This window comes from Choloepus didactylus, chromosome 6, assembly GCF_015220235.1.
Source record: "Choloepus didactylus isolate mChoDid1 chromosome 6, mChoDid1.pri, whole genome shotgun sequence".
NCBI lineage: Eukaryota > Metazoa > Chordata > Mammalia > Pilosa > Megalonychidae > Choloepus > Choloepus didactylus.
Window position 1 is genome coordinate 27,872,512 of NC_051312.1, and position 144,179 is coordinate 28,016,690.

Sequence of the window (144,179 nt, forward strand, 5' to 3'; positions counted from 1 at the left end):
GATGGCTGTGAGATGGGAGGCACAAGTGGAAAAGTCTTTGCACCTTCCCTCTGCAGAGCGCATCCTCAGGATGGTGATGAGAATAAACAAATAGGAAGTGAGGATTATCATGATGCTGATGATTTCATTGAAGGTGGCCACAATAAACAATAGCAGTTCATTGATAAACACATCAGAGCAGGCAAGAATAAAGAGAGGATGTAAATCACAGAAGAAGTGGTTAATCACATTTGATTTATAGGATGGGATCTCAAGAATTAAACATATGTGAATCGGAGAACACACTATTCCACAGAGATAGCAGATATATATGAGTCCCTTACAGTGCTTCTGGGACATGATAACCATGTACAGCAGTGGGTAACAGATGGCCAGAACGTGGTCATAGGTCATCACAGCCAACAGGATGACCTCAGTGATTGCATAAGTACAAAATAAATACAATTGCACTATGAATCCTGGGAAGGAAATGGCTTTGTCCTTGCTTAAGATATTGCCCAGCATCTTAGGCGCAATGATGGTTGAGTAGCAGAAATCCACAAAGGACAAGTGGCTAAGGAAAAGTACATGGGGGTGTGAAGCTGAGAGCTGACCCAGATCACTGTGATCATGCCCAGGTTGCCCTTCACTGTGACTCCATAGATGAGAAGTAACACCAGAAATAGGCAGACACTCAGCTCAGGGAGGTCTGATAATCCCAGGAGGATGAACTCTGACACAGTGCTGCAGTTTCCCTTCTCCATGTCCCTACTTTATTTCAGTTGGGAAAAATAAAAAATAAACAAATAAATAAACCATAAACCATTCTCCATTATAGGATCAAACATTCAGTTTTTGCTCTCACCTAAAAACAGACATGGGAAATATTAGGTAAGCTAATTTTGTCAACAAAGAAATAGGACATGACTTTTGTGAATTTTTTAGGGGGAGTTCAGAAATAGAAGAATACAGATGCACAAGGCTCACAGTTGAGTTCAGATCACACAAAATTATTAAAAACATTAACAGGTACAGAAGCCACTAAGATTCTTTAAACTTACCTTTCATAATTTAGGGATAGATATTAAATCATTGGAAAGAAGGTAATGTTTTATTTAATTTGCCTCATTGCTCCATGGTTTGAAATCCATTTTAAACAAAAGTCCTTCAATCAATTATCCAAACCTGGGTACCTAGAAAATAATGTTTACAATATATCATATCCTTCTCTGAGTTGTCCATTGAAGTGATTTCATAAATACTTAAGACTGCTAATCCACAAGTTTTCATTTCATGTTGATATCTGCAGATGTAGATAATAGTTTTTATAAACTGCACTAGCATGTTTCTAAAACAGTAGAATTGTGATTTTGTTAATTATGCCCTTCACTGTTGGACAGGGTTTAGAGAATTGGATACTATTAAATATCTTCCCATAACCTTGTAAAAATGACCCTGAAGCCTTAAAAAATAGTTTTGGAAAATTAATTTCATTGCTTTCAATCCATTGCGAGAACTGATCAAAGATGTGAAAGGGAAATTATTAACAAAAATGCTACTGATGCATTGCAGCATTATTATATTAAAATTTAGAAATAACGTAAATGTCAAATAAGGGAAATGTTCAAAAGTTTGGCACATATATATATAATGGAAAACCATTTAGCTATTAAAGTGATAATTTTGAAGAAGTTCTAATGATCTAACTATGACTGTGTTAACATTGCCAGGTTGCCCAAAACAATATTATGCATGCATACATAAGTGGCATATATATTTAATCCTCATAGCATCTTTGAAATGCAAGTATTTTAACTCCATTTTCTAAGAGAAGAATATGAAAATGTGCTTGAATTCTCACAAAACATAATTATTCATGGGATGGAATAGGAAAGGAGAATAACATTTTTCTTTAATCAGAGGTAGATTCCTTCAAGGCCTAGAACAGAGCAAATGCAAACAGAGAGTAAGGACCCTCTCTCTCTTCCTCACACTCAGTACACACAGGACTATAGAGGCACCATTTAGATTAGCATCAGGGAAAGAGAATCTGTACGGGACATCAACACAACCAAATAGTTCCCCAATTTCAGCTGATTTAAAAGAGATCAAGGATACATCCTTAGAGAAATCCCTGCTTGAAAACAAAGAGCAATTCCAAAGATAAGGTTTTCTCTATTCCTTGACCAGAAAAATTTTATTTAACTTTCCTTGAGTTCAAAATAGTACATAATATTGAAAACCTTTTACTGCTTCCAAGACTAACAGTTAAAAATGGGGTATTGCATACACATGAAGCAGTGGTTCTCACTGAGGAGTGTCTTTGCTCCTCAAGGGTCACTTGCAATATCAGGAGACATTTTTGTTTATGTAAATAGGGTGAAGTGCAGCTGGCATCCTGATAGAGGCCACAGATGCTGCTAAACCCCCTACAGTGTGTGTACAATACAGCCCTCACAACTACCATTATCAGCCCCAAATGTCTATATGATACTGAGTATGAAAGCTCTGCCCATCAAAAGACATCTCAAAGTGTGTTACACAAGGCCAAAATGATTTCTGTCCTCTCAACTCCAGAGGTTCACATGTCTGGATCTCTCTATCAACAGTCCTAAGGGTCTCTTACTGCCACCTTCACCATCAAGGTGACTGTTAGGGGAAACTCCATGCTTTCTGATCCAGGTCCCTCGGTGGATTTAGTGTAAGAGACCAAATGAAAAAAAAAAAAAAAAAAAAACTATTCATGCTTTCCATTTTGTTCATACTGTTTTTTTTTTTTTTTTTTTCTCATACTAATAGCTGTTTCAGAATATATGGTTATGCAGATTAAATTGTTTCCATTTCCCAACTAGAGCATTTCATAATACTCAAAGACAAAAATGTTTCCTTCAAGGTGTGCTCATGTTTTTTTGTTTTTGTTTTTGTTTTTTTTTTTTCTTTTTAATATTCTCTGATTAAAAGACAGCTAAAATAGAGATTTGTAAGAAAAATCTCAATACAATTCCATTTCTCCTTTACAATTGTCTCTTCTCTCACTTTTGACTATAGTTATACCCCAATGAAGAATAAAATGAAAACAATCATTATTCTGCCTCCAAACATCATTCATGTCTATTCCAAAATAACCAGTTTAGACCAACCAACTTACCTATGGGAAAAACATTGCTTCCCCTGTTTCTGAAGATGCTGTCATGGGAAATGTTACAGGCTTTATGTATTTTTGTGTGTCCCCAGTGTCCATGATCCTTAAGCTTTCTGAAACAATCATAAATCTCTCTGGTATAGCAACGCAATATCAAGAAAACTACACTATCTTGGGACATAAGCAATTATTGATATCTATGCTATATAAACAGAGGGATAAAAATCCATGAGATATAGTACTGTAATGCAATACAATTTCTTCCATAGTTCATAATGAATTGCAGAGCATTGTATGCTGCATCTGAGCATTGCCATGACCCAGTGTTCACATCTCCATCATGAAATATATAACCATGTCTTAACATGTTGCCTGTTTCATATTCAAAATCTCCTAAATTCCTGTAGGACATAGTGACTGAAGTCATATCAGATTTACACCAACTACCAGAAAGATATGAGAAAAATAATGTCCCTTTACTTGGAAAAATAATAATAATAATAACTATAGTAATAATATTAATAATTGCTCGCATTAATGAGTACTTCCTATAAGTTTTGAATTAATTCAAGAATTAACTCATTTCTTTTTTTTTTTTTTTTGGCTAAACATTCTTTTATTTATATTGTTACCCATTCCTCTTGCTAAGTACAGTACTAACTTCATAACTATTTAGAAATGACTCCCATCTTTGAGGAATCAGCAACTATTTAGTTGATCCTAAATTGCTCTGTCAACCTTTCATGATGTACTCTGCACTTGATCCATATCTAGATGGATTTGGAAGTTCCCATTTCCCTCCTCATGACCTTCTTTTCATATGTAATGGTTTCTTCACTTCCTCTTTTTAAGAAATAGTGAAATAGGCAATTTTTTCATGTCCCCCTTATAAATGAGGTGGCTGAGGCACAGACAAATGTGAATTGCCCAGAAGTTATGCAAAAAATCACTGGCAGAGAGAACCTCTTTTGTTGCTCAGATGTGGCCTCTCTTTTTCATCTAACTCTGCAAATAAACTCACTACACTTTCCCCTACATGCGACATGACAGCCAGGGGTATCAGTCTCCTGGCAACATGAGATAAGACTCCCAGGAATGAGCCTGGCCCTGGCATCATAGAATTGAGAATGCCTTCTTGACCAAAAGGGAGAAAAGAAATTAAGCAAAATAAAGTTTCAGTTGCTAAGAGATTCCAAATAGAGTTGAGAGATCATTCTGGAACTTATTCTTATGCATTATATAGATATTCCTTTTTAATTTCTAAAGCATTAGAAGAGCAGGAAGGAAATACTGAGTATGTTGAACTCTAATCCAGTAGACTTGATTCTTGATAAACATTGTATACATACAGATTTTATTGTGTGACTGTGTGACTGTGAAAATTTGTGACTGACACTCCCTTTATCCAGTGTATGGGTAGAAGATCAATAAAATAAAGACATATATATATATATATACACACATACATACATACATAGACATATATATGTATATATAGTAGGGGGATAAAGGATATGGGATATTTTGGGTGTCTTTTTAATTTTTATTTCTTTATTTTAGATTAATGAAAATATTCTAAAATTGATTGTGGCAATGAATGCACAATTATATGATGATACTGTGAGCCACTGATTCTATACTTTGGATGGATTATGTTGTGTGTGACTATTTCTCAATAAAATAGAATTAAAAAGTGAATCACTGGTAGGAAGAGGCAACATGCTGTTTTCTAGTTTGCACCACTCCTATGGCTGCATGAAGAGCAGAGGTACAGAAGGGAGCCAGGGCAGCATACTTCCTAGCAGGAATTTTCAATACCAGAGTTCATTAAGCAGAGATACTTCAAAAATCTCTCCCAGGCCTAGTCTTTTGCTGACAATATACAGTCTACCTTAAAAAATAGTGTTCATACCACAGTTTGTATGCCCTGGATATACCAAACATTTCAAGAATTTCATGGATATAATTAGCTATAGGTGAAGGTGAATCTGTGCTGAAATTCTTAACAATAATATAGGTACTTTCCTAAAATTAATTTTAGAATGTCCTTAGTTTTGGAGTGTTTTTAGTTCTCCTTTTCTAACAAGCACCATTTACAATTCCTCTTCACTCACATTATGAAATATTCTTATCCATTCACATACTACCATGATTAATTGCCTCATTCAAGGTGAGTCTTAATCTCTTATTGAAGTCCTCTACAAGAAGATAAGGGACACAGAGAAGACAGAGATGAAATTAAGAGAAGCTCACTAGAAAAGGCCCAAGGAAGCTAAGAGAGGACCTACAATAAACATAGAGGATGCTGATTTATGTTATTCAAAAAGGAATATTTATTAAACTGCTTTACTCTACAGTTGAGCAAATGGAAGCTCAAGGAAGCAATGACTTCCCAAATGACATAAAGATATGAGACAATCTACCTGCAACTGCAGCTCAGGTCTTACTACTCCCAGACAAGTGCCCATCTCTCAATGCCAGGTTCATTACAGAATGAGATATTCACATTTTCATTTTTCATATATCACATTTTCAAATGCTTCATTGTCCTAATTCTTCTGACCTTTTATAAGACAAACTTTAGACTACAAAACTATAAAAGACTATACAACTATGGAAAATAGATCAATGAAAATATTTAGTGTAAAAGAGATTCTAATGATCTGTATCAAATTTAACACAGGGGAATGGAATTTAGAGAAATGTCCCCATTTAGGTTCAAATATGGTAAAATTATTAAACTTTGACAATGTTCAAAAACTTTTCTAAACTCCTAATTCTTCTCTTCTTTCAAGACATATAGGATATGCATTCTGTACCTGTATTACTTGGTAAGAAGTTGGATGAAATTTTAAGGTGTCACCACTCCCTAAATACATTTATGATAAGCATTTATTACAGTAAGAATGGTGAGATTTCTCAAATCAGTGCCCAGATAAGGCTTTCAGATAAAATATAGGACACCCATTTAAATTTGAGTTACAGAGAGAAAATTAAATTTTTGCATAAGTACATACCAAATATTTTGAATTACAGAGAGATAATGAGATTTTTGGTACAAGTATATACCAAATATTACCTGGGGAACATTCATATTTTCAATGGTTTCAATGTTTACCTGGTGTTCAAATTAAAGTGGGCATTTTGTATTTGTGTTTGCTAAATTTGCAACCCTGTGCCTAGAACAACTTAGAATCTCATGATCACCAATTCAAAAGCCTGGGACTTTCCTGGTTTTAGTGCTGTAGATTCCACAAAGCATGAATCCCCTTAGACACATTCCCTAGAATGAAGATCTCTTACTAGACCATCACTTTTGGTAAGGTCATCTCTAGCTCTGCATTCCAACAAATAGGTTCCAGACATTCCAACACTAAAAGCCTGACATGCCATGCAAATCCTATTTCTGCAGATATCCAAGGATTTAAGGACAAATCAAGAATACAATCTTTTATAGACAATCTTCAATCTTACAAAATTCATTATTGGTGCCATATTTCTGGGTTTCTCACCTCATCACTATTGGGCTGGAAACTCTATGTCATATGTCCTTGCACTGTACCATGATTAACAAAATCCCTGACCTGTATCCACAATAGGTCAACAAAAGCACCCCATTCGGTTGTGGCAATGAAAGATGGCTTCAAACATTGTCGGATAACCCCTTGAGTTGGGGGAGCTCATAATCACTACTAGTTCAGAACGACTCCCTTATTTCCTTGATTCTGGTAGATTTGAATGTTTCTGTTGCCTGCGTTCAACTTACAACTTATGTCCAGATTTAATATCATGGTTTCTTTTCTCCCATATGATGTCAAGTATATGGATTAATGTATATATATCTTTGAATTCAAGAAATGTGGAATCAAACTTTCTATTCCTTATAATTTCTTGTCTCCTTTTTCTTTTTGCCATAACATTTTTTCCATGTCCTAACATCTTATTTAGAACAGGTTCTGTTTATTTTATTCCTACAGAAGTCTCATTAGATGCATTTCATGTGAATTTTATTTAAATACCTGCCTTTTATCCCTTGTAAAATTTTCAAAAATTCACAGAAGCAGGGAGACATATATTACTGAAAACTCTCAGGTCAGAGCCATTCTTTTTCTCCCAATCCCAAGAAAATGTTGTTGAGATAGTGCATTTGAGGAGCTAAGGAAAGCCAAGTCCTCTACACAAAGCTCAGTAGAGAAAGTCTGCTTCCTAATTCCCAAAAATCCACATGTGTAATGTCTGTAGTGGCTGGAAATTTACCCAAAGTTATTTTTCCCATGAAAAATGCTTGAACCAAAGACATATTCTAGAAACATTATATGTTAAGAATATCCACAGTTTCTCAGAATCTGCAAACAAAAGGCAGCCCAACTCCTGGCTTGGTTGACTTCCTTGGGGAAAATGCTAAAGTTCCTATCCCCACTTCCACTCTCTGTGGAAACAGGACCCTAGAGAAAATCTGTGGCCTTATTCTCCAGAGGCCTCAAAGCAATCAATTAATGTTAACTACTGTTTTCTGCTGTAATTCAGGTCTCTTGGAAACCCTTACAGAAAGCAAAAAACAGTTTTGGAAACATTTTAGATGAAACTTAGCTAAAGGTTTAAAAATCTTCTCTGTGTTCTCCATAATATTCCCAAAGTCTCTAAAAGTTTTTGTACAACAAGGAGTCATAGCAGAATTTAGCTTTTTAATTTACTCTAAAATATTTCTTAAGTGTCTTCCATGTTCCTGTCCTCTGCAAGGCATAACCACACCTTTGTTGACACCAACCACACTGGGGAAGAGGGTAGCTCCCATCTACAGATCCCTCTGTTACTCAGTTATCTTTGCCAAGGGTGTTCAAGATGTATATTATCTCTTCATACACATTTAGAATAGGATGACAAATGTTGGGGGAATTTTATTTGTCACTGTCTGCACAAGAAGCTACAGATGTGGCTAGAGCTAATATTATTTGGGTTTCTAATATTTTGCGAACATCTCAGATCACTGATAAACCAATAGATGTCTCCTGTTGACAGCACTATCTCATCTTTGCTTCTGATTTATCATATAGTTTTCACCAAGTCACCCAGAATTCTGCATTCCCTTTACATTCCATATTTCTACCAAGTTTTGGATTCTGTTTTCTCTCTTACCACTGGTATTTCTTTAGATTATAATTTAACTATTTCACACTTCTATTCTTCAATAGCTTCCAAAGTGGTCTTTCTGCCTATAGACATTTCCTCTTACACCTGCCCATTACACTGCCACTAAAGTAACTGTTACAAAAGACGTCAACTTACCTTTGTGTATTTGTTTGAAAATGCATATTTCTGGAAGGAAATACCAGGAATTTTGTACATGACTGAGGGAAAAAGAGAGATAGTATTTGGTGTGAATGTATTGCTTATTCTAAAAATAATTAAATTAAATTAGTGCAAACTAAATTAAAATAAATAAGCAAGTGCTGCAGTAAGCAAATCATTCCCCAGTATGTAAATGCGAGTGACTCTGTCATATAGATATCCAAGTTCTAAAAAGTGGCATTCCACTCCCTCTCTATTAGTCATATTCCTCTTGAATTTTCTATAAAAAGTTTTGGTTCATAAATTTCAAGAAATATATATATAGTATTAGTTTTTATGGCTGATTTGACAAGCACTACACACTACTTGATGACCTAATCATCAAGAATTTACTGTGTCACAGTGCAGTGGATGGATTGAATTGCATACCTCAGTTTTGGACATGTACTTGGTCTTGGTCCACATTCCTCAGAATGTTGACTCACTGCAAATAATTTCTCTTAAAGATGATATTCAGTGAAGGTGTGGCTCAACTGAATCAGGTTGAGCTTTGCATTGGGATTACTGGGGTCCTATATAAGCAGAATGAAACTCAGAAACAAAGAGAGAAATCCACAGGGAACAGCCAGAAGCTGAGGGTCAATGGAATTAGGAAGAGAAAGAAGACACTACAATGAGCATTGCCATGTTATGGAAAAGGTAAGGGCTCACATTCCCTGTAAATCAGCCCCAGATAGTCACAGTCATTAAGGAGAAAGCAATGCTTTCCTGACCTTTCAATTTTGGACTTCTCCTAGCCTCAAAACTGATCCAATAAGTCCCTGCTGTTTAAGTCAACCCAAATTTTGTTTTAGTAGCTAGGAAACTAAAAAAACATGTTTTGAAGGCCATAAGTACAACAGCATGGTTTCAACAGGCTATGCTTTCTCGTGGAGTTCTAGCGATAGAAATCCCCCATCAAATGGAGATCTCTCTCCCTGGCTTCTCCTGGTTTCTTCTGAATTCTGTGATATGAATTTCTTCAATTTACAAGGCTGCAGTCATAGGTATTAAGGTCCCCCCTTTTAATGTTTTGTCACACTTAAACAAGATCTTTGAAAATACTATTCATAAATGAGTCCACGCCCTGAAATAACTGAACATATTCAAAGATACTATTTGAAGATAGGCACTCATGTACAGAAATGTAGATTGAGACTTGAGCATATATATATAAGGTACTTTATTCATTGCCTAATTCATCATATCTGCACATTTATGCAACATCTCATCAACCTGGTTGATTTCATCCAGCAAAATGCTGAGATCTGAACCATTGCAAGAAGCCTATCCTAACTTCTTCATACCAAGTTCTTATCTCTGATAGCCATGATTTCTGTTGATAGCTGATTTTTTTTACTTATTTCTCAGATCACAAAGTGTGCTGTGCTTATGTGTGTATACATATATTTGGCTTTCTTTCAAGTAGTGTACGGGCTCCTGGAGATCACAAACTATTTATCTCTCACCTGTGTATTCTTCTCACCCATTTCTATGTCTGTCCCAGAGTGCATGATATTAAGATTTATTGACACAGAACCCTCAGTCTAATTTTATTCATCTGAAATATTTGAGATTACTGTAACGCTCTTCAGGCTAAGAATAAGAACATGTCCATTTTTCAAGTCCAGGTACCAATTGCTGCACCCAGGCCTAGGTCTCCAGTCTATTCCTCTCTTCTGGTCTTCAGACCTTTCTTCAATCTTATACTGGCCTTCAATCTTTGGTGTAAGAATCAAATAATCATGAATTGAAAAGCATTCATACTTTAAGTGAGTTAAGAAAATTCTCTTTAAAATATTTAATAATTATGCACTTAATACTTCCTTTTATGGACAGTTCTGAATCCATACCATATTTCATTGATTTTAAGCTATTTTGATTCATAATCATATCTCTGAGATAGGATCTAATTTACAATAAACAGTAAAAGAAATCATTATGTCATAGCTTAGTTAACAAAATTCATTTGTTGTGGGTACATTTAATCATGGTAAATCTTATAAAAGTGTAAGCAGGAAATGGTAATGGACATAGAGCAGAAGGAAACACAGTCAGAAGCATCTCAGAGATAGTGGTCCAGACACTTGGACACAGTGTCCCTATCTGTCTAATTAGGATACTCATAGGTTTGCAAAGGACTGATTTGGGGTTGAATTAAGACTTATTCTTTCCAATGTCATGTCTTTCAAAATAAATGTTATTGATGAAATTGTGGCCACAGAGTTTAGGTGGATTTGTCTAAAATCATAGCTAGTGACAAAGGCAAAACTTGTAAGAGAACCTGTAGTTATGTTATTGCTCTTTGTGTGTTTTGTATATTTGTCAGCTAAATATTATTTCTTATTGAACAAAGAGATCAAAATAAACAAACCAGAAAACCTACTGCTATTACAGCATACCTCAGAAATACTGTAAGTTCACTCCACACCACCATCATACAGCAATCACAATAAAGTGAGTCACATGAAATTTTTGGTTTCCATTGCATATGAAAGTTATTTTTACATGCACCAGTGTGCAAAAGCATTTCTTCTAAAAAACAATGTATCCACCTTAATTAAAATGTGAGATGGACACCCAAATTGAGCATATGCTTTCGGAAAAATGGCACAGATAGACTTCCTCAATGCTAGGTTGCCACATACCATCAATTTTTAAAAACACACAATATTTGCAAAGCACAATAAAGCAAAGTGCAATAAAATATGGCATGCCTGTATTGACTTTAGGAATGTAAAATATGGTTGGCTCTACAATAATCTGAAGTACCTCTAATCCCTACATTTGTAAGGATAGTTCTGGATATAATACAAATAGCATTAATGTGATTCCAAAAGAATTAGACATCTGATTGGATTGAAACAAAACTTTATAACATGCATTATTTTAACCCTGCAGTCTGTTTCCTAAGTTTTTAAACAGGTTTTGTATTGAAACATTTAAGTCATTTGTTGAATTCTGAACATTTTTTTGATGGTTGTATTAGGTAGGTTCCCCAGGAAAACAGAATCAGCAAGAGATATCTGTAAACATAAGATTATATAAAAGTGTCTCATGCAACTGTGGGGATGCACAAGTCCAAATTCTGTAGAGCAAAGAGTGAGTTGGCAACTCTGATGAAGGCATTCGATGAACTACTCAGGAAACACTTCACTGGCTAGTTGAAGAAGTGAAGGTCCTCTCTTTCTTTTCCTTACAAGTCTTCAACTGATTGGATTAAATCCAACTGATTTAATTCTCCCATTTCAAAGGACACACCTTTCATTGATGTAATTGTCACAGTTGCAGTCAATTGACTGATGATTTCATAAATCAGACTTCTGGTTTATTAACCAGCAACAAATGTACTTGCAGTAATGTTTAGGTCAGTGCTTGCTTTACCAGACATCTGGACACTATCACCTGGCCAAGTTGACACATACACCTAACCAACACAGTCCACCCTTTGTCAACTTTGTCCTGGAGTACAACAGATCCCCTATGGTGTCTCTTAGTTTAAGGTTAGTTATACACATAACCTTAAACCATAGTTTATCTCTAAGTAGCACACAATAACAGACATATATTTCACCTAACAATGCTCAGCTGTCCTGTGTACAACCAGAAATGCACTAAATCTCTCCAGAATAGGGTATAAGTTGTTGGGTGACATTAACTCTTAAACTTGATTTCCTTCAACTTAAATACTGTGATATGAACACTACAGCTTATGTCATATGATAAGGGGATAAGATAGAAAAGAAAACAAACTGCTTGCTTTGCAGACAAATACAAACATATTTGTAACAAAATAAGGAGGAAATATTCATGCCATCATAATTCTCATTTCTGTGACTGGTTACATGACTGTAGCTCATATTTATGTCTACCTTCTTTCACTAGCCATTCCATGTTCCTTTTACCCTCAGCAAGCACTTCAGCTGGCCATGGTTCTTTGCTTGGTCAGTGATTCAAACCTTCACTCCTGAAGTTTCTTGGCCATTGGTAGTCCTGCCTGGATTAGGTTGTTGCAGTTTTCCATTGACTTCAATCACAGGTTGTGATAGTACTAAGAGAAGCCATAGGGGATCTGCTGTACTCCAGGAAAATTCTTTTTTACTTCCATTGTGTAGCTGCAGTGCTATTTCTCCTTGATAGGATCAATCACCCCAACCAGGACAGTAATCCCTTTCCTTTCCTGTTGATTCAGTGGCATAAGAAGCCCAAAGTGGCCAGGTGGCAGTCTGAACTTCGAGTTCAATGGAATTATTATTGTGTTTCCTGGTGGAAGCACTCCTCCTTTTGGAACTAAGAATTGTGGGCCAGCAGAGTTTAAGATTGCAGGGACAGGAGGCAAAAATTTTCCTAGTGGATCACTAGGAGTGATATGAGTGGTGCCACTCCTGTTTCCACCCCTTGATTCCTGGACATGTGAAACCTGGCTATGGGAGAAACAGCACCACAGAGTGGATACTGATTCAGAACATACACAGCCTCCTGGAGAACACTGCCCCAGCCCTGCAAAGTGTTGCCACCTAGTTGGCACAGTAATTGAGTCTTCAATAGGCCATTCCCTCATTCTATCAACCCAGCTGCCTCTGGATGATGGGGAACATGGTAAGACCAGAGAATTGCATGAGCATGTGCCCATTCACTTACTTCACTGGCTGTGAAGAGGGTTCCTTGGTCAGAAGCAATGCTGTGTGGAATACCATGACATTGGATAAGGCATTCCATAAGTCCATGGATGGTAGTTTTGGCAGAAGCATTGCATGCAGGGAAGGCAAACCCATATCCAGAGTATGAATCTATTCCAGTGAGAACAAATCACTGCCCCTTCCATGAAGGAAGTGGTCCAATGTAATCAACCTGCAACCAGGTAGCAGGCTGACCACCTCGGGGAATGGTGCCATATCAGGGACTGAGTGTTGGTCTCTGCTGCTGGCAGATTTGGCACAGCAGTAGCTGTCACCAGGTCAGCCTTGGTGAGTGGAAGTCCATGTTGCTGAGCCCATGCATAACCTCTATCCCTACCACTATGAACACTTTGTTCATGACACCATTGGACAATAACAGGAGTGGCTGGGGAAAGAGGATGATTGGTCTTGGTGCCAGTTTGAATGTATTATGTCCCTGAAATGCCATTATCTTTGATGCAGTCTTGTGGGGCAGACATATTGATGGGGATTAAGTTGGAATGTTTGGATTAGGTTGTTTGCATGGAAATGAGCCCCACCCAACTGTAGGTGATAACTCTGATGAGATAATTTCCATGGAGACATGGCCCCACTCATTCAGGGTGGGCCTTAATCAGTGGAGCCATATAAATGAGTTGACAAGCAGAGGGAACTCAGTGCAGCTGTGAGTGACATTTTGAAGAGGAATGACAGCCAAGAGGGCACTTTGAAGAATGCACTGGAACTGAGAGAGGAACTGCAGTTTACAGAGACATTGTGGAGATGGCCTTTGAAATCAGACTTTTGCTCCAGAGAAGCTAAGAGAGGACAAATATCCCAAGTGCAACTAAGAGTGACATTTTTGAGGAACTGCAGCCTAGAGAGGGATGTCCTGGGAGAAAGCCATTTTGAAACCAGAACTCTGGAGCAGATGCCAGCCACATGCCTTCCCAGCTGACAGAGGTTTTCCAGATGCCATTGACCATTCTTCAGTGAAGGTACCCAGCTGTTGATGCATTATCTTGGACACTTCATGGCCTTAAGACTGCAACTGTGGAAACAAATAAACCCCCTTTATAAAGGCCGATCCATTTCTGGTGTTTTGCATTCTGGCAGCATTAACAAACTAAAACAGATTTTTGTACAGGAAATGGGGTGCTTTTGCTGCTGAGTTTGCAAATACCAAACATGTTAGTATGGCTTTTCAAATGGGTGAGGGGAAGATTCTGGAAGAACTGTGAGCAGCTTGATAGAAAAGGCCTAAACTGCTTTGAAGAGACTGTTTGTGGAAATATGGACTCTAAAGATACTTCTGATGAGGCCTTCAACAGAAATGATGAATGTGTTGTTGCAAACTGGAAGAAAGGCAATCCTTGTTTTATAGTGGCAGGGAACTTGGCAAAATTGAGTCCTGGTGTCAGATGGAAGGAAGAATTTGAAAGTGATGACCTGGAATACTCAGCTGAGGAGATCTCCAGACTATGTGTGGAGGATGTACCCTGACTTCTCCTTGCAGCTTATAATAAAATGCGAGCAGAGAGAGGTAAACTTAGAACTGAACTCTTGGGTTCAAAGAAACCAGCAGCTGATGACTTGGAAAATTACAGGCTTCCAGGGGTTGGAATCCCAGAAGCTACAGCCCAATGTGAGGGTGTAACCAAACATGGAACCCAGCCACCATTTCAGTACAAGCCAAGATTGGAAAAGGAGTTAAGCAGAAAGAATTTGTGGAAAGTCCTATTGTCTGATGGTTTTGACCCCTGTGTGCTTCATGAGAAGCCAACAGAATTTTTGCAAGATCTTTATAGACAGAGCCATTGCTGGTCTGGACTGGAGGAGACAGACAAGGAACAAATTGAAGGAAAAATGTCTTCAAAGACAGAGCCATGGAGGTTGAGGTCTGTAGTCAAGAGGCCTTGGGCTGGGAGAATGGAGTGACCCACATGCACGGAAAGGGTGAGTTTGCCCCAGAGGTCAAGGGTGGGTATGGCTCCCTGATGTTCTTGAAGAGTTTTGCCACCCCAGGTCCCAAAGAGGGTGGAGAACATTCCCTGGGAATTGGGGAGAGCCTGGCTGCCACCACGCTGTTCTGAAGGGGTTGAGCGCGTGCCCTGGAGATGGAAGGGGATCTGGGTGCTGCCCCAATATTTGAGGGTGGGGCTGAGAAGGTGGTCTCTCCAATGTGTGGATATGTTGGAGTACTCACCCCAGCATTTGAAGAGGAAAAGGCTGCCAAAAAGGCCCCTAGAAAAGGTTAGATTCCTGCTCCCTCAAGCCCCAAGGATGCAATGTCGTTCTGTAAATGACTCTCAGTCTTTGAAATCTAATGGAGTTTGTCCTGTGGGTTTTAGGAACTGTTTTGGTCCTGTTAACCCTGTTTTTCTTCTTCTTTCTCCTTATAGCAATGGGAATGTTTATCCTATGACTATCCCTCCTTTGTATATTGGAAGCATATAACTTGTTCTAAGTTCACAGATTCACAGCTAAAGGAAAATCATGCCTTAGGACTGACGATGCCTATAATTGATTTTGATGGGATCTTAATGTTACTAATATGATTTAAGTTTCTGTGATATTGTGGGATGCATATATTTTGTATATGGAAAGATAATGTCATTTTGGGGTCCAGGAGATGGAATGCACCATTTGAATATATTATGTCCCCTAAATACCATTTTCTTTGATGCAAACTTGCAGGGCAGACATATTAGTGGGGATTAAGTTGGAATATTTGGATTAGGTTGTTTGCATGGAAATGAGCCCCACCCAACTGTAGGTGATATCTCTGATGAGATAATTTCCATGGAGACATGGCCCCACCCATTCAGGGTGGGCCTTGATCAGTGGAGCCATATAAATGAGCTGACAAGCAGAGGGAACTCAGTGCAGCTGTGAGTGACATTTTGAAGAGGAACGACAGCCAAGAGGGACACTTTGAAGAATGCACTGAAACTGAGAGAGGAACTGCAGTTTACAGAGACATTGTGGAGATGGCCTTTGAAATCAGACTTTTGCTCCAGAGAAGCTAAGAGAGGACAAATATCCCAAGTGCAACTAAGAGTGACATTTTTGAGGAACCGCAGCCTAGAGAGGAATGTCCTGGGAGAAAGCCAATTTGAAACCAGAACTCTGGAGCAGACACCAGCCACATGCCTTCCCAGCTGATGGAGGTTTTCCAGAAGCTATTGGCCATTCTTCAGTGAAGGTACCCATTTGTTGGTTCATTATCTTGAACACTATATGGCCTTAAGACTGTAACTTTGGAACAAAATAAACCCCCTTTATAAAGGCCGATCCATTTTTGGTGTTTTGCATTCCAGCATCATTAACAAACTAGAAAAGTATCCATGAAACAGGTCATCTTATCCACTTGATTATTAAAATATTCCTCTGCTGAAGTCACTCTCTGGTGAGCATTCACATGGGACACAGTTATCTTCATGTATTCTGCCCAATCAGAAAAGTCTATCTACATACCTCTTCCCAGGCTTCTTTGTCACCAATTTCCAATCATGTTCCTTTCAAGTCCCTAACCATCCAGCCAAACCATTAGCAACAACCCATGAATCAGTATACAAATGCACCTCTGGCAAGTTCTCCTTCCAAGCAAATTGAACAACCAGGTGCACTGCTCAAAGGTCCATGCACTGTGAGATTTGCCATCACCATTGTCCTTCAGGGGTATCCCAGAAAGGGGCTGCAGTGCTGCAGCTGTCCACTTTTGGGTAATTCCTACATATTGTGCAGACCCATCTGTAAACTCAGGCCCAAGTTTTCTCTTCCTCACTCAACTGATTATAAGGAAGTCCCCAAGATGCCATAGCTGTGGGCTGGGAAAGAGAAGGTAAGGTGGTTGTAGTGGGGGCCATGGTCATTTTGGCCACCTCCTCATGTAACTTCCTTGTGCCTTTAGGACCTGCTCAACCTCTATCTCATATATACCATTTCCATTTTATAATGGAGTGCTGCTCTGCACAACCAAGTTTATGGCTTGGTGGGTCAGGCAACATCCAGCTCATGATAGGTAACTCAGGTCTCATGGTAACTTGGTGGTCCATGGTTAAGAATTCTGTCTCTACTAAGGTCCAATAACAGGCCAAAATCTGTTTCTTAATTGGAAAGTATTATTTGCAGAGGATGGTAAAGTTTTACTCCAAAATCCTAAGGGACTACATTGTGATTCTCCTACAGGAGCCCGTCAAATCTCCAAACAGAATCTCTGTTTGCCACTGACACTTCCAGCACCACTGGATCAGATAGATCCTATGGTCAAAGTGGCAAAGCAGTTTTCACAGCAGCCTGAACCTGTCCAGGAGCCTCATCTTTTTCCTGTCCCTACTCAAAACTAGAAACTTTTCTGGTCACTCTGTAAATGGGCTGGAGTAGCACACCCAAATAATGAATATGTTGTGTCCAAAATCAAAAGAGGCCAACTAAGCTTTGTGCCTCTTTTGTGCCCACAGGGAGGGTCAGATGCAACAGCTTCTCATTCACCTTAGAAGGGATATCTCAACATGCCTCACACCACTGAACGCCTAGAAATTTTACTGAGTTGGAAGGTCCCTGTATTTTTGTTGCATGTATCTCCCATCCTATGGCACACAAACACCTTACCAACAAATCTAGAGTAGTTGCTACTTCTTGCTCATTAGGTCCAATCAACATGATATCATGAATATAATGGACCAGTGTGATGTCTTGTGGGAGGAAGAAATAATCATGGTCCCTGCAGACAATATTATGACATTGGGCTGTAGAGTTGATACACCCCTGAGGTAGCACAGTGAATGCATACTTCCGGCCATGCTAGCTGAATGCAAACTGTTTCTGGTGGTCCTTGCTAACAGCTATTGAGAAAAAATCATTTCCCAGATCAATAGCTGTATACCAGGTACCAGGGGATGGGTTGATTTGCTCAAGCAATGATACCACATCTGGAACAGCAGCTGCAGTTGGAGTAACAACCTGGTTAAGCTTACCATAATCCACTGTCATCCTCCAAGACCCTTCTGTTTTCTGCACAGGCCAAATAGGACAGTTGAATGGAGATGTAGTGAAAATCACCACCCCTGCATCCTTCAAGTCCTTAAGAGTGGCATTAATCTCTACAATCCTTCCAGGTATCTGGTATTGCTTCTGGTTTAGTGTTTTACCAGGCAGAGGAAGTTCAAGCAGCTTCCACTTGGCCTTTCCTACCATAAAAGACCTGACTCCATGAGTCAGGGAACAAATGTGAGGATTCTGCCAGTTGCTGCATATTTTTATTCCAATTATGCATTTCACAACTGGGGAAATAACCACAGAATGGGTCCAGAGACCCACTGGGGCCACTGTAAGATGGACCTGAGCTAAACCTCCATCAATCAACTAACTTCCATAAGCCCCAACTCTGACTGGTGGATCAGAGTGACATTTTGTGTCTTCTGGAATTAATGTCACTGCTGAACCAGTGTCTAATTATCCCCAAAGTATCTGATAATTTTCTTTTCCCCAATGCACAGTTACCCTGGTAAAAGGCTGTAGGTCTCCCTGGGAAGGCTCAGATAAAGATTAGCAGTATAAACTTTTGGCAGTGTAACAGTGTTCTTCTTCAAGGGTACCCAGCCTTCTCCTCATTCAAGGGCCTGTGGGTCTGTAAACTGTCTCAAGTCTGGGAATTGATTAGGGGCCATGACTCTCTATTTTTGTAATTCAAAGTAGAATTTTGTTCACTTGGCCTAGAATTCTTCTGCTTATACAGATCAAACAAGAATTTAGTAGGCTGCTGATCTATTTTACTTCTAGATACTCCATGATTTACTAGCCAACACTGTAAACCTCTGCAAGTCAGATTATTTTGACTGCTGCTTTGAGCCTGTTTGCCATTATGATAGCTATACCCACCTTGCCTTTGATGGTTAACTGCTGCCATGTGGCTTCTGCTGAGTCAGGATCTGGTTATCCCCATTGTGTTTAAGGATTCCAGCTAAGTGACAGCAGTTCTCACAGTAATATCTGACCTACAGAGAAGGGAGATTACAGAGCTTTTCAGGGATGGTGGAGCTAGTCTCACAAATTTATTCCTCACTGTCCTGAGAAAGGAGTGTCTTCTGGACATTCCAGGGGTGTGAGAGCAGGTCTTCCAAGATAAAGTCACTCTAACATTCCAATTTTTCTAAGCCTTTGGATCCCCTCCTCTACATTAAACCAGGGCAGTTCTGGCATTTCAATTTCAGGTAATTTTGGCCACCTTTTAAACCATATTTCAGCCACCCACCCAAACAAACTGTTAATGCCCTTACTAACCCCTCAAGCTAGTGGACCCATATCAATAAATGCAGCCTGATCCAACTTTATATTCCTTCCACCATTATCCACTCTTTCGGAATATAGCATGCTTCATCATTGGTAACACTTTGTACCTTACCCTTTGGGGAATGTTGAGACTTTAGTCATAGGTCTTGAAGAAAAGACTGGTGGTGGCAGTGTGTCATGAAAAGTATTAGAAATATCCCTCAGCCCATTTACCTCAGTACATTCCATTGCAGTTGCATCTCATGAAACATGATTAATCCCTTCAGACAGGAGTGAAGGCTGCTTCCTCAGGGGAGGTAATTACAGGATTAGCAGGCACTGAAGGGTTAATCTCTTCAGATGGAGGTTGGATGGAGGACTCCTTTGGGCAGACTGGAGGTTGGGATGCTGTTTACTCAAGGCAGGCTGGGGATCTGGTAGCTGCCTCTTCAAGGCAGACTGGAGGGGGAGCTGTTTCCTCAGGGAAGACCATTACAGGTATATCTAGCAAACACTCAGCAGAATCCAGGGTTCTATTGTCCTCATTGCCATTATTATCAATCAATACAACCCCATTCCAAGTTTCAGGATCCTTTTCTTTTCCAATCAATGCCTTTACTTTAATAGCAGACATCCTGTGAGGTTCAGATTTTCATTTATATTGTAATCCTACTCACATAATAAGACTCTGGGTCTGTTTTTCAGAAATCTCAAGTCTGTGGCCACAGGAAATAATATTTTCTTTCAGGGCACACATAGAAACTTTTACATCTGTCATATGGTGCTTAAGTTTCCAATATGAAGCCTTTAACTTGTCCCTTACTCTTATAACTTTATCCAGCATATCTAAGAGGAACCAACTGACATCATTATACCTCTTAACTCTGCTAAAATCCATAAAAAAGGTGTCAAAAACACTGTCACCCAGAGCCTTGCTTTGTACAAGAGTATGATTTGTTGAATCAAATTGTAATAATTTGTGTATCTCCATTGCCAACTCTTGCCATGGACTTTATCTGTCATCTTGATCATTGGAAATGCAGTCATTAGTACCTCTGAATCGAATCAGAGTAGGAAACCAATTGTAAATGCTCATTTTAAGATTCTGTTTCTCAAGAACCACTCCCAGTACCAACCTGTATTAGTTAGGGTTCTCTAGGGAAACAGAACCAACAAGAGTTATCTGTAAATACAAGATTTTATAAAAGTGTCTCACACAATTGTGGGGATGCAAGTGTACAAATTCCATAGGGCAGGCAGCAAGCTGACAACTCTGATGAAGGCATTTGATTAACATCTCAGGAAACACTTTGCTGATAGCTGAAGAAGTGAAGGTCCTCTCTCTCTCTTCCTTAGAAGTCTTCAACAGATTGCATCAAATCTAGCTGATTGAATTCTCTCATTGCAGAAGACACACACTTGATTGTTGTAATCAGTCACAGCTGAAGTCGATTGATGTCTACATGGTACCAAGTGTGAAAGCTCTGCCCATCAAAAGGCATTTCACTGTGTGTTACACAAGGCCATAATGATTCCTCTCCTTTCCACTCCAGAGGTTGTTCATGTCTGGGTCTCCATGTACAATCCTGAGGGTCTCTTACTGGAATCTTCACCTTCAAGGTGATTGTTGGGGACCCTCCCTGTTTTCTGCTCCAGGTTCCAAGGGTGGAGTTAGTGTAAGAGAACAAAGGAAAGAAATAAACAATGCATGCTTTCCATTTTGTTTATACTGTTTTCCTTTTCATACTGATTTGCAGGCTTAATTGTTTCCATTTCCCAACTAGAGTATTTTATAATACTCACAGACAAAAATGTTTCCAAGAAGGTTTTGTCAAAAACATGCTTTTCTTAAAATATTATTTAATTAAAAGAAAGCTAAAATGGAGATTTTTAAGAAAAATCTCAGTCTAGTTAAACTCCTCCTTTATAATTCTTTCTTCTCTTACTTTTGCTGTATTTAGCATCCTCAATGAAGAAAAAAAAATGAAAACAGCCATCAAGTTCCCTCCTAATATCATTCATATCCATTCTCAAATAACCAGTTTAGTCCAACCCACCTAACTCTGGGACAGACATTGTTTCCTCTGTTTCTGAAGCTGCTATGATGGAAAATTTTACAGGCTTTATGTATTTTTGTGTGTCCGTGGGATTCATATCCTTTTAGCTTTCTAAATCAATCATAAACCTCTATTGGATAGCAACAAAATATCAAGGAAACTACACTGTCTTGGAACAAAAGCAATTACTGATGTCTATGCAATATAAACAGGGGTATAAAAATCTATGAGATATAGAACTGTAACACAGTACAGTTCCTCCCAGTGTTCATGATGAAATGCAGAGCATTGCATTCTGCTTATGAGCATTGGCCCTGTTCATGCATTCACATTGTCATTATGAAATATATAAACATGTCTTACAATATTGCCTGTCTCATTTTCAAAAGCTCTTAACTTTCTGTAGGACATAGTGTCTGATATCGTATCAGAGATCCGCCAAATACCAGAAAGGTGTAGGAGTGATAATCTTTTACTCAGAAAAATAATAATAATATAAATGATAATAGTAATAATAATAATTGCAAACATTCCTGAGCACTTCTTATGTGCTATATTCTGTTCTAAATACAAGAATTAACACACTGTGATGAATGGCCTCATAAGTAAAACATAGAAAAACAAAAATAAACTTCTAAAAGTCAAAACAGGAAGACAACTTGAAGTGTTTTCATCCTGAAGTTTACTTTAATTAAGTCTCCTGAAATCATGATATGACTTCCTATTTCTTCCTGGCTTTGTCATATTTCTATTGGGGATTGAATCACAGCCTCACAAAAAAGGCATGTTCAAGTACCAAACCCTGGTCCTGTGGGTGTGAACCCATTTGTAAACAGAAGCTATGAAGATGGTATTAGTTAGTCTGTGATCCAACTGAATAAGTGTGGTCCTTATCCAATATGGCTGAAATTCTTGTAAACAAAGGAAGTTGGACAAAGAAAAGAAAGCCAACAGAATTGCCAAGGACCTAGGATTGCTGGCTGCAAGCCCCAGAATGCCACAGTCTTTGGGAATAGGTTATTGAACTATGAGCCATTGAATTCCTGTTATTCAAGCCAACCTATTGCATGGCATTTGTTTTAGCAGCCTGGAAACTAAGACACTTTCAATGAAAAGGAATGGCATCAGATGTTTATGTTTTGAAATCAGATATATAACAGAGTGCTAATAATATTTGTTGATCTTTCTTTTTTTCATAGAGTATACTCCCAAACTGTTGTCACAGGATGCATCTCTCCTGAAGGATAGTATACCATGAGATCAAAACTATAAAATCATCTCTAAAAATCATTGCATTGATATCTTATATCACTTAGGCAACCCATTCATATCAAAGCTGAATTGCCTATATATTTTACACTTAAGGAGCTGTGAGGAGTTTTTAAATGTCGATGCAAATTAAAAAGCAATTTGAGTGGAATTGATTCCATGCTCATTATAATTAAATTGAAAAATCTAAATGTGAAGCATCATGTTTTTCATGAAAATATACTTAAAGCAATAAATAATAGAATTTTAATATTATGCCAGGTACAGTTAAATCTACAATATTTTGATATTTCCAAATTTTCTTCTTGCATTTTTGAAATAAGTTGCCTCTATGTGGAAAAATAACAGATGTCCTTATTTGTCATATGATAAATCTTGGAATAGCCTTTTTGGAAAACTTTCCAAAACGAGAAAATGAGAGACACCAATGACTGCATAGCAAGCCACTCAAAAACATTGACTAAAAACAACCACTTACTACTTCTTACTCTTGCAAAAGTCATGTGGGTAGTTATGCTAATCTAGTCTATGCTTGGCTGATCTACACTTGGTTTGCTTATATGTCTGAGAAGAGTTGGCAGTTTAGAGAGCCTTACTCAGAAGTCTGGAAGTTGGCTTACTCAGAAGTCTGGTAGGAGGCTCATACCAAGTGAGTCTTATTCAGTCAACTGATGTGATGTGGGGAAAAGGCAATGGGGTTATAGGCTTCTCATTTTCTATCAGTTTATTCCATGTTGATTCACATGGCAGGTTTTACAGGATTACAAGGGAGTGTGAAAAATCCAGAAGACCTCTCAAATACTTGGACCTGAAACAAAGTCACCTTCTCTTAGCCAAAGCAAACTGTAAGCTATGTTCAAGGAATGGAGAAATAGAATCTACTACTTCATGTGAATAGCTGCAAAGTCACATGGCAAAGGTCAGGGATACAGAAAGGAGTGGAGAAAATGGTCTCTGTTTGCATCACAGTAACTAAACATTTATGAAAACCAAGTCATTTCCAAATTTTGGATGTTTAGCAAAATTGAAAGACAAACTAACTGAGCTTAAGGCATTATTAAAAAAGATTTCAGTGACAAATCATGTGGAAATTGGCACATAACTTAGATGGTGCTGAGAGACTTGCGTGACATTGCTATGAAACTCAATACTCAGCAGAGTTTCTAGTCCCATTTATGATTATTTTTATTTTTAAATTCTTTTCCATTTATTTTTTGATATACTTTTTATTCACATTGTTCATATATTATACAATTATCCAAAGATCCAAAGTGTACAATCATTTGCCTACAATACCATCATACAGCTGTGCATCCATCACCACAATTAATTTTTTTCAATTTTTAGAACATTTTAATTACTCCAGAAAAGGAGTAAAGACAAAAAAAGGAAATTCAAATCCTTCCATACTCCTAACAAACCACTTCCATTATTGATTCATAGTTTTGACATAGTATATTTGTTATTGTTGATGAAAGAATGTTAAAACACTATTAACTGCAGTATATAATTTGCAATAGGTTTATTTTTTTCCTATATGCTCCTATACTTTTAACTTTAAGATATAATGTCATGCAGTTGTTCTAGATCATGAGAGAGATTTCTAATATTTGTACAGTCAATCATGGACATTTTCCACCATAAGATTCACTGTTTTATACAATCTCATCTTTTAACCTCCAACTTTCCTTCTGGTGACAAACATGACTCTTGAGCTTCCCTTTTCCACCACATTCACAGACCATTCAACACTGTTAGACATTCTCACAATGTGCTACCATCACCTCTGTACAATTCCAAATGTTTAAGTTAATCCTAGTTGAAAATTATGCTCATAATAAGCAACTGCTCCCCATTCTTTAGCTTCATTCTATATCCTCATAACTTATATTTCATGTCTATGGGTTTGCGTATTATAATTAGGTCATATCAGTGAGACCCTGCAATATTTGTCCTTATATGTCTGTCTTATTTCACTCAATACAGTGCCCTCAAGATTTCTTCATCAACCCATTTTTTAAGACAGTTTTGTTCACATGCCCTATATTCCATTCTAAGTAAACAAACATTGATTCCCTATATAGTCATGTATTTATATATTTACCAACATCATCACTATCTAAATAAGGACATCTCCATTTCTTTCACAAAAAAGGAGGATGAGTCAAAGAAGATAGAGAGACAAAAGAAAAAAAAAAAAGAGAGAAAAATACACCAAAACAAAACATGACATCTAGGAAGCAACAAAAGGAAAGATGGCATTAAACTAAACTAGAATAAAAGACAATATCATCAATTACAAGAGTCCCATACCCTTCCCCTCTGTCCCAGCCCCAAATGCTTTTATCTTCAGTATATTGCCTTTGTTACATTAAAGGAAGCATAGTACATTGTTTCTGTTAATTATAGTTTCTAGTTTGCATTGATTGTGTTTCCCCATCCCACCCTATTTTTAACATATTGTAATGTTGACATTCACTTGTTCTACCTAATGTAAAAACATATTTGTACCTTTTATCACAATCAGTGAGCACCCTAGGTTTCCCTGAGTTTTACAGCCCCAGTCTTTGTCTTTCCTCTTTCCTTCTGGTGACCCACATGCTCCTAACCTTCCTCTTTCAACCATACTCATGGTAATCTTTGTTTAGTGTACTTACATTGCTGTGCTACTATTTCCCAAAACTGTGTTCCAAACCTCTCACTCCCATGTTTTCCTTTCTGTCTGCAGTGATGCCTTTAGTATTTCCTGTAGAGCTGGTATCTTGCTCACAAACTCTGTCGTTGTCTGTCAGAGCATATTTTAAGCTCTTACTTATGTTTGAAGGACAGTTTTGCCAAATATAGGATTCTGGTGGTTTTTCTCTTAGTATCTTAAATATATCACACCACTTCCTTCTTGCCTCCATGGTTTCTTTTGAGGAATCTGCACATAGTTTTATCAAGTTTCCTTTGTATGTGATGGATTGCTTTTCTCTTGCTGCTTTCAGATTCTCTCTTTTCTTTGACATTTGATAATCTGATTATTAAGTGTCTTGGCATAGACCTATTCAGATCTATTCAGTTTGTTGTATGCTGTGCTTCTTAGATCTGTAACTTTATGTCTTTCATAAGAGATGGGAAATTTTCATTGGTTATTTACTGTATTATTTTTTCTGCCCCTTTTCCCTACTCTTCTCCTTCTGGGACACCCATGACATGTGCATTCCTATGTTTCATGTTGTCATTTAATTCCCAGAGATGTTTCTCACATTTTTCCATCCTTTTCCCTATCTGTTATTTTGTGTGTAGGCTTTCAAGTGTCTCCAGTTTCTGTTTTCTTCTGCTTTTTGAGATCTGCTCTTTTACGTCTCCATTGTGTCTTTCATCTCTTGTGTTGTGCCTTTCATTTCCATAGATTCTGCCAGTTGTTTTTTTTAAACTTTCAATTTCTACCTTATGTACTCCCAGTGTTTTCATTATATGCTTCATTTCTTTTGCCATATCTTCCCTAAACTTTATGAATTGAGTTAGTATTAGTTGTTTAAATTCCTATATCTCAGTTTACGTGTTTTTTTTTCCTCTGACTGTCAGTTAAATATTATTTTTTACTGAACAATAAAATCAAATTAAATAAACCAGAAAAAAGCCTATAGATATTGCAGCATACTTCAGAGATACTGTGAGTTCATTCCATGCCACCACCATAAAACAATCACAATAAAGTGAGTCACATGAAATTTTGGGTTTCCATTGCATATAAAAGTTACATTTACACACTAGTGTGCAAAAGCATTACATCTGAAATACAATGTATCCACCTTAATCAAAATGTGACACAGACACCCACATTGAGCACATTCTTGGAAAAAATGATGCAGGCAGACTTCCTCTATGCAAGGTTTTCAAGAACCTTCAACTTGTAAAAACACAATATTTACAGAACACAATAAAGCAAAGTGTATTAAAATAAGATACACTTGTATCAACTTCAGGAGTTTGAAGCGTGGTTTGCTCTTGGGTTATAAAATCTTGAAGTCCCTCTGATCCCAATGTTTGTAAAGATGGCTCAGATTATAACACAAATAGCAATAATATGATTCCAAAAGAATTAAACAACTGGATGAAGTGTAACAAAACCCCATAACATGAATTATTTTAAGACAGCAGTCTGTTTCCTCAGTTCCTAAACAGGTTTTGTAAATTTAAACAGTTAAATCAGTTTTTGAATTCTGAACATCACTTTTTGATGGTCATTGATTTTTCTTTTCCAAAGCAAATTTTAATCAGAGATAAGCAAATGTGAGATGGTTTAGTTAAGTGATTTCTTGGCCTATGAATAACAAAGAAGATGAAATTTTTTAGAGGAAACATTTGCAAGGAACTCTTCACTGTGTTCCCTTTCAGGATGATGTTTAATCTTTTTCTGGTTTGTAAATGTCTCCTCACACCAATGATTATTGTACCTACCTAGAGGCACAATACTGTTCTATGTATGTAAAATATGACAATGACTAATAAAATAATGAAGGTATATTTTCTTGCCTTGCATAGTACCAATATATTTCATGGTTCTAGTATAGAAAATTTTGTACTTTGAGTGTAAAATGGCATTGTATAACTAAATAGCTTTTATATTTATTATAGAAAATGAGGTGGAGGCTGTGTGATATAATCAAGGGCCTTGGGGATTATAGTTTACATAAGGACAGATTTTTAAGAGATATATCGCAAACCAATAGAAAAGGAAAGCAAGCTCAATAAATAGTGTGGAAATTAGTAAACAATTTGGGAGAGGAGTTTGTAAGTAATCATTCAGCAAACATATAAAATCAATAAAATTAAGACATTAAAGTTTAAGTTTATAAAAGCATAAAAATTAAAGATAAAATGTAGACTAGACTACAAATAATTTTCACTGCTTTTATTCTTTAAATTGTAAAAAAAAGAATATAAATACATAAACATAAACTACACATTGAGGAGCATGCCTAATGCATAACTTTAAATGGCATAAATGAAACTGTGAAGTTTTCAAATATATTCCTTAGGAGTTAATGTTCTTCAAATATAAAATATTTTGAAAATAATTATGATAACAATAATACCAAGCAGAAATATGGCAAAGCACTTCAACAGAAATCTCACAGAGAAAAATTTATGGCATTGAAAATGAAATGCTTACATTTGTCAAATTTCTCTTTTTTTCCTTCTGTGTCTAATTTTCACATTGACACCCAAGTGAACAATTCTTAGTTTTAGATTGTTTTCTGAAACCTCATAATTTTCCAAATATGTTAACTACAGTGAAAACATGCCTTTATATAGTTTTCTTGGTGATTGGTGCACTTTGAATATGTCACTTTATTTGACCGGAGACATGAAATGTGAAAGTAAAGTTAAAAGCAACAGCTACATCCCTATGGCTCAGTCATGTATGTCTCTCCAACAGCCCCTTCCTAATTCAAATCATCCTTTCAATTCTATCATATCACTAAGGTCACCAAATGCTAAGAAAACATTCTATTGATGACTGAAATTCCCTTTGAGACAAGAATTCCAGCAGAACTTCATCTTAGTAATATGCTATAAACAGCCCAAGAAATGCAAAAGACTGCTTATTTTATAGAAATCATGAGGAAAGCATTAGATTTGCTGTTTGAAATGGAACCATGAAACTTCACTTACCTAGATCTCAAAGAGTGACCATCCACAACACTACCATCCTCCCAGTCACATTTGGTTTACGTATGTTGCAAAGTATCATCTGCATCTATGATTAATACAATGAAGTAAAGGCTAAAGAGTCTTGATGCTTATTTAAGTGTTCATTTCTAGAGATGTTTAGTCACACTAAGGAAGATGAGAAGTTAAATGAATCTCTTCCTTGCATTATACTTTGCTATCCCTCCAAAGTTGTGTTTGTTGCCTTTTGTCCATCTCCATATCTCCCTTTCCATTCTTTGGGCTGTGATGATGTTTCAGGGACTCCACACAGTGCATTCCCAATACACATTGCTATCTATCTTCCTATAAGTTTCTGCTAAATGGAGGAACCAGTGATAAAAAGGGAAGAAAGGAGAAAGGAAAGATTGGAAAGATGTGGAGAGATGAGGAGAGGGAAAAGTGAATTCCTTTTTGTTTTCCAATGACTGTTTAGGTGAATCCTGCAGAAAGAGACCCTTGACACTGGCCAACAGGTTCTCTTCACTTCACTACTCTCTTCAGAAAATGGAGCAGCAGACTTTGGTGTTCAAATTTCTGCTCGATAGTCCACCAGAGGTCAGAGCACTGCTGAGGCCTAACCCATCCTTAGAGGCTCAGACACCCTGAGAGCCAGGCCCCTTCCTCAAGACTTAGCAGCAGCTGAGCACACAGCTTCCTCCAAGCTCTGAGATTCTGATAACAATACCTCTTCCTTACGGTCTCTCAACATCAAGTATAATAGCTGTTTCCTGCAGTTAATAGTCCTTAAATTAATGCATAGTATCCCCTTTGTGCTGTTTCAGCCTTCCAACACCTAAGATTTGATGTATTAGAGCCCTCTAGGGAATTGCTTTAGTCAGTGGACCCTAAATGATATGATACTCATGGCAATGTCAGACACTGTTGACTTAATAATAAGCCTATTTACAATTCTTGAAAGTCAATATAGTGCTCTAAGTTCATGTATTGTCTGATATGCATACCATTTACTCACCAATATTTTTTCATTCATCTGTTTAAATCAATAAAAATGAAGAAAAACTATAATATGCTAATGGTAGTAAAAGAGAAAAAGATAAATAACCCTAGGCTTCAAGGACTTCATTTAAATAGACATTAACTAAATACCTCCTCTGTTCCAGTTGGTCCAGTGCATTGTCATATGTCAAATATGTTGTCATAATCTAATTTCAATATAATGCTGTAAGACTGAAAGTATTATCCAATATTTAAACATCAGGAAATTGAAGATTGGAGAATTTAGTAATATAAACCAGCCAAATGAAAAAATCATAGTCAAAACACCAACCAATAATTTCATGAACTCAGGCTCATTGCATTTGTCACATCATTATTGGTAGAAGGAGAGAAACTTCTTTTCAAAAAAGAAAACATTATGTACAAACCAACATGAAGCAAAATAGAAGTTCAATTAAAGCATCAAATGGTGCATATTAATTGTGACTGATAAGAGAGGTGTGGCTTAGGCATGTTAATAAAAGGTGAAAAAAGTGAGTTCATCAAGAGCAGACACTTGCAAAGAACATGAGCAGAAGTTAGAAATTCCATTTAGGAGCTACAAGAAATATTTGAACCACTATGATTGTATTGTAGAATAACTATGAAGAAAAGAATTAAAAGGCAAACTGGAAAGAGTCAGAAATGCTGCTATTGATAAAGGTTATGCAAATGATAACAAACATACCATTTTTGGAAATCATTAATGCAATTTTGAAAAGTTATAGTTTCCATAACATATATAGAAACAAAGCATAATTCTCATGAGCCATTCATTATATTTATGAAGGTTTTGCAGCAAACTAAATGTATGTCTTAGCAGCACAATTTCTCATATAAAGCTGAAACAAAACAGATTAAAAAAAGAAAAATTGGAGATGAACACATTGAAATATGTTCATGTTACCTGTAGAAGGTAAAAAGGCATAAAAATAAGGGAATCAAAAAGACTCATTCATAACTAGCTAGCAACTTACTGTTCTCTCCATTCTAACACTGCAAACCATCTTCACCCCTCCACCGTCTTCCACTTTGGAAACTCAGGTTCTGTTATAAAAACATTCTCTAACAAGATATTTTGAAGCCCACCATTTTCCTGAGAGCTGCTTTCACATCCTTGTTCCTCAGGCTATAGATCAGGGGGTTCAGCATGGGAATCACTACAGTATAGAACACTGTGGCCACTTTATCAGTTTCCAGACTGTAGTCAGAACTGGGCCTGCAATAAATAAAAAGGATTGTTCCATGGAAGACAATGATGGCTGTGAGGTGGGAGGTGCAGGTGGAAAAGGCTTTGCACCTTCCTTCTGCAGAGTGCATCCTCAGGATGGTGATGAGAATAAACAAATATGAGGTGATGATGATCATGATGGTGATGATCTCATAGAAAGTAGCCACAATAAACAACAACAGTTCATTGATGGACACATCAGAGCAGGCAAGAGATAAGAGAGGTGGCAAATCACAGAAGAAGTGATTAATCACATTTGATTTATAGGACGGGATCTCAAGAGCTAAACATATGTGAATCAGAGAACTCACTGTTCCACAGAGATAGCAGACAGAAACCAGTCCCATACAGAGTTTCTGGGACATGTTTACCATGTACAGCAGTGGGTAGCAGATGGCCACAAAGCGGTCATAGGCCATCATGGCCAGCAGGAAGACCTCAGTGACCACACATGTGCAAAACAAATATAATTGCACAGTGCATCCCAGGAAGGAAATGGCTTTTTCCTTGTCTAAGATATTGGCCAGTATCTTAGCCATAATGATGGTGGAGTAGCAGAAATCCACAAGGGACAAGTGACTAAGGAAAAAGTACATGGGGGTGTGAAGCTGAGAGCTGACCTGGATCACTGTGATCATGCCCAGGTTGCCCATTACTGTGACTCCATAGATGAGCAGGAACACCAGGAAGAGGAAGATGCTCAGCTCAGGGAGGTCTGATAATCCCAGGAGGATGAACTCTGACACAGTGCTGCAGTTTTGTTTCTCCATGTCCCTACTTTATTTGAATTGTAAAAATGAAAAACAAAACAAAAACTAAACTATAAGTCATTCTCCATTATAGGATCCAAAATTCTGTTTTGCTCTCTCCTAAAAACAGACATGAGAATAATTAGGAGACCTACTTTTGGCAATAAATAAATAAGGTATTGTTTTTTGTGTGACATTTAGGAGAAGTTCAGAAATAGTAGAATACAGATGAACAGGGCTCACAGTTTACTTCACAGATCACACAAAATCATGAAAAACATTAACAACTACAGAAGCTTACAAAATTCCTTAAACCCATATTGCACACTATAAGGAGGGACATATCATCAGAAAGAAGGTAAATATTACTTAATTTGCTCTATTTCTCTCTGGTTTCAAAACCATTGTTTAACAAAAACTCCCTTCAATCATTTATCCAAACCAGGGATCCTAGAAAATAATATGTTCAATATATAAATCCCTTCTCTGAGTTTTCCATTGAAGTGATGGAAAAAATACTTAAGTAAGATTACTAACATACAAATTTCATTTTGTATTGATACCTGTAGATGTAGAGAATACCTTTTACATTCTATACTAGCATTTTTTCCAAAACATTTTTCTAAAACCTAATTGTTAATTATGCTCTTCACTGTTGAGCAAGTTTCAGGGAATTGGATTCTCTTAAATATCTTCCTGTTAACTATGAAACTTCTTGCAACTGTGAAACTGAAGCCTTAAGAAGCCATTATGGACAGATTAATTTCATTGCTTTCTATCTATTGTAAGAAATGATCAAAGTTGTGAATAGGAATTATTAACAAAAATATCTACCATTTCATTGCAATATTGCTTATGATATTAAAACCTAGAATTAATCTAAGTGCCAAAAGGAGGGAAATGATCCAAACTATGCTACATATATATGATGAAAAGCTATGCAACTATTAAACTGATAATTTTTAAGAATTTTAATTATTTGAAAAATGACTGTGATAACATGGCAATTAAAAAACTAGTAACTCTTTTTCACAGGCAGAATATTATGTATGTATACATACTTTGCATTTTATATTTAATCCTCATAACAACTTTGAAATGCAAATATTTTATCTCCATTTACTTTTAAAGAGGAATACATAAATTTGCCTTAATTCTCACAAAATATATGTATTCATGGGGAGGATGGGGAAAGAAAGTAGCATTTTTTTTTCAATCAGAAGACGATGTCTTCAAGTTCTAGAACACAGCAAATGCAAGTAGAGAGTAAGGACCTTCTTCCTTTCTGACTCTTGGTTAGTACATAAGGGCCTCTAGAGGCATGAGTTGGCTTTTTGTGGGGTATAGAATCTGTACAAGGAACCAAAAACAACCAAGTATTTCCATCATACTTCTGCTGATTTAGAAGAGGTCAAGGATGCATGCATAGAGAAATCCCTGCCTGAAAACAAATGATGATTCTGATGATATGGTTTTCTCTATTCCCTGACCTGGATAACTGAGTTACTTAACTTTTCTTGAGTTCAATGTAATATATAATGTTTAAAACCTTTTTCTGTTTTCAAGACTAAAAGATTATTGCATACAAATGAAGCAGTGGTTACACTGAGGAGTGACTTTAACCCTCAAGGGTCATTGGCAGTATCTGGAGTAATTTTTGATTATGACAATTGGCTGAAGTGCTGCTGGCATCTAGTGGATAGAGGCCATGGATGCAGCTAAACACCCTACAGTGAATGTACAAGACAGGCCTTCACAACCAAGCATGAACTGGCCCAGAATGTCGATATAGTACCAAATGTAAAAAATCCTGCCATCAAAATGCATTTCACAGTGTGTTACACAAGGCCAAACTGATTCTTCTCCTTTCCTCTCCAGAGGTTGTTCACATGTCTGGGTCTCTCCATGAACAGACCTGAAGGTCTCTTACTGGCACTTTCACCATCAGGGAGACTGCAGTAGATCCTCCATGCTTTCTCCTCCAGGTTCCATGGTGGAGTTAGTGTAACACACACACACACACACACACACACACACACACACACACAAAACAAATGATGCATACTTTTCATTTTGTTCATACTGTTTTCATTCTCATACTAACAGCTGTTAGAAGATACTTTGTTCTGCAGATTAAACAGTTTCCATCTTCTATCTAACATATTTTGTAATACTCAAAAAGAAAAATGTTTCCATGGAGGTGTGCTTAAAAATATGTTTTTTTCTCAAATATTCTCTAATTAATGGCAGCTAAAATAGAGATTAGTAAGAAAAATCTAATTCAACTCTTACTTTAGAATTTTCTCTTCTCTTATATATGAGTCTATTTAATTATACCCTAATGAAGAAAAAAATGAAAACAACTGTCCAACTACCCCCAACATCATTCATATCTTTATCAAATAACCAGAGTTTAGTCCAACCAACTAACCTGTTTCCCTTGTTTCTGAAGATTCTATGATGGAAAATGTTACAGGCTTTATGTCTTTATGTGCATCCCTGGGGTCTATGTTCCTTAAGCTTTCTGAGGCAATCATTTATCTCCATGGGATAGGAAAAAGATGTCAAGAAAACTACCCTCTCTTGGGACAGAAGCAAGTATTGATGTCTATGTAACATAAACAGAGGGAAAAAATAATCCCAGTTTGAGACATGGTATTGTAATACAAAACAATTCCTTACAGAGTTCATGATGAGTTACAGAACATTGTGTACTGCATCTGAGCATTGCCCCTGTGAGCCAGTGTTTGCATTGCCATTATGAAATATATAAACATCTTACCATGTTGCCTGTCTCATATTCAAAATTTCCTAAATTTCTGCACAACATAGTGTCTGAAGTCACATCAGAGATCCACCAAATATTGTAAAGGTCTGGGAATAATAGTCTTCCTTTATATGGAAAATAATATTAACAATAAAAATAATAATATTAATAATAATAATTGTTCACCTTACTGAGAACTTTCTATGTGTTAAATTCTATCCTAAATACAAGACTTAACTCACTTTATGAGAATAAGGGAATGAGGTAATTTTTTCATGTCCCCTTTATAACTTAGATGACTGAGGCACAGGCAGATGTGACTTGCCAAGAATCATGCAGGAAATCACTGGTAGAAAGAGGACGTGCAGCTTTCTGATTTGCACCACCCTTATGAATGCATGAAGAGAAAAAAGACAGAAGGGTGCTGAGATGGCATATTTCCTAGTGGGAATTTTCAATACCAGAGGCCATTAAATAGGAATGCTTCAAAGTTATCTCCTAAGTCTAGTCCTTGCTGAACACGTATTTTCTTCCTAACTCAACAGTGTTCAAACCCATGTCTTTGTGTACCTAGATATACCAATCCTTTCAAGAATTTCATGGATATAATTAGGTGTAGGTGAATCTATGTCCAAATTCCTAAAAAATATATCTGTGTTTTCTTAAAATAAATATGAGAATGTCCTAAAGTTGAAGAGTGTTTTTGGTTTTCCTTTAATCTAGCACCTTTTACAATTCCTCTTCTCTCACTTTAAAAAGTCAATATTCCTTCTATCCATTTACATACTACCATGATGAATTGCCCCATGAGAAAAACTGACACAAAAATAAACTTCTAAAAAAGTCAAAACAGAAAGACAACTTGACATTATTATCCTGAAGTTTTCAATAATCAAAGCACTTCAAACTATGATATGCTTTCTTGTTCATTCCTGGCTTTCTCATCTTTCTAGTGGGGATTGAATCATGTCCCCCACAGAAAGCACAGTCAGTTTCTAACCCCTGGTCCTGTGGTTGTGGACCCATTTTTACATAGGAACTTAGAAGAAGTTATTAGTTCAAGTGTGGCCAAATTAAATTAGGGTGGACCTTAATTCAATATGGTTGAGGTCCTTGTAATACAGCAAAGGAAATTAGACACAGAAGAGAAAGCCAACAAAAAGCCCAGTCCAAGTATTACAGACAGAGAGATTCAGAATACTGCAGTCTTTGCAGAGAGGATATTGCCTTGTGATTATCTTGATTTTGAATCTCAAAAGTGTAAGTCAGTATATTCCTTCTGCTTAAGCCAAACTATGATATGGTTGTTGTTTTCACTGACAGGAAACTAAGAAACTTTCCAACCCCATTGGGTGTATGTTTTAACATATGTGATGGTGTTTCAAATCAGGTATATAATACAGTGCTGATGATATTTGTTTACCCCTTTCTTTCTTTTTCTAGTGTACCCCCAAAGTCTTGCCCCAGGCTGAATGCTTCCAGAAGGAGAGAGTCTCATGAGAAAAAAAGTGTAAGAACATCTCTAAAAATCATTGTTTGCATGATGACTTACATTATTTAGGCAGCCCATTCATACCAAAGCTGCCTTGTCTGTCGCTTTATTTTATCTTAAAGAGCTGTGAGGGTTTTTGATTTTTAACAACAAATAAATTTTTATTGTGATTGTTCACATACCATACAATTATCCAAAGATCCAAAGTGTACAATCAATTGTTCCCAGTACCAGCATACAGCTGTGCATCCATCACCACAGTTAATTTTTGTTCAAGTTTTAGAACATTGTCATTACTCCAGAAAAGAAATAAAGACAAAGAAGAAAAAAAAGAAAAAAAAAGAAAAGGAAACTCAAATCCTCCCATATCCTTAGCCACCCCCTCCATTGTTAACTTATATATTGGTATAGTACATTTGTTACCATTTATGAAAGAATGTTCAAATACTACTAACTGTGATATATAGTTTGCAATAGGTAAATACATTTTTTCCCTAAATGCCCCTCTATTATTAACTTCTAATTGTAGTGTCATACATTTGTTCTGGTTCATGGAAGAGATTTCTAATATTTGTACACTTAATCATGGACATTGACCACCACAAGGTTTACTGTTTTATACATTCCCATCTTTTAACCTCCAACTTTCCTTCTAGTGACATATATGACTTTGAGCTTCCCCTTTCCACCACACTCATGCACTATTCAGCACTGTCAGTCTTTCTCACATGTGCTACCATCACCTCTGTTCATTTCCAAACCTTTAAGTTCACCCCTAGTTGAACATTCTGCTCATACTAAGCAAACCCTCCCTGTTCCTTAGCCTTGTTCTGTATCTTGGTACCTTATATTTCATGTCTATGGGTTTACATATTATAATTATTTCCTTAATCAGTGAGACCCTGCAATATTTGTCCTTATGTGTTTGGCTTATTTCACTCAGTATATTGCCCTTAAGGTTTTGTCATCAACCCATTTTTTTAAGATGGTTTTGTTCACATGCCATACATTCCATCCTAAGTAAACAATTGATGGTTCCCTGTATAGTCACATATTTATGTGTTCATCACACTCACCACTATCTATATAAGGACATCCACATTTCTTTCACAAAGGAGGAGGAAGAGTCAAAGAAGGTAGAGAGGCAGAAGAAAAAGAAAAAAGAAAGAGGGGGAAAAAACCCATGACAGCTAGAAAGTGGCAACAGGAAAGATAACATTAGATCAAAGCAGACTAAAGAGTCAGACAACACCAGCAATGCCAAGAGTCTGATACCCCTTCCCTATGCCCCCCTCTTATCTTCATTTACCTTGATATATTGCCTATGTTACATTAAAGGAAGCACAACACAATGATTCTATTATAGTCTCTAGTTTACATTGATTGTATTTCCCCCCAATACCTCCCTATTTTTAATACCTTGCAAGGTTGACATTCATTTGTTCTCCCTCAATAAAAAATCTATTTATCACAATTGCTGAACACTCTAGGTTTCACTGAGTTATACAGTCCCAATCTTCATCTTTCCTCTTTTCTTCTGGTGTCCCATATGCTCCTAACCTTCCTCTTTCAACCATATTCATAGCTACCTTTGTTCAGTGTACTTACATTGCTATGCTACCATCACCAAAAATTGTGTTCCAAACCTCTCACTCCTGTCTTTTCCTATCATTCTGTAGTGCCCCCATTAATATTTCCCATAGGGCAGGTATCTTGTTCACAAACTCTCTCATTGTCTGTTTGTCAGAGAATATTTTAAACTCTTGCTCATATTTGAAGGACAGTTTTGCCAGATATAGGATTCTTGGTTGGCAGTTTTTCTCTTTCAGTATCTTAAATACATCACAACACTTCCTTCTTGCCTCCATGGTTTCTGCTGAGAGATCTGCACATAGTCTTATTAAGTTTCCTTTGTATGTGATGGATCACTTTTCTCTTGCTGCTTTCGGGATTCTCTCTTTGTCTTTGACATTTGATAATCTGATTATTAAGAGTCTTAGCATAGGCCTATTCAGATCTATTCTGTTTGGAGTATGCTGTACTTCTTGGATCCATAATTTTATGTCTTTCATAAGAGATGGGAAATTTTGATGGATTATTTCCTCTATAATTGCTTCTGCCCCTTTTCCCTTCTCTTCTCCTTCAGGAACACCAATGATATGTACATTTTTGTATTTCATTTTGTCCTTAAGTACCCAGAGACATTGCTCATATTTTTCCATTCTTTTCTCTACCTGTAGACTTTCAGGTGTCTTGTTCTCCAGTTTCTGAGTGTTTTCTTCTGCCTCTTGAGATCTGCCATTGTATGCTTTGATTGTGTCTTTTGTCTCTTGTGTTGTGCCTTTCATTTCCATAGATTGGCATTGTTTTTTTGAACTTTTGATTTCTGCCTTATGTATGCCCAGTGTTTTTTTGTTTTTGTCTTTGTTTTTTGTTGTTGTTGTTTTGTTTTTGTTTTTGTTTTTTTAATAGCCCTTATCTCTTTTGCCATATATTCTCTAAAACTTTTAAGTTGATTTAGCATTATTTGTTTAAATTCCTGTTTCTCAGTTGAAGTGTAAGTTTGTTCCTTTGACTGGGCCATAACTTCATTTTTCTTAGTGTAGGTTGTAGTTTTCTGTTGTCTAGGCATCTGACATCATTGGCCACCCCAATCAGGTTTTCCCAGATGAGAACAGGCTCAGGTTCCCTAAGGAGGGAATATTCAGTATCAAGTTTCCCTGATGTGTCTTAGAGGATTGACACATTCTGTGCTTTTCTGCCCAGCAGGTGGTGCCTGTCAGCCTGTCACTACAGACTGGTGTAAGGACATGGGGCTGGGGGCTGTTTCCCCCAGGCTCTGGGGTCTTGTTCTGAATGGAAGGTGAGTAGTAGAGCTGGGCTCCACCTCTTTCCTCTTGGGAAGATTTGCCCCCTTGAGAGAGATCATCTGCATGTAAATAGATTATTTGTTTCTCTGACTCTGCTGTCTCCACCCTTGTCTGGGTCAGAGTGCTGTGAGTTTAAAATGGCTGAGGCTTTCTCTACTGCAGAGCACTGCAAGCCAAAAACAGTTGAGGCTCTCTCCACTGAGTTCCCCAGGTTGAGAGAGAGAGAAGGGGACAGAAAACCCCCAGATTGACCTGTCAGCCAGAGATAAGACCCAATCCTTTTGGCTCCCTCTCCTGAATCAGACATGTCCCCTGAATCTCCAAGGTCAGTCACCACCAAAAGCCTCTGTCTGCTTGTTGGGGATTTGTAGTCTGTATTGAGCAGTTATCATTAAAATCCCAGTTGCAGCTGGGCTGTGATATATTTGCTTGTTCAGAGAGTGCTGCTCTCTAGCTCCAGGAGGCTTCCATGAGGGAGGGGCTCTCCATGCAGGTCTGCAGTTTTTACTTACAGATTTTGTGCTGCAATCTCAGGCATTTCTCCCAATTCAGTTGGTGTATGTTGAGTGGACAGTCATGTTTGTGTTCCCACAGTTATTCCAGGTTTACTAGATGTTTCTGTTTATTAGTTGTTCCAGGGGGACTAACCAGCCTCCACTCCTCTTGACACCACCATCTTCTCTTTTGTGACGTGTTTTTAAGGTTGACTCAAAAATATATTTGAGTGGAACTGATTTCATGTTCATTACACTTAAATTGAATAATCAAAATGTAAAACCCATGCTTTTGATGAAAATGTACTCAATGTACATAAGGTAATACAGTTTTAATAAAATGTTATATTCATTTACAAGGTTCAGTGAAATCAACAATATTTTGATATTTTCAAGTATTCTTATTGCATTATAGAAACAAGTCATGTCTATGTGGAAAAATAACAGATATCCTTAATTGTCATATGATAAATCTTGGAAAAGCCTTTTTGGTAACCTTTCCAGAACTTGAGAAAGTGACTCCAATGATTGCATAACAACTCACTGGAAGACATACTGACTAAAAACAACCACTGATTATGATTTCTCACTCTCACATCAATCAGCTGTTGTTGTGCTAATCTAATCCATGCTTGGCTGATTGTGGCTTGGCTTGTTGATATGAATGGGACTAGCGGGCATCTTAGAGAGGCTTACTCTCAAGCCTCAGGGTGGACTACCTGTCAGCTGTTATGATGTGTGCTATGGGTCTCTCATTTTCTATCAGTTTATTCCATGTTTGTTAACAATGCAGATTTATAGGATTACATGAGTATGTAAAAGCCATAAGTCCTCTCAGAGGTTTGGAACTGGTGCAATACCACCTTCTCTTAGCCAAAGCAAATTGCAAGAGAAACATATGTTCAAAGAGTGGGGATTATAATCCACACCTGATGTGTAAAGCTGCAAAGTCACATTGGCAAAGGTCAGGGGTAAAGTGAGGAGTGAAGAATCTGGGCCATGTTTGCAAATATCACACAGGCTAACTAATCTTTGTTAAACACAGGTCATTTCCAAATTTTGGACTTTCAGCAAAATTGAAAGGCAAACTGAGTTTAATGCATCCTTAAAATATTTTTGATGAGAAGTTGATGAGAGGAATTGGCAAGTCCATCCATAACTTGATGGAGATAAAAATGTTTGACATTGCTATGACAATACAATTTCCAGCAGAGTTTTTATTCCTGTTTACTTTTAATATGGTCACATTTTATCAACATTTTTAGCAATTTAAAAGTAGAAATAAAATTGATACTGACCCCGATTGTCTTCTAGCATTAAGTGACTGTGATGGTTAAGTTCATGTTTTAACTTGGCCAGGTTATGGTGTCCTGTTGTTTTGTCAAGCAAAAACTGGCCTGATTGTTACTGTCAGAAAATTTCATGGTCTTAAATCATCAGTATGTTGATTGCATCTATGGCTGATTACATCTACAAGAAACTAGGGAGATTGCCTTCAGCAATGAAAGAAGTTTCAGTGGATAAGTTGAAGGCTTTAAAAGGAGGAGTAATGATTGCATTCAGAAGAGAGAATTTCCATCTCTACTTCAACCTGTGAACCTCTCTTTGGGAATTTATTGAAAAACTTGATCAGAGTTCCCAACTCATGGCTGTCTTATGGAATTTGAACTAGCGCATCCCCACAGTCACATTTGACATTTCTTATAAAACAGCATAATATTTATATTATATATATAATTGTTCTATTTCCCTAGAGAATCAGTGATTTTCTACCATGGATATACTAATTAATTTTTTAAAAATTTAACTCATCCTTCTAATAAAACTAAATACTTCCTATATTTATTTTTAAATTTTGATATTAATTTTTAATTAAAATTTATAATTTGTATGTCTTAATTATCAGTATAGTTATTATTATGTCATTACAATACAAGTTTAACTAACCAGAAAAAAATTTTGATAACCCTAAAAGAAAGCATTTGACCATAAGAAATAAAGGGTGTGATTCATAAAATAATAATATTCTTTGGAAAGTGGAATTGAAATATGAGTTGAAGGAGAAGGAGGAAAGATATAATCTAACTAATGAAATTATGTTATTCATGTATTTTAAATGAATTATATTATGTGTTGGAAATTACACTTTTTGATGCTATTTAAAACTAACAATGAAATATTGCATGTGTCAAAATAAGTTTTGCGGTGTACACTCTTTCAAAAATGAATTAGAGGCATACAGCCAAATATCCGAAGAATGGTATCTTATTTTTCCAGGGCTGCTATTACAATTACCACAGACTAGTTGATTTAGGCAATAGGAATTTATTGGCTCATAGTTTGGGAGGCTAGATGACTTAAATCAAGCTGTAGGCAAGGCTTCAAAGTCTGTAGAGTTTGATGGTTCCAGCCTCTCTCACATGGGGATCACTCTCTCAGTCTTCTCCTACTTCTCTCTGTGTCTTCTCCTACTTCTCTCTCTGTCTCCTCCTACTTCTGGATTTTACTTCCCTGTACAATTTCCTTTCCTGTTCTTCAGTCATATTGAATTATGGGCCACCCTCATTCAGTTTGACCATATCATACCTAATAATAGCATCTTCAAATGTCCTATTTACAAATGGCATCACACTCACAGGATGGGGTTAGGACCTGAACTTGGCTTTTGTGGAGCATATGATTCAATCCCTAAAAACTACTAATATAAGTCACATTCTATATAGAAAGAAGCAAAGGGACCCACCATAAAGAATCTGGGAAATTACAACTTGAAAAAAAAGAACATGAGATTGATTCTAGTATTTAGTGGAAAATGTGTTTGCTGGAGTAGCATGAGTCTGCCATGAGTACCCTGATACTGTCACTAAATTGCTTTTACAGCTTTAGAAAAGTAATTAAATTGCATAGACTTCTATTTCTTAAGACTGAAAGCTGAGTGGGTTGTGTCAGTTCCATCACACAATGTGATCATTGTTTGCAAAAGTAGGAGAGAAATAAGAGAAATTACTCAGTAATTTTCACTACATAAGTTACATATATCAGGTGTAAATGTTAGGATTAACAGTATTAATACAACTCAAGGTTAATACAACTAGTTTTCTACTTTCAAATAAAATTAGAAGCTGTATAGGTATCAGATGTGTAATGAAAGATAAATCATTTATAAATACCAAGTGAAACAAGTTAATTCAATAGAAAAAGCATTCTTTTATTAGACAATCAATATCTAAGGCAATATTTTTCACTTTATTCAATTTAAATATCTGTTGCTATTAATAACTACATGGTTTTTTACTAAATGTTAAATAAGTGTATGCAAAATAGTAGCTTTCAGCACATGGAAACTCCAATCACTTTTAAAAAAAATGTTGGATAAGAGTTCTGTTGAGAAAGATCCAGACATTATACCTATATTTAGAAAAAAAAGCATATGGTACTGACACTTTGTGATGGCTTGGGTGGCAATGGCAGAATGATAGCACATACACAGATTGGGCACTTACCATCCTTGCTGTTTTAATTTCCTAACTGCTAAATAAAATACCTCACAATGGGTTGGCTTAGATAAAAGGAATTTAGTGGCTCATGGTTTTGAGCCTAGGAGAAGTCCAAAATCAAGGAGCACATGGCAGCCTTTCCTGGCTTCTACCTTTTCTTCTGGGTTCCACTGACCTTCAGCTTCTGGCTGCTCTGTATGACTTTTTTTCTATCTGATTTTCACTCTGTTTATAAAGGACTCCATTAATCTGGCTTAAATCCCAGCCTAATTCATTTGGTCCACACCTTAGGAAACATCTTAAAGAGATCTTATATATAATGGGTCCACACCAAAAAGAATGGATAAAGTTAAAAGCATGCTTTTCTGGGGTACATAGCTCCAAGCCACCACAGTCTACCCTCTGGACCCCAAAGGCATGTTCTTTCGACATGCAAAATACATTCATTCCATCACAGTATCCCAAAGCTTTAAGTCATCTCAATAACAATATTAAGTACAAAGTCTCATAAAAATTGTTTATCAGTGTGGTCCCTTCTGGGGCACAGTTCCCCTCTGTCTGTGGACCTGTGAAATCAAGAAAGCAAGTTATCTGCTTCCAGTGTACAATGAAGGGACAGGTAGAGGATAAACATTCCCATTCCTATAGGGAGAAATTAGAAAGAGTCACGGTCCCAAACAATTCCAAAACCCAGCAGGGCAAACTCCATTAGAGTTCAAGATCTGAGAATCATCAAAGGACTGATGTATGTAATCTGGCCCTCATGGAAGGGCAGCCCTACCCCTTGCAAGTGCTTGCACAGTGGCCATATTCTCCCCAAGAAATAGGGTGGAGTGCCCACTCTTTCCAAGCATTGGGATGGCAACATAGGCCTCACCACCTCTGAGCATTGGGGTGGCATCCTTCTCAATGAAAAATGGGAACAAGTTCTGCCCCCTCCAAATATCAGGGTAAATGGTCTGCTTTTCCAAACACATGGGTGAACCTAAAATTTCCATAAACATAGGTGGACCCACTCTCTTGTCCTAAAGGAGATTGCTTCTGTTCAGATCTTGGCTTCCATGGTTCTGCCCTTGAAGTCATTCTTCCTTCAGTTCATTCATTTTCTGTTCATTGCAGTCCAGGCTGGCAGTAATTCTGCTCATAGAAATTTCACAAAAAACTTGCTAGTTTTCCATGCAGTTGACAGAGGTCCAAACCATCAGACAATAAACCTTCCATATATCTTTCTTTCAAAACTGTGTTTCCATTCTTGACTTCCACTGGATTCATGTTTAGTTAAACCCTCACACCCACTTTATGCATAAAATTTTTTTTTACCCAATCTACCATTTCTAAACTTCTGGTGTAGATTGTTGCAGTTTATTATATTTTTATGCTGGAGCTCTTGTATAAAACATATTCAGGATATAGACAATATCTTTTGAAATGCAAAAACTGCATTCATGCCAAAGTAACCTATATACTCAACTCACACACATGTGTGCACATATGAGAACATGCACACATGTATACACACTACATGATATTCACTCAAAAATGCTTAGATTATTGACTCAATAGTAGCTTCTCACTTCCTTGATTTTGTTCATGCTATTCTGTGCTAATAAAACACCTTCCTCATTGAAATGTCTGATAAAATCTTGCCCATTCTCCAAGACCAATTTCAAATATGTGTCTTATGAACACATATTAATGTCCTTAAATGTATTTAACTTTTCCCTTCTCTTACTTCTTCTCATGATACTTACTATTTCTGCTTTAAACAATAACTTCTTTATTTGATGAAATACAATTGCCATTGGATTTTGTGTTCTTAAAGGCAAGTACTACGTCTTATTTTTACTACAATTTATACCTTTATACGAGAAATTCATGGGTTTATTGAGGACATACCATATTGAAAGTATCCTATAAGAAGGGGGAAGAAATTAATATCTATTTAGTTTATACAAGGTGTATCACATGCCAATTATTTTTTCTTTCAGTCTTCACAATCAGATTATTTGCAAAGTCATGTTATTACAATTTTGTAGATAAGAAACTAAAAATGACAGGAATTAAGTTAATTGATTTTCTCCAGCAAGTAAGATACAAACAAGTTTAATCTACCTAAACCAAAATTAATGTCCTTCCAATTGTAAAACATTAACTCTTTATTGACTTCTAAAAGTATTTTTAAAAGCAACCTTTTTGGGCACAATTGATTTACAATATGCTTAGTGAGAAAATACTTTAGTGCCCATTACCTTCATGACAGTTTCCTTGACATCCTTGTTCCTGAAACTGTAGATCAGAGGATTCAACATGGGGATTGCCACTGTGTAAGACACAGAGGCCACTTTGACCATGTGCCTGGAATTTTTGGAGTGTGGCACACAGTAGAAGAGGAGGATGGTGCCATGGAAGATGGTGATGGCAGTCAGGTGGGAGGCACAGTGGAGAAGGCTTTGTGACGCCCACTGGCTGAATGCATCTTCAGGATGGTGACAATGATGAACACATGAGAGGTGAGAATGATGAGTAGTGTGCTCACCTCATTAAATGTGGCAAAGATGAAAAGCAACAACTGGTTGAGATAAGTATCAGAACAGGAGAGAGAAAGCAGTGAGGAGAACTCACAAAAGAAGTGGTTAATTGTGTTGAAACCATGAAAACATAAGTTGAAAGCAGAGCATGTGAGTATCAAGGAACATGCCACTCCCCAGGCATATGATCCAACCACCAGCATGGCACAGAGTTTCTGGGACATGGCAACTGTGTAGAGCAGAGGGTTGCAAATAGCTACAAAGCAGTCATAGGCCATCACAGCTAGTAAAAAAGATTCAGTCACTGCAAAGGTACAAAAGAAAAAGAATTGTAGTACACATCCTAAAAGTGAAATGATTCTGTCTTCTACAACTAGGTTCACTAGCATCTTGGGACCAGTGATGGAGGAATAGCAGAAATCCACAAATGAGAGATGGCTGAGGAAAAAGTACATGGTTGTATGCAGTTTGGGGTTAATTTTGATGATCACAATCATGCCAAGGTTTCCAGCAACAGTAACACTATAGATAGCCAGAAATGCTAAGAAGAGGGGGACCCGCAGTTCTGGGGAATCTGAGAAGCCCAAGAGGGTGAATGTGGCCCCACTTTTATTTCCCCCTGACAAAAGCATGTTTTCTATCTGTTGAAAATCTGAAAGTCAGTCCTGGAAACAAAAATATTAAGGAGAGTGAGCATATAGGAAGCTTGATTAACTGTCCCTTGCTAACACCAGATGAGCCATACGTCTTCAGAATCTCTCTCTATTTATTATCCAAAATATGCTGAGTAATTAAAATTTTAAAACATAACTAGTCATTTTTAATTTTTCTTAAGGAAAACCAATTATAATTTTGAACTATTTAAATTCTTACCTGTTATTTTAATATATAAAAATATAGGAGAATGAGTGCAAGTTGTTTGATGATAATTTTTAATGGAATTATCAGGTCTCCTTGAACTTTATGAGTTCATAAAACATAAATTCAGCATAATGCAATAATTAACAATGCCATCTCTGTACAGTGAGTAATAAAAATCTGAGATTTTTAAACTAATTTATCAAATGTACACATGAAACATAAAGAATGGACAGCCTTAACACTTTTCATTTGTGTCTTTATTGTTAATTACTTCTAACCCTTTAATTATTGTTTTTTCTATCTGATGCAGAAAACTTGATACCAAAATAAATTTCATTTAATTTTTTCAGAGAAAATTCTCTTCAAATCAGGGAGTCCTAACCTCCAATTCTTTCTCATTGTTTGAGGAATAATAAAATACATGATAATCTTGACTAATTTCTTTGTTATGCAGATAACAAAACAAGAAGCTAGAAGTCTTGACTTGGCCAATGACTTATAAAAACCAATCCCTGAATCAGTGACCAGGACCCTGAACTCCAGACTCCCAGCCATATGTCCACTTCCCTATACCAGGCTCTGGTCCATGTAAAAGGTTCATATATGAGCAGATTTCTTTGTTAATGATCACAGAGTTTAATTTTGAGCAAACCAGAGACTCTAAAACCATGCTAAATATTCCAGTGACAGTGGGACAAGCCACAGAGATAGTCTAGTGAGCAGAATCAGGTTGAAACACATGAGAATGGGATTTAGAGAAATCTTCTCATCCAGAAATATTGTCATACTCTGACCTAGCAACTTTTATTTTCCAGGTCTCTCTCTCTTCTCTCCCATCAAGAAACAGAAAATACTCATTCTGACCCTTTATTACATATGAAAGAGATGGGTGAAAATCTTAAATTAATACTACACTATGAAGACATTTCATGGGAAAACAGTAATAAAAATATATATTTTTTTATTTCTAGAATTGGTGCCAGGCTCCTCTCAGATCCTGTCATATCAGGAACTCCTTTTCTATCAGTTCTGGTAAGGTTATCTCTGGTCTTAAATTTCAAATGTCCCAGCAGTAAGACATCAGGTCGTATGCAAGACTGAAACCCTCAATAGCTCCATTGGTTCCTATACATACAAATCTGAAAATTAAATTTAACCTCAAAAGGTAATCTATCACACAGCTGGACATTCTAATTATTACATTTTTTTCTTAAAAACATATTTCCTTTATCTAAGACATTTAAGAATTAATTTTTAACCAATGCATATGTTTGATGTCCTGACTTTTTTGTCTCAACTACTGTGATTAAATTGATGATAATATTCATTATATCTTTGTACCTAGGAAAAACATTAGATGAAATCTTCTTCCCTATAATTTCTTTCTATTTTAATGTTCATTTTGCTTCCAGGAGCCAACATTTTTCCAGGCTTTATAATCTTAATTAAAACTGGTTTCTTTTTAATTTTTTTCATGTGAGAATTCAATTATATTCATATACTTTTCCACTTTGACAACTCCTCCAAAAATTACAGAAGGAAATAAATAGACATTTATAAAACTCTCAGGCATCTTCTATTCCTCCACCCCAGATACCTGTTGTTCATGGCACTGTTATTTAGGAGCACAGCTGAGCCAGCACTTCTATGCAAAACTCTGTTTAAAAAGTCTACTTCCTGTTCCTTGCACATCCATATTTGAAACTGTTGTAATGACTAAATATTTCTCAAAAACTGTCTTGCTCTAATGAATAAGTTCCTCCCCCACCAAAGTTGAGTTCTAGACACCCTACATTGAAATTGTTAAGTATATCTTTGGAATCTTAAATCAAACCTACTGATGATGGCAAAGGCAGGATCTCTTGTCTCTGGAAAGTTTGGTCGGGAGTGATGCCTGCAATCTAATATCTGCAGTCACAACTGTTGGGACATGAACCCTGGAGAATTTCTATTGCCCTATTCTCCAGAGAACACAAAGTAAACAATTAAAATTAACCACCTTTCTCTGATATAATTTTTGTGTACTAGAAAACTTGGTGGAAAATATAGCAGTATTAGGGACATTGAAAATATGAAACAATTTAAATTTTAAAGTCATTTCCCTTAAGCTATTATCACTCCTATACCCTCCACAATTATAAAAATGAATATAATCACAGGATTCATAATTATCAAATACCAGTGAGTGACTTCATATATCTGTCATAACCCTCTTCCTCCACACCACCCACTCAAAACATATTGGAGAAGTGTGAAAAGCCAGCTTTCAGGTGATTATGAGTTATTGAGAATAAATACTTACAATGGCAAATATTCAAGTGGAAAAATGGTCTGATCTCTGTTAAATCTCTATGTATTTTGTTGCTCTTTCTCTCTCTGTCTTTTCCAGCTATTCCGACCTCTTTGCAATTCCTTGACAAAATAGTATCTTCTTCCTTCTGGTCCCTTCTACTGGTGTTTCTTCTGACTGCCATGCTTTCCTTTTAAGTTTTTGCTTAAATGCACCTTTTCAATAACATACAGTTCTGTGAACCCACATTTGTATTGCAGAGATTATCCTACTACCCAATTTTAGTGTTTAAAATACTCAATAAGCTTCAAACATATTTTATTGCATTTAGTGTACATTGTGTTTCCTCCTGCTGGAATGAGTTTCAGGAAAGCAGGGAATTTCTGCTGTTTGGCTCACTGATCTAGTTCAAGTCTCAAGATGGTAACTAGTGCAAAGTCAGTGTATTAAAGAATATTTGTTGAAAGATAAATAAGATTTTCCATGAACATGGGAAACTACCAAAACTCTGGGGATTTGGGTTGTAGAGGGGAGATAGTTGAAAGAACAAAGAACAATCAGGTTTGTTTTAGAAGAGGTGATTATTAAAACCGGGTGGTCAAAACTAAAAACAAAACAAACTGTTCATTCTGCTGGATTTCTTATCTCTAGTCAGATTTATAAAATACAAATACTGAATTTCCAAAATCAAATACAGCCTGATGAAATTACTAACAAATGGAAACCAGTATCTCAAATATTCTCCTTTAGTAAAAGTTTGGGAAAAAGTAGCCTTACCAAAGTTTTATTGTGGTGCTGGTTTCAGCAGCACATATACTAAAATTGGAATGACACAGATGATTAGCATGGCCCCAGCACATGGATGACACACAAATTCATGAAGCATTCCATATTTTTATTTTAGGTTGTATATATTTCACTAGAATAAAAATGTAAAAAAAAAATCCTATTGTGCAAATAAAAGTTTTATTGAGTGTATTTATTCAGCAAATATTTTGCATACCCAATGCAAGCAAAGATATGAGAGTAATTAATTTCATTAATTTAAATCAATTGTTTTATGAGATTAAATTTATGCAATTAAATTAATTAATGAGATTAAACATTCATTCAGAAATGAATCACATTCAAACTTTTCTCTCAAAAGAGATATAATCTCTTTGTAGTAATGATCAGCTCCATTGAACATAGACTGAAGAGTAGGTATGCACTAATCATTATCTAAAAAGTCATATTTTGTGCACTTTGTTTTCTGTTATGGAAACCAGGGAAAGGAGGTTGAGTGCATAAGGAGTTTACATACATATTCATTTCTTTATTCATCCAGTCATTACCAAATATTTGTTATAGGTTTAACATGAGCCAGGCACTATCTTAGGTATTGGGGGGAAAGAGAGGCAAATTTCCTTCCTTTATCAAATTGGCATGCAATGGGGAAAACAAAAAAATACAAAAACAAATATGTAATTATTTTTCCAATAATGAGTAGTGCTGAAGAGACCAGCTAGGGTTATCAGTTTAAGTAGGGAGATCATGCAAGACCACAGAGAAATGCAATTTAAGCACAAGCCATTATGAAGTGAGGGAGCAAACTATGCAAACATATCAGGTTCCCTTGTCTTCCAGCTTTTTATTTCTTCCAAGCTTCTCTCTCTGTGACCTTCTTTTTAAGGCCTCCAGTAATAGGATTAAGGCCCATCTTGATTCAATTGGCCACACCTTAACAGAAATAACTTCATCAAAAGATCCTATTTAAAAGATTCACAACCAAAGGAGTGGAGTAAGATTAAGAACATGCTTTTCTGGGGTACATAACTCCAAGCCACCACACACACCTTCTTTGATACTACAGCTGTCACTTCTATTATGAGGACAATTTTGTTTTCAATGTCATTTATATAATTATTTATTTACTTTATACTAATATAATCAGGTAGAAGTGAGGCACTGTCAAAGTGCTGTATTGCAAGTCCTAAAGAAAATGCTTTACACTATGTAGGTGTGTTTGAAACATTGATAGGTTAATTTATTTTTATTTGCTTTCAGTTGGTAGAGATTGTTTTTCTTTGGTTCTTAATATAAATCTCTTTTTTTTTTCAAATTGTATTAAATATTACCTTTTTCTAAAATGAAAACTATTTTATAAGGTACAGTCCCAGAAGTTTTCATCCTTACTTACCCATTTTACTTATTTTTTAATTGTTTCAAAAATTTTTCCATATTTTAAACAATTTTCTGCATCTCATCTTTTTTCACTTAACAATATACCATGGAGGACATTCCATAACAGAGTATAAAAGTCATCCTCTTTCTTTTATTACAGTTAAATAGTACTTCACTGTGACCCATAGATTATTTTCATATTGAATTTTATCCATTTTGTTATTATAAATAATGCTTGTTAATGTTATTTCATATTTTTTGTGATTCTATCTTTAAAATGGATTTTTAGATTTGTGATTGCTTAGAAAAGGGATAAATGCATATGTGATTTTCTGAGTGTTTAAAGTCACCTTCTGTAGGGACTTTAGTTTCTTACAACTTTGCCCCCAGTGAACAAAAATGTCTTTTCCCCCCAAACTTCATTTACAGGATATGTCATTAAATTTTTGTATTTCTGCCAATCTGATACAGGGACAAATGATATCTCAGGAAAGTTTTTATTTGCTTTTCTTACTACAAATGCAGTTGAAACACTTTTCATATACTTAAGGATTAATTTGTATTCCTTTTATGGGAACTATTTAATCAAATATCTATTTTTCTATAGGATTGTTTGTTGTTTACTCTTCAACTGTATGTGATACATAATGATTTTTTACAATTATTCATTTGTCATTTTAATTTCTTTTCTGTTGTTTTTGTCATGAAGCTTTTACATATTTACTTAATCTAAACTTTAACCTCCATTCTCTAGAACACTCATTTGGCATGTGAAATAGAGAACAGTTCCAATTTTATCTTTTTTCACTTGGTTACCTATTTTTCCCAATATGTCACTGCTTAATAATGACATTATATAATTTTTGTTAAATTTTATAAAGTTTAACCTTCCTGCTGTAATTTGTTTTAACTTTTAGGGTTTTTCCTTGGATTTTGTGCTTGCTTATTTCTTCATATGAAATTTAGTTCAGACATTTTGAATCATGATTCCTTAATAACCCCACCTAATGATTTATTGCATTCATTGTGGGCCTAAAACTATAAATTAGAAAAAAGAAAAGAGAAAACTTACAGGCCTAATAATAATGGGAATGCAGCCTTTGGAGTCAATACTATCCAGTCATAATCCAGGTATATTGAAATGAAACCATCAGTTGTCCATTCTGAAGGAAAAAAAATAATTTCTATGACTTCTCATATTGACAGCCTCAAAGACAGTATTCTGAAAGGGCACTTGATTTGGACTCAAAGAGTTAAGTTTTGCTTTACCTCAGTCATTTCTAGTTATATAAACCTGTGGAAATGATAATTTATTTAAACTTGTATTTCATCATTGTTCCAGTTTACTAATGCTGCCGTTATGCAAAATAACCAGAAATGGATTGGCTTTTATAAAAGAGGGTTTATATGCTTACACAGTTAAAGTCTTAAGGCCATAAAATGTCCAGAGTAAGGCATCAACAATCAGGTACCTTCCCTGGAGGATGTCCAATGGAGTCCAGAAAACCTCTGGTATCTGGGAAGGCACATGGCTGGCATCCACTTGCTCTTAGGTTGCATTTCAAAATGGCTTTCTCCAAATGTTGCTCTTGGGGCATTTTGTCCTCTCTTAGCTGCAGCTCTTCCAAAATGTCACTCTCAGTTGCTTGCAGGTCCTTCTGTCTGTGAATTCCTTTATAGGACTCCAGTGATCCAATTAACACCCACCCTGAATGGGCAGGGTAACATCTCCATGGAAATTATCCAATCAAACATTTCACTCACAGTTCATTGAGTCACATCTCCATGCAAACACTCAAAGGATTCCAATCTAATCAACACTAATACATCAGCCCCTCACTTTTCATCAAAGAACATGGTGTTTGGGGAGACATAATATATCCAAACTGGCATAATGATCTACACATCACATATAAGTGTCCTTGCCCTGTGTTCTTCTCAAAATAAGAAGTTACTGTCTCAAGTGCTAGGGCACCCATTAATGGAATTCATGGATCTTCAGGATGGAAGGAATGAAGGTGTTGAAAAACTATTCCTCCTTTTACTACACAGCGCATCAATCTTTGTCTCCCCAAAACTCAATGCTTCTTACATGTTTAACAATCAATACTGACAAGTAAAACAAATAACTTTAAAGGCAAGTCACTCATTATCATATGCATTAACAGATCAGAAAGCCCTTCCCTATGGCAGGTCAGCATCATCCTCTAAGTAACTCTATTCCACACTTTCAATTACGTGAGAAAACAACACATTCAGTCAAAGGATTTATTGACTCTGTGGATGGAATTTTAAATAGATCCATTTAAAAGAATCTTCTGGTGAAATAGAATTGTGTTAACACACTGAAAACAAGACCAGGCATTATGTTACCCAGAAAAATCTAGACTTCTTGATACAGGATTATTAGAAGCCTGATGCCCAGCTTTTGGAATTTAATATATTTCAGTTTCATAATAACTTTTGGCTCACAACAAACTTCTATAAACTCATTGTTTATCCAGGATAGAATACAAAATAGAATTTCAATTAATTAATTAAACACACATGCAGAAGTAAACAGAACTCCCTTGTACTGATATAATTACTCCACACAAGAAAAATATTTTAACACCATAAAATGAAAAGTGTAATATCAAAATATGTGCCATTCATTAATATTTAATATTATGAAAACACTTAACATTATTCCATTATCATTTTTAAAATTCCACTACAGTTACGTATCCACATGGACCTTGTGCCAGCTTGGATACATTATGTCCCCCCAAAAGCCATATTTTTATCCAATCCTGTGGGATATTTGGATTAGGTTGTTTCCATGAAGATGTGATTCACCCAACTGTAGGCCATACTTTACATTAGATTATTTCCATTGAAGTGTGGCACTGCCCATTCAGCATGGGTCTTGATTAGTTTACTGGAGCCTTTAAAAAGAGCTGTCAATAGGCTCTGATTCTTGCTGATGCTTGCTAATGCTTAGATGCTTGCAGATGCAGACAGAGGATGTTTGGAGGTGCTTAGCTAAGAGATGCTAGTGCAGAATTTGCTCTGGAGAAGCTAAGAGAGACAAGCCCAGAGATAGTCTGGAAAACACCATTTTAAAATGCAACCTGGGAGCAAACAGACACTAGCCACATGCCTTCCCAGCTGACAGAGGTGTTCTGAACCCGATTGGCCTTCCTCCAGTGAAGGTATCCCCTTGTTGATGCCTTTGTTTGAATACTTTTTGTCCTCAGAACTATAACTTTGTAACCAAATATACCCCTTTTATAAAAGCCCATTCATTTCTGATATTTTGCAAAATGGCAGCATTAGCAAACTGGAACAGACCCATACCACTTTATGGACTAATGTTTGGATAAACTGGACAAAAGTCACAACTATTGTTCAGAAATCCTGAAATACATCATTGAGAACTTCTCTTTCTGCCATGGATTCAGTCACACTACAACTAAAATTCTGAATGGAGATTAATTAATGCATATACCTCTGGATACATTATTGAAAGAGGGTCTTCAGGGAGACATTGACATCAGTGATTTAATTCTGCAAATATTCATTAGAATTATGTTCATCAGAAATATTCATTATGCCTATTATGTATTGGCAAATTGTTACCTACTTCAAGAAGTAAACTATACCTGTTAGGTATTGTCATGGAAATTTTTATATGGATTATCACATTCCATATTTACAAAAAGCCCATGAGTCATTACTTTCTCCACACAGGGGTAAGGAAACCTAAGTTCATTGAATCAGCAAAGTCTACAAATCCCATGTAAATATTGGTATCAGATGGATCTGGGTTTGAATTTAAATTTAGAGGTTCTAACTATGAAACCTGGGACAATCTTCTAAACTTCAAGATTCCTATTTGTAAATACAAATACAGTCCTTGTGAGAATTAAGTAAATACAAATGCTTATAAGCCATCTAGTATAGTGTCTGACACATAGAAATTCTTAATAATGATAATGGCAATATGAGAGAAGAATAAAAGTAAACACCAGAGCTTCATGGACAATGGGCAGGAGAAAAGGGCTACAGTCTAGATTATGTTCACTTTTCTACCATACAGATCTCAATTCCTTATTCCCACCCACTTTAGCCACACAGAAGTTCATGAAATCAACTGTGAAGTTTTACTGTTTGGTAATTTGCATCTGCTATTGTCCCTGCCTTCTAGATCCTTTCCCCAGTCAACTGAACTAAATTTTATTCTGTCTTCTAGGCTTGGAGCAGGCACTTCTGTTTCTGGAAAGTGAGCCTCAAGACCTTCTTTCAGCATTAGCTATCCTCCTCGCTCTTTCAAAGGCTCTTCATGCTCATGCAGTCATTGAATATATCATGTATAATTTACAGTGTTTGTGTTTATACCCTATTCTTGTGGTTAAATTGCATTAAGAAATGGATTATTAGAACAAATCCTTCTCTGAGACTTTGTTCTTTAACTTTCTAGCTGTAAAACACTGGACAATGTATTTAATCTCCTAGGTAAATCTCCTGTGTAAAACAGAATATTACTATTACCTGACCTCATGTATCACTTTGGGTCTTAAATGTGATACAATTTGACAAAATTTGTCTCAGAGCCTGTCATTCAGAAAATGTTAAAGAAATGAAAGTTATTAGTATTTATAACAAATTTGCCTTTTACAGCTGTTATTTGTAGGATTTTTGTTTGTTTGCTGTTAGACAATTTGAAGAAATAAATAATTTATGGATCAAAATTCTGTGGATTGTATCACAGAATTAAACCTCTGACATTGTCAAAGGATTTGAACTTATCAGTTGACAATCTATTAAAATCACCATCTTCTATAAAAGCATCTTACAAAATTCTGTGTGATTTAGATGCATTTGGAACTGGCCCAGTTACTCATTGGGATGAAAAACATTTGAGGTTGGTTCAGTGAAATAAGACTTCTGTATCTATTAACTTTTGGAAGGCCTCCTTCACATCCTTGTTCCTCAGGGTGTAGATGAGAGGGTTCAGCATGGGATTGACCACTGTGTAAAATACAGAGGCCACTTTGACTGTCCTGAGTTCTTGGAGTTGGTCACACAGTAGAGGGATAGCATGGTCCCATGGAAGATGGTGATGGAGGTCAGTTGGGTGGAGAAGGCTCTGCTACACCCACTGGCAGAATGGATTTTCAGTACAGTCACAAAAATAAAAACAGATGAAGTGAGGATGATCAAGAGAGTACTCACCTCACTGAAGGTGGCAAAGCCAAAAAGCAGCAGGTGGGGAATGTGTGTATTGGAGCTTGAGACATCAATGAGAGCAGTATATTCACAAAAAATACACAAATTACATTATGCCCATAATAGTGTAGATGGAGAGCATAACAAAGGAGCACGTAGGGGCCAAACATACCCCAGAGATATGACCCATCCTCTAGCAGGGCACAGAGCCTCTGTGACATGGCCACTGTGTAAAGTCACAAAGTGGTCATAAGCCACCACAGCCAGCAGGAAGGACTCAGTCACCACAGCAGTGCAGGACAGGAAAACCTGCAGCATGCAGCTCAAGTACAAGATGCTTTGTCTGCTATGACCAAGTTCTTAAGCAGCTTGGGAGTGATGTTGGAAGAGTGAGAAAAATCACCAAAAGGAAGGTGACTGAGGAAAAAATATACGAAGGTATGAAATTTGGGGTTAATCTTTATGACTGCTATCATCCTGAGATTTCATGCTACAGTGATAACATACATGGACAGAAACACCAGTAAGAGCAGAATCTGAAGCTCTGGGTAATCTGTGAACCCTAAGAGGGTAAAGGTGGTCTCCACACTCGGATTTTTTTCAGCCATTACCACAGTCCCTTTAATGGAAGATGATGGGACAGAGTTGTTCATACCAAAAAGATTTATGTGAGTGAGTATCAAATATGTTATGATTTTCTAAAAGAAAAATAAAAGGGAGTTATTGGAGTGAGTTTCCTCCATAAGATCATGCCTCATCCAGATAGCTTCTATGTATATATCAAACCAAGCTGACTCTCTAAAACATCTTTGAATTCCCATAACTCTTGAAAGCTAAGATTTATCAAATATTCTAGCAATACAAACCAGAAAGTTATCTTTGCATATGAATAACAGCACATTGAGTCAATTCTTATGAAAGTTTACATACACCCACTTAAGATGTGTATGAATAGGATATGGATAAATATCCATTTCTAGGTGGCAAGTTTATTATATTCTTTGTGAAATGGTTGTTAGTGGGTGATAAATACAATTATTTTCAGAGTATGAAGTTCTTAGTTAATCAGTTTTGGAGAGCAATTACAGTAACTAACATAAAAAGAAAAATTAATGACCCAAAGTACTCTATTAGGAAAATCATATTTTCATTGTTTCAAAGAAAATCTGAAGCAACTTACCTGCTACAGAGAAACAGGCCACTGCCCCCTGTTCCTCTATAAGCTGAGTTAACTGGGGCATCATGGATCTTATACCTAACTCTATAGCCCTTGGGGCTCAAACTCGGGAGAATCAGTAGCAACTCATTCCTCACAGCCTCAAAACAAGTAATTAAGGCAAATTCTGGGTATCTTATATCCTTTTTAATGACTAGAATTTCCTTGTAATTACACAGAAGATTTAAAACATGGAATTGACTTCTAGGCTTTATTTGTATATCATTAAAATTCCTTCTGGAACTAATAAACCTAAGCTAATGCAGGATTCTCAAAGGGTAGTCCCTACATCATCTTTTCCAGAATTGACTGGAATTCTGGGTTATGAAGATTCCCAGATGCAAATAGGATTTCCTAAATCAGGATTCCTAGCAATGTGATCCAATGATTTCTATATTAAATAAGGAATTTGGGTGACACTTAGGATCACTAAAGTGTATGAACTACTGCTAATTGATTTTTTTTAAAGGGAAGTTCAGATTAATCCCTTTGCTTTCCCTAGATGGTGAGATGCAGTATTTAAGATGTTATGTATATTTAGCAAGGTGCTAGAAAATAAGAAGAATAAATGAACAGATTTTGTTAATTTAGTCAAAAATGTAACAGATTTTTGAATATTTATTATGCAAATGATTATTTAATATTTTACATTTTGCCTCTCTATGCTCACTTTATGCTCTTGTCCCTCTCACTATGTGCACCAGAAGGCTGCTATCAATGGGCTGTGTCACTCAAGCTCCTGTATCCTTGAGTTTCAGACTATTGGTGTGAAACCTGAAGTCACAAGTCTTTTGTGGTTACTGCATTCCCAAACCATTTTCTTAATGTTTTGCTTGATTTTTCTTCCTCAGAGTCTTTTATAATCTATCTTTTTTATCTACCTAAAATATGTGTCACTATTTCTTGAATTTTTTATTTTTTCTTATTTTTTGCATTTTTCCTTCCTAAAGAGTGATGTAATAAAAAATGGCAATGTAGGGAACTTGGAAAGTCCATTCCTCAATACAAGCAAGGAGTAACTAGTAAAAACTGTCAAAATCAATTTTCTTTGGAACTCTAGAAACTAACAAAAATTTGCAGCAAGGAGGGGAATGCTTTGTTAAGAACAAAGAGCTGAATCTCAGTAAAAATAGAGAACTTTGTGCTTTTCTAGATTGCCATGGTCCTATTTCCCATTCCATGGTTTGGTGGTGGCCTTGGAGCCAACAGCCCATGTTCTCATAAGAACAATGGTACCAGAGGGAGCAGAATGGACCTTATTCTCAAAGAATAGTTGTCATTTGTTTTGATCAGTCTGGTGGCTCCCTGGAGGACTGGTTCAAAGGGTTTGCCTTATGTTACCTATCCTGGGAATTTTGCAGTGCTGAGGTGGCTATCCAGGGAATGAAAACATTTAAACAAAAATGCTGCCTGTGGAAACGAATTACCATTGGGACAAAAAATAGACCACAAAAAACATGGGAGACAGCTCAGTCACGAGATGCTTTGAAAAGCTCAGACATGTTTCTAGGAATATAGAGGGCCAGGTGTATGCCCAAGCCTGGGAGATGCTCAGGAAAGACCTGAGAGGGCCCTGATCTCTCATCTCAGGCTGATGTTCAGGCTCAGTGTTAAAGGTGGGCATCAGCATGCACAAAACTCATCTGGAAAGACTGGGACACTTTTCTTTTATTGTTCTAGGCCTTTAAAGAAATATGTCTCCACTCATTAGCTGACCACTAAGGTAATGGAAAAGAGTGACTTTTGAAATCAGGAATTAGTATTCAAAACCAAGTGGCACTAGGATATCAATAGACAAAGGAATATAGTTGAGAGTCCAGAAATAGCCTGACATTCTCATGGCTTCAACAGGATGATGAATGTGTAAAACATCATTTATTATGCCAGTATATGAACTGGGTGATTTGGGTTTGTGGTCTAATAATTAGTTGCTGTATTGTTTTCCCAGAGCAGCCACAACATATTGTCTACACACTTGGTGAATTAGAACAGCAGAAATTTATTCTTTGATAGTTTTGGGGGATAAAGTCTAAAACAAAGTTGCCAGCAGGGCTGTACTCTCTCCAAAGGCCCTAGGGATGAGGGCTTATTTGCCTCTTCCACCCTCTGCTTGCTCCTGGTGTTCCTTCATTTCTGGCAGCCTAACACTCATCTCTGCTTCCATCCGCACATGGCCTTCTTCCCTGTGTGTCTGTGTGTCCTTTGCTGTCTATAGTAATGCTCCACTGTGATCTCATCTGGATCCTTAACTTACATCTGCAAAGGCCCCATTTTATAAAAAGTTCACAATCTGATGTTCTGGTGAACAAGATATGTTGGGGGAACATTATTCAATACACTACACTTGCATTACTTCATATAAAGTTCAAAGTGATTTTATTAAACATTGCAGTTAATAGACAGTAAATGATCAGTTACCTAGTCTGTAACAAAAGATTTAAAAATCTGGTCAGATGAAATGAACAAAATAAATTGAAACATCACCTCTATTGGAAACATTGTATAATCCCAAGTATAATAAATGAGATTCCTTAGGAATTTAAAAAAACTTCAACAAACTTTTATTGGTTGATTCATTAATTTCCTGATGGTCTCTTTCACATCTTTGTTCCTGAGGCTGTAGATCAAAGGGTTCAGCATGGGGATCACCACTGAATAAAACACAGAGCCTACTTTGACAATGAGCCCTGAGTTTTTGGAATTGGGTAGACAATAGAGGAATAACACAGTCCCATGGAAAATAGTGATGGCCATCAGGTGGGAGGCACAGGTGGAGAAAGCTTTCTGCCACCCACCCACAGAAGGCATTCTTATGACAATGACAAAAATGAAAATATAAGAAGTGAAGATGATCCCAAGACTACTCACTTCATCAAATATGGCAATGACAAAACAAAGCATTTGGCTGATATAGGGTTCAGAGCAGGCGGCTGAGACAATGGCAGAGTACTCACAGACAAAATTGTTTATGATGTTAGACCCACGGAAAGATAATTCTAAGAGGAAATATGTCAGTATCAGGGAAGAGAGTATACTCCATGTGTAGGGTCCAGCCACTAAGGATGCACAGAGCTTTGGGGACATGATGACTGTGTACAGCAGCGGGTTACAAACAGCCACAAATCGGTCATAGGCCATCACTGCCAGCATGAATGTTTCTGTCACTGCAAATGTACAAGCCAAGAAGAACTGCATGAAGCACCCAGTGAAGGAGATGGTTCTGTCTTCCACAACCAAGTTCTCCAAGAGTTTAGGTGTAACTACAGTGGAAAAACAGAAATCCACAAAGGACAAGTGGCTGAGAAAAAAGTACATGGGTGTGTGGAGTTTGGAATTGATCTTGATAATCATGATCATGCCCAAATTCCCCAACACAGTCACTGTGTAGATGGTCAGAAATACCAGGAAGAGGGGCCCCTGGAGCTCAGGGTACTCAGAGAAGCCCAAGAGGATGAATGTGGCTCTGGCACTCTGATTTCCTTCAGCTAACATCATGATTGTTCTCGGAGAAATTCTGATATAATGATAATAAATAATAAAAATATTAGTGATGCTCATACACTTACGTAAAACATTTTCCATGTGTCAAACCTTGTGCTCAAACATTAAAGTATATTAATTAATTTAGGTCTCTGAAAAACATTGTGAACTATAAAACAAGCAGCCCAGCTATTCACATAAGGAAACTGAGGCATCTATAATTTAAGGAACTTGTCTGTGGTTGCATAGTTGGTTAGGGTCATGCTGGATTTTGAACCCAAGAACATTATCCTAGGAGGCAGAACTTGAATTATGAAGTTTCCTCAAGAGAAGTAGTTTTCTACAGTGTTGTGGAAAATACATGTTTTTCACAGTCCCATCATTCTGAAGGTTCATGCTTTTTAAGAGTATTAATATAAGAATGAATGTAAATTTAGTGCTAAAAAGCATCACTGAAGGATCCTATAAATCTTAGGGGAGATAAAACTGATAGAGTTATTATGTCCAGAGAGGATCACTGGAGTTATCCTGGCCCTGGGATGGTAGTCTTTTTGAGTCTCCACAGGAATTTCTGAGTTTTGTAAACAAGTGGATGTTGAAAGAAATACAGCCTTGTATATCTTCAAGTTTTCATTTAATTCTCTCCTGATGCTTCAATAATTGCCTTACTATTCTGAAAATAATTAAGCAACCTTGTAAAGTGATGAAGTAGCATTTCCTGACGTATTTTTTTATTCCAAAGATTCATTCCCACATTCTTTAGTGCCTTCTTAGAGTCACCCAATGCTCTCACATACTAACTGAGAATATTTGATCATTAGCTTTTTTAACATGCAATTTTCTTGAGATATATTCATAAACCATACAATTCATCATATCATTGACCCCTTGAATTTGTGTGGTACATTTGTTAGTATTGAAAGAATATTAAAATATTACTATTGAGAGTCCCCAGTTTGCAATTTCCCCATATACTTCTCTATTATTAACTGCTTAATATGTGCAGAATGTTTAAGTTAAATTTAAATGTTTGGATTATTATCTTTTAAATGTCTTATTTTTTTTATGTGATAACATTAGCAGCCATATTATAGTATCAAATGGCTGTACTATTGTATGATGATACAAACTCTGAACCAGAGGGTAACTGGAACTGTGTTTTGCCAATGCATTCCTTATTTCCCAGAGCATGATTGCCAAAGATTATAGATTGATACTGGAGCATTGCCTCACTAAGTATTGTAGAGGGATGCTGATTAAATCTGTATAGGTAATTATCTTGCTATGGCTCATTCAATCTTTGTTATATTTGTTTGTTATTTAGAGAAAACAAAAAGATCAGTTATTTGCAAGGAATTTATAACCACAAAAGCCTCTATGTGTCCAGTTATGATTACAAAATATGTTGAGTCATTAAAAATATGTTGGTGAAAATTTTAAGTTAATAAAATCTTAGTGTAAATCCCAAAAATGAAGACATCATCTAAGTTTTCCTGACCAGCTCAAGGTAGAAATGAAGTATTTTCTTTTCCATAGCTAAATGTCATTTCTGACTTTATTAAAGTGAATTTCCTGCATGAGGAAAAGTAATGGTTAGGATAGTAACAAAGAGCTAATGAAAGACCAACATAATGAAGGAAGCATGGATTTTGGAAACAGATTTCATTTTAATATCAAGTTTTCCCATTTGCTGGATTATCTTTACTGAATTATTCAAATTTTCTGAGTCTTGACTTCATTATACATGAAATGAGAAAAATAAGGATACAATAATACATAGCAAATAGGTGTACAATTATCAAAAAAAAAAACAAAAAAACAAAGTTAAAATGGTTAATTCCATGTCTGGCAGGTATGGAGTACAGGGAACATATGTTCACCCTTTTAGTTTTTAATCCTATGACTAATCAGTATGATTTTTTAACACTTATGTGAATATAAAACCTCTAAGACTCTGAGCAAGGACAAATCTGGCCATCCAAAGGGCATATAGGAGCAGTGTGAGACCAATGGGAGGCTCAGCCTTCTTTCCTGAATCTCCTTTTAACCCTCCTGGTTTTAATTAAACCACTTGGTTAATTTTCATTAACTCACATGGTTTTAATTAAACCACTGCCCTTCAGTATGTTTTTCAGGTTCTCCGCTTTCCTTTCTCATCACTGTCTGGCTCACTACAGTTCTCCTTTTCTCCTCTCAGGTTGGTAGTTGTGGGAGAGACATCAAACTGTAACCACTACTCAGACAACCTTCCTGAAATATTTCTGCTCTACATTTTGAGGTCATTGATTTCTTCATCCCTTGATTATTACAGTTGTCATGACAATCTATGGTTCCAAAGACTTCAATTGTGCCCTATAACCTAATCCATCAAATTTAATTTTCTCTTCTTGGTTTTACCTTAAGCTTTAACTTAGTTATTTCCCAGTATTCAGTCTTCTTTAATGATGACAATATTCTTAGTCTATCAAGAACAACAGATGCTCATTTATTCCTTGGTTTATTTGATTTTTAATTTTGTTTACCTGATATATCCTGTTTTAGTAGACTACTGATTAGAGCACTTCAAATAGTTAAAGCATTAGACCAAAATCAATATTACAAAAAGCTTTCCCTTTTTACTTAACCAGGAGTTTCTAAATTCTTGTCATCCCTACATTGTTAGAAAAACAAAATTTTATATGTTGTGTTTACTGTTACTTTATGCATATTATTCTCATCTTCTCTTGACAAGATTTTGAGACATTGAGGCTATTCTCACATTTAATTATTTTATTTTTAAAACTTGTAGAATGACTGTACTATGCTAGGCACATGGTAGATATTCTTATAGCAGAAATCAGAATGATACCCAAGGAAGGAGGGAGGGATTAGATATTAACAAGGTGAACCCTTGGAAAATGGACATATGGACATAATAGATGTTATGGCATTTGGACTACACAATGTTTTCCCTGCTTCAGAGGTTCCAGGACCCCAATATCTCCCATACAAGTCAAAGTTACCACAAGTCACCTCACCTGAAGCCAACTCACCTGGAAATCCTGCAACTGTTATTAAAAGTCCCCAGGAAATTTCTCACTCAGGTTTCAAACACTTTTTATAATATCAAGATGTTTGTATGCCCAGAAGGAATCCACAATGTGTTTGAATTAATATTCCAGCAATAATATTTTTCTTTCCTAATATTAAGAAAATCTCAGAAAAAGGAGAGAGAGAGAGAGAGGATTGGAAGTTGACTTCTAGGAACAAAATCTAGGGTTTATGTATGCCTCCATGACCGCAGGGATTTAAACCCTAGAGAATCCTAACTGAACAATTTTTCTTTAATCTAAGAAATTAGATGAAATGTTCTTCCATGTGGCATTTTGAAAGAAAGTAATTTCTTTAAATCACTGGAAAGAATGCCTCATCAAGTCCATTTAAAATATTTCTTTAAAAATTTTTAATTTTTTAAAATATGCAAATGGACTTAGAAATTATAACTGCAGTCAAACACAAATGAAAAGAAAAATTAGCTAAAAAGCAACTATTCAGGGATAATTTAGGTTAGCATTTTGCTATACTGTTTTTTTTCTTTTCTATGTATATATTTGCCTGTGTGTATGTGTTTAGCTATACAGACTATCAATATACAGAATATGCATTTGTTTCCATTTGAACTAAAATAATAATCATTGCTCTTAGGAAATATTGATTCCCATAATAAAAATTAATTTGTGTTTTCTTTTAATATGGGCACACTGATGTTCCATGTTTATATTAATATAATCAAATCATAAAATCTCTTGGATCCATTTCTTGAAGATCAGAAATGCATTTTTAAATTTTTTATCATTTTTTGTAGAATATAACATATATACATAAAAGTGATAATTTTCCAAGTGTGATTTAACAAGTAGTTAGAGAGCAAATTTCAAAGACTTCCACAGTCTCATTTATTTCCTTATTGTGAAATACAACATATATGCAAAAAAGGTAATACTGTAATTTGAAAGTTATCACCTTTTTGTATATGAATGTTATATTTCATAATAAGGAAATAACTGAAACTATGGTTCTGTAAATCATAACAAATGCATTTCTGAAGCATGTTTAACTCTGTAAAACCATTGTGTGTGGTCCACTCCATTTGTTCCACTGCACACAAACACCACCCAGTTGGATCCACTTACGCTTCCCCTGGGCTCCTGACAATCTGACTAAGCCTTGCCAGACTCTACCTGTACCACACCAGGAGAAGTCTATCAAAGATCATAATTTTCTTTTATAGACAGCATGGCCTTGTTCCAGAATCCCAGGGACCTGGGATTTCCTTGAGCTCCACACTGAGCATCTGTCAGGAACATTTTATTTCCAATTGAAAGTGGGACAGGCAGGCACATTTTAAAGTCTCTTGACTGTTCACCTTATATTATCATTGAGTTTCCCTTCAACTTTTGAAAAAATGGCACACTTTTATTAGGTCATCCTCTAGCAGTGAGAAGGTTGTTACTACCACTGTGATAACTTGACACTTACATTAGGTCAATGACAAAAAGATACACAGAAAAACAGCCATGGTATTTAACTGTAAAAATTTAAAATGAATTTATGAAAAGCCATGGTTTAGGATGAGGCTTGTATGCAAATTGAAACTAAAACTAGGAAGTTTAAAATCAACAAGCATCCTTATAAATTTTCTTTTATCAACTGTTCCTTAAAAGTGCCACTGCTTCCAGTTTTTGTACTACAAAATTTCATTCTCACAAACATTTGATGTTGCACTAGTGAAGACTAAAATGTATCCAAACATAAAAACTGACATTTCATTTCCTGATTAATCTCTATGAGCTAGAGCTCCTTGTTTTATACCTGAACAGAAAAATACCAAAAGAGAAATGAACTGACCTGAAACCAGATGTTCTTGATTAATTAACTTATTGAGAGTTTCTTTTTATGATAAATGAACTACAGTGATTTTTTTTCTCAGAAATCAAACATTTTCTAAGATTGCAACAGTCTTGATGCTCATAATAGAAATAATAGTATATTTCAACAAATGAATCAGTAAAATGGCATTTTCTTCCTGGGCATGAGAAATTTCAGGAAGTACAAAAAAGTAATGAAAACTGAAGAATTACAACTGGAATATTACTCCATGGAACACAAGCCAAGCAATTAGTTGTTGAAACATTCTCTGGTGTCATTGCAGAAGATTATTTTCTTCTAATTCATTAGGAATCAGTGCATCACCAAATCTAATCCATTAGCTTCTTTGAGAAATTGAATCATTTAAATAATACATATTTGCTTAGGAAATTATGTACTACAGAGTTTGAAAAGAAGAAAAATAAATAACAATTCAGAAATTTTTATTATTAATTCAATTGCATTTCAAATTCCTCATTCAAATTCATACTGAAGAAAGCTGGCAAACACTACCTTAGCCAAGTGATGAAGGTGACATCGCCAGTGATGTCATATTTTCCTTATATGCTGGTACGATGTGAGGAGAATGGCACTTCACCTCTGTGATATTATTCCCCAAAACTCATAACTTTATTTTAATCTCAGAAAATCTCAAGAAAGTTCAGATTTGGGAACATTTTACAGGATATCTAGAGGTACTCCGTAAGATTATCAAGATCATGAGAAACCTGAAAAGAGTGAGAAACTGTCATAGCGTAGAGGAGACAGGGAGAAATGACAAGTAAATGTAATGTGGTACAATGGATTGTGTCCTGGCACAGAAAGGACATTAATGGAAAAATTGGTGGAATCCTAATAAAGTCTGGAGTTTGGTAATAGTAATGTACCACTGTTTCTTTATTAGTTTTGACAAATGTATGATGATGATGCAAGATGATAACTGGATGAAGGATGGATGGGAAATCACTGCATTATGTTTGCAACTTGTTTGTATATCTAAAATTATTCCCAATTAAAATATTTATTCTAAAACTGTCAACATTCATCCTATAAAAGCTCATTTAATCCAGTCACCACCACCATAACCACTATTGCCTTATGCCAAGACACCGTCATCTCTGACCTGAAAGGTGTCAAGTATAAGTAATTTATCAATATCTTCTTTTGCCCTCAGCTTACTGTACATTTGCCAGATTGCTTTGTTAGTGTACATGGCTGTGTGTGTGGTGGGGGGCAGTTAACATTTCTGAGGTCTTAATTGCTAATTCAATAGTAATTCATGTAATGTGCATGAAAACCCCCACAAAATTTTGTAAGAATTCACTCATTTCACACAGGAAATAAGCAAGGCAATAGAGAGTCTATTTTCTCAGGTCACAAAGTCAGTATCTGGAGTTGCTGTGATTCCAACAACAATCTCTCCATGCAAACAGATACTGAAGAAATACAGCAACCTAAGGACATACTTCAATTATAATAATTATCATAAGAGTATGTTTCAATATGATTACTTTCCTTCTGTGTCTCTTTACTGCACTCTCTACTCCCCACCCTATTGTATTCCATCTCTGCATTGTTAGTGTCCAGCTCAGTGCAAAAGTATATACTAAAAAAAATTTCAGGAATGAATAGATGAAAGTCAGTATCTTACATAACATTCAAATCATAATTGTAATTTGCAAAGCAATTTTATACACATTAGCTCACTTGTCTTTTAAAATAAAAAGGACATTAGCATATGATTCTAACATGTGCTTTGACATAGAATGTGATTTCCAAAAGAAAATACCAATCTGGATGTTAGCACTGTGGGGTTAATTGCACGTACTACAAGCCTGCATTGTTAATTAGAGGCAGAAGTTGAACCATTCTCCATAGCTTTAACTCTCTGTTGTATCTACATTCTCTGTAACTCTCCATGCAGTAAAGCACAATGAAAACTTTCTGCAAGTACAAGCTAATTATCATTGAGAATGATTGGCTATAACCAAAACTTGAAAAGAGATTGAATGTTTATAATTTCACAAAAGTCAATTCAGAGTGTAAAATATTAAAATTTCTAGAAGTCATTAAAATAGATATTGAAGCAAAATTGATATCCCCCATTATGGTACATTTTCTTTTATAACTATGGAATTGAAAAATGGAGTTTGATTTTTATGATTGCATTAGTGTGACAGGGCTTCTGTAACAAATATCACAGCATGGTTAGCTTAAACATCAGGAATTTATTTTCTCACAGTTTTGGAAGGCTGAAGTCCAAAATCAAGGCATCACAGGATCATGCTTTCTCTGAGGTCTGTGGCATTCTGGAGGTGGCTTCCTGGCACTTCATAGCTCAGTCTCTGCCTCTGTCACATGGTCAGATGTCTCGTTCTGTCTCCTCCTGCATCCTCCTCCTCTTTCCAAATTTCCTCTGCTTATAGGGACTTCAGTCATATTGGACTAAGGCCCACCTGGTCAGTTTGGCTTCAACTTAACTAAATATCTTCAAAGACCCTATTTACAATGGGTTTACATTCAAAGGACCATGGGTTAGAATTTTAATATGTCTTTGTAGGGGATGTGATTCAACCTATAACAATGGTAATTCAGTTCATCTTCTACAAGTCTAATATAATTTGGCTCTTGATATAGTGTATTTTGCATTTTACTGTGCATTTGTTTTAAAGCATATATATTCATAGAAGGGCCCATAATACATAAATCATATATACATTATTATATATGGGCATTCAATATAATATATGCAATATGTAATATATAAAATCAAACACTTAAATATCTAAACAGACAAGATATAAATATATTATTATACACATATGTATATTTGTAAATATGAGTATCAATCAATCTACATACAAAGAGAGAAAAAGAGAGAAACTTTGGTAAACATACAATTTGGAGGCCAGCCAACATTTTTTAGTCATTGATTTCTGTATTAAAACATTTTATTATATGTAAAGGACTTTGATTAGATAATACATTTACCTAATGTTATCAAATGAGAAGGTAAAAAAAGAAACCAATTCCTACATGCTACTTTCCCTCAACCTAGCAACCTGAGGTAAACACTTCCACCTTTTTTTTGAATGTTCAAAAATTGATAAAAATGTACTTGCTCATACACAGAGAGACACACATATGCACTCTTTACATAAATGTTATCCAATTACAAGTTATTTAATATTAAGTGGTTCTTACTCAATTTTTCTGAAGCCCTTTATTTTGGAGACTCTTCCTTTAAAGTATATACAAAAATGACCTAACATTTTTAATTTGCATGCTATTATTGCTTCAATGGGCTATAATTTATTAGTCAAATATATATTAATGGGCATTTAGAAGCCTTCAGTCTTTTGCTGTTACAAATAATACTTCAAAATATCCAAATGCACATTCCTTTACATCTGTTCATCAAAATATCTGTAAAATGAATTCTCAGAAGCAGAATTGCTGGTCATAAAATATATTTTATTTAGATGTCTGCTATCAGATTGCTCTTTGTGGTAATAATGACAACATTCACTCTCACCTGCAATATATGAGATTGGTTGATTCCCTATTCCTTGCTGTATTGGACAAATTTGCACCCTACAGATCCCACTTCGAGGAAGGACATGTTGTCCCATAATGTCAACTCTCTTATGGGCAACTCTAGCTATGGAAAGCCACCAACCCAGATGACTCAGGTATCACTTTGGGTCTTAAATGTGATAAAATTTGAAAAATTTATCTCAGAGCCTGTGGTGCAGAAAATGCTAAAGAAGCAAAAGTTATTATTATTTATAACAACACTTACCTTTCCCAGCTGTTATTTGTAGTATTTTTGTTTGTTTGCTGTTAGGCAACTTGAGGAAATAGGTAATTTATGGATCAAAATCCTGCAGAATGCATCACAGAATTAAACCTCTGGAATTGTCAAAGGATTTGAACTTACCAGTTCACAATCTATTAAAATCACAGTGTTCTATAAAAGCGTCTTACAAAATTCTGTATGTTTTAGAAGCATTTGTAACTGGCCCAGTTACTCATTGGGATGAAAAACAACTTTTGGTTGCGTTTGGTTCAGTAAAATAGGACTTCTGCATCTATTAACTTTCAGAAGGCCACATTGACATCCTTGTTCCTCAGACTGTAGATAAGGGGGTTCAGCATGGGATTGACCACTGTGTAAAATACAGAGGCCACTTTGACTTTTTGTCCAGAGTTCTTGGAGTTGGGAACACAGTAGAAGGATAGCATGGTCCCATAGGAGATGGTGATGGCAGCCAGTTGGGTGGAGAAGGCTTTGCGATGCCCACTGGCAGAACAGATATTCAGTACAGTCTCAAAAATAAAAATATATGAAGTGATGATGATCAAGAAAGTACTCACCTCCTTGAAGGTGGCAAAGCCAGAAAGCAGCAGGTGGGGAATGTGTATATCAGAGCTCAAGACAGCAATGAGAGCAGTATATTCACAAAAAAATACAAATTACATTATGTACATAATAGTGTAGATGGAGAGCATAACAAAGGAGCACATAGGGGCCAAATAAACTCCAAAGATATGACCCAGCCACCAGCAGGGCACAGAGCCTCTGTGACATGGCCACTGTGTAAAGTCACAAAGTGGTCATAGGCCACCACAGCCAGCAGGAGGGACTCAGTCACCACAGCAGTGCAGGACAGGAAAACCTGCAGCATGCAGCTAAAGTACAAGATGCTTTTGTCTGCCATGACCAAGTTCTTAAGCAGCTTGGGAGTGATGATGGAAGAGTGAGAAAAATCACCAAAAGGAAGGTGACTAAGGAAAAAGTATGTGGAGGTATGAAATTTGGGGTTCATCTTTATGATTGCTATCATCCTGAGATTTCATGCTACAGTGATAACATACATGGACAGAAACACCAGGAAGAACGGAGTCTGAAGCGCTGGGTAATCTGTGAGCACTAAGAGGGTAAAGGTGGTCTCCACACTCAGATTTCTTTCCACCATCACCACAGTTCCTTTAATGGAAGATGATGGGACAGAGTTGTTCCTGCCAAAGAGATTTATGTGAGTGAACATCAAATATGTTATAACTTTCTTTAAAGAAAAAAAATGAGAAGAGTTACTGGAGCAAGCTTTCTCCATAAGATTATACCTCATCCAAAAAGGTTCTATCTATATACCAAACCAAGCTGAGTTTCTAAAACATCTTTGAATTCCTATAACTCTTGGATGTTAAGATTTATCAGACAAACATTCTAGCAACACTAACCAGAAAGTTATCTTTGTATATGAATGGTTGCACATTGAACCAATCCTTAAAAAAGTTCACATACACCCATTTAAGATGTTTATGAATAGGATATGGATAAATATCCATTTCTAGGTGCAAGTTTATTGTATTCTTTGTGAAATGGTTGTTAGTGGGTGATAAATCCAATTATTTTCAGATTATGAACTTATTTAATATGATTGGGCCCAATTTTGGAGAGCAATTATGGTAACTTAACATAAAAAGAAAAGTTAATGACCCAAGGTACTCTACCAGGAAAATCATATTTCCACTGTTTCAAAGAAAATCTGAAGGAACTCACCTGCTACAGAGAAACAAGCCACTGCACCCTCTTTCCCTACAAGCTGAGTTAACTGTGGCATCATGGATCTTATACCTAACTGTTTAGCGCTTGGGGCCCAAACTCTGGAAAATCAATAGCAACTCATTCCTCACAGCCTCAAAACAAGTAATTAAGGCAAATTCTGGGTATCTTATATCCTCTTTAATGACTAGAATTTCCTTGTAATTACACAGAAAATTTGAAACATGAAATTGACTACTAGGTTTCATTTGTATATCAAGACGCCTTCTGGAATTAATAAACCTAAGCTAATGCAGGATTCTCAAAGGGTAGTCCCTGCATCATCTTTTCCAGAATTGACTGGAATTCTGGATTATGAAGATTCCCAGGTGCAAATAGGATTTCCTAAATCAGAATTCCTAGCAATGGGACCCAGTAATTTCTATATTAAAGAAAGAATTTGGGTGATACTTATGATCACTAAAGTGTATGAACTACTGCTAATTGATTTTTTAAAGGGAAGTTCAGATTAATCCCTTTGTTTTCCCTAGATGGTGAGATGCTGTATCTAAGATGATATGTATATTTAATATGGTGCTAGAAAATGAGAAGAATAAAACAATAGACTTTGCTAATTCATCCCAACATTTAACAGATTTTTTAATACTTATTATGCAAATGATTACTTATTATTTTACATTTTGCCTCTCTATGTCCACTTTCTGCTCTTGTCCCTCTCACTATGGGTACTAGAAGGCTACTTTCAATGGGTTGTGTCACCCAAGCTACTGTTTCCTCGAGTTTCAGATAGGGTTCTCTCAATTGATGGTACTGTCAGACTATTGGTGTGAAATCTGAAGTCACAAGTCTTTTGTGGCTCCTGCATTCCGGAAACATTTTCTCAATGATTTGCTTTAGTTTTCTTCCTCAGAGACTTCTATAATCTATGTTTTTTATCTACCTAAAATATGTGTTACTATTTCTTGAATTTTTTTATTTTTCTTATTTTTTGCATTTTTCCTTCTTAAAGAGTGATGTAAGCAAAAATGGCAAAGTAGAGAACCTAAAAAGTCCATCCCTCCACACAAGCAAGGAGTAAACTAGTAAAAAACTGTCAAGATCAATTTTCTTTGGAACTCTAAAAACTAACAAAAAATTTGCAGCAAGGAGGGGAATGATTTGTTAAGAACAAATAGCTGAATCTCAGCAAAAAATAGAGAGTTTTGTGTTTTTTAGTTGCCATGGTCCTATTTATCATTCCATGGTTTGGTGGTAGCCTTGCAGCCAACAGCCCATGTTCTGGTATGGACAATGGTACCAGAGGGAGCAAAATGGACCTTAGTCTCAAAGAAGAGTGGTTGTTTGTTTTGACTAGTCTGCTGGCTCACCAGAGGACTGGTTCAAATGGTTTGCCTTTATGTTACCTATCGGGAATTTTGCAGTGTAGAGGTGGCTGTCAAGGGAATAAACACATTTAAACAAAAATGCTGCCTGGGGACAAAAAATAGACCACAAAAAAGTTAGTAGACAGCTGGGTCGTGAGATGTTTTGAAAAGCTCAGACATGTTTCTAGGAATATAAAATGTCATGTGCATGCCCAAGCCTGGGTGATGCACAGGAAAGACCTGAGAGGGCCCTGATCCATCTTCTCAGGCTGACGTTCAGGCTCAGTGTTAAAGGTGTGCATCAACATGCACAAAACTCATCTGGAAAGACTGAGACACTTCTTTTATTTTTCCAGGCATTTAAGGAAATATGCCTCCACTCATTAACTGACCACTAAGGAAATAGAAAACAGTGACTTTTTAATCAGTATTCAAAACCAAGTAGTACTGGGATACCAATAGACAAATAGATAAAATAAATAACGTTGAGAGTCCAGAAATAGCCCAGACTTTCTCATGACTTAAACAGGATGAAGAATGTGTAAAACATCACTTATCATGCCAGTATATGAACTGAGTGATTTGGGTTTGTGGTCTGATAATTACTTTCTGTATTGGTTTCCCCGAGCAGGCACAACACATTATCTACACACTTGGGGACACTCATCTCTGCTTCCATCTGTACACAGCCTTCTTCCCTGTGTGTCTGTGTGTCCTTTTCTGTCTATCACAATGCTCCACTGTGATCTCATCTGGATCCTTACCTTAGTAACATCTGCAAAGGCACCATTTTATAAAAAGTTCACAATCTGAACTTTACTTTTTCTGGTGCACAAGATATTTTGGGGGAACATTATTCAATCCACTACACTTGTATTAATTCACATAATGGTTCAAAGTGATTTTATTAAATGTTGCAGTTAATAGACAGTAAATAATCAGACACCTGATCTGTTACAATAGATTTAAAAATCTGGCCAGATGAAATGAATAAAATAAATCAAATTATCATCTCTATTGAAAACATTTAGTAATCCTAAATATAATAAATGAGATTCCTTTGGAAATAAAAAAACTTCAACAAACTTTTATTGGTTGATTCATTAACTTCCTGATGGTCTCTTTTACATCTTTGTTCCTGAGGCTGTAGATTAAAGGGTTCAGCATGGGGATCACCACTGAATAAAACACAGAACATACTTTGACAATGAGCCCTGGGTTTTTGGAATTGGGTAGACAATAGAGGAATAAGACAGTCCCGTGGAAAATGGTGAGGACCATCAGGTGGGAGGCACAGGTGGAGAAAGCTTTTTGGCGCCCACCTGCAAAAGGCATTCTTATGACAGTAACAAAAATGAAAATATAAGAAGTGAGGATGATCCCAAGACTACTCACTTCATCAAATATGGCAAGGACAAAACAAAGCATTTGACTGATGTAAGGTTCAGAGCAGGAGGCTGAGACAATGGCAGAGTACTCACAGAAAAAATTGTTTATGATGTTAGACACACAGAAAGATAATTCTAGGAGAAAATAGGTCAGTATCAGGGAAAAGACTATACCCCATGTGTAGGGTCCAGCCACTAAGGATACACAGAACTTTGGGGACATGATGACTGTGTACAGCAGAGGGTTACAAACAGCCACAAATCGGTCATAGGCCATCACTGCCAGCATGAATGTTTCTGTCACTGAAAATATACAAGCCAAGAAGAACTGCATGAAGCACCCAATGAAGGAGATGGTTCTGTCTTCCACAACCAAGTTCTCCAAGAGTTTAGGTGTAACTACAGTGGAAAAACAGAAATCCACAAAGGACAAGTGGCTGAGAAAAAAGTACATGGGTGTGTGGAGTTTGGGATTGATCTTGATAATCATGATCATGCCCAAATTCCCCACCACAGTCACTGTGTAAATGGTCAGAAATACCAGGAAGAGGGGACCCTGGAGATGAGGGTACTCCGAGAAGCCCAAGAGGATGAATGTGGCTTCAGCACTCTGGTTTCCTTCAGCTAACATCATGATTGTTCTTGGAGAAATTCTGATATAATGATAATAAAAAATAATAAAAATATTAGGGATGATCACACACTTATATAAAATATTTTCCATGTGTCAAACCTTGTGCTCAAACATTAAAATATATTAATTAATTTAGGTCTCTGAAAAACATTGTGAACTATTAAACAAGTGGCCCAGCTTTCATGTAAGGAAAATGAGGCATCTATAATTTAAAGAAATTGTCTGTGTTTGCATAGTTGTTTAGGGTTGTGCTGGATTTTGAACCTAAGAAAGTTATCATAAGAGGCAGAACTTGAATTAAGATGCTTCCTTAAGTGAAGTAGTTTTCTACAGTGTTGTGGAAAACACTTGTTTTTCACAGTTCCGTCATTCTGAAGGTTCATGCTTTTTAAGAGTATTACTGTAACAATGAATGTAAAATTAGTGCTAAAAAGCATTACTGAAGGATCCCGTAAATCTTTAGAGGAGATAAAACTGATTGAGTTCTGATGTCCAGAGACAGGATGACTGGAGCTATCCTGGCCCTGGGAAGGTAGTCTTTTTTAGTGTCCACAGGAATTTGTGAGTTCCGTAGACATGTGGATGTTGAAGGAAATATAGCCTTGTATATCTTCAAGGTTTCCTTTAATTTTCTCCTGATGCTTCAGGAAAATAATGAAGCAACCTGGTAATGTGATGAAGTAGCATTTCCTGTTATATTGTTTCTTTATTCCTATGATTCATTCCCACATTATTTAGTGCCTTCTTAGAGTCACTCAAGCTCTCAACATACTAACTGAGAACACTTGATCATTAGCTTTTCTAAAAATTCAATTTTATTTAGATATATTCACAAACCATACAATCCGTCCTCTTATTGACCCCTTGAATTTGTGTGGTACATTTGTTAATGTTGATGAAAGAATACGAAAATATTACCATTGATAGCCCAGAGCTTGCAATTTCCCCATATACTTCTCTACTATTAACTGCTTAATTTGTGCAGAATTTTTAACTAAGTTAAATTTAAGTGTTTGGATTATTATCTTTTAAGTGTCTATTATTTTTTTCATGTGACAACCTTAGCAGCCATATTATAGTATTAAATGACTGTACTATTGTATGATAATACAATCTCTGAACCAGAAATGAGTTTTGACAATGCATTCCTTATTTCCCAGAGCAAGATTGCCAGATTATAAATTGACCCTGGAACATTGCCTCATTGGGTATTGTAGGAGGATGCTGATTAAATCTATGTAGGTAATTATCTTGTTATGGCTCATTGAATCTTTGTTATATTTGTTTATGTTATTTTGAGAAAGCAAAAAGATCATGTACTTGCAAGGAGTTTATAACCAGAAAAGTCTCTTTTTGTCCAATTATGATTACAAAATATGTTGAGGCATTAAAAAGTATGTTGCTGAAAATTTCAAGTTAATAAAATATCTTAGTGTAAATCTCATAAATGAAGACATCATCTAAGTTTTCCTGACCAGCTCAATGTATAAAGGAAGTATTATTTTTGTTTTCATAGCTAAGTATCACTTCTAACTTTCATAAAAGTGAATTTCCTGCACTAGTTAAAAATAATGGTTAGGATAGTAACAAAGAGCTCATGAAAGAGCGTCATAATGAAGGAAGCATGGATTTTGGAAACAAATAGTTTTAATTTCAGTATCAAGTTTTCCCATTTGCTGGATTATCTTTATTGAATTATTCAAATTTTCTGAATCTTGACTTCATTATACATAAAATGAGAAAAATAAGGATACAATAATACATAGCTAATAGGTGTACAATTATCAAATAAGAAAACAAAGTTGAAATACTTAATTCTGTGTCTGACAGCCATGGAGTACAGGGAACATACGTTCACCCTTTTAATTGTTAATCCTATGACTAATCAGTATGATTTTTAAACAATTATATGAATATAAAACCTCTAAGACTCTGAGCAAGGACAAATCTGGCCATCAAAAGGGCATGCAGGAGCAGTGTGAGACAAACGGGAGGCTCAGCCTTCTTTCCTGAATCTCCTTTTGACCCTCTTGGTTTTAATTAACCCAGTTGGTTAATTTTCATTAACCCACTTGGTTTTAATTAAACCACTGCCTTTCAGTATGTTTCTCAGGTTCTCCCCTTTCCTTTCTCATCACTGTCTGGCTCACTATAGTTCTCCTTTTCTCCTCTCAGTTTGGTAGTTGTGAGAGAGACATCAAACTGCAACCACTACTCAGAAATCCTTCCTGAAATATTTCTGCTCTACATTTTGAGATCACTGATTTCTTTATCCCTCAGTTATTATAGTTGTCATGACAGCCATGGTTCTAAAGACTTCATTTGTGCCCTGTAACCTAATCTATGAAATCTAATTGTGTCTTCTTGGTTTTACCTTAAGCTTTAACTTAGTTATTTCCCAGTATTCAGCCTTCTTTAATTATGACAATGTTCTTAGCCTATCAAGAACAACAGATTCTCATTTATTTCTTGGTTTATTTGATTTTTAATTTTGTTTACCTGAAATATCCTGTTTTAGTAGACTACTGATTAGAGTGCTTCAAATAGTTAAAGCATTAGACCAAAGCCAATATTACAAAAAGCTTTCCCTTTTTACTTAAGCAGGAGTTTCCACATTCTTTTCACCCCTACAGACATTGTCAGGAAATCAAAATTTTATATGTATTTTTTACTGTTACTTTATGCATATCATTCTTATCTTCTCTTGACAAGATTTTGAGACATTGAGGCTATTCTCACATTTTATTTTATTTTTAAAATATGTAGAATGAATGTACTATGGTAGGCACATGGTAGATTTTCTTATAGCAGAAATCAGAATGATACCCAGGGAAGGAGGGAAGGAGTAGATATTAACAAGGTGAACCCTTGGTAAATGGACATATGGACATAATAGATGTTATGGCATTTGGACTACACAATGTGTTTCCTGTTTCAGAGGTTCCAGGAGCCCAAAGTTACCAGAAGTCACCTCACCTGAAGCCAACTCACCTGAAAATCCTGCAACTGTTATTAAAAGTCCCCAGGAAATTTCTCACTCAGGATTCAAACACTTTTTATAATATAAGGATGTTTGTATGCCCAGAAGGAGCCCACAATGTATTAAAATTGATATTCCAGCAATAATAGTTTTCTTTCCTAATACCAAGAAAATCTCAGAAAAAGGAGAGAGCGAGAGTGAGAGAGAGAGAGAGAGGATTGGAAGTTGACTCCTAGGAACAAAATCTAGGGTTTATGTACGCCTCCATGACCTCAGGGATTTAACCCATAGAGAATCTTAATTGAACAATTTTTCTTTAATCACAAACCCAGAAATTAGATGAAATGTTCTCCCATGTGGCATTTTGAAAGAATGTAATTTCTTCTAAATCACTGGAAAGAATGCCTCATCAAGTCTATTTAAAATATTTCTTTAAAAATTTTTAATTGTTGAAAATATAGAAATGGACTTACAAACCACGATAAGTACAGTCAAACACAAATGGAAAGAAAAATTAGCTAAAATGCAAGTATTCAGGGATAATTTATGTTAGCATTTTGCTATATTGTTTTGTTTTATCTTTTCTATGTATATATTTGCCTGTGTGTATGTGTTTAGCTATACAGATTATAAATATACAGAATATGCATGTTTTCCATTTGAACTAAAATAATAATCATTGCTCTCAGGAAACATTGATTCCCTTAATAAAAATTAATTTGTTTTTTCTTTCAGTATGGGCACATTGATGTTCCATGTTTATATTAACATAATCAAATCAGAAAATCTCTTGGCATCCATTTCTTGAAGATCAGAAATGCATTTTTTTATTTTCTATCTTTTTTTTGTAGAACATAGCATATATACATAAAAGTGACAACTTTCCAAGTGAAATTTAACAAGCAGTTAGGAAATTTCAAAGAATGTTATGGGTTATGGTTCCACAGTCTCATTTATTCCCTTATTGTGAAATACAACATACATGCACAAAAGGTAATATTGTAATTTGAAAGTTAACACTTTTTTGTACATGAATGTTATATTTCATAATAAGGAAATAACTTAAACTATGGTTCTGTAATTCATAACAAATGCATTTTTGAAGCATGTTTAACTCTGTAAACAATTGTGTGTGGACCACTCCGTTTGTTCCACTGCACACAAACACCACCCAATTAGATCCACTTATGCTTTCTCTGGGCTCCTGATAGTCTGACTAAGCCTTGCCAGACTCCCTACCTGTACCACACCAGAAGTCTATCAAAGGTCATAATTTATAGACAGCATGGCCTTGTTCCGGAATCCCAGGAACCTGGGATTTCCCTGAGCTCCACACTGAGCATCCATCAGGAACATTTTATTTCCAATTGAAAGTGGGACAGGCAGGCATGTTTTAAAAGCTCATGACTGTTCACCTATCAATGAGTTTCCCTTCAACTTTTGAAAAAATGGCACACTTTTATTAGGCCACCCTCTAGCAGTGAGGGGGTTGTTACTACTACTGGGATAACTTGACACTTACATTAGGTCAATAACAAAAAGATACACAGAAAAACAGCCATGGTATTTAACTGTAAAAATTTAAAATGAATTTATGAATAGCCATGGTTTAGGACTAGATTTGTATGTAAATTGAAACTAAAACTAGGAAGTTTAAAATCAACAAGCATCCTTAATAAGTTTTCTGTCTTTTATCAACTGTTCCTTAAGGGTGCCACTGCTTCCAGTTTTTGTACTACAAAATTTCATTCTCACAAACATTTCATGTTGCACTAGTGAAGACTAAAATGTATCCAAACATAAAAACTGACATTTCATTTCCTGATTAATCTCTATGAGCTAGAGCTCCATGTTTTCTACCTGAAGAGAATATACCAAAAGAGAAATGAACTGACCTGAAACAAGATATTCTTGATTAACTTACTGAGCATTTCCTTTTATGATAAATGAACTACAGTGATTTTTTCTTCTCAGAAATCAAACATTTTATAAGACAGCAACAGTCTTGATGCTTATAATAGAAATAATAGTGTCTTTCCACAAATGAATCAACAAAATGGCATTTTCTTCCTGGATAAAATAAATTTCAGGAAGGACCAAAAAAAAAAAAATGAAAAGCTGAAGAATTATAACTGGAATATTACTCCATGGAACACAAGCCAAGCACTTAGTTGCTGAAACATTCTCTGGTGTCATTGCAGTAGATTATTTTCTTCTAATTCATTAGGAATCAGTACATCACCAAATCTATTCCATTAGCTTCTTTTAGAAATTGAATCATTTCAACAATACATATTCACTTAGGAAAGTATATACTAGAGTTTGAAAAGAAGAAAAATAAGTAACAGTTCAGAAATTTTTATTAACTCAATCACATTTCAAATTCCTCATTCAAATTAATACTGAAGAAAGCTGACAAACACTACCTTAGCTGAGTGATGAAGGTGACATCACCAGTGATGTCATATATTCCTTATATCCTGGCAAGATGTGAGGAGAACAGCACTTCACTTCAGTGATATTATTCCCCAAAACTCATAACTTCATTTTAATCTCAGAAAATCATCAAAAAAGTTCAGATTTGGGAACATTTTACAGGATATCTAGCAGGTACTCCTTAAGATTATCAAGATCATGAGAAACTTAAAAAGAGTGAGAAACTGTCACAGCCTAGAGGAGACTGGGAGAAAATGGCAAGTAAATGGAATGTGGTACACTGGATTGTGTCCTGGCACAGAAGAGACATTAATGGAAAAATTTGTGGAATCCTAATAAAGTCTGGAGTTTGGTAATAGTAATGTACCACTGTTCCTTTATTAGTTTTGACAAATGTATGGTGATGCAAGATGTTAATTATTTGGATAAGTGGATGAAGGGTGGATGGGAAATCACTGCATTATGTTTGCAACTTGTTTGTGTATCTAAAATTATTCCCAATTAAAATATTTATTCTAAAACTGTCAACATTCATCCTTAAAAACTCATTTAATCCAGTCACCTCCACCACCATAACCACCATTGCCTTATGCCAAGACAGTTTCATCTCTGACCTGAAAGGTGCAAAGTATAAGTAGTTTCTCAATTTCTTCTTTTGCCCTCAGTTTACTGTACATTTGCCAGATTGCTTTCTTAGTGCACATGGCTGTGTGTGTGGTGGGAGACAGTTAACATTTCTGAGGTTTTAATTGCTAATTAAATAGTAATTCATGTAATGTGCATGAAAACCCCCACAAAATTTCCTAAGAATTCACCCATTTCACAAAGGAAGTAAGCAAGGCATAGAGAGTCTATTTTCTCAGGTCTCAAAGTTAGTATCTGGAGTTGCTGTGTTTCCAATACCAATTTCCCCATGCAAACAGATACTGAAGAAATACAGCAACCTAAGGACATACTTCAATTATAATAATTATCATAAGGGTATGCTTCAATTTGATTACTTTCCTTCTGTATCTCCTTACTGCACTCTCTACTCCCCACCCTATTGTATTCCATCTCTGCATTGTTAGTATCCAGCTCAGTGCAAAAGTATATACTAAAAAAAATTTCAGGAATGAATAGATGAAAGTCAATTTCTTACATAACTTTCAAATCATAATTGTAATTTACAAAGCAATTTTATACACATTAGCTCACTTGACTTTTAAAATAATAGGGACAATAGCATGAGATTCTAATATGTGCTTTGACATAGAATTTGATTTCCAAAAGAAAATACCAATCTAGATATTAGCACTGTGGGGTTAATTGTCAGTACTCTAAGCCTGCATTGCTAATTAGAGGCAGAAGTTGGACCATTCCACATACCTTTAACTCACTGTTGTGTCTACAGTCTCTGTAACTCTCCATGCAATCAAGCACAATGAAAACTTTCTGCAAGTATAAGTTATTTATCAGTGAGAATGATTGACTATAACCAAAACTTGAAAAGAGATTGAATGTTTATAATTTCATGAATGTCAACTAAGATTGTAAAATATTAAAATTTCTAGAAGTGATTAAAATAGTTATTGAAGCAAAAGTGATATCCCCCATTATGGTACATTTTCTTTTATAACTATGGAATTGAAAAATGAAGTTGGATCTTTATGATTGCATTAGTGTGACAGGGCTTCTGTAACAAATACCACAGACTGGTTGGCTTAAATAGCAGGAATTTATTTTCTCACAGTTTTGGAAACCTGAAGTCCAAAATCAAGGCCTCAGCAGCATTGTGCTTTGTCTGAGGTCTGCAGCATTCTGGAGGTGGCTTCCTGGCACTTCACAGCTCAGTCTCTGCCTCTGTCACATGGTCAGATGTCTCCTTCTGTCTCCTCCTGCATCCTCCTCCTCTTTCCAAATTTCCTCTGCTTATAGGGACTTCAGTCATATTGGACTAAGGCCCACCTAATCAGTTTGGCCTCACCTTAACTAAATAACTTCAAAGACCCTATTTACAAAGGTTTACATCCAAAGGACCATGGGTTAAGATTTTAATATGTCTTTGTGGGGGATGTGATTCAACCTATAACAATGGTAATTCAGTTCATCTTCTACAAGTCTAAGATAATTTGGCCCTTGATATAGTGTATTTTGCATTTTACTGTGCATTGGTTTTTAAAGCATATATATTCATAAAAGGGCATGTAATACATAAATCATACATGCATTTATTATTTATGGGCATGTAATATAATATATTCTATATGTAATACATACATCAAATGCTTAAATATCTAAATAGACAAAATATAAATATATTATTATACACACATATGTATATTTGTAAATATGAGTATCTATCAATCTACATACAAAGAGAGAAGAAGAGAGAAACCTTGGTAAACATACAATTTGGAGGCCATGCCAACATTTTTTAGTCATTGATTTCTGTATTAAAACATTTTATTATATGTAAAGTTCTTTGATTAGATAATACATTTACCTAGTATTATCAAGTGATAAGGAAAAAAAAGAAACCAATTCCTTCATGCTACTTTCCCTCAACATAGCAACCTGAGGTAACCACTTCCACCTTTTTTTTTGAATGTTCAAAAATTGATAAAAATGTACTTGCTCATACACAGAGAGACACACATATGCACTCTTTACGTAAATGGTATCCAATTACAAGTTATTTAATACTAAGTGGTTCTTCCTCAATTTTTCTGAAGCCCTATATTTTGGAGACACTTCCATTTAAGTATATACAAAAATGACCTAATATTTTTAAATTTACATGCTATTATTGCTTCAATGTGCTATAATTTATTAGTCAAATATATATTAATTGGCATTTAGAAGCCTTCAGTCTTTTGCTGTTACAAATAATACTTCACAATATCCAAATGCACGTTCCTTCACATCTGTTCATCAAAAATCTGTAAAATGAATTCTCAGAAGCAGAATTGCTGGTCATAAAATGTATTTTATTTAGATGTCTGCTATCAAATTACACTTTGTGGTAATTATGACAACTTTCACTCTCACCTGCAAATATATGAGATTGTTTGATTCCCTACTCCTTGCCGTATTGGACAAATTTGCACTCTACAGATCCTGCTTCATGGAAGGACATGGTCTCCCAAATGTCAACTCTCTTATGGGTAACTCTAGCTATGGAAAGCCACCAAACCAGATGACTCAGATATCACTTTGGGTCTTCAATGTGATAAAATTTGAAAAATTTATCTCAGAGCCTGTCATGCAGAAAATGCTGAAGAAGGAAAAGTTATTATTATTTACAGCAATACTTACCTTTCCCAGCTGTTATTTGTAGTATTTTTGTTTATTTGCTATTAGACAACTTGAAGAAATAGGTAATTTATGGATCAAAATCCTGCAGAATGTATCACAGAATTAAACCTCTGGAATTGTCAAAGGATTTGAATTTATCAGTTCACAATCTATCAAAACCACAGTGTTTTATAAAAACATCTTACAAAATTCTGTATGTTTCAGAAGCATTTGTAACTGGCCCAGTTACTCATTGGGATGAAAACCAACTTTTGGTTGTTTTTGGTTCAGTAAAATAGGACTTCTGCATCTATTAACTTTCAGAAGGCCACCTTGACATCCTTGTTTCTCAGGCTGTAGGTGAGAGGGTTCAGCATGGGATTGACCACCATGTAAAATACAGAGGCCACTTTGACTTTTTGTCCAGAGTTCTTGGAGTTGAGCACACAGTAGAACAATAGCATGGTCCCATAGGAGATGGTGATGGCAGCCAGTTGGTTGGAGAAGGCTTTGCAATGCCCACTGGCAGAACAGATATTCAGTACAGTCTCAAAAATAAAAACATTTGAATTGATGATGATCAAGAAAGTACTCACCTCCCTGAAGGTGGCAAAGCCAAAATGCAGCAGGTGGGAAATGTATATATCAGAGCTCAAGACAGCAATGAGAGCAGTATATTCACAAAAAATATACAAATTACATTAGGTACATAATATTGCAGATGGAGAGCAAAGCAAAGGAGCACTGAGGGGCCAAACAAACCCCAGAGATATGACCCAGCCACCAGCAGGTCACAGAGACTCTGTGACATGGCCACCATGTAAAGTCACAGAGTTCATAGGCCATCACAGCCAGCAGGAAGGACTCAGTCACCACAGCAGTGCAGGACAGGAAAACCTGCAACATGCAGCTAAAGTACAAGATGCCTTTGTCTGCCATGACCAAGTTCTCAAGCAGCTTCGGAGTGATGATTGAAAAGTAAGAAAAATCAACAAAAGAAATGTGACTAAGGAAAAAGTATGTGGAGGTATGAAATTTGGGGATCATCTTTATGATTGCTATCATCCTGAGATTTCATGCTACAGTGATAACATACATGGACAGTAACACCAGGAAGAGCAGAATCTGAAGCTCTGGTTAATCTGTAAACCCTAAGAGGGTAAAGGTGGTCTCCACACTCAGATTTCTTTCAGCCATCACCACAGTTCCTTTAATGGAAGATTATGGGACAGAATTGTTCCTGCCAACAAGATTTATGTGACTGAACATCAAATATGTTATAACTTTCTACAAAGAAAAAAAAAATGAGAAAAGTTACTAGAGCAAGTTTTCTCCATGAGATTATACTTCATCCAAAAAGCTTCTATGTATACACCAAACCAAACTGAGTCTCTAAAACATCTTTGAATTTCTATAACTCTTGGACGTTAAGATTTATCAGACAAACATTCTTGTAATACTAACCAGAAAGTTATCTTTGTATATGAATGATAGCACATTGAGCCAATCCTTACAAAAGTTCATGTGCACCCATTTAAGATGTTTATGAATAGGATATGGATAAATATCCATTTCTAGGTGCAAGTTTATTGTATTCTTTGTGAAATGGTTGTTAGTGGGTGATAAATCCAATTATTTTCAGATCTTGAACTTCTTATTTAATATGATTGGGCCAAGTTTTGGAGCTCAATTACAGTAACTTAACATAAAAAGAAAAATTAATGACCCAAGGTACTCTATCAGGAAAATCATATTTTCATTGTTTCAAAGAAAATCTGAAGCAACTCACCTGCTGCAGAGAAACAGGCCACTGCCTTCTGTTTCTCTATAAGCTGAATAAACTGGGGTATCACGGAACTTATACCTAACTCTATAGCCCTTGGAGAACAAACTCTGGAGAATCAATAGCAACTCATTCCTCACAGCCTCAAAACAAGTAATTAAGGCAAATTCTGGGTATCTTATACCCTCTTTAATGACTAGAATTTCCTTGTAATTGCACAGAAAATTTGAAACATGAAATTGACTATTAGGCTTCATTTGTATATAATTAAGATGCCTTCTGGAATTAATAAACCTGAGCTAATGCAGGATTCTCAAAGGGTAGTCCCTGCATCATCTATTCCAGAATTGACTGGAATTCTGCATTATGAAGATTCCTGGATGCAAATAGGATTTCCTAAATCAGAATTCCTAGCAATGGGACCCAATAATTTCTATATTAAAGAAAGAATTTGGGTGATACTTATGATCACTAAAGTGTATGAACTACTGCTAATTGATTTTTTTTGAAGGGAAGTTCAGATTAATCACTGTGTTTTCCCTAGATGGTGAGATGCTGAATCTAAGATGGTATGTATATTTAATAGGGTGCTAGAAAATGAGAAGAATAAAACAATAGATTTTGTTAATTCACCAAAAAATTTAACAGATTTTTGAACACCTATTATGCAAATGATTACTTATTTTTTCGCATTTTGTCTCTCCATGTCCACTTTCTGCTCTTGTTCCTCTCACTATGGGTACCAGAAGTCTATTATCAATGGGTTGTGTCACCAAAGCTATCGTTTCCTCGAGTTTCAGACAGGGTTCTCTCAATCAATGGTGCTGTCAGACTATTGGTGTGAAATCTGAAGTCACAAGGCTTTTGTGGCTCCTGCATTCCCAAACTGTTTTCTCAATGTTTTGCTTTAGTTTTCTTCCTCAGAGACTTCTATAATCTTTTTTATATACCTAAAATATGTTTTACTGTTTGTTGAATTTTTTTATTCTTCTTATTTTTTGCATTTTTCCTTCTTAAAGAGTGATGTAAGCAAAAATGGCAAAGTAGGGAACATAGAAAGTCCATCCCTCCACACAAGCAAGGATAAACTAGCAAAAAACTGTCAAAATCAATTTTCTTTGGAACTCTAAAAACTAACAAAAAATTTGCAGCAAAGAGGGGAATGCTTTGTTAAGAACAAACAGCTGAATCCCAGCAACAAGTAGAGAGCTCTGTGTTTTTTAGTTGCCATCATCCTATTTCTCATTCCATGATTTGGTGGTAGCCTTGGAGCCAACAGCCCATGTTCTGGTATGGACAATGGTACCAGAGGGAGCAAAATGGACCTTAGTCTCAAAGAAGAGTGGTCATTTGTTTTGACCAGTCTGGTGGCTCACCAGAGGACTGGTTGAAAGGGTTTGCCTTTATGTTACCTATCTTGGGAATTTTGCAGTGTTGAGTTGGCTATCCAGGGAATGAAAATATTTAAACAAAAATGCTGCCTGTGGAAATGGATTACAATGGGGACAAAAAATAGACCACAAAAAAGTTAGTAGACAGCTGGGTCGTGAGATGTTTTGAAAAGCTCAGACATGTTTCTAGGAATATAAAAGGTCATGTGTATTCCCAGGCCTGGGTGATGCTCAGGAAAGACCTGAGAGGGCCCTGATCTCTCATCTCAGGCTGACGTTCAGGCTCAGTGTTAAAGGTGCACATCAACATGCACAAAACTCATCTCAAAAGACTGGGACATTTTTATTTTTCCAGGCATTTAAGGAAATATGTTTCCACTCATTAACTGACCACTAAGGTAATAGAAAAGAGTGACTTTTGAAATCAGGAATCAGTATTCAAAACCAAGTAGTACTGGGATATCAATAGACAAAAGAAATCAAGTTGAGAGTCCAGAAATAGCCCAGACTTTCTCATGACGTAAACAGGATGAAGAATGTGTAAAACATCATTCATCATGCCAGTATATGAACTGAGTGATTTGGGTTTGTGGTCTGATAATTACTTGCTGTATTGGTTTCCTAGAGCAGGCACAGCACATTGTCTACACACTTGGGGACAGTGACTTAAAACAACAGAAGTTTATTCTTTCATAGTTTTGGGGGACAAAGTGTAAAATAAAGTTGCCAGCAGGGCTGCACTCTTTCCAAAAGCTCTAGGGGTGAAGACTTCTTTGCCTCTTCCACCCTCTGCTTGCTCCTGGTGCTCCTTCATTTGTGGCAGCCTAACACTCATCTCTGCTTCTATCTGCACACGGCCTTCTTCCCTGTGTGTCTGGTGTCCTCTTCTCTCTATCATAATGATCCACTGTGATCTCATCTGGATCCTTACCTTACTAACATCTGCAAAGGCCCCATTTTATAAAAAGTTCACAATTGAACTTTTTTTTTCTGGTGGGCAAGATATTTTGGGGGAACAATATTCAATCCACTGCACTTGTATTCCCTCACATATGGTTCAAAGTGATTTTATTAAATGTTGCAGTTAATAGACAGTAAATAATCAGACACCTGGTCTATTACAATAGATTTAAAAATTTGGCCAGATGAAATGAATAAAATAAATTGAATTATCATCTCTATTGGAAACATTTAATAATCCTAAATATAATAAATGAGATTCCTTTGGAAATAAAAAAAAAACTTCAACAAACTTTTATTAGCTGATTCATTAACTTCCTGATTGTCTCCTTTATATCTTTGTTCCTGAGGCTATAGATGAAAGGGTTCAGCATGGGGATCACCGCTGAATAAAACACAGAGCCTACTTTGACAATGAGCTCTGAGTTTTTGGAATTGGGTAGACAATAGAGGAATAAGACAGTCCCATGGAAACTGGTGAGGACCATCAGGTGGGAGGCACAGGTGGAGAAAGTTTTTTGACGCCCACCTGGAAAAGGCATTCTTATGACAGTAACAAAAATGAAAATATAAGAAGTGAGGATGATCCCAAGACTACTCACTTCATCGAATATGGCAATGACAAAGCAAAGCATTTGACTGATGTAAGGTTCAGAGCAGGAGGCTGAGACAATGACAGAGTACTCACAGAAAAAATTGTTTATGATGTTAGACCCACAGAAAGATAATTCTAGGAGAAAATAGATCAGTATTAGGGAAAAAAGTATGCCCCATATGTAGGGTCCAGTCACTAAGGATACACAGAGCTTTGGGGACATAATGACTGTGTAGAGCAGAGGGTTACAAATAGCCATAAATCGGTCATAGGCCATCACTGCCAGCATGAGTGTTTCTGTCAGTGAAAATCTACAAGCCAAGAAGAGCTGCATGAAGCATCCAGTGAAGGAGATGGTTCTGTCTTCCACAATCAAGTTCCCCAATAGTTTAGGTGTAACTACAGTGGAAAAACAGAAATCCACAAAGGACAACTGGCTGAGAAAAAAGTACATGGGTGTGTGGAGTTTGGGATTGATCTTGATAATCATGATCATGCCCAAATTCCCCACCACAGTCACTGTGTATATGGTCAGAAATACTAGGAAGAGGGGACCCTGGAGGTTGGGGTACTCTGAGAAGCCCAAGAGGATGAATGTAGCTCCAGCACTCTGGTTTCCTTCCACTAACATCATGATTGTTCTTGGAGAATTTCTGATGTAATGATAATAAAAAATAATAAAAATATTAGTGATGCTCACACACTTATATAAAACATTTTCCATGTGTCAAATCTTGTGCTCAAACATTAAAATATATTAATTTAAGTCTCTCAAAAACATTGTGAACTATAAAACAAGTGGCCCAGCTTTCATGTAAGGAAGATGAGGCATCTATAATTTAAGGAAATTGTCTGTGGTTGCATAGCTGGTTAGGGTTGTGCTGGATTTTGAACCCAAGAAGGTTATCCTAAGAGGCAGAACTTGAATTAAGAAGTTTCCTAAAGGGAAGTATTTTCTACAGTGTTGTGGAAAACACTTGTTTTTCACAGTTCCATCATTCTGAAGGTTCATGCTTTTTAAGAGTGTTAATATAACAATGAATGTAAATTTTGTGCTAAAAAGCATTACTGAAGGATCCCATAAATCTTTAGGGGAGATAAAACTGATAGAGTTATGATGTCCAGAGAGAGAATCACTGGAGTTATCCTGGCCTTGGGAAGGTAGTCTTTTTTAGTGTCCACAAGAATTTGTGAGTTCTGTAAACATGTGGATGTTGAAGGAAATATAGCCTTGTATATCTTCAAGGTTTCCTTTAATTTTCTCCTGATGCTTCAGGAATGTAATGAAGCAACCTGGTAATGTGATGAAGTAGCATTTCCTGTTATATTGTTTCTTTATTCCTACGATTCATTCCCACATTCTTTGGTGCCACCTTAGAGTCACCCAATGCTCTCAACATACTAACTGAGAGCACTTGATCATTAGCTTTTCTAAAAATGCAATTTTATTTAGATATATTCACAAACCATACAATCCATCCTATTATTGACCCCTTGAATTTGTGTGGTATATTTGTTAATGTTGATGAAAGAATATGAAAATATTACCATTGATAGCCCACAGTTTGCAATTTCCCCATATACTACTCTATTATTTACTGCTTAATTTGTGCAGAATTTTTAACTAGGTTAAATTTAAATGTCTGGATTATTATCTTTTAAATGTCGATTATTTTTTTCATATGACAACCTTAGAAGCCATATTGTAGTATTACATGACTGTACTATTGTATGATAATACAATCTCTGAACCAGAAATGTGTTTTGCTGATGCATTCCTTATTTCCCAGAGCAAGATTGCCAGATTATAAATTGACCCTGGAACATTGCCTCATTGGGTATTGTAGGAGGATGCTGATTAAATCTATGTAGGTAATTATCTTGTTATGGCTCATTGAATCTTTGTTATATTTGTTTATGTTATTTTGAGAAAGCAAAAAGATAATGTATTTGCAAGGAGTTTGTAACCATAAAACTATCTGTTTGTCCAATTATGATTACAAAATATGTTGAGGCATTAAAAAGTATGTTCCTGAAAATTTCAAGTTAATAAAATATCTTTGTGTAAATCTCATAAATGAAGACACCATCTAAATTTCCTGACCAGCTCAAGGTAGAAAGGAAGTATTTTTTTTTTTTTCATAGCTAAGTACCACTTCTGAGTTTCATAAAAGTGAATTTCCTGCATGAAGAAAAATTAATCGTTAGGATAGTAACAAAGAGCTCATGGAAGACCAACATAATGAACGAAGCATGGATTTTGGAAACAAATAGTTTTAATTTCAATATGAAGTTTTCCCATTTGCTGGATTATCTTTATTGAATTGTTCAAATTTTCTGAATCTTGACATCATTATACATAAAATGAGAAAAATAAGGATACAATAATACATAGCTAATAGATGTACAATTATCAAATAAGAAAACAAAGTTGAAATACTTAATTCTGTGTCTGACAGCTATGGAGTACAGAGAACATATGTTCACCCTTTTCATTTTTAATGCTATGACTAATCAGTATGATTTTTAAACACTTATATGAATATAAAACCTCTAAGACTCTGAGCAAGGACAAATCTGGCCATCAAAAGGGCACATAGGAGCAGTGTGGGACAAATGGGAGGTTCAGCCTTCTTTCCTGAATCTCCTTTTGACCCTCTTGGTTTTAATTAACCCAGTTGGTTAATTTTCATTAACCCACTTGGTTTTAATTAAACAACTTCCCTTCAGTATGTCTTTCAGGTTCTCCCCTTTCCTTTCTCATCACTGTCTGGATCAATATAGTCCTCCCTTTCTCCTCTCAGGTTGGTATTTATGGGAAAGACATCAAACTGCAGCCACTACTCAGAAATCCTTCCTGAAATATTTTGTCTCCTACATTTTGAGATCACTGATTTCTTCATCCCTCAGTTATTATAGTTGTTGTGACAGCCATGGTTCCAAAGACTTCATTTGTGCCCTGTAACCTAATCTATCAAATCTAATTGTCTCTTCTTGGTTTTAGCTTAAGCTTTAACTTAGCTTTTCCCAGTATTCAGCCTTCTTTAATTATGACAATATTCTTAGCCTATCAAGAACAACAGATGCCCATTTATTCCTTGGTTTATTTGATTTTTAATTTTTTTTTACCTGATATATCCTGTTTTAGTAGACTACTGATTAGAGTGCTTCAAAAAGTTAAAGCATTAGACCAAAGCCAATATTACAAAAAGCTTTCCCTTTTTACTTAAGCAGGAGTTTCCACATTCTTTTCACCCCTACAGATATTAATTGTCAGGAATCAAAATTTTATATATGTTGTTTACTGTTACTTTATGCATATCATTCTCATCTCCTCTTGACAAGATTTTGAGACATTGAGGCTATTCTCCCAATTTATTATATTTATTTTTAAAATTTTTATAGTGACTGTACTATGCTAGGCACATGGTGGATATTCTTATAGCAGAAATCAGAATGATACCCAGGGAAGGAGGGAGGGAGTAGATATTAACAAGGTGAACCCTCGGTAAATGGACATATGGACATAATAGATGTTATGGCATTTGGACAACATGTGTTCCCTGCTTCAGAGGTTCCAGGACCCCAGTCTCTCCCATACAAGTGAAAGTTACCAGAAGACACTTCACCTGAAGCCAACTCACCTGAAAACCCTGCAACTGTTGTTAAAAGTCTCCAGGAAATTTCCCACTCAGGATTCAAACACTTTTTATAATATCAAGATGTTTGTATGCCCAGAAGGAGTCTGCAATGCATTTAAATTAATATTCCAGCAATAATATTTTTATTCCCTAATACCAAGAAAATCTCAGAAAAAGGAGAGAGAGAGAAAGAGGATTGGAATTTGATTCCTAGGAACAAAATCTAGGGTTTATGTACGCCTCCATGACCTCAGGGATTTAACCCATAGAGAATCTTAACTGAACAATTTCTCTTTAATCACAAACCCAGAAATTAGATGAAATGTTCTCCCATGTGGCATTTTGAAAGAATGTAATTTCTTCTAAATCACTGGAAAGAATGCCTCATCAAGTCTACTTAAAATATTTCTTTAAAAAATTTTAATTGTTGACAATATACAAATGGACTTGCAAACTATGAGAACTACAGTCAAAAACAAATGAAAAGAAAAATTAATAAAATGTAATTAACCAGGGATAATTTAGGTTAGCAATTGCTGTATTGTTGAGTTTTTCTTTTCTATGTATGTATTTGCCTGTGGGTATGTGGTTAGCTATACAGACTATAAATGTACAGAATGTGCATTTTGTTTTTTTGTTGTTTTTTTTTTTTTTTCGTAATAATCATTGCTCTTAGGAAACATTGATTCCCTTAATAAAAATTAATTTGTGTTTTCTTTTAATATGGGCACACCAATGTTCCATGTTTATATTAATATAATGGAATCATAAAATCTCTTGGCATCCATTTCTTGAAGGTCACAAATGCAGTTTTTATTTTTTATCACATTTTTTTTGTGTAGAATATAACATATATACATAAAAGTGATAAATTTCCAAGTGTAATTTAACAAATAGTTAAAGAGCAAATTTCAAAGAATCTTATGGGTTATACTTCCACAGTCTCATTTATCTCCTTATTGTGAAATAGAATATATATGCAAAAAAAGTAAGATTGTAATTTGAAAGTTATCACCTTTTTGTATGTGAATGTTATATTTCATAGTAAGGAAATAACTGAAACTATGCTTCTGTAACTCATAACAAATGCATTTTTTAAAGCATGTTTAACTCTGTAAACAATTGTGTTCTGACCACTCCATTTGTTCCACTGCACACAAACACCACCCAGTTAGATCCACTTACGCTTTCTCTGGGCTCCTGACAATCTGACTAAGCCTTCCCAGACTCCCTACCTGTACCACACCAGGAGAAGTCTATCAAAGGTCATGTGATTTTCTTTTATAGAGAGCATGGCCTTGTTCCAGAATCCCAGGGGCCTGAGATTTCCCTGAGCTCCATACTTAGCATCCATCAGGAACATTTTATTTCCAATTGAAAGTGGGACAGGCAGGCATGTTTTAAAATCTTGTGACTGTTCACCCTATTTTATCAATGAGTTTCTCTTCAACTTTTGAAAAAATGGCACACTTTTATTAGGCCATCATCTAGCAGTGAGGGGGTTGATACTACTCCTGTGATAACTTGACACTCACCTTAGATCAATAACAAAAAGATACACAGAAAAACAACCTTGATATTTATGTAAAAATTTAAAATGAATTTATGAAAAGCCATGGTTTAGGATGACTATTGTATGCAAATTAAAACTTAAAACTAGGAAGTTTAAAATCAACAAGCATCTTATAAATTTTCTTTTATCAACTGTTCCTTAAGAGTGCCACTGCTACCAGTTTTTATACTACAAAATTTCATTCTCACAAACATTTCATGTTGCGCTAGTGAAGACTAAAATGTATCCAAACATAAAAACTGACATTTCATTTCCTGATTAATCTCTATGAGCTAGAGCTCCATGTTTTCTACCTGAACAGAAAAATACCAAAAGAGAAATGAACTGACCTGAAACCAGATGTTCTTGATTAATTAACTTACTGAGAGTTTCTTTTTATGATAAATGAACTACAGTGATTTTTTTGTCTCAGAAATCAAATATTTTATAAGATTGCAACTGTCTTGATGCTTATAATAGAAATAATAGTATATTTGAACAAATGAATCAACAAAATGGCATTTTCTTCCTGGACATAAGAAATTTCAGGAAGTACAAAAAAGTAATGAAAACTGAAGAATTACAACTGGAATATTACTCCATGGGACACAAGTCAAGCAACTAGTTGTTGAAACATTCTCTGGTGTCATTGCAGTAGATTATTTTCTTCTAATTCATTAGGAATCAGTACATCACCAAATGTATTCCATTAGCTTCTTTTAGATCTTGAATTATTTAATAATACATATTCATTTAAGAAAATATGTACTACAAAGTTTGAAAAGAAGAAAAATAAATAACAATTCAGAAATTGTTATTATTAACTCAATTGCATTTCAAATTCCTCATTCAAATTCATACTGAAGAAACCTGGTGAACACTACCTTAGCCCAGTGATGAAGGTGACATCACTAGTGATGTCATGTATTCTTTACGTGCTGGGATGATGTGAGGAGAATGTCACTTCACCTCTGTGATATTATTCCCCAAAACTCATAACTGCATTTTAATCTCAGAAAATCAACAAAAAAGTTCAGATTTGGGAACATTTTACAGGATATCTAGTAGGTACTCCTTAAGATTATCAAGATCATGAGAAACTTAAAAAGAGTGAGAAACTGTCACAGCCCAGAGAAGACTAGGAGATGTGGCAAGTAAATGTAATGTGGTACACTGGATTGTGTCCTGGCACAGAAAGGACATTAATGGAAAAATGGGTGGAATCGTAATAAAGTCTGCAGTTTGGTAATAGTAATATACCACTGTTTCTTTCTTAGTTTTGACAAATGTACAGTGATGATGCAAGATGTTAATTATGTGGATAACTGGATGAAGGGTGGATGGGAAATCACTGCATTATGTTTGCAACTTGTTTGCATATCTGAAATTATTCACAATTAAAATATTTATTCTAAAAATGTCAACATTTACCCTAAAAAGACTCATTTAATCCAGTCACCTCCACCACCACAACCACCATTGCCTTATGCCAAGACACCATCATCTCTGACCTGAAAGGTGTAAAGTATAAGTAATTTCTCAATATCTTCTTTTGCCCTCAGTTTACTGTACATTTGCCAGATTGCTTTTTTAGTGTACATGGCTGTGTGTATGGTGGGGGGGATCAGTTAACATTTCTGAGGTCTTAATTGCTAATTAAATAGTAATTCATGTAATGTGCATGAAAACCCCCACAAAATTTCCTAAGAATTTGCTCATTTCACAAATGAAATAAGCAAGGCATAGAGAATCTATTTTCTCAGTTCACAAAGGCAGCATCTGGAGTTGCTGTGATTCCAATAGTAATCTCCCCATGCAAACAGATACTGAAGAAATACAGCAACCTAAGGACATACTTCAATTATAATAATTATCATAAGGGTATGCTTCAATTTCATTGCTTTCCTTCTGTATCTCTTTGCTGTACTCTCTACTCCCCACTCTATTGTATTCCATCTCTGCATTGGTAGTGTTCAGCTCAGAGCAAAAGTATATACTAAAAAATACATTTAAGGAATAAACATATGAAAGTCAATATCTTACATAACTTTCAAATCATAATTGTAGTTTACAAAGCAATTTTGTACACATTAGCTTACTTGTCTTTTAAAATGAAAAGGACATTAGCATGAGATTCTATGTGCTTTGACATAGAATGTGATTTCCAAAAGAAAATACCAATCTGGATATTAGCACTGTAAGGTTAATTGTGGGTACTCCAAGCCTGCATTGCTAATTAGAGGCAGAAGTTGGAACTTTCCCCATACTTTTAACTCTCTGTTGTATCTACACTCTCTGTAACTCTCCATGCAAGAAAGCACAGTGAAAATTTTCTGCAAGTATAAGTTATTTATCAGTGAGAATGACTGGCTATAACCAAAACTTGAAAAGAGATTGAATGTTTATAATTTCATGAATGTCAACTAAGATTGCAAAATATTAAAATTTCTAGAAGTGATTAAAATAGTTATTGAAGCAAAAGTGATATCCCCCATTATGGTACATTTTCTTTTATAACTATGGAATTGAAAAATGGAGTAGGATCTTTATGATTGCATTAGTGTAACAGGGCTTCTGTAATAAATACCACAGACTGGTTGGCTTAAACATCAGGAATTTATTTTCTCACAGTTTTGGAAGGCTGAAGTCCAAAATCAAGGCCTCAGCATCATTGTGCTTTCTCTGAGTTCTGCAGCATTCTGGAGGTGGCTTCCTGGCACTTCATAGCTCAGTCTCTGCCTCTGTCTCATGGCCAGATGTCTCCTTCTGTCTCCTCCTGTGTCTTCCTCTTTCCAAATTTCCTCTGCTTATGGAGACTTCAGTAATATTGGACTAAGGCCCACCTAGTCAGTTTGGCCTCACCATAACTAAATATCTTCAAAGACCCTATTTGCAATACATTTACACACAAAGGACCCCTGGTTAGGATTTTAATATGTCTTTGTGGAGGATGTGATTCAACCTATAACAATGGTAATTCAGTTCATCTTCTACAGGTCTAATATAATTTGGCTTTTGATATAGTGTATTTTGCATTTTATTGTGCATCTGTTTTTAAAGCATATGTATTCATACATGGGCACATAATAACATAAATCATATACACATTTATTATATATGGGCATGTAATATATTATATGTAATATGTAATATATACACCAAACACTTAAATAACTAAATAGACAAAATATAAATATATTATTATACACACATATGTATATTTGTAAATATGAGTATCTATCAATCTACATAAAAAGAGAGAAAAAGAGAGAAACCTCGGTAAACATAAAATTTGGAGGCCATGCCAACATTTTTTAGTCATTGGTTTCTGTATTAAAAAATTTTATTGTATGTAAAGGTCTTTGATTAGATAATACTTTTACCTAATATTATCAAATGATAAGGTAAAAAAAATCAATTCCTACATGCTACTTTCCCTCAACCTAGCAACCTGAGCCAACCACTTCCATGTTTTTTTTGAATGTTCAAAAATTGATAAAAATATATTTGCTCATACACAGAGAGACACAGATATGCACTCTACATAAATGGTGTCCAATTACAAATTATTAAGACTAAGTGGCTCTTACTCAATTTTTCTGAAGCCCTATATTTTGGAGACTCTTCCATTTAAGTATATACAAAAATGACCTAACATTTTTAATATTTGCATGCTATTATTGCTTCAATGTGTTATAATTTATTTGTCAAATATATATTAATGGGCATTTAGAAGCCTTCAGTCTTTTGCTGTTACAAATAATACTTCAAAATATCCAAATGCACGTTCCTTCACATCTGTTCATCAAAATATCTGTAAAATGAATTCTCAGAAGCAGAATTGCTGGTCATAAAATATATTTTATTTAGATGTCTGCTATCAGATTGCTCTTTGTGGTAATAATGACAACATTCACTCTCACCTGCAATATATGAGATTGGTTGATTCCCTATTACAGATCCCACTTCGAGGAAGGACATGTTGTCCCATAATGTCAACTCTCTTATGGGCAACTCCAGCTATGGAAAACCACCACAGATGATGGATCAGGATAGGGTATAAAGGCCTGGTCACAGGGGGACAACTTTGAAGTTCATATGAGTGGCAAAGCTCCCCTTAGGGTAGGCCAGGGTTCAGTGGGTGCATTACAGTTTGAATTATCACTTTGTCCTAAATTGCATCCTTTTCTTTCCTCCCACAGCTATAGATCCCTAAAATACACTCTGCATTCCAAACTCTGTCTCAGCATCTGCACACTGGCCAAATCTACATTTTTTCCCAAATTCTTTTGGGAAACTTCTTTATCGAAGTATAACTTAAATACAAATACAGTAAAGTGCACAATTACTATGAGTACAACTCAAATTAACAAACTAGTGTATTTATCAAGAAGCTGAAGACATAGATGATTAATGACATATTGTCAGAAGCCTCCACTATGTCCATCCTATTTAGCACTCCTAAAAAGTAACAGCTATTCTGACTTAAATTACTATAATTTTGCCTGTTTTTGAACTTTATATTAATACAATCATATGATTTATGCACTTTCTTGTTTGCCTGTTCCTGCTTAACACTATGGCTCTGGAATTCTCTAATGTTGTTCTGAGTATCAGAATTTCATTCTTTTTCACTTCTATACAGTGTTCAATTGAATAAATACAACCAAAATATATTGATCTGTTCTTTGATAGACATGAGTTGTTTTTAGTTTTCAGCAATTAAAAATTGTGTTCTCATGAACATTCATGTCCCTAGCTTTGGTTTCAAATATGCTTGTGTTTCTACTGGATCTATGCTAAGGAATGGAATGATGGGTTCATACTTCCAAAGAGTTTTCCAAAATATTTGATAAATACTACAGTCCTACCCAGCAGTTTGTGAAAGCATTGATTAAGCCACATTCTTGCCAACTCTTAATTTTATAGATTTATTTTTGGTGCTTATGTTTATTTGATTGTTTGCTCAAATCTCTTGAATTGTTTATATCTTTTCAGTTAGTAGGAGCTCTTTCTATGTAATAGTAATTATATTTATCTCTCATATCTGTTAAAACATTATGGTTCAGTTTTTCCTAGGTTGTTTTCCCAGGAGAAGACTCCAAAACAAGAATGTGAATGCAAGTAGTTTACTTGGAAGATAATCCTAGGAAGCACTAGCAGGTAAGTATCAAAATGAGACAAGGAAGAGAAGACAGACAGTAGAGGATGCATCAATGAACAGATTATTTTTGTGGACAACTGGGATTCAGTGTTACTGGGGACTTCTGGGAAGACTATGTAGAATTTAACTCAGGCCTGTCCCACCCCAGGCGTAAAGGAAGCTGGGGCATTCATCCACCAATTACCTATCATTGATTGAGACCAACGCCTGGAGGTGTCAATTACCCAGCACTTTTGGGCTGCCCTATGCATGGACTGACCATGCTCCTATGCCCAGGAAAATGTCACCAGGCAGAGACAGATGGGTATTTGCAGTAAGAACCAGTCAGAGAAAAGAAAATACATAAATAAAATAAGAAAACAGAAGAGATTAATTAAGAAAATTGCAAACATAAAATAGAGATTAGTAATCCAAAAATCAGTTCTTCGAGAAAACTGACAAATATGAACAAATTCTCATAAGTCTAATCAAGGAAAAAAAAAGAGAGAGAAGCAAAAATAATTAATATTTCCCAGAAACAATATCATCACAATACATACTTCCAACTTTAAACAGTATTATGAACAATGTTGTGTCATTAACTTTAAAAACAACTATAATGGGTAACTTCTAATGGAAATAAAAATAACACTGATTGAAGGAGAAATTGAGATCATAATTTTCCTTCCACTATTAAAGAAAGTAAATCCATAAGTGAAAACTTTCTTATGGAATTCAAAACTCTCCTATTCACCAATAAACTCTAATCTTCAGGAAACTTAGACTGAATTAAATAAGATACACTTCCCAAATCATTTTAAGAGAACAGCATAATTTTGATACCCAAAACTAACAAGGGCAGTACAAACAAGAAAAAACTATAGAACAATTTCATCTATGAGCATAGATTTTAAAATTCTAAATTAAATATTGACACATGGAACTAATCAAAAAAAAATAAAATATTTTAATACATCCAGGTTAGTTTTCTCAGAAAATACCTGTTTCAATAGTAGAAAATTCACAAAATGTAAGTTGCATATAAAAATATTAAAGGTGCTATATCACATCATCTTATGAAATAAAGGAAAAAATACCTTGAATAAATTCATCATCCACTCATCAAAAATCAAAACAAAAACAACAGCAGAGAACTCCACTAATCTGAAAACAAGAAACCTACAGCAATCAATATTTAAAATATGAAATATGAGTGGTTTCCCTTTAAGAACAGGAAGACAGTTATCCCTATGTATAAGATTTTTTCAATATATTACTGGAGTCTCTATAGGCAAGCAAAACAATAAAAAGTTATAAAGTTGTAAAAACAAAATAAGAATATATATCAACTGATTACATGATATACATGTGGAATATCCAAAATAATCTACAAATAAATTATAAAATCAATGAGATATGCTAGTACAGTGGCCAGAGCAGTCAATATAAAAATAAATTGTCTTGTGATGTAAAAACTACACACATTTTTCAAATGCCATGAAAAATATCAGGTGCCTGGGAATTTCTTGAACAAAAAATGTGCAAGAGATCCTTGGGAAAATTATGGAAAATAACTATGATAAAACTTCTATTACAGAAATTATAGTAAACCTAAATAAACAGAAACATATAACATGTTCATCATTTGAAAGCCTGGGTGATGAAAACTTGTCATTTATCTGCAAATGGTTCTATAGTTCTACTATATTTCTACCCTAAATCCAGACAAAGATGATTCTAAAATTTGTTTGGAAAAACAAAAGTCCAAAAATATCCTGTGAGAAAAGAACAAGTTTGTAGGATTGCTTGGTTAAATATCAAATCTTATTATTTATGGGTGGTTCTAATTATAGACAAATGGATGTTGAACATTAGAGAGGGTTGAGAAATAGACCCATGCACTAGGGACAATTATTTTATGAAAAATGTGGTACTGTAGAGGGGTAAATATGCATTCATAACACTATACATCCATTCATCCATTTTGATATGATCCAATTTTCATAAAAATTCATGCAAAAGCAAAACAGTAAAACAATATAAAATCTGGACTACAAAATAAGAGAATCTATAACATAAAACACAGTTTAATGTCTGGAATTTGAGAAACTAGCATATAAAATATGTGAATATATTCATGATGTTGGAGAAAAATATTTCTTTAATAGGGAGACTAAAAGTACTTTATAAAGGAACAAATTGATAAATTGCAATTCATTAAAAATTACTAAAAGAGTGAATATACAAGCCATAATCTTGGAGGAAATACTCATGTTTTCAACAAAGTACTTATATTCAAAATGCTTAAAGAAATCCTACAAATCAGTAATAAAAATGCAAACAACTCAATAGAAAATTGGATAAAAAAACCTGAATAGGCAATTCAAAGAGAAAACAAATCCAAATGACAAATTACTGTAGGAAAAGTAATTCAGGCACATTAATAATAAGAGTAATTTAAACTCTGTCTTAATTTGCCAGACCTGCTGTCACAAATATCACAAACAAGTTCTGGCTTAACAATAGGAATTCATTGACTTATGGTTTTGAGGCTCAAATTCCCAAACCAAGTCATGGGCAAGTCTTATTTTCTCTTGGAGTCTGTAGTGTCCCAGTGCTGGCCAATGGCAATTCTTGGAGACTCCTGACTTATACCTCTGCATCCCATTATATGGCAGAGTCTTTTCCTTTCTGCTTTTTGTGAACTCTAGCTTCTGTTTATAAGGACTGCAATAACACAGATTAAGGCCCACTCTGATCCAGTTGGCCACAGCTTAGCTAAAAAATAGCATCTTCTAAAGGTTGTATTTATAAATGGACTCACACCCACAGGAATGTAGATTAAGATTAAGAACATGTTTTTGTTGGGATACGTTACTCAGTCTACCACAATTTATAACCAAAATGAGATACCACTACTCACCTACTACCTTTGCAAAAATTAAAATGTCTACACTTACAATAATAAATACTAGCAAGAATTGACAAAAAAAGGGACCTCTCATTCAGTGAAGAAGAAACATAAATCAATATTACCTGGGAAAATTGTTTGTTGGTACCTGTTAAAATAAAGAAACAAACGCTCTGTGACTCAGAACTTCCAGACATAAGACGTATCCCACAAAATTAGTGCTTCTGTGCAATGCAGCAGATACTTTTACAAAAATGTTCATGGTAGCATTCCCATGAGAAATAAAGATTTTCCTCCCCAAAAGCCTATGTGTAGTGTGCACAAGCAAATTTGTGTATATTCATCTGTTGGAACATGTGTCAGCAATAAAAAAAAAAGAAAAAAAAAACCCAAAAAACTACTGTTATATCAAATAACTTTAATATATTTTTAAAATAAAATGTTGAACAAAAGAGAACAGACCCAACAGATGTACACTGTAAGGGCAAATACAAATTAAAAAGTAATAAAGGATTTAATTCTCATTCTGTTCTTGCAATTGCTTTGCCTATGAGGCATCATATTCTGGTTTAATGCTTATTCAATAATAAAATAGTTTTTCTTTCTCTTCTACCTTTGTGGAGAGGTTTTGAGTTGGAAGGAGATTTCACTTTTGTTTCCCCAAAACTTTGGTGACAAGGATGGGACTGTCTGGCAGTTCCTGAATTAAGTGAACCAGTTGAAGGTCAGTGACCATACAACAGTCAGGTAAGAGATCTTGAATTATAAAATGTCTCTGTTCTAGTTCTCTGCACATTTGAAATTCTAGCTGGATGAATCACCTTTTCCAATTTCAAGAGTATCTAGTGAATAAGTATGTGTAACATTTGCTCTAAATTGCATCAGGATCACCATATTGTTGGAAAATATTGGAAATCAGAAACTTTGCCTGCAGGTCTTTCTCTGTTATATTTGGAATGGCTATATGAGAATCCAATCTTGTTGTTACCTGAGGGCAGGTCTTTTGATTTGGATGTTAACATATTCACTGGGGTTTTTATCTTTTATTCCAAGCAAATGAATAACTGGTGTTTATGGTAGGAGTATCATTCTAAAAGTAAAGTGAAAAATGATTTGGAGAGCTGGAAAGAAAGAGTGAGAAAGAAATGGAAGGGGAAATGCAAGAATTAAAGGTACTTTTTCTTTCCTATGACCCTCCTCCTTTCTCTACTCTCCCTGCTCCCTCTGTTTTCCTATCTCCTTTTATTCCTCCCTACCTCAAGCTGATTCTTAGGAAGAGGGAGTCGATGATCTTTTAGATGGGTGGTTCTCCTCTTTTAGTGGATTTCCCTGCAAATTGGATGTGGGTCCAATTTCTCTAGACCTCATTATCTTAATGAATTATCTGCTTTGTTTGAGGACACATTTGTGTTTCTCGTAGCATAACCCTGAGTCCACCTCATGTCTTAACACAGATTTCACTTCCCAGTGTCCCTCATCATATGTATGCTATCTAGCTAGAAGATCATGGATGATAAGGAAACATGATTAGGGAATAATTGAGAACCTGGAAAAATGACTGAGTCCCTGAATGAAGGCAACAGGATGGAGGGTAGCTGCACTAGTCACTTAGGAAAAGAAAAAACAAGATGCTAAGCTGACAAAATACCAACATGGGAAAGGAGACTAAAGTGCCATCTAACATATTGTTCCTATCTCAATGAGAGGAAAAACAGCTCTTCTAATTCTGTACCCAGTAAAATGATGCCATTGAGAAGCTACCCAGATCCCTTGAGGAGCAAATGACACAACAGGAATACATGTGTTTTTCTCACCAGCTGATATCACTCACCTAAAGCCTTCTTTTCCTGTGTCCCAAGAAGATCCACAAAAGTTTGCAGAAGTAGTCCACAGCATGTTTTCAATTTACAGCTCCATGCATAGTTGGGTACTCACTAATGTGGGGAATTCTACAATCAGCAGATTTTGCTTGATTGACAAAGAAAGCTTGTCAGGAACCCAGGATGACCCACCCAGAAAGAAGTTGACTTTCCACCACTCCCTGTATTGGAAGAGCTAAGGGCACTGGGGGACCATTGGTGGGGGTTGCTGATGGTCATACATGAAGCCTTTCCACTAAAGTTGGACTGAGAGAAGTTGCCTTCAGGGTACCCAGAACACTGGTGAGCCCCCATTATTGAGGCTTTCTCAGAACTCATTGGCATAGACCCAAGGGCAGATCAAAATCATGCCCTAGTCTCAGGAATCTTTGTCTTGACTTTTTTCCCAACTATTCAAACTCAAGTGAGAGAAACTGTGGTAGAATGGCAAGGACAGATTATCACTTAAATTTTATCAGCAGCTACTCAATTTGGGGACAATCTAGAGAAAAATAAAGAAGAAAAGGAGAAATTTAAAATCATTCTACTAAAACTCATTGGTAAAAGGAATAATCTCTACCCTAACCAGTGTATGGAGAGAGAAAAGGAAGAAGGGAAACCTATTTGCTATTGCAAGAAGACAGAAGGCAGGACATTTGAAGACAGATTGTAGAAGAGACTCCAGAAGACTCAGAAATTGTAGGAACAAGGGATATAGGAAAGCCTAGAAATCTAGGGAGTAAAATTGATAGAGTAAGGGAATCTCAGAGCTGGGGACTGGTGATAATGGTGTTACTTATGAAGCTGCTGCTACTTATACTGCAGTTTCCTCAGGAATTTCTCACTTTACATCTGATGATAGATCAATACGAGATGTTACTATTTCTGGTCAGCCTTGTTTCATAACCTACATGTTTCTTTTCCTTCACAGTCCCCATACAGATGTGTCCTCTGTCTGGGGAACAGGTTTGCTCATTTTTATAATTTTCCTGTAAATATTTTGGGGAGGGACATGCTGTACAACATAAAGACTACCATATTCTGTACTCCAAAATCTACCAAGGTGTTTCTGGAGCTTCTGGGAAGAAAATGGCGCCTGATTTGGTTACTACAGGCCTTCTGGAAAAAAAAAAATATGGGCGGGGTGCTATACAGTAGAGAGTGGCAGTCTCACATCAAGCTTGAAAAACGCTCCAAGTACAATCAAACTATCTTTTTGAGCCATGGAGAATGATATTGGTTTAAGTCGAGATATTAGAACCAAAAATATTTTACCAAAAAAGTGCATGGCCATGTGTAAAACAATATCACTTGCTATGAGCTTAATGAGAAGAAATAAAACTGGTTATAAAAGAAGTAGAAAAACAAAGAACAGTAAAACAGAGACTCTCTGCTATATTTCCAGTAAAAATGGAAGGTAAATTTGATTTAAGGAAAAAAAGAGTGTTTTAACACTATTATAGTTGTACAAGATCTTAGAGAAGTAAATAAATGTGTTGTTGCACCAACCTCTTAGTTCCTAACACTGCAACTATTCTTACTTCTGATTTTAGTACTGTTGTCTGCAGTTTTTCTGTACATGTAGGTGATCAATGTTCTGCTCTTTTAACTTTTTCTTTCTTTCCCTCTAGAGGACAAGTCTAAGTTCTGTGAGTGTTTATTTATTAAGGAGTCCATATTTATGGCAAAGGATTTCTCTAGGGTTTTGGAACTCCTCTGTTTTCTCTCTTTTACAGGAAAACTTAGAGAAATGTATTCAAATGTTAATCATTTGCTGATATTCTTTAAAACTGAAGAGAAATGAAGAAATTAATATTTTGGCTATGTTACAACTCCTTGCTGCACAGGGGCATAAGGCCTCGCTAAGAAAATTGTAATATTGCCACACTGAGGCACAATAGTTAGGACATCTATTGACAGCTAAAGGCCACAAAATGTTATAATCTAGGAGTTGGCCCATTTTGCAAATAAATAAAGATTATTTCTGTTCATCATGTGTATTTGATAATGTTTATTGATGGGTCATGTGACCAAAATGAAGGTTTCCATGCTATGGTGACTTAGGAAATATTGTAAATTTATGTTTTTCTGAAATTAAGTCTGCATAAGCTGAGTTAATGGCCATTACTAGAACTGCATTTTGTTTCTGTGCTTAAATAGATGTAGATGATATATAGCTATAAGTACAGATCAGTTATAGAAATAGTTACAGACAGTATACATATAAAGTGTATATAGAGTATCCATATATCTGTATCAGATAGACAAAAATACACTGGAATCCAAAATCAGGGAAATTCCATGTATAGGAAACATCTAAGCAATGTCCTCCTAAACCTTTAGATAAATAGTTCATGTTACAATAAATATAAATCAATTAATGTAACACCTCCAACTTCTAGTAGATTAAAAGAATAAAGATGTGATCATATAAGCATTTTTAAGAACTGTTTCTAGTAAAATTCAACATCAGTGACTGATTAAAAAGTGCTTACAAAATTAAAATTAGAAGGAAATTTCTTAATTTGATTAAGTTGTTTCATGTAAAATTGACAGAAACTTCATACTCAAAGATGAAACAAATCATTTTTTTGAAAGCATAACAAGATGATATTGCCAATTTTACTTTCTATTGTCAACCATTGTACTGCAAATGTTAAGCAGCATAGTTGGGTAACACAAGCCTATCTACAAGAATAAATAGATAAAATATTATAGCAAAGCAAAAATAAAATATAAAGTCATTTTCTCATAGCATATGACTTTTACAGAAAAGTGCACAATAGTGTTCAGAGAAGAGTTTCCCAAGGCTGATAGATACAATATAAATATTCAAAAATTAATTGTGTATATCACCATATAAAAATGAAAATTTTTAAAAATAAAATATTTATAGTAGTATCAAATATAGCAATTATATATATATAGTATCAAATATAGCAATATAGGAATGAATAACAAGAAGTTATCCAATTTCTTTAAATTGAAAATTGCAAAAATATGTTAAAAGGATTTAAAGTAGATCTAAATAAATACAGTTGTATATTTACAGATTAAAAAATGATAAATATTATAAATGTCCAGTCTTCTCAAATAATTTTTATTCAGTCCAATTCCAATAAAAAATTCAGATTGTTTTTATTATTGGTATTACTATTATTTCCCTTTGACTTCAAAAAATTACTCAAAGGAAAAAAAGTGTGAGGCTTTGTTTGATAAAATATCAAGGCTTGTTTCAGTCTATGGTAACTAATTTGATGTGATATTGTGAGGACAGATGAAGAGTACAGTGGCACATAAGAAAGAGTCCAGAAAAATGCCTAGCTAATATGAGTGCTCTGTGTAGGAGAGCTGTGACACTACAGATGTGTGGGAAATGGTCATGCTTCTCAGCAAATGCAGGTAGGATAATTGGATAGCCTTATCACACACTCCATATATCAAAATCATATAGCAACTGGATTAGGAATTAAATGTCAAAAGAAAATAAACACATGCACAAAACACACAAACTTTTACAAGTTAACATGCCTGAGATTATGCCTCAGTATAGGAAAGGATTTTTTTTTAAACAAGATACATATCTATACACAAACATATACACACACACACACATACACATATAAAATATTATCCATAAGGAAAAGATTAATACCTTTGACTAAACTAAAATAATGAACTTCTATTTATAAAAAGATACTGTAAAACACTGTTTTGCACATCCCAGAGTCCTTCTCTTCTATGTTTCCTCACCAGCTGCCAACTAGCCACATAGCTCAGCATTTTTTTTCTTTTGTTTTACTTTGTGGCAGCATCTCACTTCAAGGTACCAATTTCTACATCAAGTTATGGCTGCATTACACAATAACATAAAATCTTAATAGAAAAAAAATAAGCATACATTTCTTGATCACAAAACTTTACAGGTCAGCTGATATGACTTTCTTTTACTCCATAGATAAAGGGTCAGTGAGGATGGCCTTGCTCTGCCTGTCTCCATTTCTTCTGAAGTAGTAGCACATCTGGGGTATGGTCTCTCATAATGATAGCAGAAGCTGAGGAGGGCAACCAGAAAGAAACAAGCACCTTGCAAGTCTCTGCTCATTTCAAGTACTCTAACAATCCCAATTGAAAAGACAAGTTTAATTCTCCTATGAAGTAGGCAAAGGGAGAAATATACATATTTGGAACATGATCTAATATGGGTTAATATATTCATATCCACCCACAAATTACTATGCAAAAGTAAACTTGAAAATAATGAAGTTACATGATCATAATGATGGATATTGAGGGAAAAAAAACAAGTCCCAGCTAGAATGACTCTTTCCTCTGTAGCAAAAGCTGTGTCATTGCTGTGTCTAAGCTTACAGGAACAAAAACAACCCAAAAGAGGTAAATCTTTTCTCTTTGCCTTTGTTTTGCATTCTCATTCTAGGGCCCTTTGTTAGTGGAACCTAAAACTTTGAGTATCTTCGTATCTGCCTACTCAAAATGCCCAAGAATAAGAATACTATTCAACACAGCCTGAATCAACTGTGGATTTCTTTTGATCTGGAATGGTATTAATTTGATTTTCCCCAGAATAGATTTGAGACAAGGATGCAAGTTCAGTTCATTTATCTATGAAGTGAAAAATATATTTATTTCAACATATTAAAAGAAAAAATCTGTTAATCAAGAATTCTATACTAAACAAAACTGTCCTTCAAAAATGAGGTAGAAATTAAAGCATTCTCAAGTAAATGACAGCTGAGGGAATTTGTTACCCTTAGATCTGCCCTACAAAATTTGCTAAAATGAGTCCTTCAGGTCAAAAGGTCACTAGATGGTGACTTGAAGCCATATGAAGAAATTAAGATCCAATACAAGGAAATACATTATGTTCCAGTTTGGATGCATTATGTCCCCCAAAACATTATTTTCTTTAATGCTATCTTGTGGGGGCAGATGCATTACTGCCAGTTAGGTTGGAATATTTGGATTAGTTTGTTTTCATGGAGATGTGACCCACCCAACTATGGTAATACCTTTGATTAGATTATTTCCATGGAGTTGTGGCCTCATCTATTCAGTGTGAGTCTTGATAAGTTTGCTGGAGCCTATGAGAACTCAGACAGAAGAGGCTTAGTACTGCTGCAGCTGAGAGACACATTTTGGAGACTGCCATTGAAACCAGACTTTTGCTGACACTTTGGAGATATTACTCAGAGTTTGTCCTGAAAAGCTAAGCCTAGTGACATTTTGGAGAACACCATTTTGAAATGCAACCTGGGACAAGCAGATGCCAGCCACATGCCTTCCCAGCCAACAGAGGTTTACCAGACACCAGTGGCCTTTCTCCAGTGAAGTATACTAATGCCTATGTTTTGGTTTGGACACTTTTATGGCTGTAGGACTGTAAATTTTTAACTAAATAAACCCCCTTTATAAAAGCCAATCCAATGCTGGCATTTCACATAACAGCAGAATTAGCAAACTGGAAAACATGGATTAATATAAATGCCAATGTTATTGTATTTTTAATTTGTAAGTCCTTCATTTTACTTCTTATATAGCTAAATTACAAATACATAAAGATAATTGTAAATTCATGTTCTTGGAAATACAGTGCATAAGGATAAATCTCATGCTAAGAATAACATATTGAGTGGGAAGGCAGGTATGAAAGCATAATTTGTATGTGTATTGAAGTAAAGTTGGTATCAATTCCAACCAGATTGTTATAAGTTTAGGGTATTAAACTTAAGTCCCATCACACCCACAAATAAATTATCTAAAAATATACCCAAAAGGAATAAGGAAGGATTTAAAGTAGTTCACTAAAAAGATCAACTAAATACAAAGGTAGTCAATAATGTATGAAATGAGGGATAATAAAAATATAAGACATTCAAAAAGCAAACAGCAAAGCATTAGAAGTCTCATCACTAATTTAAAAAATATCAATTCATTAAAATCTCCATTGATAACAGAGCAGAAGGTGGCAGAGTGGATTAGGAAAAAAAAAAATCATGATCCAACTATATGTTGTCTATAAGAGAGTCCCTCTAGATTCAAAGACACAAATAGGATGAATGTGAAAAGATGGAAGAAGCTATTCCATGCTAATAGTAACTAAAAGCAGGCTAAATTGGATAAACTAACATTGGACAAAATACACTTTAAGTCAAAATTGTTACAAGACAAAAAGAGCATTATATATCATATGCATATAATATATAATCATAAATTTTAAATTGATTAAAGGGTCAATTAATCAAGAATATATTACAATTATAAAACATGTTGCCTAATGAGAGAGTTCCAAAAGATAGTAAGCAAACATTAACATAATTTAAGGGAGAAATATGTAATTATTTAATCATAATAGGAGAATTCAATAAACCACTTTCAATAATGGTTAGAAACTCTAGACAGATGATCAATAAGGAAATAAAGGATTTAAATGTCACTATAAACCTACTATACCTAACAGTTGTATATAAAACTTTCCCAAACATCAGGATACTCATTGTTCTCAAGTATACAGAAATCATTCACCAGGATATGTCATATATTAAGTCTCAAAACAAATGTCAATCAAAGACTGGAATCATACCAAGTATCTTCTAACACCAAAATGGAATGAAGCTGGAAATCAGTAACAGAAGGAAAACTGGGAAATACACAAATATGTGGAAATTAAACAGCACACTCTTAAACAACAAATGGGTCAAAGAAGAAATCACAATGGAAATTTTAAAATGATAGAGATGAATGAAAATGAAAACACAATGTGCCAGTTTGGATATATTATGTCCCCCCCAAAAAAACATGTTCTTTAATGGAATCTTATGGGGGTAGAATGATTAATCTGTTGATCAGGATCAGTGTGGAAATGTTTGATTAAAGTATTTCCATGGAGATGTGGGCTCTGCCCATTCAAGGTGGGTCTTAATTAAATCACCAGAGTCCTATAAGAGAGCTTATAGACAGAAGGAGATCAGAGCAGCTGCGAGAGAATTTTGGAGAGACACTTGGGAGCTGACAGAGATGCTGAGAGATGCTTGGAGACTTTTGGAGATGCTTGCCCAGAGTATGCTCTGGAGAAGCTAAGAGAGGAACCCAGATGCTTAGATGAATAGGAGCTGAAGAAACTAAAAGAGAGAAGCCCAGATACATTTTAGAGAAAGCCATTTTGAAACACAACCTGGGAGCAAAGACCAGCATACACCAGCCATATGCCTTCCCAGCTGACAGAAGTGTTCCAAACATCATCAGCCATTCTTCAGTGAAGGTATCCTCTTGTTCATGCCTTAGTTTGGACACTTTTATGGCCTTAGAACTGTAAATCTGTAACCAAATAACTCATTTTTTATAAAAGCAAATCCATTTCTGGTATGTTGCGTAACAGCAGCGTTAGAAAACCAGAACAAAGACCATACCAAAATGTATGGGATCCAGCAAAAACAGCACTCAAAAGAAATTTAGGCCTTTAATATCTCTGTTTTTAAAAAGGAAAGCTCACAAATCAATAACCTAACTGCACACCTGGGGGAACTAGAAAAAGAAAATCAAACCAAACTCAAAGTTAACAGAAAGATATAAAAATAAAGATTAGGTTGGAGATAAATGAAACAGGGAATATGAAAAAAAAAAAAAATAGAATCAGTGAAACCAAAAGATGGTTCTTCAAAAATTTTTATAGGTTTGACAAACATTTACCAGGACTGACAACAACAAAAAAGATGGAGAAATACACACATAACTAAAAACAGAAATGAATGTAGGACATTGATATTGACCTAACAGAAATTAAAAGGATTATGAAAGTATTATGAACAATAGTACACCAACTAATTTGATTATCTGTATAAAGTGGCAAATTCTTCAAAACACATTAACTGAAACCCAAAATGATTCAGAGAGAGACAGGGAGGGAGAGAGAGAGGAAAGCTCAAGAGACAAATGTTCCCATTTGCTAAAGCCACCAGAATGCAAAATACCAGAAATGGATTGATGTTTATAAAGGGGATTAATTATGTTACAAACTTACAGTTATAAGGCTGTAAAAGTGTCCAAACTAAGGCATCAACAAGAAGATACCTTCACTGAGGAAAGGCCAGTGGCATCTTCAACATCTCTGTTAGCTGGGAAGTGATGTGGCTGGCATCTGCTGGTCCTTTGCTCCTGTGTGGTCTTGCTTTCAGTTTCTCATTCCACTGGCCTTCTCTTTAAGCATTTGTGGGTTTTCACTTAGCTTCTCCAGGCAAACTTTAGACTTCATCTCTTAGCTTAGTAACTCCTAACATCTTTCTCTCTTCATCTCCAGGTATCTCTCTGCTTTCTTCAAAATGTCTCTGTCTTTTATCCTCTCATAGAGGACACCAGTAAACTAATTAAGACCCACCTTGAATGGGTGGGGTCACATCTCCATGGACATAGTATGATCAAAAGTTCCCACCCACAGAGATTGAAGAAGATGGTGGCATAGAGAGGAGTGAAAGCTAGTTTGTCCCCCTGGAACAACTAATTAACAATCAGAAATGAGTAGTAAATAATCTGGAATAACTGCAGAAGGATAAACATGACTGTCCACTCATCATACACCAGCCTGAATTGGGAGGAATGCCCAGGATCACAGCATAAAATCTGTAAGTAAAAACTGCAGGTCCAAGCTGGGAGCCCCCTCTCCCCATGGCCCAAACTGCAGAGCCTCATGGTTCTAGATAGCAGCACTCTCTGAGCAAGCAAATATAGCTCAGCTGAGCTCCAGTGGGGTTTTAGTTAACAAACATGGTCTGCTTAATACAAGATATGAATCCCCAACAAGCAGACAGAGGCTTCTGATGACAACTGACCTTAGAGAGCCACTCTTTGATGACAACTGACCTTAGAGAGCCAGAGAGTGGCCATGGGCTGGCCCTGAAAGGGGCTTTCTGTCCCTTTTTTCAGCTCAGTGGAGAAAGCCTCAGCCATTTTCAGTTCCCAGCACTCTGAACAGACAAGGATGGAGATAGCACAGGCAGAGACCATTCAAATACTAATGACTTCTCCCTCTGGGGTCTATCTTCCCTAAAAAAAAGAGGTGGGGCACAGCTCTACTACCCACCTTCCATTCAGACCCAGAACCCAGACCATAGGAGAAAACAGCCATAAGCCACACCTCCTTACACCAGTCTAGAGTTACATCCTGACAGGTGCCACCTGCTAGGCAGAAAAGCACAGTGATTACAGGCCTCACAGGGTGGACCAGCTTTCTAAGACACACCCTCAGGGAAACCAGATAATGAATATTTCTTCCTTCTGGACCTGAACCGATTCTGGTCTGGGAAAACCTGATTGGGGTCACCAAGGAAATCAGATGCCTAGACAACAGAAAACAACAGCCTACACTAAGAAAAGCAAAGGTATGGCCCAGTCAAAGGAACAAACTTACATTTCAATTGAGATACAGGAATTTAAACAACTAATACTAAATCAATTCAAAAACTTTAGGGAAGATGTGGCAAAAGAGATGAAGAATATAATGAAAACACTGGGCATACATGAGGTAGAAATTGAAAGTTTGAAAAAAAAAACTGACAGAAACTATGGAAATGAAAGGCATAACAAGAGATGAAAGACACAGTGAAAACATACAACAACAGATCTCAAGAGACTCAGGAACTGGAGAACAAGGCACCTGAAAGCCTACGCACAAAAGAACATATAGAGAAAAGAATGGAAAAATATGAGCAATATCTCCAGGGACTGAAGGATAAAATAAAAAGCAGGAAAGTACATGTTATTTGTGTCCCAGAGGCAAAGAGAAGGGAAAAGGGGCAGAAGCAATAATAGAGGAAATAATCAGTGAAAATTTCCCATCTCTTATGAAAGAAATTTACAGATCCATCCAAGAAGTGCAGTATAACCCAAACAGAATAGATCTGAATAGGCCTACACCAAGACACTTAATAATCAGATTATCAAACATCAAAGATAAAGAGAGAATCCTGAAAGCAGCAAGAGAAAAACAATCCATCACATACAAAGGAAGCTTGATCAGACTATGTGTGGATCACTCAATAGAAACCATGGAGGCAAGAAGGAAGTGGGGTGATATATTTAAGATACTGAAAGAGAAAAAAACACCAACCAAGAATCCTATATATGACAAAACTGTCCTTCAAATATGAGGGAGAACTTAAAATATTCTCTGACAGACAATGACAGAGTTTGTGAACAAGATACCTGCTCTACAGAAAGCACTACAGGAAGAACTGCAGACAGAAAGGAAAAGACAGGAATTAGAGGTTTGGAAAACAATTTTAGGAGAGGGTAAAACAGCAATGTATGCACACTGAACAAAGATGACTATGAATATGTTTGAAAGAGGAAGGTTAGGACCATGTGGATAACAAGAATGAAAGAGGAAAAATAATAACTGGTACTCTATAACTCTTGAAACCTAGGGTGCTAAATGATTGTAATAAAAGGTACAAATATGTTTTTACATGAGGCAGAACAAATGAATGTCAATATTGCAAGGTGTTAAAAATACAGTGGGAATGGCAGGAAAATACAATCAATGCAAACTAGAGACTCTAATTACCAAAAGATTGCATTATGCTTCCTTTAATATAACAAATGCAATATACCAAAGCTAAATGCATATGGGGGGTGGTAGGGGAAGGGTATGAGACTCCTGGCATTGGTGATGTTGCCTGACTCTTTATTCCACTTTAGATTAATGCTATCTTTCCTTTTGTGTCTTTCTAGCAGTCATGCTTTTTTTTTTTTTTTTCTTTTTTCTCTCTTTGTTTTCTTTTTCTTTTTTCTCTCTTTGTTTTCTTTTTCTTTTGTCTCTCTGCCTTCTTTGGCTCTTCTTTCTTCTTTGTGGAAGAAATGGAGATGTCCTTATATAGATAGTGGTGATGGTGGTGAATACATAAATACATGACTTTACAGGAAATCAATGATTGCTTACTTAGGACACAATGTATGGTGTGTGTACAAAACCATCTTTAAAAAAATGGGTTGATGAAGAAAACTTGAAAGAACTATATTGAGTGAAATAAGACAGACATAAAAACAAATATTGCCAGGTCTCACTGATATGAATTTATTATATGTAAACTCATAGACATGAAATATAAGTTACCAGTATATAGAATGAGGCTAAAGAATGGAGAACATTTGCTTATTATGAGCAGAATGTTCAACTAGAGTGAACTTAAATGTTTGGAAATGGACAGAGGTGATGGTAGCATGTTGTGAGAATAACTAACAGTGCTGAATGGTGTGTGAAGGTGGTGAAAAGGGTAAGCTTGGAGTCACTTATGTCACCAGAAGGAAAGTTAGTGGTTAAAAGGTGGGAATGCATAAAAGAGTGAATCTTGTGGTGGACAATGTCTGTGATTAACTGTACATATGTTAGAAATCTATCTCATGAACTAGCACAAATGTATGACGCTATAACTAGAAGTTAATAATAGAGGGGCATAGAGGAGCAAATTATACCTATTACAAACTATATACTACAGTTAGTAGCATTTTAACATTCTTTCATCAACACTAACAAATGTACTGTGCCAAAACTATGACTCAGTAATGGAGGGGTGTTGGTTAGAGGTATGGTAGGATTTGAGTTTCCTTTTTTTGTCTTTATTTCTTTTCTGGTATAATGAATATGTTCTGAAAATTGAAAAGAAAATAATTGTGGTGATGGACGCACAGCTGTCTGATGGTTCCTTGGCAACAGATTGTACACTTTGGAACTTTGGAGAGTTGTATGGTATGTGAACAATCTCAATTAAAAAAAATTACCACCCACAACTGGGTGGGTCACCTGTCCATGGAAACTACCTAATCAAAAGATCCCACCCACAATAGTTCTGCCCCCACAAGATTTCATTAAAGAACATGGCTTTTTATGGGTACATAACAGGTTCAAACTAACACAACCAATAATAAATAAAAGTAATAAATCTATAATCATAAACCTCCCAAACAAGAAAAGTCTAAGATACATTTTTTCACTAGTGAATTCTATGAAACATTCAAGGAAGAATTAATGCCAATCCTTCTCAAATTTTCCAAAAATAATAAGAGGAGACAACACTTCCTAACTCATTATTTGAGGTCAGTCAGCAATACCATGGTATCAAAGACAGGTAAAGACATTTCAGGAAAAAAATTTTCATATGAGTACCCATTATCTTATAAATATGATGCAAAAATCCTCAAAAAATGCTACAAAACTGAATCCAAAAGCATATTAAAAGGATTATACCCATTACCAGATGAGATTTATCTGAAGAATACCAGGGTGTGTCAACATAATAAAATCAATCATTGTAGCATAAAACATTAATAAAAAGAAGGGAGGAAAAAGAAAAAAGTGCATGATCATGTCAATTGATGAAGAAAAGGCATTTGACAAATTTCAACACCATCCCATGGTAAAGTAACTTAGCAAACCAAGAATAGAAGGAAACTTCCTCAATGTAATAAAGGCCATTTATAAAAATCTCACAGCAGACATCATATTCTGTGGTGAAAACTGAAAGCTTTTCCTCCAAGATCAGGAACAAAACAAGGATGCCTTGCTTTTACAACTGCTATTCAACATTGTACTGGAAGCCCTGGACAGAGTAATTAGGCAAATATGACTTGATTAAATATTACTTGTTATCATAAATTTTATTTTCTCCCTGTATATTATAACAAAAAAATAAGAATTAAAAACATCACACTTCATAAATAGTTATCTATAATGAATTGTTATTCATGACAAATTGGAAAGGAACAAAAACTATTTCTATTGACAGATATCATAATTCTATATCTAGAGAGAGACCATAACCAGGAATCCACAAGAAAGTGACTAGAGCTAAGAATGGAATTCATCAAAATTTCAGGGTACAAGATCAACATGGAAAAAATCAGATGCATTAATATATACCATCTAGGAAACATCCAAAAATGAAATCAAGAAAATAAGTCTACTTACATGATCTTCTAAAAAGAATAAATTATCTAGTAATAAATCTAACCAATAAGGTGAAAGTCCTGTAACACTGAAAACAACAAAACATTGCTGAAGGAAGACCTATAAATGGAAAGGCAACCCACACTCATAGATTGCAAGACTTAATATTCTTAAGATGTCAGTGCTACCCAAAGAGATCTAAAGAGTCAACCAATCTCTATCAACACTCAAACTGCCATTTTTACAGAAGAGGAAATGACAGTCCTCAGATTCATGTGGAATTGCTACCAATCAACAAACAGATCTGTAGACTAGAGGGGAGTTCACCAGCAGAAACCAGACTAGATCAGGTGACCCCAGATGAACTAATAAACCCCTATTTTATTTTATTTTATTTTATTTTTTTTTTTTAAACCCCTATTTTAAAAGCCAATACATTTCTGGCATTTTGCATTTGGCAGCTTTAGCTTTTAATTAATGAGTTGTAAGAATTCTTTACATTTTCTGAGTAATTGACAGCTATTTGTTTTCTGCATATTTATTCCAAGTCTTCAGATATTTACTATCATCTATTTATTGCCTATTCATTTTTAATGATATCTTTTTATGACAGGAAGTTTTCTAATTTTTATGAAGTCCCATTTATTAATTGCCACCAAGATACTTTCCTTTCTTTCTTCCAGAAGCCATAGTGTTTAAACTGTTATGCTTCAAACTGTAATAAATTTCAAATCAACTTTGTATGAAATGAGGTAGGGGATGAGGTTATTTTTCCCCCATTAAATTACCCAGTTTGCCAGGTACAATTTCAAAACTCAATTGACTTTATATATTTTGGTTTGTATCTGGACTATTCTATTTTCAAACTCTCTATCTATTGTACTTCACAGTAAATCTTGAAACCTTCCAGCTGTAATTTTCTTTTTAACATAGCTTTTTGTATTCCAGGTTCTCTGCATTTCCATAAATATTTTAGAATCAGCTTGCTGATTTACTCGAACAAATTAAGATTTTGTTATTGCATTGAATTTACATATTAATTTGGGGATAATTGACATTCTAATAATACTGAGACTTTAGATTAGTGAACACAGTAAATCTATATTTATTTAGTTATGTATATTAAAAATGCTCTATAGTTTCACTCTAAAGCCTTGACAGATTTAGTAATTTTATTGATAACTTTTGTTTACTTGTTTAACATCTAGTGATTTTAATTTGTTTTTATTTGATAATGTTGTAAATATTATATTTTAAATTTCAAAACATTGTTGTGAGTATATAGAAATATAATTGATTTTAAATGTAACAATCCCACTATTTACATATGTATTTATATATATAAAAGATCAAAGTTGGGATCTTGAAATCTAACTGATTTCAAGAATTTGTATAAAAATTTACAGTTATCAAAGATTGTGTGATGTTGGCATAAGGATAGATAACCAGATCAAGAAAATAAAACAGCCCAGAAATAGTCCAAAGCATATATGTAAAAATGATTTTCACAAATGTACAAAGATTTAAGTGGGGAAAGAATGGTTGAATAGTTATATATCTATGCAATAAAAAAGTTCTTCAACCAAACTTCACACAATAGACAAATATTAACTCACTAAGTATTGTAGACCTCATTGTGAAAACTAAAATTATATAATGTCTAGGAAAAAGCTTAGAGACAATTCTTATCAGCTTGGGTAAGACAATATTTCTTATATCGTAGACCAAAAACATAATCTATATTTTTAAAAAACTTCATGAATTGGACTTCATCCAAATTAAGAATTTTTTTGTTTTATGATGGACAGTGTAGGGGAGTGAAAGAAATGCACAGACTTATAGAAAATATTTTCAAATCATAAATTTTAAAGTAGTGGTTGTATCCAACATATATGAATAACTTTCAAAACCCAATAATAAGAAAATAAATTGCAATTTATAATGGGCAAAGAATTTGAGCAGTTTACCAAAGAAAACATGGAGAAGGGAAATTATCACTAGAAAAGATTTTCAACCTAATTGCTCATTAGGTAAACACAATCAAATTTCACAGCGCAAAAACCCAGACATCAAGCAGCACATGAAAGCATATATATATATATTGTGAATGCCCACACAAGGAAGTTTAATGCAACAACAAAAAAGCATGAGGAATGAATTTCAGATTGCGCCAAGTGATAGAAGACAGACAAATTGAATATACACTGTATGCTTTAATTTAAACAAAATTCTTGGAAATGCAAACTAATAAATAGTTACAGGAAACAGATCAATTGTTTCCTGGAGACAGGATTTTATTTTTGTTTTTTTACCATTGTCTATAATACAACTGCAAGTTGTTTTGTTATGTGCTGTGGTATGGATAGCCAATTGATCCATCACCATTCAGTGAGAATTATCTCCATCCTCACTGATTTTTTTTGTACAATATCTTCTATATATGGAGCATGTGTATCTGAATGAATCTGTTAGGAGCTATCATTGATGTCCCTAATTTCTACTTATCTATCCTTGCAAAAATACCACCATATCTTATTTATTACAGTGTTAAAAGTAGTGTGATATTTGGACATGGTGCTTAAAACTATCTTTAAAGCCAAACATATGACCAATCACATATGTTTGAAATTGTTTCCTGTAAGCACTGCAGCTAAAAGTTAGGGCATGATCATGAACACAGAGACCATTCCAGCCATTTCAAATATAACATTTATTTCAGGAAATTGTTTAAATAAGTGTTGGTATAATGTATAAAATATACAAACATCAAAAAAGAAAAAAAAAAAGAAAAGGAACCTTGAGGTAGCATAGAACTAATTACTGCAGGAGGCAGCTGCCATCCTCAAGACTGGGAGATGCTGGTTTCAACAGAACCTAGAATGTGGAGGAAATGTGCTGCAGATCCAAGGTTTGCACTTCTGCAAAGGGAACAAACACTGCCTGGGTGGAAGTTTCCTCTGATGAAGCAAGATGGGGTTTGTTCTGTAAAGAAGCTGTACACTCTAAATACTGGTCCAAGGTGAATGACTTATAAGCATAGCTAGTAAAGAGGCAGTTGCATGTAACTTCTCACACCTGCTACCTTCCGACCTCCCTGAAATGCATGTATTTGTCAGAGCCTTAGGAAGCCAACTAAAAAAAGGAAATTGGGTTTGTTCTATTATCCTTTATGCTTCTGTCTCTTTAGTAGTTGATTCAAATGAATCTAAAAAAGAAAGCTTGTCCTTCTCTTAAGTAAAGTTCAAGTACTGATGTCTTGTATACTATTGATGCTTCATTATTTAGGAATAAAAGGTGAGTGAGCTTTCTCTTTTACCATTCTATTCCATCTATTGCTAATTTTCTGAATGTTTTTATCAGAAACAGTTGAATTTTAGTAAATATCTATAGATGTGGCTTTTTGTTTTTCTTCATTATTTTGTTAATGTGATGGATGCATTGATGGATTAGAAATGATACACCAACTTTGTACTCCTGAATAAATCCTTCTTGTATACGATGTATTATTTTTTAATATATCAGTTAATTTGACTTGCTTTTTTTTAGTATTTTTCATATATATATATATATATATGTGATTGGTCTATAATTTTATTATCTATAATACTGGCCTCATAAAGTAAATTTGAAATAAGTTTGGAATAAATTCCCTCTTATTCTGTTCTCTGGGTGATTTATGTAAGATTGAGATTATCTCTTATGTAATAGTGCCAATCTATATTGCTGATAAGGCTATAATTTTAATAAGCCTATCCTGTAGTTTCATTTTAGCAGAAGAGAAATAAAGCATCAAAAGTAAGTAGGGAATCTCATTTAGATATTTCTTCACTTAGATCCACAAGCTCAGACAGTTTCCATGTACCCCCTTTTGGAGTTTCCTTGTGCTTAGAATGCAGCTATCCCCACCAATAAGAGGGCCCTTGTGTTTGAAAACAATTTGTATCTAGGCAGAAATAGGAAATACAGGCTGCTAATGTAGAAATCCCACAATCCATTTTCCTAATTGTTCACCTATATTCCTTTTTTCTCTTACAGGGCCAATCTTTTCCTGAGATATTGAATTAGTAGGCAAGGCTAGTTATGGAGAAAAATGTTATCAACACCAAACCTAGTAAATTTATGTAATAAAACAATTTTCCAACATCAGTAAATTTCCTGAAGCCATGTTTACCAACAAACATGATATGACAATATTTACATAATTTTGTTTAGAAGACATTTTTACAAATTTCTCCCCTAAGATAATTCATACATAGACATGTATAGCTCATCAATATCCCTTTGGAGGAACCTCATGAAATAATTAATATTGTTAAACACACACACTTCTTCAGATAAAATGTACAACTTGAGATTAAAAGTATAACTTTAGATATTTGGAGAATTTTTGCATTATATATGTGTAAATAAATATCCTTTCAAACACATTTTCCAAAATAAAAGAACATACAATTTATGGAAGTCCAAGGTCCAGGTCTCTCCCTGACACTGTGAAATCCAAAGTCACACAGCAGCCTGTGCATCCTAGGTCAGCTAATGTTTAAGCTAAGCTCCCTAAGGAGGGAGGGATATGAGGATGGTCAATGTAAGCTAGGCACCAGACTCTCCTCTGCATAGAATGTCAGCTTGTGACTTGCTCTTCTCCAGAGCCATTAAGGTGCTATCTGACACCCTGAGGATAGTTAATCTTTCCCCAATGTCACAAACCCCCTCCCCTGCATGCATCTATACCCTCATACTCTTTTGGAATGTCTTTGTTTTGGGCCTCTACAACTGGCCTTGCTAATTCCCACCTAATTGCAGAGTACTTTCACAATGAGCTCTGAAGTGTTTGCCATCAGAGCAGCTTGACTGACTTCCTGCTTCACTCCTGTAAGTAAGTTCCCGTAATAAAGTTTATGTCATGCTCAGTTCCTAGTGCATTCTTTGGCCTTCTTACTGAACCAGTTCCTTGAAGGCTAGAACAATTTGTGAGTTGCCAGCCAGGAGGCTAAAGAAATCACAGCCACGGATGACATGAACTTGGGAAAGAAGGGAAAGGCACAAGGCTGGGGGTACCAGGGTGGCCTGAGATGTCTATGTGGGGAGGGGTGGCTACCCTACTAGATGAATGGGATCCACCAAGGGAGTATGGAGATGCATATAACTCCCAGTCTTGACTTACAGTCCTCCTGCAACAGGCCACAGGTCTGTTAGGATTTCATAGAAAAAGTAGAGCCATCAGGCTGCCACAGCAGTAGCCTGATTGCTCTTGGAGGCTGTGCATGCAGCTACAGAAAAGGCATTAACAACCAACAGGTTGCAAGAAGAAATAATTTTAAAAAGGGAAATAATTTTAAAAAGGGAAGAAATAATTTTAAAAAGGGAAATGTGATTGGCCCAAGCAGAATTGAAAGATGCTTTGAATGAAAGGCTAAAGTGGGTAGATGAAAATCTAGAAACACTAACCTGTTTATGTGTTAGAGTAAAGGGGCAGAAGTTACACAAATCCAAGTGGCACATTCTAACTTCACCTGATTGGGACTCCAAAATTGGGGACCCTGTGGATTTCTCCTCAGACAAGGAAGATACTCTATCAGACTGGGACAAGGAGAAAGATTGTAAATTTGTTCACCCCCAGTTCCAACATAAATTTAAGTCAGAGCATGTTACAGTCTCAATCCAGGCAGAGGGAGAGAGAGCTGACAGAGAGGGGGTGGTGCTGTAGAGGAAGCCCCAGCTACACCTAAGGAGCAAAAATTACATATTACAGCATGGGACTTTACTGCATCTTAATTACAGGAAATTTGAGATCAATATAGGTGAAAACCTACAGAACTTTTAGCAAATTGGCTACTGCAGCTGTGGGATGCTGGCACAGATGGCATATTGCTCTGAGGACATGAAATCAGTAAATTGTCCTTGCTTACCACCCACCCCTTTCTATGTCAGTGCATGTATTCGCTAGCCTCTAAGATAGAAACAAATTCACTAATTAATTGGATAATACTCCAATGTAAGGAAGTGTGGCCCAATGAAGGGGATCTATCCCACACAACCCCTTACTGGAACACAATTGATGAAGTTCAAGATGGGATAAGGGGGCTAGGAATGAAAAATGCAATTTATTTGCCTGAAGCCATTGGACAAGATAATATATTCTTTACAGCAGGAATCAGTGAGACTATTCTGCTTGTTGCCCCCAATCAATGATATGGAAATGTGGTGCCTATTCTAAGCCCACTGGTGGGACAGCCCATCTCACAGGTTGCCCAACTGATTGCATGCCTGGGGAAGACAGATTGCATGTGTTAACATAAGGCTGAAGTTAAGGCTACAAGTCATGTCCTGAGGGGGACTGATGGCCTAAACCGAGTATCATGTAAACAGATGTGGGAAGTCCCTAGTGGCTGCTGGAACTAAAAGAGAGAAAATTGATGGGCAACCAGATGCTGAACTAGTTAAGCTATGGAGCAAACTGCATAAAGAGCAGAGGTTTACTAAACCAGAAATTAGAACTCTAGAAGAAGATACTAATTCTGGTAAAAGGGCTCAGCCAGTGCTTCACAAAGAGCCTTCTGCTTCCCTCATTGAAGAGGTTTGGGAAGCTCCATTCCCCCTAGATTAGGGGGAAGGTTGAGATCCCCACTTAAGAGCAGTCTATGGGGAAACCAGGGATCAGAGGTCACATATAGAGCTAACTATTTTTTGTCTCCTACTAATGAACATAAGATTTTAGCCCTAGTAGACACTGGAGCATAATGCACCCTCATATGTTGGAAATGGCCATGAACTGGAGGCCCCATGCTAACTGTCATGGGATATGGGGGCCGAGGTACTAAAGCAACCCAGTGGCAATTATTAATGCAAATTGGCCAGTTGCCACCTCAAACCTCTAACATATATATATATATATATATATATATGTATATATACATACACACACACACACACACACACACACAGACACACATATATATATATATTCTATTCTGGAGAATATATTGGGAATTGATATCTTGCAAAATATTACCTTGCAAACTATCATAGGTGAATTCTCCCTCTGGTGCCAAGTGGTCAAAACCATCCTAAAAGGCCATGCTAAATGGTTGCCAGTTGTGCCAGTTTGAATGTATTATGTCCTCTAAATGTCGTTATCTTTGATGCAGTCTTGTGTGGGCCGACCTATTGGTGTTGATTAGATTGTAATTCTTTGAGTGTTTCCATGGAAGCATGGCTCTGTCCATACAGCATATGCCTTGATTAGTTCAGTGGAGCACTATAAAAGCTCAGACAGAAGGAGCAAGCTTGCTACAGCCAAGAGGGACACTTTGAAGAATGCACAGGAGCTGAGAGAGTAGCTGCAGATGAGAGACAGTTTGAAGATGGCCATTGAAAGCAGTCTCTTGTTCTGGAGAAGCTAAGAAAGTACAAACACCCCAAGACCACTTAAGAGTGACATTTTTGAGGAACTACAGCCTAGAGAGGAAAGTCCTGGGAGAAAGCCAGTTGAAACCAGAACACTGGAGCAGACAACAGCCACATGCTAACAGAGGTTTTCTGGACACCATTGCCCATCCTCCAGTGAAAGTACCTGATTGCTGATGTGTTATGGCCTTAAGACTGTAACTGTGTAACCATATAAACCCACTTTTATAAAAGCCAATCCATCTCTGGTGTTTTGCATTCCAGCAATATTAGCAAACTAGAACACCAGTAAATTTACCTTCCTCCAGATGCATGGTGGCAGTGCACCAATGTAAATTACATGGAGGCAACAAGGAAATTACTGCCACTGTTAAGAAATTAGAAAGAGTGAGCATTATCATCCCTAATCATAGTCCTTTTAATAGCCCTGTCCTGTGAGAAAAGGAAGATGAAACTTGGTGGATGACTATTGATTATAAAGAACTAAATAAACGACTCCTACTCTATTTGCAATTGTGCCAAATATTGCTAATCTGTTGCAATATATAAGTACTTAACTTGGTCAGTTTCATTTTGTATTAGATCTTTTTTTTTTTTTTTTTTGACAATATTAAAAGCATATTTATTAAACCAGGAAGTTTGTTAGCAGAAAAACTGGAAATATCTAAAAGTCCATCACAAGGAGTTTGGGTAAATAAATTAAGTTTTCAAAAATGCATTAGATCTATGTGCAGATATAGAAATATTTCAGATAATTCACAATAATTTACAGTACCAATGTTTATTGCTCTCACTGTGGTATTTTAAAGAGATACAGATTTTATAGTTAGAAAGATAAACAGAAGCTAGATTATATATTACTATACACTTGGAAAAAAAAGCAGTTTACAGAACAAAATGTATGAAAGGATTTAGTTCTCTGGTTCTAAGAGTTTAAGTTGCTGTGAATGTGAAATATGTTGCTCCTAGGATAAAGGAAATAAGGATTAATTTATTTCCTCTCCTCACTTTCAAGATAAAGCATCTTTGGATTCACCAGGTTCTCCAGTGTATGTAGCTCAATCTGCTTTGGGCACGGTTTTGATGGAGGATGCAGTGGGGCCACATCCCTTGGGGTTCAAGTACACTTCTCAAAGTGTCCTTTTCAGTAATTTGACCTAACACACCTCCTTGCTGGTCACCACACCCTGTGGGCATCAAGGTCCCCATGTGAGAAACCCATGCCCTTAGGAAGCCAGTGTTGGTTTGGTTGGAAAATGTTTGTTAGGATCCTCATTTTGACATGAGAACTGAAGCTCAGGGACGTTCCTTGATCAAGGCCATGGATCTAAGTTTGGAGATCTGCCTGATTGCAGGGCCAGGGAGCTCTACACCCTCTCGCCTGTTCATTTTACCTCCACAAGGCCTGCACAGGCTCCATCCAGAGATGGCAAATGGAGAGCTGTTCCAGCAGTGAACAGCCATGCTGGTTTTTGTTGTCTTGGTTATTGCTGAGGTCACATTTCTAAAGAAGCAGGAGTCTGTGAATCCAAAGGGAGTGAGGTGAAGGACTGGAAGCCCTCCCATTTTCACCCTTCCTTACCTCCTCAATCCATAAAGCTGGCCTGTAATGCTCAGAATTATTAGGTGTCATTGCCATTATTTAACCCTTAGTTCACTACTGATATTCTAAGGCCCTGTGGGATTTTATTCCCAAGTGGTTCTTTAAAATGCTTGAGGAACAGAAGATAATAGCAGTTACCAAAATTTTAAATGCTGTATTTTAGCTGTACAGCAGCTCCCAAAGTATTGCCTATAGCGTAATCTGACTCCACCTAATTGAGTGTAACAAATACAATCAGTGATTTGTCATTTTGGCATATACTGACTAAGATTGACAAGTGTATGAAGGTCATAAAGCTGTTCTTTCAGTATCTTCTGATTTACTGAGGCAGACTTTTATCTAATAATCTATTCTTAGGTCATAAAAGACTTCACTGTCCCCAAGGAATTAAGATCTTTTCTCAAGTTCTCAGGACATTGCCATTCCAGACTTTGATGTTTCTGACAGGTGGGAGTCTCAATATACATCATTTACATCAAAACAAGCTAGAGGGTAAAAGAATTTGCTTGTAGGTATGTCCACTAGGGTGGGGTGGGGTACTAAGCATGGTCTATGCTACTTGCACAGACTTTCAGCACTCCCTACAATGTAACTGACAGCTTAAAACTGGGATAGACAACAGGTTGGTTAGACAGTAATTCCTTCAAAAGCTCAATGAAACTAGCTTCTACATCAGAGGAATGGGCCACTTCTGGTCTCAACAACTACTTATATTGTGTATACTCTTCCTGAAACAACACCTTTATGGCCCAAACTGAGTCAGCTACCATTTCTTGATGTTAAATCTTTAAGTGCAGTTTTTACTGTTTGCCAAGATATTACATAGTTTGAAAGGTTGATAATCTGGCTACTGCTTTTGAATTATAAAAGATTAACCTCAAGACAAGTTTCTAATGTTAAAATACTTGGATTTGGTTTTGTTTGGGTTTAGTAATGGCATCATTCATTCCAAATTCAGTTCCATTGAAATTGCTGGTGTTAATTTCAAAACCTGGTGTTTTTTCTTGAGATCTACCTAAGAGACTATAAAATCAAGACTTAAATTGGATGTCAGGGGAGAAGGTTAACAGTTCAATGCAGCAATGGTTGAAGCAATTTTCACAATGGAATACCAAATCAAAGTCAAAACACTTTTCTATGAAAAATTCCTGACAGAAAATTTGTTCTACAAGGACACTGATCATCTGTAAAAACATTCATCTCACAAAATTTTTTTTCAATGTGGGGAGGGAGCAAGCTGGTTTCAGATTCTCCAAGTCCACATCCCTTTACCTGCAATTCTTACATGTCCAAGGACAGGAAACCATTATAGAGGATTATATCATAGATGTTAATACAAAAACTTGAAAATTCTAGAGACTTAAAGAGGAAGGATTCTGAGACTGCTGAGCCTTTTAAATCTCAGCTATGCTACGGAACAAACTTGAGACAAGTTAATCCCTCAAAGCCCGTTTCCAGATCTACAGAATGGGAATCACATCACTGCTTCCAAATGAATAAAACTCAATAAGTTTTAGCAACTGACAGCCAGTTTATTAAAAATAGTTGACTTAGGCGTCTGCGATGGTGACTTCAACCTCTACACCTGGCTCAATACTGATGGAAGTAATCTGCTTAACAATCTCTGAAGGACTGTGCAAGTCAATGAGTCGCTTGTGGATTCTCATCTGGAAAGGATCCCAAGTCTTTGATCGTTCACCAAAAGGTGTTTTCCTGGTAGTGATTCTTAGGGTCTTGGTAGGCATCCAAACAGGTCCCTTCACTTTGAGGTTCTTTTCCTTTGCACCTCGGATCAAGTCAGCACACACCTTCTCCAGAGACTTCACGTTGCGGCTCGTCAGGGTGATCCTAATGAGGTGAATCGCCACCTCTGGTTCCACAGGCGTCTTTCCGGTGTCTTTAAAAGCCATGGCTGCGGCGCGGTTTCCTGACCGACTTGTTCCTCCGCGAGAGCGAACAGCAGTGAGTCAGGAGGAGCGGGGAGCCGGAGCACACCAAAACCACCAGCCGCGTTATCCTCAAAAAAAAAAAGGGTATTAGATCTTGTTAATGCCTTTCCAGCAATATTAGCAAACTAATAATAAATAGCAAAATAATAATAAAAAGCAAAATGCCTTTTATAGTATTTCTTATATCCTTCCAGCCAGCCTGCATTTGCCTTCAAGTGGAGAGGACAACAATGGACATTTACTCTATTACCCCGGGGCTATCTACATAGTCTTGCTATCCTTCATGGTCTGAGTGTGGAAGACCTAAAGGCATGGAAACCCTCCAAGATAGTAACTTGTTTCATTACATTGATAATGTTATGCTAAACAGTAATTCTTTTCCAGACCTAAAAAACCACCACTAACACTGTGGTGTCCCAACTTGAGAGCCAGGGATGGGCAGTAAACAAAGACACATTACAAATTTTGGGGTGTTGTCTGGTTGGGTAAGACTGAAACTATTCCTTCTGCCATTGTTAATAAAGTACAGAATTTTCCTACTCCATACAAACAGTGGATGACTTTCCTTTGTTTGTTAGGTTATGGGACAACATTTGTGTCCCATTTAGCACAAATCTGAAACCTTTGTACTCTCTAGTTCACAAGAGAAAAGCATGGGAATAGGATGCCCCCATCCCCAGCAAGCTACTTTTGAAAGATCCAAATGGGCTATAGCACAGGCACAAGCTTTCAGGGGGGTGGACCAAGACATGCCTTGTGAATTGCATGTGGCCAGTACTGACATTGGCTTTGGGTGGGGCTTGTGCCAAAGGCAACAGGGAAAATGTGTACACATTGGCTTTTGGTCATAACTATGGAAGGGAGCTGAACTAAGATACAACCCCTGCAAAAGCAGTTGTGTGCAGTGTATAATGCTCTGCAACAAGTTGAAGGACTAGCACAAAAGTGTCCAGATACCTTATGAACAGCTACCCCCCTATAGGGGTGGGTATGTGACACCACTCACAATCCCCAAGTAGGGAATGCTCTGCTTAGCACACTGACAAAGTGGAAGGCTTATCTCCTTCAATGTATTTTCAACAATAACCCCTTGAGTACTGTGCTGGTTTGAATCTATTAAGTCCCCAAAAAAGCCATGTTCTTTAATTCAATGGGGGAGACTTAGTCTTTCAATTAGGGTGAGACCTTTTGATTAGGTTGTTTCTATGGAGATATGACCTACCCAATTATAGGTGAGCCCTCTTGATTAGATCATGTCAAAGGACGTGTGACCTACCCATCCAGTGATTAGTTCACTGGAGTACTTTAAGAAGGCTCACAGAAATAAGAAGCTCAGGGAAGTTGAGAGAGATATTTTGGAGAGAAGTTAAGATATGTAATCCAGAGTTTGCCTCCAGGAGAATCTAAAAGCCAACAAACATACTTGGAGACAGTGGGAGATCCAGACAGAAGGACATTTGGAGATGCCAAGTTAAGAGATGATGTCCAGAGTTTGCCCCAGAGAAGCTAAGGAAAGACTCCCAGACACTTAGAGAGAAATGCCCCAGTAGAACCAAGCAGAGAGCTGAGAGAAGCTAAGAGTGATGGAGGCCCAGAGATATTTTGGAGAAAGTCATTTTGAAACCAGAACTTGAGAGCAAAGGACCAGCAGATACCAGTCACATGCCTTTCCAGCTGACAGAGGTGTTCTGGATCCCATTGGCCTTTCTTTAGTGAAGGTGTCCTCTTTTTGATGCCTTAGTTTGGACATTTCCATGACCTTAAAACTTTAAGTTTGTAACCTAATAAATCCCCTTTATAAAAGCCAATCCATTTCTGATATTTTGCATGATGGCAACTTTGGCAAACTGGAACACATGCAGAAATGCATGACATTTTAGGGCCAAGTTCCTCTGTGGAAGAACAATGTTTGCCCTTACCTGCTGATCCTCCCAAGGTTGCCACCCTATGTCCACTTTTGATGGATATGGACATATACCTGACTCTGGTATACTGATGGGTTGGCACATGGGCACAAAAACCCCTGGACAGCAGTGGCCATTCAGCCTAGCACTGGCACCATCTGGTGGGAAAATGGAACCATGCAGAGCATCCAGTAGGATGAACTAAGGGCTGTATGGAGGGTTATTTTCCATGAACCAGGAGGTGCCATTACCATTTGTACTGATAATTGAACTGTATACCATGGCTTAACAGTGTGGATGGACACACAGGAGCATGAACAGTCAACTGTCATTTGTCACCCACTACAGGGAAAAGACATGTGGGATTATGTATATACATATATATATATATATGAACTTCCTGTCCTAAGTGTGTAAGGTAACTGTTTTCCACATGTCTACCAATAACAGTAATTCTTTGCAACATTGAAGCAGATGCTCTGGCAAAAGTTTGTAGCCTAGTGCCAGCAAGGCATGAAGCTGCCAAATGGCTGCACCCAGAATACAGGACACTGAGGGTATCAGACTTTCTGGAAACATGCACACCAATTCCAGTTACCCATCAGCAGACAACTAAAGGAAGTAGTAGATGCCTGCCCTTCCTGCTCACTGTGATGACCAAGAAGGCTCCCTCATCAGCTCAGCCACATCAGCCATGTGCAGATCCCCATCATCTGGTGGCAGGTAGATTTTATTGGACCCCTTCTCCTGTATGAAGGTGCAAAATATGCTTTCACTGCCATAGATACAGCTGTGGGACTGTTGCAAGACTTCCCAGTGGGAAAAGCCAACCAACAAGCTACAATACATAGTCTAAAGAAAATAAGTGCCTTCTTTGATGTCCACATATGTGTGGAAATCAAAAGAGGGACCACTTTCACAGGGCAATTAGCCCAAGCCTAGGCCACTGAAAATGACATCCTGTGACATTCCACCTGCCTTACAATACTACTTTGACTGGGTTAAATGAAAGGAAGAACAGCCCTTTAAAGGAACAATTGAAAATGTCAAAAGGTCTCTAAAGCAATGGACTTGATGATGGTATCCAGCATTGACTAATAACTAACATTATCTCCAGACCTGGAGAAGTTGTCCCTACTATTGTCAAAACGGTGACCACTAGGCCCATGTAAGCTTTGTGAATACAAGTAAAAGGGCCAGCAATGTTGCAACTGCAGTGAGGTAATGACAACAATTTATTCTTGCTTGTGCCACAAGCATTAGAAAGTGGGGAAAATAAGGTTAATTGGCCTTGATCTTGGTCTATGCAGCCTGGTCTAGGCATCTGGAGCCCAGAGGGTATTGGGATTTTTCAGAATCTGAGTATTAGACTACAGTTCGTGCAAAAGGTGCTGCAACTTGTGTATATTGTTAACCCAGGACCCCCATACCTAAAGGTTATGACATTATGGACTCTTATTATGCTTAGACTGACTGTATATGTAGCCCCCAAGGGTTCTTTGCAGACCCAAGGGGGAAAGATATGGAATTTGAAGTCATCTTATAGCATACATTCTCCAGGAACACTTTCATCTACCAATGGAAACAATTTGTATATTGGTAGATCACCAAGACCTACCCCTCACTGTTACCCATAAACATCTCTCTTTTGTCCTTTAGTACTGTAGGAACATATTTCTGCAGTGGGCTTCTGCTATAACCTATGCACACAACAAGTCTCAATGTTGGGTACAAACTGAGCTACTGTTGTCTTGTGCCACCAGTCTCCCATGGACCATTGTTCCTGCCAAATGAGCAATGTGGGATGTGATGCAGATGTGGCAAAACACCTGCTGTGACAAGTTTGAGAAAATTTCTTCTCATTCTCTTCATTGCCTAAGGCTTTACTCTTTAAAACTGACACACACATATGTAAATTCTTTGGTTCAGACACTGCTCAACAAGTCCTGACCTGTACATGGACATTCTGTGTTTGATAGCTTAGTATGGCTAACTGCTGAAATGATAACTATTGATAGAGTGGCTCCAGTCTTCATGGAGTGCACAGAAGGATATAAAGACATGGGATGGCTGTACACAGAATTTTGTAATGTAACCATCCCTTTACAGAATGATAGCTACTTTTAATGGAAAGATGAAAGCAATAAATATGGGGCCTACCCCTCCCCAAGGGGTGGCTCTGGACCTGTGGGCAGAATGGCTAGCCCTACCTGCCCTAAAACTGGACTGGATGATGCATATGGAGACAATCCTACATGCCTGCTACAATTTATGATGCTTTACCACACAAGTCCAGTGATTAGCAAATGGCAAAAACTAGATATAGAATAAAGCAGACCACCTGGTGGTTTTATCTCTTTAGATGTATTTGTCCCAGGAGGCACCACCTAGTAACTGAAAAACATGTAACTGCTTTAGCTTACAACACTGTGCACACCCTTAATGAAACAAAGTTAGCTATATCTTTACCCAATGAAGAAACTACTCAGCTTAGAAAAGTAGTCTCACAAAATTGTCTAACACTAGACATTCTTACTGCCACTCAAGGTGGTACTTGTGCTTTAATTAATATCCAATGTTGTGTATATATACTGGATAATTCACAAAATGTCACACAAGCCTCAATTCATATGCAAAATCGTATATAAAGTACTGAGCATTTATCTGATAATCCTCTTTCAAAATGGGTTAATTCTCTAACCTGGTCATGGGGCCACTTAGTGACAGGATTACTTTCTATATGTGCCAGTTTGTTTATGCTTTGTTGCTTACTATCTTGGTGCTGTGGGTTATGGATGTAATGTCTGTCCTATAGTCAATGCACACTGCTGTGTGGGGGTGGATTGCAGGAACCCAAGCTCCAGGCATCTCCCTGACACTCTGTGAAATCCAGAATCACACAGCAACCTGTGTATCCTAGGTCAGCTAATTTTAATGCTATCCTCCCTGAGGAGGGAAGGATATGCAGATTGTCAATGTAAGCTAGGCACCAGGCTCTCCTCTGCATATGATGTCAGCCTGTGCCTTGCTCTTCTCCAAAGCCCTTAAGGTGCTATCTGACACCCTGAGGATAGTTAATCTTTCTCCAATGTCACAAACACCCTCCACTTCATGCATCTATGTCCTCATACTCTTTGGAATGTCTTTGTTTTGGGCCCCTATAACTGGCCTTGCTAATTCCCACCTACTTGTGGAGTACTTTCACACTGAACTCTGAACTGTTTGCCATCAGAGCAACTTGACTGACCTTCTGCTTCACTCCTGTAAGTTCTCATAATAAAGTTTATGTCATGCTCAGTGCCTGGTGCATTCTTTGGCCTTCCTGCTGAACCAACCCCTTCAGGCTAGAACACTATTCTAAAGGAATTTTCAGGGACCTAAAGTTATTTTTTTCTTTATATTTTTATCTTATTCTATCCCAGCAAGACAGGAAATTAGTTAGAGCTTCAAATTACGTTACCTAAAATCTGTCATCTAAATTCTTATCAAACATTATGATTTTAAAACCAGAGATCCTATGGCTTGTGTCAAATATAGGTCATTATATAGCTTGTATTCAAATATGCTAAATTTTTTTTTTTATTTTCTTAAAATATCTTTATTAACCTACATACAAACACCTATTGAAGTACTTGGCTAGAATCTATAGTTGAATGTGTATATCTGGTAGACAGAGAATTAAAAGTTATATAAATCATATAATGCTATGGTTATATATCATGGTTTGTAGAAAATATTTTTATAGTTTGCTAAATGGCTCAAGAAATGGGATATATTTTTGGTAACAAAGCTGTGTAGTAAAGGAAATTTCTTTTTTTTTTTTTTTTAATTTGGAAATAAAATGCACCTGCCTTGGGTAAAACCAGTAATACTTCACAGTCTGCAGGTGGATTGAAACCATTATACCTGAAAATTTACTCTATATACCCTGTGAGATATCAATTATGATAAACAGTCAACAACCAGGAAGGAAGCTAATTTGGGTAAGACAGTCAAATGGCCCATTACTTTATGGAAAACTTCAGTCAAAACAGACACAATTATATTGTTTTTATCTGGCAGTATCATAGAGGAAATTTTCAATGAGGCAAAATTTACCATAAACTTTACGTAGATTGAGTTATTGGCCCTTTTCCCTCCCTGTATCTATGTTCTTTGCCGTGCAACTTTTCAGTTCTACAAGGAAGAGATATACGTCCTCAACCCTTGATTATGGTTCAGGTATGTAATTAACAAACAGGAACTTAAAAGAGTTTCTGTTGCTATGTTTCCTTTTATGACTCAGCCATTGACATTGGGGAAGGCCATATGTTTCTAGCTCAGTGATGCAAGAAGTATCATAGATACATAGAAGAGAGCTACCCAAACAACTTGAAGACCTATAACCTGGAGGTGAATTCACCAGCCAAGACCAGATGAGATCAGGTTGTCCAGACAATGTAGCTGATATTAGGAGAGGTGTCAAGTACATAAATTGGAAAAATGATTATATATATATATATATAAGCTGTGATCAACACTCCTATTACTGGAGGCCTTATAGAGAAGGTCTTAGAAAAGAAAGACACAGAAGTAGCTAGTAGGTGGAAATCAATGAAACCCAGAAGAGAAAAAAGAAGCCAGGAGAGGCCCCCATGTTCATTTCCATGTCACACAAAAGTCAAGCACCAAGGATTGATGGGAGCCAGCCCCAGAATGCCACAGAAAGCATCACCTTGATGACTCTTTGATTTTGTACTTCTCCTAGCCTCAAAAACATGAGTCAATAAATTTCTGATATTCAAGCCAATTCACACTATGGTAATTGCTTCAGCAGTCAGGAAACTAAAACAGCTGATAAGAAGATAAATTGCCCAGCAGTTTTCCTTTACATCTCCCCATGAACAATTTTCAAGCAGGCTGCCGTTGATGAGATACCTCTCATAGAAAAGCTTTCCCCAGCACCTGAAATGGCAGATTTCCAGTAAGTTTTTCCAGCACTGCTCTACAGAGGCTTTTCTGCCATTCACACAGCCACAGCTATGCCTCTCAATAAAGATCTGGCTTTCATCCCTGTGAGGAGGGGGCTATTCTTTGGGGCCCCATCTCATCCTCATGAGTAGTGGCTGCTCTTTATATCTACTATTCCTCTACTGTTTAGAGTCCACTTTACTTCTTACTAACTAATCCATAGTTACTCCATTACCTAGTTTGTTAATGATTCTTTATATTAAAATTTCTGTTACAACTTTTGTGTAATAATGGAAAACAGATCTGAATTTCTCTGAGGCTAGGGGTGGAGAGAGAGATTTCCTGAAAAGGGGCTTGAAGAAACTTTTGAAACAAGTGAAAATGTTCTGTATTTTGATGGTGGAAGTGATTTTATGGATTTATAAATTTGTCAAAGCTCATCAAATTGTACATTTTCAATAAGTTCACTTTATTGTATGTACGTTATAACAGAGTTGATTTAAATGGAAAACAATAGACTGGGGGAATATTCTCAAAACACATATCTGAACAAATACTTTTATCTGGAATATCAAAATAACACTAACAACTCAATAATGAAACAGAGAATCCAGTTAAATATCATGAAAGACTTTAGCAGACAGAAGAAACATAAATGGTCAATAATCACAGGAAAAAATGTTCATAATCATTCATCATCAAATGAGTTCAAATTAAAACCTTAATGAGATACCAGTACCTGCCTGATAAGAATGGCTAAAATTTTTACTTGTAATGATACCAAGTGCTAATGAGAATGTGAGGCAACTGGAATACAGCTGGTAAGAGGGTAAATTCATTATGTAGTCTTATGTAATTGCTACAACTCATCAAAATGAACATTTAAGATCTGCAAGAATTGTATATTGTTTATCTCAATTTAAAAAATACATAATGAGATTAGTCTTTTTGGATGTAATTGGAAGATTGAGAGCATTAAGGAGAAAGGAGATGTAGGCATCTGAGGCTCTCTCTTAACCACATAGAAAGTGGTACCTAAGTCCCAGTGCAGAGAAACCCTCTTCGTCCCAATGTTTGAAATGGAAGTGTAAAGGGATGCATGGCTTGAGACTGATGATGATGATGATGATGATGATATTGATGATAATTACAAAGAGAGAGAAATGCTAGATGCTAGATGCTAGATAAAGACAGAGAGATAAAGTTAAATATTGAGATATAGAATGATATACAGAAAATCACATGCACATATTTACATTGATATATAAATCACATTGTTTACATTTGATATCTTAGTTTACATTTTACAAAATTGTGTGCTATTTACATGTCAGTTACAAAACTTTGATAGCACTTAATTTTTGAAGCATTTCTGAATGAATTAAATAAAATTATCCAAAAATTAACAAATGAAATAAATGCAAATTCCTGACACTCATTACCCTAAGCAGAGATGAGTTATTAAGCCTGAATTTGTCAATTATAAGAAAAAGCACACCTGGCATGTGCCTTGCATGCTATGCTATTTACAATGGTTGCTTATTATGGGTTCTCTGGAGTACATCACTGCTATAGTTGAATTGCCCTGTAAGGTTAATTGCCAATATTACTGCAAAATTGTCTTATATCACAGAGGGGAAGAGAAGAAAACTAACTAGAAATGGCTAAAATTCTGATTATGTCTACATGACAAACCACAGTTTTCTTTATTTGCATCTTTGGGATGCTCAAGACAGCCTGCCAGGATGTGTGGTGCTTTACAACATAGCAAATTATAACCCTGGCTCTCCAAAGGAAAGAAACATTGTTAATGTCTTTCTGCAAGGGCTTGAATTTGGTTATTGATGAATGCACTGCATTGTCCTGGGTACAATGGAAGGGGACTGGCCTAGACAATGAGTGTCCAGTTGCTATAGGAAATTTATAAGAACTTGAGCTATTTTCAAGTTCTTGCTGGGCTGGGAGCACTTATGACTGTTAGATATGTTGCAAATTAACAGTTCAAAACCACAAAGAGAGTGACATGGAATAGAACTGAAAATAGGTCACTGATTAGGAAAAATATCATTAAGCCTTTATTTCTCAACAAACTTTCTATTGTAGTGCTAATGCAACTTGCTTTGGAAGGAGTGAATAGGGAAGCAAGCAAATGATATACTAGGAAAGGTGACTTTCAGTTAATTTCAACTATGCTCAGCTGCTAACCCTATAACTTTTCCCCACCCCCATATGCTCATTTTGATAGTTCCAGTTATGAATCATAGGTCTTACATATAGAACACCTAATCCAATTTCTTCTAAAGGTTCCTGCATTTTGTCATAACTCATCTTTCCAATGGCATTTAAAATAATTACAAATGAGTAAATCAAATTTGAATGTTGTAATTATTTGTTCAGGGAAACATACCTAATTATATGAGAAGTTGACAAATGAAGCCCAGATCTTTTGAAATCCCAGTCAAATATTCTTTCTTACTACACACAAGGAATTTTTTGTTGGTGTTGTTTATCCTAGATTGAAGTGATAAAAAAATATTCGGCTTTGTTTTCCCCTGGTATTTCCAAATTGTATTGTGAGAATTAGATTAAGTTTAGCTTTCACACAGGGTAGATGTGACTGTGGTGGGCAGTTTAGGGGGTTTGCAGAGGGTTAAGAAGTCAAGCCATAATTGGTGGCTGGTCCTCCTGTTTATCCACCCACTATTTTTGCAAGGTGGAGTCTCTGGGGTAGAGGTTCCTAAAATAGCCTGATAACTTGTTACCAAACTAGCTCAGAGTGGCTCTGCAGTTAAAGAACAAAGGAAAGAGGCCACATAAGCATAGAAGTGGTGTCAGTGCCTTATATGGGCATAACAGTTATAGTCAGGGGTGGAGAATCATTTCAAATGTTTCTTGTTTCAGATATTTCAAATTTGTGTGGGAGACTTATTTTGAATGTTTCAATTTTGCATAGGCTTCATATTTCAAATTTGAGCAGTTTAGTTAGGCCTCTCAAATAGGCTGTAACCTCTGGAGTATTCAGCCAATGGAGAAACAGGGGAGGGACTTGTGTGTTAGGCTTAGGGCATAAATAGTTCTGTGTTCTATTGTTCTGCATGCCAGTTACCACATTATAGTTTCACACCTGTTCTTGCAAGATCATGAACAAATTCTTCTCCACAATTGGGGGAGCATTTATTTCTTGTTTGTTTCTCACAATCTTGGGGGCTCTTCTGGGATCTGAAGAATCAGGGAGGACCCCTGGAATGGAAGAAGGGAAGGTGCACCCCAACATTTGAGTGGTCTCAGACTCTGTTGTTGGGGGCCCAGCTCTGACAGCTGGTGAGACCCACAGTCAGATTCCTAGGTCTGCCAAATATGGACAAGAAAAGGGGAAGGAAAAGTATGCCTCACAGTGACCAGTTAACTCTGTGCACAAACCAAGGTAAGAAAAAATGGCTATTAAGTACTGCATTGGTGGTCAGGACATTCTGATGAGTCTGATGTTGATCTTGAGGGAAAGATGCCTAGACAAGACTCAGAATAGGGAATAGAGGCAGTCAGCTGGCCAGGGAAAATAGGAAGGGGGTACCTGTAGGGTCACCTGGGATAATTCCTCTGGTTAGTCCACTGGGGAGGAGGTTGAAACATTAGGCCAAAAGTGATTGGATCAAGGTAAGGATAAAAGGAAAATGATGAAATATGGTTCTTATGTTTGGACAAAAGAAAGTGTTTTGCTGCCCAATGTATTCTGGCCAAAATACAGGGAAGATGAGGATTGGCTCTGTGCTGACCTCATGCACTATGTTAATATAAAGAAAACTTTTTCCTAGGAGAAATCTGACTATGCCATTTGCTGGCTGCAGGGAAAAGAGACCAGATTTTATCCCATTAAATTTAAGAACCCAGATTCAGAGACTGAATACTTAGAAACTAAAACCTGGGATCCTTTGTTAAGTAATTCCCCACCTTATGTTTCCCCTCCTCCACTGGGGCAGGAACCACTGAACCCTAAAGTTTCAATGAAACCAGTTCACACCCCCAGGCAATCAGAGAGCCAATCAGTGACAACTGCTCCACTGGTTACAACCCACAAACACTGAAGAAAAGAATTAGAACAATGTAAGAAAGATATCTGGAGGATTCCATTTCTGGAGACTCCTGAGGAGAGAAGGGTAAGGGTATATAAACCCACTGAGTCTTTGTACCCTCTCAGAGAAGTACCTATTGGACCAGGAGAGACTGGTTATGTCAATGCCCCATTGATGAGTACAGAAATAAGGAATTTCAAAAGGGAAATGAAATCATTAATGGAAGACTCAATGGGGCTAGCCAAACAATTAGATCAATTCTTAGGCTGCAATTTATATACCTGGTCTGAACTTATGTCTATACTGAATATCCTCTTTATGGGAGAAGAAGGGGGAGTGGTGAGGAGGGCAGCTATGAGAAAATGGGAGAGGCAGCACCTGCCTGGGCAAGGGGTAATAGCAGCAGAGCAGAAGTTCCCCAATATAGACCCCAGTTGGGATAGTAATGATTGGGGGATAGAACACACATGAAAGATCTTAGAGAACTACTTGTACTGGGAATAAAAATGGCCATGCCCAAATCCCAGAACTTAAGTAAGGCCTTCAAGGTAAATCAGGAAAAAGATGAGTCCCCTTCAGCCTACTTGCAAAGGTTGAGGGACCAGGTGAAGAGATACTTAGGAATGGATTCTGATAATCCTGTGGGCCAGGGAATGCTACAGTTCAGCTATGTACAGAGAACTTGGCCTGATATTAAGAAGAAGATCCAGAAAATGGACAGATGCCTGGATAATCCATTGGAGGAGTTATTGAGGGAGTCTCAGAAAGTGTGAGAAGGGAGGAGGAAAAGCAGAAGCAGAAAGCCAAGGTCATCATGAGCATGGTTGACCTCATAGTCAAGGAAAGACTAGGGACAAGGCAGGGAGGAGAAAGACAGAGACAGAGAAGTAGTCAGGGCCAGTTAGAAAGAAAGAGGGAGATTGGTCCAGAGGGAATTGAGGCCATGGTTGGCTTGCCTCTTCCCTGGAAATAAAAAGGGGGGCAGAATTAAAGAAATTTCTGGGTTGGTGGGGTGTCATATATGTTCAGATTTAAGGATTCTGTGGCATGGGATTTGTGTGATTCTCTATCCATATACTTAAAGTGATGTGGGGCTGGATAGGTACAGGTGGATACATTTGCATATTTTAGTGTGTTCTGTAATTGCATCTATTTGAGGCACATGAATGTTGTGTTTGAATTTCATTGATGTATGTATTCAGGGTGCACAGGAGGTTGTATGCACATTTCTAGGACTGCATATTTGTATTTTGTAGTAGGAAGTCATTAGCATGCATTACGGGAGTTGAAGATTCATGTATCTAATGGAAGTTTGGGTTGTGTGTTTACACAAGGATGTGGGATAATTGTATTTGTATGTAATGGAAGCATGTGATATGATTATGTAGGAATCTTTGGAGCTGTGTGAGTTTGTCAGTGCATGGTTTGAGACTTGGCAGAGATTTCCTGTGTACTCATCTGTGGTAGATTGGAGATATTTCTTTGTGTACTTGTAGTGTGCAGTAGTTTGTGTGTACTCTAGAGCTGGGTAATTGTATACAGGTTCATGATAATGTGGAGGATGAGACAACTCTTTAATTGAAAGTGTCAGAGAGACTGTGTTTGCCTACAGGTTTTCTGTGTATATGTAAAAGTAGTGTGTTGGCTATACATGCTTCTAAATGGGCATAGTGTGTACATGTTTTTTATGGTTATGGGTGTGAATATATGAATTTTACTGTGTGCATTTTTCCTTAGGTAGAAATGGCTTGAGTATGTATAAGTTGTTTATGTCTGTCTGTGTTCCAGATACATAAGGTTCTGTGTGTTCTTGTGATTTGTAGTATGGTTTTGCTGATATATTTTGGGCAAAAGCAAAAGGTTCAAACTCAGAGTGCAAGTGGATTATATGCAAATGTTCCTGTAAAGGAAGTTGAGGTTTGCTGAAGCTGCATTGAACAAACTTGGGACAGTGAGTGGTGCATATCTCTTCCCAGCTCTGCATTTGATGATGCCAGGTAGCTAACTTGAAATTGGCTCTGGTGGGCATAGAGGCACTACATATATTGTCAAAAGCCACACTCCAAGGCTAGTTCTCCTCTCCCTGGAGAGTGGGTTATCATTCATCTGACAGCAAACCTTGTGTGTGTGTTCAAGGTCACATATATGTGAATCAAGTATATTCAGGCATCACTGTACTAGGTGTACTGAAGACTGGATTTGAGTGGGCATTTGGGAATGGTAAGCCTTTTTGTATTCATTAATCCTGGGTTATTCTGAATTATTCTTGCCCTTTAGTCTAATTGCTCCATTCTTTTTAACCAGTAAATAGTCTTAAATGTTGGTAAATTCTTGCTGTTTTTCATGCAAATGAGTTCAGCAGTAGCTGTACCTGAGGGAGGTATTGGCAGTTTTACACCAGGGGAGTCATTGGGGAGTATAGGCCATGTGTGATCTGGTTCTTAAGCATTTTGGATGTGTGGGCCTTTATACTGTAGCCAAACTAATATGTAAATGATGCATAATTTGCCAAAAGGTTAATAAGAAAGTCCTAAGGAAACAAGGACACAGAGGGGAAGGGAACCAGGCTCAGGCCATTTCAGAGTATTCAAGTTGATTACACTGAGATGCCACCAGTGGGGTGCCTAAAGCTAGAGATTTCCCTTCCTTAGATTCAAGGGACCTCTTCCTTAAGAATTATGTACTGGATTTGTCTCCTACTCTGTCATCCCTCAGGCATCTTGGTTTGCTGGCCCACACCCTGCCTCTTGAATTTGTTGTCCATCAACACTAACCTGGCAGCTGAGTCCTAATCAAGTCATGGAAGGAATCCAAACTTCAACTGGCCTGGGAAGGACTTTATCAAGTTTTGTTAATAACTGAAACTGCAGTCCGAATGGCAGAAAAAGGCTGAACTTGCTACACCCAAGTAAAGGTACCAGTACCTGAACTGGATGATAAGTACCCAGCAACTCCATCCAAATCATGGAAAATTACCCCAACTGCAGATCCCTTAAGGATCACTCTAAAAAGACAATAGCTGGGAGGGAATATCAGGGAAAGGGAGGGGTGGGCCAAACCCTGTGTCTCCAAACCACTTGGTCTAGCACCTTAAAATAAAAATGAAAAACAGGCAGCTTAAAGTTTAGCCTAGGAATGAACTTAGTCCTATTGGCTATGGTATGTCAGGCTGCCCAGCAGTCATGGTACCCCATTACATTGATAGTAAATGTGACCGAAGGCTTAGACTCCCAAACTGTGCAGTTTGATGCCTGCCAAGTAATTAATTGTGGAAATTTAAAACACCAGCATTGGCTGAGGGAGGAAAATCAGTATCTGTGCCTAGAACCAGTAGGAAGTAATCTCTAATACCCTCCTTGGCCACATGGGCTTTGCCCCTCCTGGCCCCTTGTGTGGTGGACTACTCAGTATAAGGGGTGGACTGCCAGCACAGACACTCTATTACAGAGTAAGATCACATTCTATAAAGGCAATATCCCACCAGATTGTAAAAACCTCCAGTGTAACCCAGTAATAATAACTATTAAAAAGGCAGATAGACTAGTAACTAGGGGTGTTATCAGGAATCAAGTAGTTGACAGAATATATGGCAGAGGGGTAGAAGTCACTGGTAAAGACCCCCTGGGAAGGTTCCAAATACAAGTCCTCCCCTCTACATCAGCCACACCACCAATAATGTCTTCTCCAGCTAGCTCTTCAGTGGCACCAGAGACAACTTGGCTGGACACCAGCTCCCCAGTTCAAAATGATCCCAAGGTAATTAGAATACTCAAGGCAGAAAACTTAAAGCAAACCATAAGAATAGAAACAGGATATGGGGATGTAAATGCCTGGGTAGAATGGGTTAAATATACAGTCCAGATCCTGAACAAAAGTACCTGCTATGCTTGTTCAACATGCCTACCCATTGCTCAGATTGTGCCCTTTCCCTTTGGCATGGAAAAACATGAAAAGGAGTTCAAGTGTATGATACTTGAGCCACAATTGTTTCATTTAACATATTTGTAGCAGGTTGAAAGGAGAATTACATGCTTTCAGCAAATACAATGTGATTACAATGTTCTAGGCATTGCAATAGTTGTAGGACACAGATAGTGAATTAAACAAAATCCATTCTCTAGAAACCTTATCCTTCAGTGGAAGAAAAGCAGACATGTGGGTGTTTTCAATACATTGTAATATTTTCAACAACAATGTTGTATAAGAAGCTAATGATATCACTTAGAACTGATGAGTCATAGAGGCTGGGCTAGGATAAGGAGGCTTTTAGGAAAATTTTCCTGTCCTGGAACAAATGAAATATATGTACAGTCCTGAGAGCAATTGGAAATTGGTAAAGTGAAGAAGCGAGTTTGAAGAAGTCAAAAGAAGCATGTTTGATGACCCCCATTAAAAGGACATGGTGTATTTAGTAAGCTGTAGTCTACATGGTTACAGCATGTAGCAAGGGATAAAGAATGCAGTGAAAATAAATGCACAGACCTAAATGGGAGCTAAACCTCAAAGGACCACGTATGTGATGGTAAGGATTTTATCAAGAAAGTCTTTGGGACCATTAAGGGATTTATGGAATAAACAATTCCTTTTGTGTGTTAGAAAACACACTCTGGCTGCACGCTGAGGAAAAGCTGAAAGAGGAAGAAATGCCACTGGGAGGTCAGATTTAGAGGCTGTTACTGCAGTAATGTAAGTAAATACATACTATTTTCCCAATTTGACATCCTTACTTCTCTGTGGGCACTTTGTAAATGCTTTGTATTTGTCTCCCCTCCTGTTCCCCACTTCAAGACTCAGTGAACTTGTATTTATAATCCAGGCCTCAGCTCTACCATCCTGGTCTCAGGGAGGCCTTCTAAGGTTTTTGGAAAAGGGTCACATTCTCCTATCACACAATCTACAAGCACTTTCTCACAGAATTGTCAGTTCACCTCTATTTTGATAATGTTTTTATTATACTTATCTTCCTCTCTAGATGAAAATCTTAATGAGTGCCTGGTCCATAGATTTTACAGTCACTATTTTATTTCCAGTAGAACTCCAAAGGACTACAAACTTGGTAGCTTAAAACAACAGAAATTTGTTGTCTCACAGTCCTGGTGGTTAAAAGTCTAGAATAAAACTGTAAGCAAGGATTTACTTCCCTTTATCCTGTAGGGGAAAATTTGTTCCCTTCCTCTCTTTTGATTTCTGGCAGTGAGTTGTTGAAAATTTATGGCATCCTCTGCCTCAGTTGTAATATGGCATTCTCTACTCTGTCTGTGTTTAATTTCTTCTTTGTAAGATGAAACCAATTTGGCTTTATCTTAACTAATAGGTCTTCTAAAATGTTATTTCTAAATATGGTCACATTCATGGGAACAGGGGTTATGATTTGGACATTCTTTTGAGGGAAGACAATTCTATGCTTAACAATCATGTAATAAAAACCATGAATCAAATGAAAAGAAGTGTGTCAGAGTTACTGCTGTCCCACAGTCTCACCAACACTTGTTGCTGTCAGTTTCTCAAATTTTAACCATTCTGGTAGATAAATGATAAAAACCAATTATGATGTTAATTTCCTTTTCTCTGATTTGTAATAAGATTAAGCATTTTTAGTATGTTAATTAGCCATCTTGATAGCTTCTTTGATGAAATATGGTCTTTTACCCTTTTATTTTCTCTTAGGTGATTTGTAATTCCTCATCTCATGGATTTAAAAAGTTCTTTATGCATGTTGGATAGGGTCTCTCTTTTGGTTAAGTGTGTTACCATGCCTATAGATTTATATCCTAGTAGTAAAAAATTATTTCAGTATAGACACTGATAATCTCTTCAGTTTTCCCATATTCTCAATATCTGCAAAAATATTTCATTGAAATTGGAAAATAATATTCTTTGATTATATGCTTGCATTTATTCAATTATATGTATATTATAAGCAGCCTTTCTATTTAAAAATTTTTAATGTTTTTGCAGCAAAAGGTAAAATTTAAACAAACTAAGAGGAAACAAGCCCATAATATATGAAAAGGAAAGAACAAAATAATGTATTCTTGAATATTTGTTAAATTGCTGCTGGTTATTTTACCTTACAACTTTTTAAACAATAGAATTCTAAGTGAAAATCTGAATGTACAAGTGTATATGAGGGTATGATAATCTTTTGTGGTGGCCCAATGCCTGGGCCCCCTCGTAAGCCAAAGACAAGGTCAAGAAAGAAAACAATCTCCCTGGAGGGGGAAGTATGTAACTGTGGATGTAAAGACAGCATTGATTGTATCTTAGTCTTAAACACTAATCTCAGTAAAACATCAGGTCTTAGGCCCTTTCAATTGATAATGCTAGAGACCTGATGTCCTCATACTATACAGAGTGTCTTTGTTCTGAAATCATGTATTGCCTCCTTCATTTCTGTTCCCTTTAAGGAGTGCTAATGTCCAGAATTGCCACCACTAGAGAACTTCTGCCCACAAGTCCCAATAAGCCCACATACACTTCTGCGCCTGGTGTGTTTTTTGGTCTTACAGCTGCATCTACCTGTGCTCTGCATGAACTTGGTCTGGGCCTGTACACCTTTTTTTAAAATAAATTATATATAAAATGTTAATTTCTAGTCTATGGGGTTTAGTCTAATTTTAATGTACAAATTCTAATGTTCTTAGTTTCTAAAATGTCTATGATAAGTATGTATTGTATTCAAGAGAAGAATAATAAA

General features: G+C 36.2%; 5 protein-coding genes, 1 non-coding gene and 5 pseudogenes across 6 annotated transcripts; 1 reads left to right on the forward strand and 10 right to left on the reverse strand.

Annotated features, from left to right (window-relative positions):
- Positions 1 to 743, reverse strand: part of LOC119536821 — a 935-nt pseudogene extending 192 nt beyond the window's left edge.
- A 29,727-nt stretch (positions 744 to 30,470) lies between these two features.
- LOC119536822 (olfactory receptor 5L1-like) lies at positions 30,471 to 31,406 on the reverse strand. The gene has a single exon (XM_037839552.1). The coding sequence runs from the start codon at positions 31,404 to 31,406 to the stop codon at positions 30,471 to 30,473; it is 936 nt and encodes a 311-aa protein (XP_037695480.1).
- A 13,318-nt stretch (positions 31,407 to 44,724) lies between these two features.
- LOC119536543 lies at positions 44,725 to 45,665 on the reverse strand (annotated as a pseudogene).
- Positions 45,666 to 48,976: 3,311 nt separating this feature from the next.
- Positions 48,977 to 49,081, forward strand: LOC119538984. Its single transcript, XR_005217759.1, has one exon. It is a non-coding gene; the product is annotated as a U6 spliceosomal RNA (small nuclear RNA).
- A 6,178-nt stretch (positions 49,082 to 55,259) lies between these two features.
- LOC119536823 lies at positions 55,260 to 56,211 on the reverse strand (annotated as a pseudogene).
- Positions 56,212 to 59,324: 3,113 nt separating this feature from the next.
- On the reverse strand, positions 59,325 to 60,269 carry LOC119536824 (olfactory receptor 5D13-like). The gene has a single exon (XM_037839553.1). The coding sequence runs from the start codon at positions 60,267 to 60,269 to the stop codon at positions 59,325 to 59,327; it is 945 nt and encodes a 314-aa protein (XP_037695481.1).
- An 8,961-nt stretch (positions 60,270 to 69,230) lies between these two features.
- On the reverse strand, positions 69,231 to 70,213 carry LOC119536825 (annotated as a pseudogene).
- A 2,959-nt stretch (positions 70,214 to 73,172) lies between these two features.
- Positions 73,173 to 74,117, reverse strand: LOC119536826 (olfactory receptor 5D13-like). Its single transcript, XM_037839554.1, has one exon. The coding sequence runs from the start codon at positions 74,115 to 74,117 to the stop codon at positions 73,173 to 73,175; it is 945 nt and encodes a 314-aa protein (XP_037695482.1).
- Positions 74,118 to 83,096: 8,979 nt separating this feature from the next.
- On the reverse strand, positions 83,097 to 86,881 carry LOC119536827 (annotated as a pseudogene).
- A 346-nt stretch (positions 86,882 to 87,227) lies between these two features.
- On the reverse strand, positions 87,228 to 88,172 carry LOC119536828 (olfactory receptor 5D13-like). The gene has a single exon (XM_037839556.1). It carries the CDS (start codon positions 88,170 to 88,172, stop codon positions 87,228 to 87,230), a length of 945 nt encoding a protein of 314 aa, XP_037695484.1.
- A 37,948-nt stretch (positions 88,173 to 126,120) lies between these two features.
- Positions 126,121 to 126,630, reverse strand: LOC119537474 (40S ribosomal protein S20-like). The gene has a single exon (XM_037839954.1). It carries the CDS (start codon positions 126,517 to 126,519, stop codon positions 126,160 to 126,162), a length of 360 nt encoding a protein of 119 aa, XP_037695882.1. The 5' UTR covers positions 126,520 to 126,630; the 3' UTR covers positions 126,121 to 126,159.
- Positions 126,631 to 144,179: the final 17,549 nt, after the last annotated feature.

Excerpts from the sequence above, each read along its gene's own strand:
- LOC119536822 (XM_037839552.1), bottom strand. The coding sequence starts at position 31,406 with ATGGAGAAACAAAACTGCAGCACTGTGTCAGAGTTCATCCTCCTGGGA.
- LOC119536824 (XM_037839553.1), bottom strand. The coding sequence starts at position 60,269 with ATGATGTTAGCTGAAGGAAATCAGAGTGCCAGAGCCACATTCATCCTC.
- LOC119536826 (XM_037839554.1), bottom strand. The coding sequence starts at position 74,117 with ATGATGTTAGCTGAAGGAAACCAGAGTGCTGAAGCCACATTCATCCTC.
- LOC119536828 (XM_037839556.1), bottom strand. The coding sequence starts at position 88,172 with ATGATGTTAGTGGAAGGAAACCAGAGTGCTGGAGCTACATTCATCCTC.
- LOC119537474 (XM_037839954.1), bottom strand. The coding sequence starts at position 126,519 with ATGGCTTTTAAAGACACCGGAAAGACGCCTGTGGAACCAGAGGTGGCG.